Source organism: Eupeodes corollae, chromosome 2 (genome assembly GCF_945859685.1).
Source record: "Eupeodes corollae chromosome 2, idEupCoro1.1, whole genome shotgun sequence".
NCBI classification, from domain to species: Eukaryota; Metazoa; Arthropoda; class Insecta; order Diptera; family Syrphidae; genus Eupeodes; species Eupeodes corollae.
In genome coordinates, this window is record NC_079148.1 from 79,006,719 (window position 1) to 79,126,387 (window position 119,669).

At 31.9% G+C, this 119,669-nt stretch overlaps 7 protein-coding genes across 20 annotated transcripts; 4 read left to right on the plus strand and 3 right to left on the minus strand.

Annotated features, from left to right (window-relative positions):
* The first annotated feature begins 1,258 nt into the window (after positions 1-1,258).
* LOC129947965 (synaptic vesicle glycoprotein 2B-like) lies at positions 1,259-22,096 on the plus strand. 4 transcript variants are annotated; one of them, XM_056058753.1, is made up of 10 exons: positions 1,260-1,320; positions 1,382-1,535; positions 2,097-2,234; positions 17,892-18,054; positions 18,212-18,536; positions 20,238-20,604; positions 20,677-20,985; positions 21,043-21,172; positions 21,580-21,736; positions 21,805-22,096. In XM_056058753.1, exons 4-10 carry the CDS (start codon positions 17,997-17,999, stop codon positions 22,004-22,006), a joined length of 1,548 nt encoding a protein of 515 aa, XP_055914728.1. In that variant the 5' UTR covers positions 1,260-1,320; positions 1,382-1,535; positions 2,097-2,234; positions 17,892-17,996; the 3' UTR covers positions 22,007-22,096. The 4 variants fall into 4 exon arrangements, with proteins under 4 accessions (XP_055914727.1, XP_055914730.1, XP_055914729.1 ...); XM_056058752.1 differs by having other exon boundaries at positions 1,259-1,535; XM_056058755.1 differs by having other exon boundaries at positions 1,259-1,535; positions 17,993-18,054.
* Positions 22,097-32,006: 9,910 nt separating this feature from the next.
* LOC129946949 (synaptic vesicle glycoprotein 2B-like) lies at positions 32,007-37,409 on the minus strand. The gene is made up of 7 exons (XM_056057331.1): positions 37,232-37,409; positions 36,811-37,135; positions 36,378-36,744; positions 35,976-36,314; positions 32,620-32,749; positions 32,398-32,554; positions 32,007-32,338 (listed from the first exon to the last, which is right to left on the minus strand). The coding sequence occupies exons 1-7, from the start codon at positions 37,284-37,286 to the stop codon at positions 32,131-32,133; spliced, it is 1,581 nt and encodes a 526-aa protein (XP_055913306.1). The 5' UTR covers positions 37,287-37,409; the 3' UTR covers positions 32,007-32,130.
* A 12,911-nt stretch (positions 37,410-50,320) lies between these two features.
* On the plus strand, positions 50,321-69,393 carry LOC129945064 (uncharacterized). The gene is made up of 16 exons (XM_056054725.1): positions 50,321-50,638; positions 59,357-59,509; positions 59,589-59,913; positions 60,079-60,445; positions 60,506-60,829; positions 61,028-61,154; positions 61,233-61,389; positions 61,977-62,164; positions 62,328-62,341; positions 66,408-66,474; positions 66,541-66,865; positions 67,324-67,690; positions 67,762-68,085; positions 68,165-68,294; positions 68,361-68,517; positions 69,159-69,393. Exons 2-16 carry the CDS (start codon positions 59,458-59,460, stop codon positions 69,364-69,366), a joined length of 3,132 nt encoding a protein of 1,043 aa, XP_055910700.1. The 5' UTR covers positions 50,321-50,638; positions 59,357-59,457; the 3' UTR covers positions 69,367-69,393.
* Positions 69,394-78,628: 9,235 nt separating this feature from the next.
* Positions 78,629-85,336, plus strand: LOC129946994 (synaptic vesicle glycoprotein 2B-like). 2 transcript variants are annotated; one of them, XM_056057380.1, is made up of 8 exons: positions 78,629-78,729; positions 82,155-82,321; positions 82,396-82,720; positions 82,809-83,175; positions 83,237-83,551; positions 83,627-83,756; positions 83,822-83,978; positions 85,033-85,336. In XM_056057380.1, the coding sequence occupies exons 2-8, from the start codon at positions 82,270-82,272 to the stop codon at positions 85,238-85,240; spliced, it is 1,554 nt and encodes a 517-aa protein (XP_055913355.1). In that variant the 5' UTR covers positions 78,629-78,729; positions 82,155-82,269; the 3' UTR covers positions 85,241-85,336. The 2 variants fall into 2 exon arrangements, with proteins under 2 accessions (XP_055913355.1, XP_055913354.1); XM_056057379.1 differs by having other exon boundaries at positions 78,640-79,269.
* A 2,040-nt stretch (positions 85,337-87,376) lies between these two features.
* Positions 87,377-94,842, plus strand: LOC129945623 (synaptic vesicle glycoprotein 2B-like). The gene is made up of 8 exons (XM_056055464.1): positions 87,377-87,562; positions 87,632-87,956; positions 90,232-90,598; positions 90,660-90,980; positions 91,071-91,200; positions 91,268-91,424; positions 94,197-94,428; positions 94,661-94,842. Exons 1-7 carry the CDS (start codon positions 87,508-87,510, stop codon positions 94,399-94,401), a joined length of 1,560 nt encoding a protein of 519 aa, XP_055911439.1. The 5' UTR covers positions 87,377-87,507; the 3' UTR covers positions 94,402-94,428; positions 94,661-94,842.
* Positions 94,843-95,373: 531 nt separating this feature from the next.
* Positions 95,374-103,751, minus strand: LOC129945622 (late secretory pathway protein AVL9 homolog). Its single transcript, XM_056055462.1, has 7 exons — positions 103,424-103,751; positions 98,848-99,051; positions 98,045-98,774; positions 97,572-97,973; positions 97,314-97,491; positions 97,174-97,241; positions 95,374-97,089 (listed from the first exon to the last, which is right to left on the minus strand). The coding sequence occupies exons 1-7, from the start codon at positions 103,487-103,489 to the stop codon at positions 96,716-96,718; spliced, it is 2,022 nt and encodes a 673-aa protein (XP_055911437.1). The 5' UTR covers positions 103,490-103,751; the 3' UTR covers positions 95,374-96,715.
* A 4,551-nt stretch (positions 103,752-108,302) lies between these two features.
* On the minus strand, positions 108,303-119,313 carry LOC129945674 (cyclic AMP response element-binding protein B). Of its 10 annotated transcripts, none has more exons than XM_056055521.1 (6): positions 119,230-119,313; positions 115,801-116,113; positions 115,569-115,715; positions 115,331-115,478; positions 109,139-109,282; positions 108,303-108,993 (listed from the first exon to the last, which is right to left on the minus strand). In XM_056055521.1, the coding sequence occupies exons 2-6, from the start codon at positions 115,966-115,968 to the stop codon at positions 108,785-108,787; spliced, it is 816 nt and encodes a 271-aa protein (XP_055911496.1). In that variant the 5' UTR covers positions 115,969-116,113; positions 119,230-119,313; the 3' UTR covers positions 108,303-108,784. The 10 variants fall into 10 exon arrangements, with proteins under 10 accessions (XP_055911496.1, XP_055911499.1, XP_055911495.1 ...); XM_056055524.1 differs by lacking the exon at positions 119,230-119,313 and adding an exon at positions 118,967-119,223; XM_056055520.1 differs by lacking the exon at positions 119,230-119,313 and adding an exon at positions 118,964-119,223.
* Between the last annotated feature and the right edge of the window lie 356 nt (positions 119,314-119,669).

Consider the following 119,669-nt stretch of genomic DNA (forward strand, 5'->3'; position numbering starts at 1 on the left):
TATGTAACTTTAAGTTTGCTAATAAAATAAAAATTGAAGAAATAATTTTGGCGCAAAATAAGAGAAATATATTATGTTGAAGAACATAAATATTAGAGATTTTTTTTTGGTGCAATTTTGTTGTAGGCATCTTACGGTTAAGTTTGATAATTTACAACGATTGCTTAGGAAGAAACTTTGGCAAAACTATAACTTTATACTTCAGTAACTTTTAATATTGCTAATGAAATGCATTTTCTTGATAGTAAAAGATTTACAAAAATATACCGAAAATGAGAAATATTCAATGGAAACAACGAAACCCCTTCAGGAATCTGAAACAAAATATTGACCCAATTTAGTCATTGCATAGGTAGAACGTCATGTACAAGTACTTTAAATACTTAATCTAAAAATTGAGATATAAATTGCTCATGTTGCCAAAATAGAAAGTCTCAGACGTTTTGATTGACTGTCATTTGACAACTGAACAAATAATATTTGACACGTGAAGGGAAACTGATAAATAGGATAATTTTGTATATATTTTACATACATACATACATACATATATGCAAATGAATAATAAATAATGAAAATATGAACAAATATTGTCTTCATATTTTTATAATGTACACACTGCATTGTACCCGTGCTTTGGACTGTCATACCGGAGGTCTTGGGTTCAATCCCTGCTGTGCCATCTAAAGTTGTATGTTCACGGGTACTGCGTCTTGCGCGGAACTAAAAAATCCTCCAAGAGTAATTCTAGTCATGAAAAGTGCTTTCTCCAATTAGCCGTTCGGATTCGGCTTAAAACTGTAGGTCCCTTCCTTCCCTGACAACAGTACTCGCGCACAGGAATGGTTGAGAGTTGTAAGTCACTAGCCCTAGTTCTCAACGAACTGTTGCGCCACCTACTTTATTTATTTATTTTACACATTGAATTATTACATACATATATGTATGTACATATGTATATATCTTATTTACCTAATCGATTTTATTATTCTACTCCAATCCAGTAAATTTATTTTTAAATTTTTGTATTTATAACGCTTAAGATGCAAATGAAAACCAATATCTGTGACTTTTTATTTCCTATATTGAAATGTAATTGATTCATTTTCTGAAGCTTACACCCTTGTTGTAACTTAATATATTGTTACTTAAATATCAGTAAGTGAAAATTGTAATTTTGCAAGATGTATGCTTTCGATAATGAAGTAAATGTTGTTTCATATTATTAAGAATCACTTAGTAAAGTTTGTGATCTTGACCAATGAGGAATTTATTCAAGGATTTCGTTTATTTTTTGAAAATTTTCTAAAATCGTATTAAGTATATTTTTGTGTTTATCACAGAATCATTTGTCTGAGTTTTTTTTTCTTGTCCAATTTAGTTTTTCAATCTTCAGTGATATTTCGTTTTTTGATAGTTACAAGGAAATAATTAAAATACTACGAAGAAGAAGTGGAAAAAAAATGTTCTATTAATCATCCTGATTAAAGAAAATTGTTTGGATGCCTCAGGATTTTGGAAAAACTATACAAATTGTATGAATTGTGAACTATTTTTACCGTAATGTTGTTTTTGTTGTTAATAACTTTAAAATAATTTAAATATTTTCGACTTGCGTCCGTTCGATTTTTCATTAAATTCCTTAATTTTGATTTTGTGAATATAATAGAATTTGTGTTTCATTTCTGTAAAGCTTGAATTATTAAGAACAGAAAGAGTGGATAACATTTTCCATCCACCATACATATGGTAACAAGTTTTCAATAAACAATAAAATCAATACTATTTTTAAATAGAAGTCCAGTTCAACAAATGTCAATTTTGTTTGTAACGCATTAACACAAAATCCTATTTAAAACATATTATCAGCCTCAATTCAAATCTGACCTTAATTATAATTTGTGTACCAAGTCAGGCCTTTAAATTATACGTCTTTAAAAATGTAAACAAAACAAGATTCACAACACAATTCTTATTTTTCAAATCAACAAATGTGTATATTTAATTATATATTTCGTCTTTCAACTTCTATAACTAACTCAAAATAATATAGTTTAAAGTAATTTTTTTCTTTATATCTAATCTACTTTTATTAGAATCAATTAAAAATTAAATTCGTTAATGGCGATACAAGAATTGGTAACTGGACTGTGTTTGGCATAATTTGTACAGTGAAAAGGAGCATATAAAAAATATCCATCTCTAGGTCCTAGACTGCAAGAAAGTACTTAAAGGTAAACATTGTTGGTAGATCATTAATAAAAAGAATAAAGAGGTCTGGTCCAATATGGTTTTCTTTCGGTACACCAGAAAAAATTTGTATTTCCCTAGATAATGCATCACCAATTTTAACATATTGACAACGCCCAACCAAATAATTTTTAACCCAACTACGGAGTTTAGAGTAGAATCCAGAAAACTCAAGTTTTTTTTAAAGTATATAAAAATCGGTATAAATAACGTCGACTTGAAATCGGCCTTCTTGACAACGAATAGAGTAATTTATTGTAAATATTAATAAATTGGTTGCCGTCGATCTAAATTTCATAAAGCCAAAGCTGATGTTGGGAAATGTGATTTTAAACAAAACTATTTTTAAAAACCGTTTCAAATACTTAATTGATTATCTGAAGTTTATCAATTGGTCTACAATTTTCCGGTGTTGCCATAGATCCAGATTTGTGCAGAGAAATAATCAGGGAATGTTTTTAAGTACCGAACGAAATACCTTGTCAAGACATATTAACTTTATAACATAGTGGGGCTGCTAGCTTGTATTTGAACATTTTTTAAACGAAATGGCATAATACCTTCTGGTGCAACAGAAAAACTTTTGTCTAGAAATGATAAAGCTGTCAACACATCATCTGTAGATAAACAAAAGCTACCAGCATTTGTGTTTTTTTGTTGGTTATAGTTTACTCTCTATTGAGAAGAATTTGATTAAAAAAATGAGGCAGATTTTTTACTGTCTGAATGTACTTCTTCGTAAGATACACCAGATGGAATCCCAATCAATTTTCTTTTAGTATTCAATATGACCAAAACATTTAGAATTACTCTTAATTTTTGTTTTCAGAGATCAAATGTAAGTAAATCTTTTTAAAAATTCAAAGTCTTAATTTGTTTTGATGAAAATACTACTCTTTTTATGACGTTTAATCGTAATCATTTTAAGCTTGTACAAGCTTTTATTAAAACAAATTAGTGTTCTTGAATTATTATTTACTTTATGGGGACAAAATTGAAAATAGCTTGATCTAATAAGATCTGAAATAAAGAATAAGACATCTCTAGGTTATTTCAATTGAAAAATATTTTTCAATTTATTGATTCAAAATATCTATTCATTAAAACAAAATCATTTTTATAATCATATTAATTGGAATACAATTTTGGTTCAATCATACCAGACAAATTAAATTTAATCTCAAGTGATTTATGATGTATACTATCATTTGGTAACTTAAGACTAGCTGTGTTTAACTGAGCTTTTACGACTTTGTCAATAAAAACAAGATCTAAAACACTTCAAATAGAATTACAATCATCATTAATATTTAAACATTCTAAGTCAATAAACTGTCAATTACACTAAACTTGAAATCTTTAGAAACAATATAAAGAAAATTTTGTTTCACAGCATTTGAAAATAATCATTTAACATTAAGTAACTTATTTTCTTAAAGCTTCTTTATTCTTTAAGATTTTGCGTAGGGCAGTTAAAAACTAATAACTTATGAGTAATTTTCTTTTGAAAATAACGTACTACTTACATTTATATTGAATTCTCAAGATAAGAATTAAATTCTAAGTTCTTTTCGATTTTACATAGTGTAAATAGTTAATTCATTTTTATTGAATATTTCTTTTTAATGATAAAATATGTCCGACTTCGACTTAGGCTAGTTTATGATACTTAAGTTTTTTTTTATTTTTTAAGGATTTAAAAATTTTTCAATTATCGTTTTTCGATTTAACTTCTAACTTTTGTAATACCCATTCTCCTTTGTATTACAAACAAAAATGCTCTTGTACACTTATTAGTTACGCCAGGCATTGGGTATTAATCTATGCTTTATTTAAAGTATAAACAAAACAAAACCATGAGTTGTCTCTGAAAAATCTATAAAAATAACTTTAAAAAGAAGTCTCATGAATTTTGTATCTTTTTTTACCTATAAACATAAAAGAAAGAATAAATATTTTTGAAAAACAAATTTTTGTTTACTGATTTATTAAATGAAATCTTTCACTTGTTTAATGTGTGTTTTAGTTTAGTATTATGAATAGGCTAAATAGTAACATATGTTTATTATAGTCTTATTGGAAATTCTTTTGTATTCAAATCTGTTTATGTCTATTTTTTTAAATTGTTTATTATATTTTCGTCATTCTGAATTTTGTGGTAAATATGATTTTTGAATGAATAAAAAAACTGTACTCTTTGACAGATTTATAGAATGTTTGCTATGGAACATCTAAGCGAGGGTTATAGATTGAGATTTGTATGTGAATTGTTTTTCAACTTGTTTATCTAAACTTCAACTTAATTATTTTAGCTAAAAAATAGGTTTTAATTCTTTTGAGTACCATTTTATCAACCAAGTACCAGTAGTATACTTACTTACTTACTTAGGTCCTCAGACCTGTTAAGTCTGTTGGGGACCTCTTAAGGGGCATATAGCCTCTACTACGCCTACGCGCCATCGTGTACGGTTTCCGGAGATGTGTTTCAGCTCCCTCCAACGTGTACGGTTTCCGGAGATGTGTTTCAGCTCCCTTCAACTCTTGCCTAGTGACGCTGATTCCGCCTCGACTGTCCTGCGCCATGTGCTTCTCGAGTGTCCAGCTCTTGTTCCTTCTTGTGTGAGCGGATTCCACTGCATTGGTTGGCCTACAATGCAGTCGTTACCTTTTCGAAGCGTAAATCCAATCCATTGCCACTTAAGTCTTCGTATTATAGATCCTATAGGTTCCTTACCTGCCCTTCTATGAAGAACCTCATTTGAAGTACGGTTTGGCCAGAAAATCCTTAGGATGTTACAAAGACGTAACCTTCCAAGTGCTGCACCCATAAAGAAGCACAGATTTGACATTGGTGCGAAAAAGTCGTAGCTTTGTTCTTAAGCTGATAGAGTTATTCCTCCAAAATTTTTGACAGCATACCGAAAGCCGGTTTTGCTTTGCTGATGTGGCAGATGACGTCTTGTTTGGTTCCGCCTTCGATGGAAACGATGCTCTCCACTATTTAAACCGGTTGCGAGAAAATATTTATTTGAGACAATGGTAGGGGTGCCGAGGCTGATCATTTTTGTTTTGCCGGAATCAATTTTCAATTGTCATTTGATGGAGATCCATGCTCCTTGGAAAGAGTAAGCAAACATCGTCCGCGTAATCCAAATGCTTTTAATATGATGTCAAAGTCCATTGGATCCCTCCGCTACCTGACAGAGCTGTACATCGCTTATCATCAACAAAAACAACCTACCATATCTTTGGAGGTTTTTCGTATGAAATTTTATACTCACAGTTTAAGGCAGCTGCTTGCCGAATTTATAATTGCTCGGGCAAAAGTTCTTCAAAAATTAAATTGAACAAAAAGCACCACTAAAGGAGTCTGATGATCGGGTTGGCCCCCGTGAAATAGCTATAACTCCAGCCTATGAACTTGGTGGTAGCACACACAAGTTGTTGTTGTTTCATTCTTATATTCAATTATAAATTCGGCAAGCAGCTGCCTTAAACTGTGAGTATAAAATTTCATACGAAAAACCTCCAAAATTGTAAAAATTAAAAATCTTGACCCGTGTCAACTCTTTCGCCCCATCTCCCTCCTCATACGAATCCAATCGAAATCGTTGGCTTATGAAAAAGAGAGGAGATAATAGAAAGAAACTGAATAAAACAACAACAATTACTTGTGTGTACTTAGAAAAATGCTAATCGGTTCAGTATAGTTCGATAGAACGAAAAAACCTGTAATTGGCTTACAACTTTCATGTGGGTGCGGTGGCGTAGTGCGTAGTGCAACTTAAAGGCGTGCTCAAACAGGCCACCGCTGAGTTCTTCAGCTATACGCCTAAGAGCGAAAAATTCCAGACGGTCCTTCTGAAGGGCATAAGTTCCTGCACGGAACCAGAGGAGCTCTTAGCTGAGCTCCGTCAAAAAGCCACGGACGATCTCGATTTTATCGGGGTCAAGCCGTTCACTACGGTGAAGTCCAGGCGGGAGGGTTATAGGCTGCCAATGTTCTTGGTAACATTATCGCCCCAAAGCAGTTTTGATAGTGTGAAGAAAATCACATCTCTCGATTATCAAACTGCACGATGGGATACATTAAAAAGGCACGACGGCATTTTACAATGTACTAACTGCCAGAGGTTTGGCCATGCCAATGCCAACTGCAATATGCAGTTGCGTTGTGTGAGGTGCGGAGAAACCCACAAAGAAGGAGAGTGCAAGCTGGGGAATGAGCGGGTTGAGGATTTGACCCTGCTCAAGTGTGTCCTTTGTGGAAACCAAGGGCACCCGGCTAACTATAGGGGTTGCCCTAAGGTCCAACAAATGAAGCAAAAACAGGCCAGTCAAAAAGCCGAAAAAAGTCGAACAGTTCGACAGGCTCCAACACAAAAATTCGTGGATCCCAAATTCTCTTACGCCCAAATGGTGTCAGGGAGTGGAAACACGAGACAGGCTCCACCAACGGTTGCCGCCCCAAAGGCCCCTGTGCCTAAGGCACCAGAGGTGCAGCCTGACATTGTAGCCTTGTTGTTGAGCATTCAAGGTCAACTAACAGGACTGCAAAGTCAGATAAAGGAGCAAGGCAAAAGGGTAGATCATCTCTACTCTTTGTTGCCTGGCCTGGCGCAACTAAGACCATAATGGGCGCGCTGCCGGAGACGCGCCTAAAAGTCCTAGCTGTGAATGTAAATTCACTGATTAGGATTGAACGAAGAGCCAATATGTTCCAATTGTTGAAAGACTACAGTCCCGATGTGTTTATGGCTAGCGAAACTAAGCTAAACCACAACCACAAATTGACTCATAAAAATTACAATATCGTAAGAAGAGACCGGCCCGACTCCACTCAAGGGGGCGGTGTCGCTCTCTTTATACGAAAAGGCATTAATTATAAAGTCATATACAACAATGAATTGCGAAAGCTCAAGACGCTAGAAGTTTGCGTCGTATGCATCTCTCTCTCTCAAGGGAAGCGGATGTATATGATTGCGGCTTATGCGGCTGGAGCTCCGCAGGTTACTTACTTTGCTTCAGAACTCGAGATTCTTTTTAGGGAACTTAAACTGAGCTTGAAAGAAAACTATTTTATCTTGGCCGGTGATTTGAACGCAAAACATGAAGATTGGGGAAATCAACATAGTAATTACAGAGGTAATCATCTTTTTAATTTGATGAATCTTTACAGCGTTGAATATGGCGTCGACCTGCTGGCTACTGAAAGGCCATCGTATCCAAGAAGCGGCTCCTTTCTGGACCTTTTGCTGTACGACACCAGACTGACAGTTACAGATAAAGTGGGTAATCACCCGCGAAACTACGACAGTGATCACTGCGGACTGGCTGCTGTAATGCAGATTCCGAACGAACGCGTGGAGTTGGAGGAATACGTTCCAACGCATTCCTACAATTACAGTAAGATGCGGTGGCCTCGTTTCACCAATGCCCTAGCGAGAGAACTTCGTTCGAGTGACATAGCCCCACCAAACAACAGAAACCTGACAAATACAGAAATCGACCAACACTTACAACAGATGGACGAAACAATAAAACGAACGATGGAACGGACAATCCCAAAGTACAAAGAACGGGACCAAATGGACGCTTACAGAAACGCGACAATTGACGCACTACGTAGGCACAAGAGTGGCTTACTGACAAGACTCAAAAACTTGTACAGACGACTTACAGACCCACACGACTTGGAGGTTAGGACACTGAAGTCGTCAATAAAAAATGTCAATCTGTTGATTAAGGAGAACTACAGGCTATCAATTAACAAGTACTGGGACTGCAAGATCCGGGCAGTTAATTCGAGCGACCCTAGTATGTTCCCTAAAATCAACAAGATATTCAGAAAAAAGAACGACAATGACCTTCCGAGTCTGAAACTCCAAAGAACCGAAGAAAACAGAGACGTACTCATGACAGCGCAAATAGATCCAGAGGAAGCCATCCTTGACGATGACTTTTATATAATTGAAGATCCGAAGGAAAAAGTGGAGGCGGTGGGAGCTGCTTTTCAGCAAGTGTACAAGGTGAATGTTAGCATTCGCCCCAACCACGACCTGGAAAACAGAGCCCTACTTAATCACTTTTACCTCCGTAATGATATCACACATTGGCGATCTGAGAACCGCGGTTTTATGCGGTTCAATGACGATTCCTTGGCAAATGCCATAATCGCCGACCAAATGGGACCAAGTCCCTTGTTAGTGACGAAGGTTGAGCTTCAGCACATCTTCAACTCAATAAAAAATAAAAAGTCAGCAGGTGTCGATGGTATATCCAACGTTGTACTAAGACATTTACCGACGGAAGCAATTGACATTTACACCACACTCTTCAACAATGCACTGAATAATGCATATTATCCAGTGCATTGGAAGACCGCTGTGGTTCATCCTCTCCCGAAAAAGGGAAAGGACAACTCCAACCCGTCAAATCTTCGGTCGATAAGTCTTCTTCCGAGCATCAGTTTTCGAAAAGATCATTAATAGGGCTCTGACTAAGTGGGCTGCGGACAACAAAATAATTCCGGATAAACAGTTCGGGTTCAAGGCGGGTCATGACACAATTCATGCTGCGTCTAAACTCGTTTCTGATATCCAATGGAATAAATCAAAACAACAATGCACAGGTGCTGTCCTGGTTGATTTGGAAAAGGCCTTTGACACCGTATGGTTAGAGGGTCTTTACCTAAAATTGAGCAGGTTTGGCATTAGCAAGCCATTGTTGTATATACTTTATGATATGCTTAACGGTAGAAAGTTTGTTGTCAAAAGTGGCAATGTAACTTCTACCACAACGTTCTCAATTAAAAATGGTCTTCAACAGGGAGCGGTGAATTCGCCGATTCTCTTCAACATTTACACCAGCGATCTGATAGGTAGTCTTAAAAAGGCAATTGCGTACGCCGACGATCTAATTGCGTACAGAACAGCCCGAAAGGTTGAGGTTATTAGAATTCTCTTGCAGCGTGATTTCGACAAGATTCAGCGATATTGCGACGACTGGAAACTGAAAATAAATGTCCAGAAGTCAGAGACAATTCTGTTCCGGACTCCGTTGGCTAGGGCCACGAGGGATACGTGTAAGAATTGGCGCAAGATGGTCATCGTTGATCTTCACGGGCAGCCATTGGCGAGCAAAAGTGTAGTGAAGTACCTCGGTATCTGGTTAGATCAGTATTTATATTTCGACAGACATATAAATGCTGCTCTGACCAGGGCCAGAGGAGCCTTCGCTCTGACGAAACGGCTGTTTTTTAGCAGTCGGCTTGACCCCAGAGTGAAGGTAATTTGCTACATGGCCCTCATACTGCCAATGATCGTTTATGGTTGTCCTGTGTGGTTCAACGTTGCCCCTTCTCAGATGGAGAAGTTTCGGGTGTTCGAGCGGCAGTGTTTACGACGCTGTACCGGCTTATATCGAACAGCCGAATCTTCTTATGTGCATTATTATTCCAACGAGGTCCTGTACAACGGGGCTCGAATCAACAGAATTGACAATTTCGTGATAAAACTCGTTCGAGGTCACATTGCAAGAGCTATGTCTTCGACCAACAATTTAATTTTCGGGGCGTTCTATCCGAACGACGAGTATTTTGAGAGTGCACGCTTGAGCGGCTTCATTCCCCCAGAGGCATTCCTCTTTTTAGATAGATGCGGTCTGATACAGGATAGATTGGCAGTTCCGTTAATCTACCACGTCAGACGAAGAACCGTGGATAGGCGACTCCTGTACAATCGGGACGTCATGGCACAAGGCGGAGCAGAGCTCCTTCGGTTCAGTAGGGCTGTGTCCGAACGGGACCGAACTGATAGGGTGAAGCAGGAGAACCAGTTTTGGTGGCTTCAATCGGCACTTGATATTGGGTAGTCGGGATGGGGTTTTAAGCCTTGGACGGCTTACATACTTGTTTTATAGTTTTAGGGTTTAGTTTTAAGTAGAATAGGCTGGTGGCACGAAAAAAAAATTTAAAAAAAAAAAAAACAAAAAAACAAAAAATTAAAAAAAAAAAAAAAAACATTACAAAACATTAAAAAAAAAAAAAATAAAAATAAAAAAAAAAAAAAAAAAAAGACAACGAAATATGAAAAACAAAAATGTTAGATTTGCTGCTGTGGTTGTTCTAGTTTTAAGTAGTTTATAGGTAGAATAGGTAGTTTAAGTTAGTTTTTAAGTTTTATTTAAGGACCTTATTTTAAGTAGTTTGTAAGTAAAAATAAATTAAAAAAGGTTATTGATATTAGTTTTTTCAAAATTTTCTAATAAAAACAAAACAAATAAAATTTAAATTGAAGTAAAATAGATCTTAAGGCCGAAAGGCATTAGTAATTAGTGTTATAGTTTAGCTTAGAGTGTCCGTATGGGACCATTAAGTTAGTTGTAAGTTTTGTATAATTTAGGCTAGTTTTATGAATTTTTGTCTAGCTTTAAGATAGGTTAAGGATTGAATAAATAAAAATGAATTTGGAAAAAAAAAAAAAAAAAGTGCACTAGCTCCTCACACGCTAGATCGCTTGTTCAAGCCCAGCTCGGGCAAAAGTTCTTCAAAAATTAAATTGAACAAAAAGCGATTAAGACTTAACAAGGTCAGTGTCGCTGTACAGCCGGTACAGTTCGTCCTTATATTTTCTCCTCCATTCTCCATCTATTCATACGGGACCATCAAATGTATCTTCCTCATGCTAATATTAAGTTGCCATAATTTTATGTCAAGTTCGAATCGATGGAAATAATTGTACGGTCTACTTTGACAGAATAACTTTTCTTTCTTCATTTCACCCCTTTCTAAATGTAGTTGCAGTTTTATCTACATAGTATTTTATGGTGTTTTAGCTTTTACTTTCTTATATGTAAAAATACTTTACTAAGTTAAATTATTTATTATTCTACTACTTTTTTTTATTTATGTAGTACATAACAACCGATCAAAATCATTTTGTGTATTTTAAGAAGCTTCAGAAACACATTATACCATTATGCGAATATGCCAAGAATGGAGGGGACCTAAAGTTTTTATTTATTTAATCGAATCCAAACTGCGAATTTGACATGAAAAGAATTACTCTTGAATAATGTTTGACTATAATACGGAAAGATTTGTATGCCAGCTTATAAATGAGAGCCACTCTTAAAAGTCTGGAATCTTAGTATGCCTGATGCTGTAAAATATTAGTCTTGCTCTGGGTTTTATCGTCGAGGATCACCATGAATGAAGGCACTGCCATATACTGCAAATTGTGCATGAACATAGAGACATAGGCTCTGATTTACTCAACGATATCTAAATAAAAGTTCAAGGTCTAAGCTTTTACACACCTACATAAATCTCAGTTCGCAAACATAAGGTCTGTTTTATATACAGTTTATCAATCTGAATAACATAGTAACTAACAATTGCTCGTTTTTCTTTCAAATGTTTTGTAATAGTTTACCTAGCAAACACTCATGACATTTTATAAACATTGTAGATTAATATTATTTACCATTAATATTTTACAGGTTAATATTTAAATTGCAAATTAGTTTATCATATTTGTATGAATTTGTCAAATTCATTTTTGTCTTGATTAACAACTATCTATATTTTTTAAACGTTTACAAAATTATTCTTGTATTAATGTTTGATCAGGTGGTTAAATAGAAGGATATATTACATATACAAAATGTGTTAGCGGTATTTTAGTAGCAATTTTTTGAACCTTTTATGTTTTTTCTTTTTTTTAACTGTTTTGCGTCAAACCTTTGTCTTTACATACATTTTTATTTGATATTTAGTTGCAATATTGTGTAATTTAAAAATAGTGTCTTTTGTTATCATTACTTTACGAGTATTTTGTCAATTAATATTTTTACTTACGGAAAAAAGAATCGAAAATGGTCTCTTAATTACAAGTATTTAAGAGCAACGTTTTGGATTTCTAAAAATATTTAAGTACCAAAATGTTTAAGGAAAATAATATCCAAATTTCGGTTTTTAAACACAACATGGTGTTTATTTTTGGCTTCAAAACTATTTAAAATTTGTACTAATCATATTTATATGGTAATCTACGAACAATATAAAAATTGTCTGAGGATTTTTTAAAATTAGAATTAGTATGAATTTAATTTAGAAATCCTGTTTACGTTCCTTTTTTCAAAAACATATGTAGGTACATAAATTTCAGGTTTTTCTTTTAACGATTGCTACATTTGATTTAACTTTACATTGTAAAACAACTTTAAATTATGTGTTTTTTTTTATTTTAATCAATTTCATCATGTTTTCTTATGTACTGGTACTTCCGATATTCTACAAATACCAGAAAGTTTGCGACAACCCCCAAAGAACAGCGGCTAATTATCGATTTTGTCATATGTTTGAATCATTACGAAATGCCAAGGTTCTTTATTACTGCTCAAGGCTTGAGATTTTTTAAAGTGCTTTAGAGTTGAAGTTCGGTTTCACTATAATAGCATAGGAAGTTATTGTAATGGGTCCGATTTATCAAATTGAAAATTTTGACATTTCACGACGTTTTAAGGTCCATAGAGTCGAAATAAAAGATTTTTAGAAAAATGTCTGTGCGTGAGTGTGTACGTACGTTCGTACGTCCGTACATCCGTACATCCGTACATCCGTACATCCGTACATCCGTACATCCGTACATCCGTACATCCGTACATCCGTACATCCGTACATCCGTACATCCGTACATCCGTACATCCGTACATCCGTACATCCGTACATCCGTACCTCCGTGCGTTCGCGACGTTTTTTCGTCGTCCATAGCTGAAGAACCAGTAGAGATATCGACTTCAAATAAAGTTTGTTATACAGATAATAAGGCAGAAAGATGCAGAAAGGGCTCTCAAGAAAATAACGTGTATGTTTTTAATATAGCAGTTTAAAAAAAAAAGTTGAACAATTTTGTGCAACAAAAAATAACGTTTTGAACATCTGGCAAGATTTTAAGAAAAACTGAATTGACAGTTTTTGTTATAAAAAGAAAAAACCTAAACTAAAAAATTAATAAAAGTTTTTAAAAATTGATTTTCGCCTGAAATATCTTTTCAAAATCTTGAGATATAAGCTTTAAACACTTTTACCCTTTAAAAAAATGGTTGTCACCATTCACTTAAATTTTGAGAAAAATCTAATTGACAGTTTTTCTTACAAAAAATGAAAACTTTAAAGAAAATTTAACAAAAGTTGGTAAAAATTGATTCTCGACTCAAATATCTTTTCAAAAATTTGAGATATTGGCTTCCAATTAATTTTTACTTCTAAGAAATATTGTTTTTACCATTCTGAAAAATTTTTAGAAAAATCGAATTACCATTTTTTTTTTACAAAAAATAAAAACCTAAACAAAAAAAATCAATAAAAGTTGGTAAAAATTGATTTTCGAGTCAAATATATTTTCAAAACTTTGAGATATTTTTTTTAAACTACTTTTATATTTAAAAAAATATTGTTGTCAATATTAATTAAAATTTTGAGAAAAATCGAATTGACAGTTTTTTCAAAAAATTATAAGCCTAACAAAAAAAATATAATACTAAAACTTGGTAAAAATTTATTTTCGACTCAAATAGCTTTTCAAAAATAAAAAACATTGTCTTCAAACTTTTTTATTTCACAGAAAATATTTTTTTCGATATTCAATAATTTTTTTTTATAAAAACCTAACAGTCCGTTTTTTCATAAAAAATAAAATCTACAAGAAATAGTAAGAATTTAGTAAACATTGATGTTCGGTTCTTGATATCTCTCAAATTAATTTATTTCATCCAACTTGTAAAAATTTTAGAAATGCTACTTAAATTGGTAAAAATCGACTCAAAACCTGTTTAACAAATCTAGATTTTCAAACTAAACTATTTCTTCATATACAAAATATTGTTGGTATTTTTAATTTTTTTAAGAATAATTCAAGTAACAACTTTTTTAACCCAACCCTACGAACTTTTAAGCAAGACAAATCGACAGACGGGATTAGATGGGGTTATAAGTGTGCGTCGCATCCCATCCTCTTTGTTATTTCTTTTTGTTACCGGTTACTTCAATTTGAGAATAATCAAGAAGGCTATGTCCACCGTTGACATAAAGACGTTCTTCACAATAAGCACAAATGTTATCTTTCCCTGTGGACAAATTTGATTCCTCCATAATATCGAGCGGGTTTTTCCAGCCCCACGTCACAATTTTGTATGTTAACGCAGCCGCTGCCAAATGAAAGGATGAGTCAATTGGACATTGTAAGCAAATAATCCGACCTCTTTGTATAGACAAAAGTGGGGAATGTTGATACTAATTGATAAATGGCGAATTGATTTTACTTGAATTGACTTCCACACTCTTACTTGATTGGTGGCAATATCAATTGCAAGAACAGAAATTGGGGCTGTGTCAGACCTAATGCACAGACTCAAGACACCCATATAATATTTTGTACCCCCCTCAACCTACTTGTAAGCCCCCAAATAATAGATCTAATCCATCTACTGTAGACTTATTCCTAACAAATTCCCCCGAACTTTTCAATCAACTTGTTGTTGAAAATGATCTTAGTTCAAATAATCTCCCGGTAATAATAAACATAAAGTCAAACCCTGTGGAAAATTGAAATGAATTTTTTGACTATTCAAATGCTGATTTGAAAAAATTAAAAAAAAAGTATCAAAACAATAATAATTCACTTCCCTCCTATGTAGTGGAAGTAATTAAAGTAAGAAACAAAAATATAACCCAATGGATCAGGGACGAATACTTTTTATCTGAAATGAATAGAATGAACCGGTTCATCAAAAATTCAATCTTTCTTTTCAGAAATCAGAGCTGGTGCAATAAATTACAGGGTTTAGATAAAGGTAGCAAGTAAGTAAGTAAGTTAAGTAAGTAATTAAAAAGAAAAAAAGTTCATATTCTGTCATTTAAAATAGGTAATTCTATATTAATATCCAACGACGAAAAAGCCAACGCATTAGCCCACACATTTTGTGCAAACAGTTTAGTTGCTGGCAACAATGCAACTAATAATCACATAGAATGTATTGTTAATCAATCAATGCAATTACTCAACGAAAGTGTCCTTGATGTAACCCAAGATATAGTGTCTTCTGACGACGTTGAATTTGTTTTAAAAAGTCTTAAGATCACAAAATCCCCCGGATTTGACGGTATTAAAAATCTTTTTTTAAAGAATCTTCCAAAATAGGCATGAGATACCTCAAAAACTTGTTTAACAATTGTTTCAAAACAGGTTACTTCCCCACAGAGTGGAAAGCAGCCTAAGTATTTCCTATCCATAAGGCAGGAAAAAGTTTTAGTGATCCTTCTAGTTATAGACCAATTAGTTTGTTGAGCTCATTAAGCAAATGTTTAGAAAAACTTATAAAAAACAAACTCGTTTTGCATGTAGATCAATTTGATATCTTGCCACCAGAACAATTTGGCTTTAGAAAGTATCATAGTACAACCAATCAAATGTTTAGAAAAACTTTTAAAAAACAAACTCGTTTTGCATGTAGATCAATTTGATATCTTGCCACCAGAACAATTTGGCTTTAGAAAGTATCATAGTACAACCAATCAAATTGACAGAATAACAAAGTTTGTAAAAAATAACTTGTCTTCCGGAAAGAGCACAGAAATGGTACTTCTTGACGATTTCCCTAAATTTCGAAATTGTGAAACTGCAATATTTGCTGATGACACTTGCGTTTATTCATCAGATTCAATTGGTTTTTGCATCGAAACCAACTTGCAATCTGGTCTGAATACTATTCAGATTTATTTCAATAATTGGAAAATAAAAATAAATACATCAAAGACACATGCTTTTTTTTAAGAAAAAAAGAAAACCTTGTTTACTGCCATACAATAACCTTCAATTGAACGGAGAGCAAATTGAGTGGAAGTCAAGTGCTAAGTATCTTAGGGTACACCTGAAAAAAATATTGACGTTTAACTTGCACATTCAGCAAACATTAAATAAGCTGAATATTGTGATAAAAACACTTTATCCTTTTATAAATCGCAAGTCTAAAATGAGTGCATAAAACAAACTAATGATATTTAAGTCTATTTTCCAAAGTATAATTTTCTATGATTCCCCTGTCTGGGGAAAATGTGCCAAAACTCATATACAAAAATTACAAATAATGCAAAATAAAATATTAAAAATTATGCTTAATCTGCCCTGGTACTTTTCTACAAAAGAGCTTCATAGAATAGAAAATATTGATGAGGTTCCAGTAAGAATTTCGAAGTTACAAAGCCGTTATATTTTATCGTGTAATTGTTCAGATAACAATTTAATCTCAAACTTAGCTGCTTAAAGTGTTAGTAAATTTTTGTTTTCTCTTGATTTATTTATTAATAAATGAATGTTACATTTATCTAATTAATGATTATTTATTAATATTTTTTTTCTCTTTTTTTTCTTTATTTATTTATTTATTAATTAATTTATTATTTATTGTCCATTTTTTTATTAATTTATTTATTTTCTCGTTTGTATTTAATTATTTGTTATTCACTTGTTGATTTATTTATTTATTTTTTGTATTTATTTATTCTTTAATTTATTATTAATTAAAATGTAAACAACATCTTAAGACAGTTTTCTGCGCCCCACTTCTCTCTTCCTATGAAACAATTCTAATATCTAATGAAGGTTTTTTTAGTAACTTTTCCTTCAAAATGTAATAAATCTGTGGTATAAATTGAATGCTTGTTATAATACTTTCAGTAGTAAGGTAGAATGTAAGACACCATATCTCTGTAAATTGTGCAATCTAGGTTTAAATTTTAAGATTTTCAGTTACAATAAAGATCTATCTATATATCTATGTATTTCCACACTCTACAGCAGCCACTCTCTCATCTGTACTTTGCATACCGAACGACGCATCATTAGTGTTGTCCATTAGCATAAAAGCCTCACGCACTTTTTCACAAACTTGCGTACATCAGACTTTAACTTCTTTTCAAAAAACGCACTATTTGGTCTATACATATCACTCACTTTGAAAAAAAGTTCTCAATATTACCCAACGTTTTTTAAGTGAAATCTACTAATTTTGTTTCGCGGATTATGATACTGACATTCCGTCAAGATTTTAAGCAGGAAACAGCTGTCAGTGGTAAAGTTACCTATGATTTAAAGTATACATCTATGTAAATATTGTAAGTGATCGAAAAGCCAAAAACAGAATTAACTGTAAAATTAATATTAAAATTAAATTTAAATTACAGCTTTTGACTCAAAAATGCACATTTCTTTAACTTGCCAAACGAGCGTCAGAGCAAGTGCACGTCAAAGCCCGAAATAATAAAAATCTTTTTTTTTCTCGAAAAGAGCAAATATATGCGACTCATTGTTTTTGTATAATTCTAATTTATTTATGTCGCCAAAGTTTGTTTTCTCTTAACGGAAATAACGCATTAATTTTAGACAAAGTACAAACATCACCGATCGATTGCTCAAAATTTCCCAAACAGTTGTCACAATATTTATTCGAAATGTTAAAAGGCTTTTGCGGTTTTTGGAAATCATATAAGACACCACAAAAATAACAAGACAAACAAATAATATATTGTTAACGAGTTTACTCAAGTCCAAAATATATTTTTTTATTTTTTTTTTTTAAAGTAAATAGGTTATCAATAGGTTAAAAGTTTCGAAAATATCAATCACACTTTTAATTGTAAGCCGAACTCCTCCTGAAGTTAACCAATTCCAGTATTTTACAGTAAGATGTGCAATTCTAAGAACATGAATCGAGTGCCAATTGATGAGGCCTTAGAGGAAACAAGTGAGTTGACATCAGGGAAAACAATTATTTTACTCTGAATTTCTGTGAAATTTACTTTTTTGATATGGCCTTCACAGGATTTCGGATTTAATAAAGCAGAAAATCATAGAAATGGGGCGTGAGGTTTCTAAAACATTATTTCTTTTATATTTTTCAGAATTTGGAAGATTTAACTTTGTCCTGATTTTAGTATCTGGATTTGTGATTGTCAATGTTTGTTTGGAATTAGTTGGGATTGGCTTTGTATTGCCAGTAATTAACTGCGATATGGATTTATCATACAAAGAAAAGGGAATTTTGGGTGCTGTTGGATTCTTAGGAATAATATCTAGCTCACATATTTGGGGATTTTTGGCAGATACAATTGGCCGAAGGAAGGTTATAAGGCCAACGCTTATTGCAGGATATCTTGTAACAGTTGCTTCGAGTTTCGCACCAAATTATACAACTTTATTATTTCTTCGATTTTTAAATGGATTTTTGTAAGTACATACTCGTATATACATGCACACATAAATATGTACATAATTATGTTTATGTGTTAAAAAAGTTTTAAAGATTTTTTTTTTCAAATATTCAGTGATTTAATAACACAAATTTCAAAAAGTTTGTTTGCCTAAAGTGTCTATTCGTGTTCCGATATGTGTTTGTGATAGTTCGAGGTACCTCGTCTGTATTTTACAATGAAGATTAAACGATATATATGGTTAAAAAAAAAAAAACAAAGTGCGCGATTAATGCACAGGGCTTTCGTGTCCAGAACTGAAAAACTCTAGTTTCCATCCCAACCTGCATAACATATAATTTGTGAAATCTATGCCCTTGTCCAAAAAGGAAAAACTTTGATATCAAAAAGTGATTCTAAAAAAAAGTAGTTGGAATGTTGAATATAAAATCCTTGGACCTTACGACTTCTTATCAAGCCTTGGTTCCAGTTACCATGCCATCAAATTTATTTATATTTTTAAAACCAGTGACTCTTCTGATTCATGCCCGTGTGTCAGTTTGTCAAAAAAGTCAATATATGTTCATAATACTTGAGTCAAAGGCCATTTCCCACCAGTGTTCTTTTTTGTTTTTGTAGTTTTTCGTGTTTTTGTAAAAAAATTCTGTCAAGTGTTTTTTTTCACACTAAGAACAAATTCGCGACAATATAATAAAATATGTTTAATTTCAATATATATTTTTGTTAGAAAACCAAATGTTACCAATTTATGTAGGCATTTTTGAAAGTTTCTTTGATTTTTCCAAGACCATATTTTACATTAACAACAAAATTAAGCACAGAATAAAATCGTTTTGAAGTCAATACTTTCATTTATTAGATAAATTAGATATTTTTAACAATTTTGTGTAGTATTTAATTTAATTTTTATGAAAAAAACTGACTGTTGGATTTTTATAAAAATGTTACTCAATATTTTTTTCAAATTAAAACAAGTTTAATTTTTGATTTCCAAGATATTCGAAATCACATTTGAAAAATGTAATTCCTTTATTTTTGTACGAAAACAGTTTCATCGATTTTTCTCAAAATTTTAACAGATGTGAAAAATGTTAATTTTCGTCGCATAAAATTATTTGTTGCCCGTAAACTTATTTCATATTCAAGGTGAAAAATCTTTTCAGTTTTTTTTATTTATACAATAAGCACTTAATTGGATTTTTTTTTCAAAATAATAATACATATACAAAATAATAGTAAAACAAGTCTTTCTGGATCTGTCGTTGTTATTATCTGTGTAGCAAAATTAATTTGAAGTCCTGAGATATTGATGCTTAAAATGGTATCACGAACGTATGGACTTTTGAAAGTACGTACACACAGCTATCTCTAGAATATCAAAACAAATATGATCTTTCTGTTTTATTGTCTAAACACTAAATTTATGCGAAATTTAGTATTTGATCGTCACTCAAGTCAAAAACTTAAAATGCAATGTTTTGACTTCAGCCCTTATTACCTTGCGCCAAAGAAATATTAACAAAGTTGATGAAACCTTTACAGATTCGTATTTATTTTTTTCCTGTTGCGCCACCTAATTTATTATATTTTAATTTAACCCACTGGACATATAATTTTTACTAAGTTAAGCTTCAGTTTTCATTGGATTATTTTTGTCCACATTTAAAAAATAACAAACGATATTTATTTATATTTATTTATTTGGCTTTTATTTTAGAATATCCGCTGGATCTGCTACAATATTTGCTTACCTCGGGGAATTTCATTGTGATAAAACAAGAAACCGCGCCATTATGTCAGCTGGTTTTATTTCAGCTGCATGTGCATTGGTTTTCCCGTTTGTTGCTTGGGCAGCTATTAATCAAACCTGGTCTTACGAAATACCATTTTTGAATATTGTCTACAAACCATGGCGTATGTATATTATGGTTATTGGATTGTTAGGATTGGTATGTGGTCTTATTATGTGTTTTTTGCCTGAGAGTCCAAAATACTTACATTCAATTGGAAAAGAAGACCAAGTTTTGAAAATACTGCAAAGGATACATTCAATAAATACAGGAAAATCTAGAGAAAGCTTCAAGGTAAAAATGCAAGTGCAAAGTACAATCTTCAAAAACTAATTAAAACTTCAATTTTTTAAATTCAATTTAAAGATAGAGGCAATTTTACCGGAGTCAATGGAAGAAGTTAACAAAAGAATTAAAAATGAAATTAAAGGATCTGTTTTGGAAAAACTTATAAAATGCATGTGGAACCAGACAGCTCCCCTATTTATGCGAGAACATCGCAGGAATACGGCTTTGACATGTGTCATACAATTTTGGATATTTTTCACTTATCACGGACTTTATGTTTGGTTTCCACATATTCTAAATAGTGTGATGGAATTCACACGAACATATCCAGATATTAATCTTGATATGTGCGATATTTTGAGTACAATGGAAAATATCAGAGCTGATGTAAGTGGAAAATATGCAAATATTTGAACATTGAAATTGATAAATCTCCATTCACAGGATAATGAGTGCAAACAGTCATTAGAGCTATCAACTTATCATCATACGTTTACACTTGAAGTAATTTTTGTGTCACTTTATTTGGGAGTTGGATATTTTACTGGAAAGGTTGGTCGAAGGCCAACATTATGTAAGTTCATTGTATGTTAAGACTTAAAAATGTTTAATTTTGAGTTTTTTTTTTCAAGAAATTGTGGAATTCAAAGAATTAATTGCAATATCTGTTGTATTAAACTATCATAGATTTATGTTTTGGGATAATTTAAGTTGACATCTGAAGTTATCTGTTTAGTGTCTCCATTAAAAAAAAACTTTTAGGATAGTGTCGGATTTGAATTTTTTAAATTAACTTTTTCGAATATCGAATAGTACGCAGTTCAATTTAATGATTTTTTAGGTGAATTTTTTAATTTTAATCGAATAATCTTATTTTAATTTAAACGCTCTCTGCACCTGATTATTCGGAAATTTTGAATGTTAGAATATTGTTTGAATGGTAAAACTAATAATTAATTTTTGTTCTTTTTTCTTTTATAGTTTTAATTCTTCTGCTATGCGGTGTTTGTGGAATTATAAGTTCAACTGTAACCAAACCAATTGTTGCTGTTTATGCTTTGCAAGTATGGCTCGTGTGTGGCTTAGGAACGACAGTTCTCAGTTCAATTACTGTTGATATTTTTCCAACTAATTTGAGGTAACGAATTTTTATATTGAAACCATATCAGCAATTTTGTTCGATTATATAATGTACCAACTTTTCAGGGCTATGGCTATTTGTATATCTTTAATGTGCGGAAGAATCGGTAGTGTTTCTGGAACAAATGTTATTGGAGCACTATTGGAGAATCATTGTCAAGCTGGGCTTCTTACAGCTGGCATTGCACTAGTACTTAGTGGATTTTTAGCTTTCTTTTTACCAAAAACTTCGAAGAAACCTAAAAAACAAAATGAAAACAGTGCGTAGGTTTATATTTAAGAAAAATCGTAGACTAACCTTATGCACATTTTAATCATGGTATGGTATTAATTATAAAATGTATTCTGTAAATTTGAAGTGAATGAATTTGTTATTGTACAATATGTGGATTGTGTATGTTTTAAATAGAATGAATGGTTTTGTTATTATTTGTAAATTGCCTATATTAGGTATTTAAAATTTTAAACACATATTTTTGTAAAATAAATATTATATACTTAACTAATTTGAAAAAAAAATGGGTTTTCTTTTTTCTTCGATTTTATCTTATTTATGGGGTGCTCAGGATTACCAATTTATCTTTTCTGAGTAAATTTTGTAATTATATATTCTTTTCAAAGATATAGTTTTTCAATCAATATTTTCTACCGTTCTTATAATTTTCAAATACGTTGTTGTATTGTGTAATTGAAAAAAATGCCATTTTTAATTAACCTTAATTTACAGATGTCATTTTGTTTTTAATGATAGACAAAGTGTATTATTTAGAAGTTTGGATACATGATCTATAAGTGGATTTCCAATAAATATCCTTATTAGCAGGAAAAAAATGCAGAGTTAAGTTAGAAGCTCTAAACAATATATTCAAGAACCAAAATAATCTTTTATTTATTTTAAACATCAAATTAAAAATATGTAAATGCATTTCAAAAACTAAAAATCAAATTCTCGCTCCTCTTTGCTTTGCTTAGTCAAAACTCAGCTCAAATAATTATCCGCACTTGAATAAATATGTTTTTGCAACTCATATATATGAAAAGTCTTGAAATATATGGTTATTTTGAATCCAACAGAAATTCGAAAATCGTACAACAAAAGTTTGAAATAAGTATTTGAGGTAGCGCCGAATATTTAAATTTGTTCAAATTGTTTAAATAATACTAATTTTTTCTATCTACCTGATAAATATAATTATTAGTTTTTTCCGATGGGGTTTATTTTTTTTAGGTGTTCAAACGATTTAAGTCTAGTAACTTGAGTTTGGTAAATACCTTTAAGTAAATATTAGTAAGTTGATTTATCTGGGTTCGACACGATTAGGCACTATACAAAATATTTATGTTTTAGGTATATGAGCAAGCTTATAAAAAAAACAGCGACACAAATAAAAAAGAAAATATACTGCGCATAAAATCGATTTATTAAGAAACACGTGCCAATAATTTTAATAGATATATTTAGTAAAGTTGCATCTGTGGTAGTGTGTTAAGTTTTACTATTAGATTAAGTAGGTTAGATTATCTGACATTTATAAGCATTGAAGACAAATTTTAAACAATCTCGTAAGCTAAGACGATGGTTTTGCTTATTTTTAAATATTTTAGTTTGTTTCTATTTCTAACACTTTATTATATGTAGTAAAAAATGACAAAATGCTTTATTTATTCACTTAATATACATGACTTATGAGTTTTTGGCATTTCATATCAATAGGTCTGTTCCAATGTAAGTGCCCGTGACGTGATAGTTAATGGCGTTATAGTATTGCGTAGGACTGCCATGTAGTGTCATACCAGAGGTCTTGTGTTAAATTGTGTTACCTCTTAAAGTTTTTCTTACGGATTGACAAATATTTCAAGAGTAAATCTTGTCATGAAAAGTGCCGTTTGGTTTCGGAAAAAAATGTAGTTCCTTCCATCCCTGAAATTACTTGGAAGTAGGAATGGTTGTAAGTCACTAGGCCCTAGTGCTCTACGGGCTGTTGTGCCACTTATTATCAGGTCCGTTTTCCATACTTTGCTTTTTTTCCATGAATTGAAACTGTTTACACGTTTAAGATGCAGGTAGGAAATGATCATATTTTAAGAATGGCTAGTAAAATGCTAAACATTAAAAAAATGTCTGACTAGTACAATGCTAACCTCTGATCAATGGTTCCGGCTTCTTCTTTATTCTATGATTGTCTGTCTGAATGCTTTATTTCTTTTATCGTTTCAAGTTTAAACTTTTGAAAAAAAGCATTTTGTTAGCTTGTTCTTATTTATTTTTTTAATGTTTAGTTTCCTTATTAGATAATATAATAAATGAAATAGGTTATTTTAAAAGCTTAGTACGACAATTTTCTTCCAAGTGACAATCCACGACAGGTACTCCAATTTTTATCGCAACTTTAAATCGACAAATTTTACTAACGATAATGACATATTGAGAAAAAAGCTTAACCTTATTTTATTATTATTTATTATCTAAACTTATTGAAATTGTATACAGTTTAAACTTACAAGTAATTGAAAGTTTTTTTCATTTTGAATTTAGTTGAATAAATTAAATTGATTATACATATTTTTAGTTTAGAACTGAAATTTATGATTTACCATTGTTTTAGTTTAGTATTTTTAATTTAGAATTTTAGAATGGAAATTGAATATAATTTTGTATTGTTTGCTGGCATAAGCTTTTCATAAGGTGACCCACATGTCTCGATTTATTGCATCAATGTTTAAATTTGCGTTTATTGGGTTAAGATCGTCACTTCATCTCTTCTTCAATCTTCCTGTTTGTCTTTTATATTACGGTCTCCATTTGTGTTGTTATCTTTGGTTATCTTTGAGTCTTTCCAAGAGACTGAACATTGCTTTATTCTCGGTATGTGTACCACCAACTACGCGATGTTGCCAAAAATGCGACAAGATTTGGGGTTTCTAAAACGATGCAAGAATTCCCCCCCCCCCCTCTGATCTGGAAGTTATCTATACAAGACTTATATACCTACGTCCAAAGCTTGAGTATAACTCCCATATCTGGGCTGGTGCTCTTTTAACTTACTTAAGGCTCTTGGACAGTATTGAACGTATGGCATTTAGATTGATTGGTGGTAATACCATTATAGACATTTACGTCGCTTGAAGATTGTCGTAAAGTTTCTTGCCCCCACACCCTTTTATCATTATTTTAACTGTTTTTGCTCTAGAGAAACATAGCCAGCTGCATTCCTCCCCTCAACAGTTCAACCGCAATACTCCCTCTTCTAGGTATGCTCATTGCTCATCAGTATAAGGCCAACTTCGGTCGTACAGAGGCCAAGTACCGAGTTTCATTCTTTAGTCGTACTACGCGAATGTGGAATGTGGCCTTACCACACTTTGTCTTTCCCAGCCATTGCAATATTTAGGAATTCGAAACCAATGTGCACCGATACCGCCTTTCAACCCCCTCCTTACACTGTGTCTTTACATACATAATAAGGGTAGTAATATCCCCTTAAGTGTGCGCTTATTATTATGCACGCCCACCTCTATTTCAGTCTATTCGTTCTATCTATTACGTCAACTAATCGGGTAGTGTTACGGATTTTTTAATTTCTGATCCTTTAGCTGGGTCTTATATTGAGGATTTTTCTTTACATTTTCTGGTTTGATAGATCCTTAGCTGGTAAACGGTAGTCAGTTCAGGATCAGGTTTCCTAATCCACATATAAGCATATAAAATCTGTTTGAGGCTCCAGAATTGTTTCCAGTAATTTGTGATGCATATGTTAATTTCTGTCTCTTCTTGGTCCTTTAAGTATTTTATTTCTGCTAAGTACATGTATTTTTTCTCCGTCCAGAATTACATCATTCTGATGTGGGTTTTCGTAACTTTTATTTTTTGCCAGTTTGCTGTTCATAGTTTTTGTGATATCTATTGTCATCTCCTTCATGTACAGCTTTTGTAAAAATAAGAAGTATATAGTCTTCAAAACTTAGGTTGTTTAGGAGTTGTTCAAATATTCGTATACTATATTTTGAATGCCAGTTCGAGTTTTAAAAAATATGCTTTGAAATTGCGCTAAATAGCGGTCCTCTTGTCTTACTCCACATGTTATTCTAAATATATATTCTGTATCCACTATTTTTATTTGTGTAACATATTCTCTGTATATTTTATTTAACAGAGACAAATACGTTACAAGTCTATAAATAATTGGTTGTTGAAATTCATTGAAATGAGCTTGTTCCCCAGGTTGTTTCTTGTTAAAATCTTCCTTGAGAAATGTTACTAATGGGTTGTAATTATTTAAATCGTCTTGTTTTCCTTATTTATGTATATGTATGTGTTATAGTTGCATCTCTCCATTGTTTAAGGATTTGTTGTGTTTGTATTATTTTGTTAAATAAAGATGTTAATATTGCCGAAAGCGTTTCTTTTCCGTATTTGGTTTTTTGATCTAATACGGGTTGTCTGTTAAGGTTTCACTAAGCTTGCTTGTACAAAATTAGATACCAACTAATTTAGCTATACAAATTATGAAATGCACTTTGATATTAAGCACAATTTTTACTTAAATCAAGTTAAAATAAATTTTGCTTAGAGTTTATATTCTTAAGATAATCTGATGGCCGATTTCGGGTTCCAGTTTTCCCTTTAACAACGTCCTAATTTACCCTCAAATCAGGAGTCTAGAATTTTGGGAAGAAATGTTTAACACTCTTCAAAAACATTTAATGTAATAATCTAAATGAACTCAGACATGGTAATCTTGTATTAATTTAAGTATCTATTTATTTTCGTTGTTGTGTTTAACCAGTTACCAATTGAGTTGCAAGAATAAATTGAATGAATAATTATGTACAAGAAATTTGTACGACAACTTAGCTTACGTTTGGGATGGCGAGTCTATATCCGAGGAGTTTGCAACAGTAACTGGTCTTAAGCAAGGCTCTATTCTTAGCGCCCTCCTATTTATAATTTTAATAAATGATATTACTGATGAAGTGAGAGGTGGAATCACTGTTCCATCCCTTATGTGTGCAGATGACGTCGTGCTATTCTCCGAAACAGTAGATGGCATGCAGCTGATGATAAACAGGCTTGCGATATATTGCAATCGATGGAATCTGGAAGTTAATTTGCAAAAATCGAAGATGATGATTTTCAGAGGTGGGGGTGGCAGATATTCAAGAAATGAGCAGTGGAAATATAACGGACAGACAATCGACATTGTGCGCGTGTACAAATACCTAGGAGTTTTGGTAACCTCAACCCTGAATATAAGACAACATCTGGAGGGAAAATTGGCGGAGGCCAAGCGCGCAATCTCTTCGTTATGGGAAAGGTGCTTCAGAAACAGGTATGTATGTTGAACACAGTGCTAAGCAAAAGTTGTTCCGCTCTACAGCCCTGTCAATCCTGCTCTACGGAACGCAAGTTTGGGGATATTCCGCCTTTGAATCTGTGGAAAAATTCCTAAGATATTTTGTGAAAAGAATACTTTGTCTACCAAAAACTACCCCAAACTACATGGTTTACCTAGAAACAGGTACACCACCTTTGATTATGGACACCCTCGCAATACACTTCAACTATATTGTAAAGGTATTTGAAATGGATGGTAATCGGATACCAAAAAAAGTTCTAAGAGCAGCTATCCAAGGAAAAGGATCAATGTTCGAAGAATGGACTAACCTCGCCGAAACATGTGGTACAACCATGAACATATCTTCAAGGGAACAACCGTCAATGCTAAGGAGAAAGTTCAATGAGATCCTCGAAAAGTTTGGAAGCATCTTGTTTGAGAGATATGCATCGGAAGCCAGTTCTTCTCTTTCTAGATGCTGCTATAATCGTCTTAACTATAACCTTCAACAGAACTAGTACCTTCTAAATAAGAACTCATTAAATAAAATAAATATCATTTTCAAAGCAAGAGGAGAATTGCTCAGTCTCAACTTTGTACCCCACCGACCAGATCTGCCTTTAATGTGTAGTCTATGTAACTTGAAAGCGCGTGAAGATACATTTCATTTTATTGCAATATGTCCTGTTCTGATTGAAATTCGGTTGAGATACTTCAACAAACGCAACTTGGAAGAAGGAGAAATGCTCAGCATTCTCAACGGCGACCAGGGATGGGATGGACTTTACAACTATGTTATCACAGCACTGCGTTATAGAAAAGCTATTATTGAAGAAGATTTTTAATTATATAAAATAGTAAACAAAACAAATTTTAACAATTTCTGTATTTTCTCAATGAATTCATATTATAATATGTCACTCTGGTAGACTGCCAAATAGGCCATACCGATTAGGCTTTAGAAATTAATATTATGTAATGTTATTATTCTAAGAAATAAAGAAGTCAATTAAACTTAAACTAACTAACTGACTTATGTTCAGGAAGTGGAGCCACAATTAACACAAATAATTGTTGAACAAAAACAGTAAAATATTAAGAAAACAAAATTAAAGATTCGACTAAAAGCTAATTGTTACCAAAGCGCAACCAACAAAAGTAGATTTGATTTTTAATAAAACATTTTGTTTTGCCTCCATTGTATTTCACCAATATGTCTAATCAGAGGCGTATAATTCGTGATTGTGATCGGGCAGTATTGTCCATTATGGAAACAGTAAAACGCAGGGTTTTGGGTTAGCAATAACATCTAAATTTAAAATACTTGATTTTAATAAAGAAAATAAATATTTAGGTACATATGTAAATTTCTGATAATAATTGAAAATTATTTTTGTCTTATCTTATCAGTTAGAACTGACAAGAAATTTGATTATCTTCATATTGTTAACTAGTTTTTATACATTAACCGGTTGAATTTTTCACACCAGCTTCTCTTAAGTAAAAACGTTTCTGAAACTCTAAAATCTTCCTTTTTTTATATATTCAACTTCCCATAGGAAGTTATTTTAATAGATCCTATTTGTCAAATTAAAAATTTTGACATTTCTCGACGTTTCAAGGTCCCTAAAGTCGAAATAAAAGATTTTTAGAAAGATGTCTGTGCGTGCATGTGTACGTACGTAGATCAAGAACCAGAAGAGATATCGATTTCAAATAAATTTTGTTATACAGATAATAAGGCAGAAAGATGCAGTTTGAAAAAAGGTGAACATTTTGATTAACGCTAAATATCTTACGAACCAAAAACGCTAGAGACTTGAATTAAATTTTATATAATATATTGTAACGTGATATCAAAGAAGTATATTTTTTGAAAAAAATCCATATAACGGTTTTTTATACATCAAAAAAAACTGGCAAAAAATACGATTTCATCTCCAAAAAAAATTGTATGCAACGGAGAATAATGTTTATGACATCTGATTAAATTTTGAGAAAAATCGAATAGATAGTTTTTTTTTTATAAAAAATAAAAATCTAAAAAAAATTAACAAAAGTTGGTAAAAAATGATGTTCGACTCAAATATCTTTCAAAAAATTGAAATAATAGCTTCTAACTAATTTTTACTTATAAGAAATATTGTTTTCAAAATTACGACACATTTTGAGAAAAATAGAATTGACAGTTTAAAAAAAAAATGTATAAAAGTTGGTAAAAATTGATTTTCGACTCAAATATCTTTTACAAAATTGTAGATATTGCCTTTAAACTACTTTTATCTTTCACAAAATGTTGTTTTTAACATTCAAAAAATTAAAAACCTACAAAATATTTAATAAAAGTTGTTAAAAATTGATTTTCGACCCAAATATCTCTTCAAAAATTTTGAATATTGGCTTCAAACTAATTTTATCTTATAAGAAATATTGTTTTCAACATTCGATAAAATTTTGAAAAAAATCGAACTGACAGTTTTCTTACAAAAAATAAAACTCTATAAAAAAACAGTACTAAAACTTGGTAAAAATTTACTTTCGACTCAAATAGCTTTTCAAAAATTAAAAATATTGCTTCAAAGTAATTTTTATATAAAAATCCAACAGTCCGTTTTTTTATAAAAAATAAAATCTACGCAAATTTGGTTAAAATTGATACGCGTACATGTAGACAAACTTTCAAGCAAGACAAATCGACAGACGGGATGGGAAGTTATCAGTGTGGTTCGCATCCCAGCCTTTTTTGTAAGTATTCACCAACTTTGAGCAATGTAATACATAATGACAATTTAATCAAAATTTCCTTTAAATTAGTGCACTGTAACGGATTTAACTTCTTTGAAAGCAATGCTGGTTATGGCACTGTTATCATAATTTTTGAAGGTATACCTAACGACCAATCGATAATAACCAACTTCCTTGGCACAATTTGAATAATAAGATTTTCCGGTCATTTGTAAAAAAACATACGTATCGTCTAGTCATTCTCGGTTCCAACGCTCGCTCGTTTACAATGACACCCCCTATGTAAGCTTGATTGATAAAGCTAATTTACATGCTTCCAGTGATTTTATGGGACAAATTTTCTTTATCACTCGTAAAGTTGCAATAGTACTCAAAGACCTTGACATACACAAATCCGCTGGCCCGGATAGTATGCTCCCTATTGTTCTAAAGAGGTGTTTCTCAACGATGGTAAAATCAGTGTGTAAGTTTTTCCATAATTCCTACTCAAAAGGTCCCACTCCGAGTGGAACAGCCGAACAGTATTTGTTCAGCTTGTCCTTAAAAAGGAAAAATCCCTTCACCCTATAACTATCGTCCAATTGAGCTGCCATCCCTTCATTCCAAGGGGTATTAATGCTGATAAATTATACGAGTCTTTAATAAAAATTAGGGCCTAGTGTCTTACAACTCTCAACCGTTCCTGAGTGCGAGTGATGTTGTCAAGGATGGAGGGGACCTACAATTCTAAGCCGAATCCGAACAGCTAATTTCAGAAAGCACTTTTAATGACAAGAGGCAGTACCCGTGAAAAAAAACTTTTTTATTGGATTGATTGAACCCAAGACCTCTGGCATGATATGGCTTTCGTAGGAATAGGTCCACCGGTGGTTATTCGGTGTTGTTGAACAAAACTTTGTGAAAAAAAGATTATTAAGGATTATTGCACTTTATATTTCTAAAGCATTTGAAAGTGTTTGCCACCAAGCTGTCTTATTTAAAAAACATGTGCTTTTGGTATTGATGAATATCTTCTTCGTTGGATTAGAAGCAATGTACATACCTTTCTTACCGTTCAATTCAAATTGCATTAGACGTCTTCAAGTCTGAAATTCATAAAATAAATGCTTTTCAGTCAGTTTTTTATCCGACACTCTTCCTAATATGAAAAACAATCTCTTCTCCATAACCTCAAAACTGTTTGGTTGAAAACAGTACCTTCAGAGTATGATAAGTTCATTAAGTTAATACGTATGTGTAGAATGTAATGCTTCAAAAACACACTTCTCACTTAAATAAAACTCGGCAATTTTACAATATTTTCCTAGATTGAATTAGTGTGAAGCCAATTTTTTTATTTTTTGAAAAGATATTTGAGTCGAAAATAAATTTTAAGTTATGTTATTTTTTGGAAAAAACTGTCAATTCGATTTTTTTTTCTCAAAATTTCACCATAAGTCATAAAGTTAGTTGCATTCAATTATTCTTTTATTATAAAAAAAACGTTGATTATAGTTTTTTTTAATTACATAATATTAGTTTGGCGTGATATTACGTGATATTATATAATATAAAATTTCATTTGAGTCGCTAGCATTATTGGTTCGTGAAACATTTTGGGTTAACCAACGTTTTAACTTTATAAAATAACCACCCACTCAATTTTTTTTGATAATCCTTTCTGCATTTTCTGTCTTATTATCTGTATAACAAAATTAATTTGAATCTGATGTGAAATGTCAAAATTTTCAATTCGATAAATCGGACCAATTACAATAACTTCCTATTTAAAGTTAATACGTACATACGTATATATGTAGATAACTAAATCAATTTATAATATAAACTTACCGCACGTACATATGTATGTACATTCATTGATTAAATAATTTATACTGTTTTCTTTTTATTTGACTGTTAATTCAAATTTGTAAAGTAAAGAGTCAATTTTGCTTGCATACTTTCTGCCGAAGTTTTATTCTTATGAAAATAAATGAAACATATTCTTAGGAAATATTTTAAACCATTTTAATTGCTTTTATACCATTTTTTTGTCTGTCGCTCGAAGCGTTTTATCTTTCATCATTTTTAAGGTTCGAACATTTCGTAAAATGAAGGAACATTTTATATCAGAGAGACAACTTCATTGAACCCACTTCCAAACAAATTAATCATCATAATTATCTAAACAAAAAATTTAAATATAGCTCTTGTTTTCATAATCCAATCGTTTTTAATGTTAAATCATTCATATACATTTACATATAAATTATTATACATTCACCTAATATAGGCATATGGACATTAAAAAAATTATTCGATAATTTAAAATTCATCCTTCAACAGACGATGTACTGGCTATCTTTTGAAAACCAATATTTGTAGGTAATAACAGAGCTAAGAATCCATTCAATATCAATGCAACACTAGCAGTCAATAATCCAGCTTGACAATGATGCTCGAGTAATAGGCCAATAAAATTTGTCCCAAATACACTTCCTATCCTTCCAATCATCAAAGAAACACAACATGCCATTGCTCTGAAATGATTAATAATTTTGTTTTGTTGAAGAAACTTTAAACTTTCACAAATAAAAACCTTAAATTAGTTGGGAAAATGTCCACAGTAATTGAATTGAGCACAGTAACCCCCAAGCCACAAACTAATAGTACTTGTAAAGAGTAAACAGCAAAAATTGGAATTGTGACAGTTGCAGCAAATATTCCACCAATACCACAAACCATAAGAATAATCACTAGAATTTAAAATAAATTAAATAAGTTTTGAAAATAAAGTAAATTTAGAAAAAAATTATCTTACCCAAAGTTCTGATGCGTCCAAGTTTTCCGGTAAAATATCCTACTCCAATATAAAGTCCAGCAAAAATGGCTTCGAGTGATAGCGTATGTTGATAAGTGGAAAGCTCCAACGATTGGTCACACTTTCTTTCCTAGAAATATAAAAGAAAATATTTTCGTATTGTAATGTTTTGTAAAGTGCTTACTTAACCCTATTTTAAGTACAAACTGCTCAGTATACAATATTTTTGGAATTATTTGGATGATGTAACGCATATTATTTTCATTTTATAAATAAAAAGAGGCTGGGATGCGACCCACACTGATAACTTCCCCCCATCCCGTCTGTCGATTTGTCTTGCTTAAAAGTTTGTCTATAAGTACTCGTATCAATTTTTACCAAATTTGCGTACTATTTTTTGTAGATTTTATTTTTTATGAAAAAACGGACTGTTGGATTTTTATATAAAAGTTACTGAATATTGAAAGCAATATTTTCTGTGAAATTTATTTTAATAAGTTTGAAGCCAATATTTTTAATTTTTGAAAAGCTATTTGAGTCGAAAGTAAATTTTTACCAAGTTTTACCATTGTTTTTTTTAGAGTTTTATTTTTTGTAAAAAAACTGTCCATTCTATTTTTTGTTTAAATTTTACAAAATGTTAACAACAATATTTCTTATAAGATAAAATTAGTTTGAAGCCAATATTCAAAATTTTTGAAGAGATATTTGGGTCGAAAATCAATTTTTACAAACTTTTATAAATTTTTTTTTTAGGTTTTGATTTTTTTGTAAAAAAAAAACTGCCGATTTGATTTTTCTCAAAATAATATTGAATGTTGAAAACAATATTTTTTGAAAGATAAAAATAAATTAAAGCCAATATCTCAAAGTTTTGAAAAGATATTTGAGTCGAAAATCATTTTTTAACAACTATTGTTAATTTTTTTTCGGTTTTTAATTTTTTGTAAAAAAAACTGTCAAGTCGATTTTTTTCAAAATAATATCGAATGTTGACAACAATGTTTTTTGGAAGATAAAAGTATATTAAAGCCAATATCTCAAAGTTTTGAAAAGATATTTGAGTCGAAAATCAATTTTTACCAACTTTTGTAAATTTTGTTTAGGTCTTTAATTTTTTGTACCAAAACTGTCAATTCGATTTTTTTCAAAATTTTACTGAATATTAAAAACAATATTTTTTATAAAATAAAATTAGTTTGAAGCCAATGCCTACAATTTTTGAAAAGATATTTGAGTCGAAAATCAATTTTTACCAACTTTTATTCATTTTTTTTAGGTTTTTATATTTTGTACAAAAACTGTCAATGCATTTTTGAGAATGTTAAAAACAATATTTCTTATAAGATAAAATAATATTGTAGTCCAAATTTCAAGTTTTTGAAAAGATAATTGAATCGATATTCAATTTTTACGAACTTTGAGTAATGTTTTTTTTAGATTTTTATTTTTTATAAAAAAAAACTGTCAATTCGATTTTTCTCAAAATTGTATCAGATGTCAAAAATATTATTCTTCGTTGCACAAAATTGTTTAAGAGATGAAATCATATTTCAGTCGTAAAATTTTGGAGGTGACGAATTTTTTTTGTTTCAGTTTTATTGATTTATAAAAAAAACCGTTATATTGATTTTTTTCAAAAAATATTCCTGTTTGGTATCACGTTACAATATACGAGTATTATTTAAAATTTAATTCAAGTCTCTAGCGTTTTTGGTTCGTAAGATATTTAGGGTTAACCAAAATGTTCACCTTTTTTTCAAACTGCTATGTTAAAAAAACCCACGCAATTTTCTTGAGAGCTCTTTCTGCATCTTTCTGCCCTATTATCTGCATAACAAAATTTATTTGAAGTTAATATCTCTTGTGGTTCTTGAGCTATGGAGGACGAAAAAAACGTCGCGAACGTACGGACGTACCAACGTACGTACACACGCACGCACAGACATCTTTCTATAAATCTTTTATTTCGACTCTAGGGACCTTGAAACGTCGAGAAATGTCAAATTTTCAATTTGACAAATCGGACACATTACAATAACTTCCTATGGGAAGTTAATAATAAATTAAAAAAATGTACCTCAAAGATTAAAATTTAACCAAATAAACAATAAAAAACAAATCTATTAAATACCTTTAAATTGCCAGATACTCAGTTCGAGCATTAGAAAAAAGAGCAAGGGGCTAGAAAGGAAGTGTACGTTGGTACACTGCCGCACAAGCCCAGAGATTTTGACTGCATCATTTGTAAATTGTAGAGAGACATAAAAAGAGAAAACTGTTTGGGACTGTCTCAGAAAACCCAAACATAATTTTTGGGGACATCGCGTATGAGAAAGTTCCACAAGAAGCAGTTCGTGATGAAAAGTCGAATACACAAAGTAGAATTGTATGCTGTTAAAAGGACCAAACTGACCATAATTAAAAAAGATGCTCTTGAACTAAGCTTAACAATGTTGCACATCCCAACTGATAGGCTTTAGAAGCACAGTTATAACTTTAAATTTGATTAATGATATCATTTGGTGTAATTGGCAATGATGATAAATATTCGTTTATTTTACAGTCTATGGAATTCATGGTAAGTGACCAATACTGTAACTTTAATGGTACACATTTGCAATTGAGTTTTTGCTTTACTTGCAATTTTTATTTCCATATAGAGCCTAAAGGTCAGTGTGTACAGAGCATTCAAAAAATTGATGTACTAGAACTTAACTTTCCGACGTCTTAAATTTTAACTGTGGGCAATAGGTAGACGAAATTACACACTCCTTTACGTCCATTTAAAGATTTTACATTTCAGAAGAACACACAAAAATCAAGAGAATTAATGAATGCAAAGGCTTCAATGGAATACATTGACTTCAAGAGAATTCCAATTAATCCATAAGGTTTCAATAAATTCAAATAAATTAAAAGATTGCATTAACAAAATATTATAGTTATTTTTACCAGTCTGATAAATGTATGAAAAAAATCGGTCAAAAGTTTAGGTTGTAATTTTGGTTAATTTTGCGTTCGTTAAGGCTACGCTTTCCTCACGCCTTGAAGTTTGAAAACTTCTGCTATCCATAACTTTGAAAGCATTTGAAATACATATTGGAGTTATGTACAACTTCAACGAGTGACAAATTATAACAGCTTTAATTTTAAAAATGTGTACTGTGAAACCGACACCACCCTCGACAAATATTTTACTTTTGGTACCCAACATTTATATCAATTTTGTCGTATAAGTACTTTTATAAGAGATATGACAAAACTAAAGCTTTTATATAGTAACATGTTTCGAGTCTCGTTCTGAAACCGTAACAAAAAACTATTGAATAATGATTATAATTAATTTTTCTTACCAGAATTTCAGTCTTCGTAGCATTCACATTCGGCTCATTATAGTTATCCATGATATACAACATTTCACAGATTTGCAGATTCGATGTTGGATTAGCACTGGTAAATTGCATAACTTTATTAAGAACAAATGGAAACCACATGAGAATGCCATGAGCAGTAAAGAATATCCAAAATATAATAAAACATATGACAGTTGTATTTCGTCGATGTTCTCGCATAAAAAGTGGTGCTGTCTGATTCCACATTGAACGGAAAATGCTCCTGCAACCACAGTTCTTAACTTCGTCCTCAACTTTTAATTTGCGTATTTCTTTAACATCTGGTAAAATTGATGTCACCTTTAAATAAAACAAAATACAACTTTAATTTTTTCAATTTGTAAATTGGACATATATATTCACCTTATAGCTTTCTCTTGGATTTCCAGTGTTCAATGAGTACATTTTGCGTAAGATTTCAATAACTTCTTCTTCCTTGCCAATTGAAAGCAGATATTTAGGGCTTTCGGGTAAGTAAAAGAGACTTATGCCACAGAAAAGACCAAGAATACCAATAACAAGGATATACATTCGCCATGGTTTGTAGACAATATCAAAATATGGTACTTCCAGAGTCCAAGATTGATTGATTACTGCCCAAGCTACAATTGGATAGAGAAGAGAAGCAGCTGCACAAATAAAACCAGCTGACATAATGGCACGATTTCTCATCCTATCCGAGTGAAACTCCCCAAGATAAGGAAAAATCGTAGCAGATCCACCAGATATCCTAGATAACAACAAAGTTAGACTAAAGTTTGCCTTTTTAATCCATATACTTAAACAAAAAACTCACAAAAATCCATTGACGTATCGGAAAAGCAAGAGAGTTGAGAAATTTGGTGATAAACTTGAGATCACGGTGAAGAAGTAACCAATTATTAGTGTTGGTCTGATGACTCTTCTTCGACCTGTTGTGTCTGCCAGAAAACCCCAAAGATGTGAACTCGTTATGATACCTAAGAACCCAGCAGCAGCAAGTATTCCTTTTTCCTGATAGTTAAGGTCCAAATCACAGTCTGTCACAGGGAGGACAAAGTTAATACCAATACATTCCATCACAACGTTGATAAGAATCAACCCGGATACAAAAATAAGGAAATAATTGAATCGTCCATATTCTATAAGACAGATTTAAAGGGGGTTAACATATGATAAATATATGTAAAAAGGAGTAGGTTTTCTATGATGGTTAACTCGTAAGTTATACTACTCACTCGTCTCCTCCAAAGCTTGGTCAATTGGGAGTCGATATTCTACCGGTTTGGACATGATGCCGGTGTAGTCAACGTTGGTATATTATGAAGACTATTCAACGAACGATTAAGGTACAATTTTGCATTTTACTTATCTTTAAATAGACTTTCATCAGTTGAACACCGTGAAACCTTCTTAGATTAATTTCAGATTTGCGACATTTATAGTTACATCTTAGTCAACTTCTGATAATCTGTTTATTTTTGATTGCATTAAAAGAGACTTTAGGTAAATATTATTTATTTAGTTTGTTTTGAATTTGTGTTTTAAGAAAAGATCATATAATAATTAAAACATTTGACGAATTTATATAGAGTAGATTCGGGTTAGAATGCAAATTTTGGTGCAATAAGTTTTTCGAAATAAATTTGCTTATTTCTTCAAAAATTCCTTAAGATTCACAAGCTTAAATGGCCATGTTGTGCATTTCTTAAAAAAATGGGTCAAATGTATTATAATCTTCACTTGTTCTATAAGTTAAAAAATCTCAAGATATTTATCGATCAGTCAATACACGTATTCAAGGAAACCCAAATCGATCAAAACGTAGCTGCCATCCAGAAAAGTTTTCCCTAGTATTGGATTCCAACTAGGTGAATTATCCATAGAAACTTTGGTAAAGATCAGTATCAGAGTTAAAAAAGAATAGAAGAAAATAAGAAAAGGAAAGCCTCTTAAATTTGCTTGCAAAGGGACTGCTCAGTATAGAGTACGACGGATTCATTATGAAATAATTTAAATTAAATGTTCAAGAGATTTCTACGATTTTGTTAATATTGAAATTGAATATACTGAACAGAATTTTAACGAAATCACGAAAAGTGTTGTGTAATGTTAGATTGAAGGTATCAGGGTTAGTTTCTTTTTTACTTTCACATCACATTTATCCCGAGGACTGTAGGCGCATTTTGTTTATGAATTCTTGAGTGAAGTTGTTTAGCACACTTATTTTTAAAAGGCTCAAAAAATGTTCTAACGATAAAAACATACTCAACATGTTTCAAGCTTATTTTAGAAAAAAAAACTCTCAACTGTAGATCAAATCAAAACTGGCGATTACTTTAAAAACAAAAGGAAGAAATTGTATGCTTTCTTCGTAGATATCCGAGCCTTTGACTGCATTATCCGTGTGTCGATATTTTATAAGCTTTTAACCTTTTTACTCTTGCAGCTTATAGTAATCGTCAAATTACGATCCATTTCACTATTAATAAGTTGATGAAGAAATATTATGACATTATATTGGAGGACTTCACTTGAGGGCAGACTTAACGATACGTCGTTAATAGACAGGATTAACAGAAAAGGGCCAATATGACTTCCCTGTGGAACACGAGATTGAGCAACAGATTTCAATAAAAATTTCTAAATTTTACCGCATACGAGCATACGAGGTATATTTTGATCAAAGCTAAGAGAAAAGGTTTAAAACCAAAGGCTTTAAGTTTAAATAAAATAATTCCGTGATTAAGTGAGTCAAAAGTTTTGGACAAGTCAGTATACACACAGTCAGCGTTTATATATATGTATATTACGGTTGATCTTTTTTAATGAAACCGTGTTGTGATTCGCTACACTCTCAAAAACGACTTGTTCAAAAAGATTAAGAATGGAAGAAGGTTTTGTAATGGGCCTATAGTTTGTTATTTCTGCCTTGTTACCTTTCTTGAAGAAATGACTTCTTCCATATATTTGGAAATTTGCTTGTTTTTAGGGAAAGTTTGAATATAAACGTAAAGGGATGAACTATAATTTTATAATACTATGGGGAGAACACCAACGGGACGCGCTGAACAGTCATCATTCAACAGGAATATAAGATCAACGACCGTACTCTGTGGCACAGGGATGTGGCTACATCTAGTTTGTGATAAGGAAAGAAAATTATGAAAATTTTCTTCATCAACTTTAGGCTATTAACAAATGACTTACGGAAATTAGTTGTGAAAGCGTTACAGATATCAACAGTTTCATCAAATGAAAGATTCTTGTAAGCAAAGTTAACTGTAAAGGTAGGTGGACTATAGCACAGATAGTTCGTGACGGCAGACAAACAATATTAAATTCAAAAAGAATTAGACTGTAAATATACATAGAACACCTTTAGAAAATTTTACCCACTTTCCCCTATACACTTTAGTATTTAAATTGTTTAAAACACCATCAGACTTACTGTTTGAATCATAAATAAGTCTCTCAACCAGCCGCTTCTAAGTCTGATAGTGAAAGTCTCGAGTTAAACATCAACAACACCAAATAAATATGTATGTATGGACTTGCACCCACTGTTGATATTTGTCTAGTCATATAAGAACGTATATTCAATAAATATTTTCGACGCAACAGACGTCATAATTGTGATAATAGTGACAAATGGGAAATTGCATCACATGGAAACTTATTTAATTGGACACTTCTAACTTTAGATTTATATAAACCTCTTTACGTAAACTGTTTGTTTTTCAGTTCATGGTCCTTACCTTTGATAAAAAATAAATTGACGGTTTGTTAAAGTTCCATAATGATGTTCAATGATGAACAAAATATTTACTCTCATTATTAATTACCATTATTTACATTTTGCCTACATTGCATTAAGTATGTACATAACATAGCACCAAAGATAAATGATTTAAGCTGTGCAATTACAGACATTTAGTCTCCAAAAATAATAATCTTAGAAAATTATAAACGCACATCAACTAAAGTTCTTTTGTTTGACGTCAAACTTTTTCTCTAAAATAATGAACATTTGGATATAGATCGAACACTTAAAAATTACCTAATTCGAATATTGATTTAACTTTGTCAAGTTAAGCAGATCCATTATTATAAGTAATTCGTAAACGCTGATCGCCCAAAAACAAACCGTTCAAATGTCAATATTGAAGCAGAACGTGCGAGCCATATGTTAAACTGCGAAATATTGTTAAACAATAAAAACACGCTCTTTTCTTTCTGTACTGATCAAATTTAACTTACCCAATATATATATATATATATATATATATAGATATCATAGATCTTAAAATGGAACAATCAAATATAAAATGGATCATACGTATGTTAAAACATAGACAGATTATCTTCAAGCTACGTAGCAAAGATATTAAAATATCATCATCCAGAGAAACACCTCAAGGTGGCGTACATTTAGCCCTTCTCAAGATCCTGGTCATTAACGAAATCCATACCAAGCATTAGCACTGTGGATGGAAAACAGTACTTGCACAGCCTGTCCCTGAAAAAGGCGAATCCTCCTCCCCTCTAACTACCGTCCAATAGCACTCACGTCCCTTTTTTCCAAGGTCATGCAAATGCTGATTAATTTTCAGCTTAAGAAATATCTCGAAGAACGGAAGCTCCTTAATGACCGGCAGTATGGCTTTCGTAGCAATAGGTCCACTGGTAATCTCATTGTTTATCTCACCGAGCAGTGGAACAAATCTTTACATCGTTTTGGAGAAAGTAAGATTATTGTACTTGATATGTCAAAAGCATTTGATAGAGTCTGGCACCAAACTCTCTCATCGAAAATGCGTGCTTTTGGTATCGATGAATCTCTTCTTCGTTGAATTAGAAATTACCTTTTTAAGCGTTCAATACAAGTTGTATTGGATGGTTTCAAGTCTGAAATTCATAAAATAAATGCTCGTGTCCAGCAGGGCTCGGTTTTGTCTCCGAATATTCATAAATCATCTAATATCTGAGACTTATAATCCATTAAATTGTTTCGCCGACGACAGTACCCCAGCTTCTCATACTCCTTTCTAGGTTCACATCCTTCTTCTTCGGATGATAAGCTCATAAAATTTTGATCTTGACAGCATTGTCCAATGGGCAGTCAGAAACGGTGTAGAATTGAATGCCTCGTAAACTCAATGCTGTCTCCTGTCACTAAAGAGTAACACATCCCCGATGCCACTATCTATGAGTGGCACTTGCATCCAAGAAAATAATACCAATGTAGCAAATTGGTGGCTAATTGACCTTCAAAAAACACACAAAAATGACAGCAAATCAAATGTGTGTCGGCATAACAAGTAATATCCGCTTATTAACCAAAGTTCATTACTTAGCAAACGCAATAAACTTATTATTTGTAAAGTCGTTTTTCAAGCAATACTTTTATATGGATCGCCCGTATGAGGTTATCGTGCTATAATGCATATAAAAAAATTGCAATAAAGATATTAAAAATAGACCAGAAAGTGAAATTCTCAATGCAAATTTTTCTAGAAAATGTGTATTAAGTGAAAACTCTCTAATTAGAAATCTAATTTAAAAAAAATTATCAAATATATGTATGTTTTTTTCATTTCTTGTATTACTTATCTTTTTTATTTACCCTATTTTGTATGCTAATTATTTATGCATCATTATATGTATTTTTTGTTTATTTATTAATTAATGTATCTAATTTAATTATATATTCATTCTACTGTCAACTTATTTTTTCTATACATTTTTTTTCCGTTCACTAATGTATATATATACATAATTTATATATATACATTATATATGTATATGTATTTATTTATTTATTTGATTATGTATTTATTTGTTTGTATATTATTTATTTATTTATTAATTTATTTATTAACTTATTCAGTTATTTATTTATTTGTGAATTTATGTATTTTCGTTTGCGTTTTTGTTTTATCAATGATAAAATAAATCATCTTAAATTAGTTTCTATCAAATCTAGCATAACCTATCTGTGATATATTTATAAACAAAATTCGAATAATTGTTTTTCTTTGCAATGTTTTCCTTCAAACTTACAAATATTAAGATATACACAACACATGCTGTTTAAAAACTAATTATTATTTTTCAGTAGTAAGATACAATTTGATGTCATATCTCTGTGCTGTGTAACTTTATCTTTGCCAATAAGAAATAATATCTATCTATCTTTCCTTGCGTTACAGCATTGGTTTACCGTAAGAAAATTGACAGTATTGTTTCATTTTTTTTTAAATAAATTCAATTATGTATCATGTAATACACTCAGGCGTATACGCACTTTTTTCAGTTTTGCAATGTATGCAGAACGCAATAGATTTAATAAATACATTTTAGAGTTGAACACAGACTGTATGCACATATAGAGGTAGTCAAAAGTATTTGCACAACAAGCTTTTTTAGTGCACATTCAATTGGAAAAGCTTTTTCTTATTGTTGTTGTTGTTGCAGTCCAACAAAATGCTATGTTGTTTTAAGCCTTATGTATACCAAAGTCTATTTGGTAAGGATAACGGTACATAGGGCACAAAACAAAGCAAATGAAGTGATGATTGGCGGTAGTCAAAAGTATTTACACACATTTTTATTGCGCCAAGTATTTACACAATGCAAATTAGCATTTATTTTTTCATTTAGTTTGAGTCAGAGTAGTCTTTAAGTTCTATTGAATTCATAACAAACTAAATGTGCTTTAAAATTTAAAATGTTATAAATAAATTGCTGAAAAAAAAGTTATTATCCATTGAAACTCGATCGGAGATCGTTACCAAGTTTAAATGTGGGATTTCGGCTTTGGAGTTAAGTAAAAATTTATAAAATTTCAAGGAAAACTGTTTATAATTTAGTTAAAAAAGCGGAGACGAACAATCACTTGGACAATTAAAAGAGAACTGGGAAGAAACCGGTGATGACTCAAAGAGAATGCAGAAAATTGGTCGAAACAATTATACAAAATCCCACAGTAAGTCACGTTAAGGTTGTAGCAGTATTGAATCAGCTTATTGGAAAAAAAAGTCAGTGATGCTACATAAACAAGTACGTTCTGCGCAAAGTGATCGATATTTCTGAAAACAACAAAGCGAAACGTCTCTCAATTGCCTTGGAGTACATCCAAAAGCCTAAACAGTTTTGGTATAATGTGTTGTGGACAAATGAGGATGCATTTCAATTCCAGGGCACGTTTAGTATACACTTTATGCATTTACAACGTAAAAAGAAGAAAGATGCAGGTCAGCCGCTAAATAGATTCGGAAGTGGCACGGTGATGTTTTGGGCATGTTTATCTTACTACGGTTTTTGAGATTTGGTACGAATTGAGGGAACTCTTAAGCAGTCTGGGTATACAACAATCTTAAATGACCATGACTTTGTATCCTGCAACAGGCTTTTACCAACTATCGACTGGATTTTACAACACGATAATTCTCCTTGTCATCAAGGAAGGTTGCCTACAAGACTTTTAAGTGCAGTAAATCAAGTTGTTCTTCTAAAAATGTTTAGGCTTTCGTCAAACGTCAGAGGACAATAGATAAGAACCGTAAACGCAATAACACAAGTGCTAAAATAACCGAAATTTGGTCCAAATTAACAGTTAAATTTGCGCGCAATTTGGTTGGATCAATTCCAGCCAGATAGCAGGCAGTTATTGATGCCAAAGGAGATGTAACCAATTATTAATTTCATATCTAAAAATAATAAGTTAAGCTAAACTTCAAAATTTAAGAATTATCATTAATCTGGAGTATAATAATTAATTTAACGTTTTGCGTAAATACTTTTGACGCAATAAAAATGTGTGTAAATACTTTTGACTACCGCTAATCACAGTTCATTTGCTTTGTTTTCGGCCCAATGTACCGTTATCCTTACCAAATAGACTTCGGTCGCTAAGGCTTAAATGAAAATAGCATTTTGTTGGACTGCAAAAACAACAACAACAAGAAAAACCTTTTTCAATTGAACGTGCACAAAAAAGCTTGTTGTGTAAATACTTGCGACTACCTCTGTATGTATGTATGTATGTATATGCAAATAAAATATTAAGTTCTAACAGAACTGTTAAAAAAAGCAGAATATTAGTGCAAAGATGCTTTTATGTCGTTTTAAAAAAAAGCACAGCTGTAAAAAATAATACATCAACAACAAGATTCAAAAAATAAAATTAAATCATTTTTGAAATGCAAATAGTATTTTGTGAACGATCTAATGTTTTCAATTTTATAATTCCGTCTATAATTACCGAACAAAGCGCGTGTCTTAAAAAGGTATGGCAGTATATTTGGGCAAAACCCATTTTATTAAAAGTCACAAAATACTGTTTGTAAATAATCAACAATAAGTTTAAAAACAAAATTATGGAATACATTAATAGCTAATTTTGAACTCAAAACTTGTTCTACGGCAAAACTAGTTCTAAGGAAGTTAAAAGTTTTTCACAATTTTTGAATTGGATGCCACTCAAAACAAAATTATATTTGAATAATAAAAATCAAATTAAATTTTGAGAATAAACAAAAAAGACTCAAAACGCCGTTAGGACTAGTTTTGTCGTAAAACTAGTTTTGGAGCAATTCAATTATATGCTTGTAATCAATTTATTCACTTTAAAAATAATATTTTATTGACTTTATGAATATCAAAAAGCATTGACTTCGCTTAGTAACTGAGTTGACAGTTAACTTTTTGTGTTGTTATTTTTGTAAGTATTAGAAAATAAGTAAATGTATCTGTTTTTGGTAAGAGTACCAAAAATATAACTGTAACATTATGTTAAAGAAATAAAAGAATCGAAGATTATGCAGAAGGGTTAGTGGTCAGTCGTTAGTCTAATAAAGTATCTTTAATAATACGGACGTGTTTTTCTTTTTAAATTTAATTGTTGTGGATTACTATAGGAATATTTTTGTTGGGGAATACTTAAGTTTTGTCGGATAAACATGTGCTTGAGAAGTGAAGCCTGCACACAAAAGTAAAGAAAATTTACTTGATCCTTAAAGTTTCAAAGTGTTTTATAATCAGAAGGACATAGACTCAGGAGTGCTCTCAAAAGAAAACCAAAACTTGATATATAAAAGTTTTTAAGTTTTAAGAAATAAGATCTTATTTTGTGTTAATTTTGAAATAGATAAACACGGAGTTTTAAACGAGAGAGACAGAGTCCTACTTTTGTTAACAAATATGCCTAATGTGTTAGAGATATAAAAATTAATGTATGGTTGGATTTTTTCTCTCTATTAGTTCTACAGAAAAGTCCGCAATGTCATGTATCCTTTTTTGTAAATAGCTTACTATAACAATTTTAAGTTTTAAAAAATTATCACATATTACTGTGATATTTTCAGAGCTATTAACATGGATTTGTAGTATCCGTGGAGTGACTGATAGTGCGTTGGACTGTCATGCTAAAGGTTATGTGTTTGAGCCTGTGCCATCTAAATTTTTTTTCAAGGGTATTGAGGAATCGATTGAATTGAGGAATTCACAAATCCTCCAAGAGTAGATCTTGTCATGAAAAGTGCTTTCTCAAATTAGCCAATTAGAATCTGTATTAGTTACTCGCACACATGAATGGTTGAAAGTTATAAGTCACTAGTTCCTAGTTCTTAACGAACTTTGGGGCCACCTTATTAACACGAATTTAGTCATTATTAAATTAACTCCTTTGGCCAATTTTTGCATTTCATACACAACTTAAAAGCTGTTAGCACCAAATAGTTTTATTTATTTACTATTTATGAAATATTCTTTCTCGACAGCTAGTTACATCATAACTGCTACTGTACGGACTTTTTTTTTAATTGATTTGTGTGATTGATTTTTAAGTCTTATTTTCTTATATTCATTAAATCTATAAACACGACTGTCTTAAAGAATCCGTTAACACCTCAAATTATGACATATGCAAACAAAAAATAATAACACAATTTAAACATAAATATATCCGAAAACATATTTTGTATAAACACATTTTTTCACAATCACATGCGATTCTTGTTTGACAGATTTTTTTATAGTAAAACGCAGAAGACTTGACTTTTTTGTAAACATCTTTACTTATCGATGTATGACAAATCTGTTTATGGTTTCTTGGGGCTCTAAGACTGCTGAATTGATTTTGATGAAACATTTTGTTATAAGGATTATTGTAACTTATTTTTCGAATTTGCTTTCTCATAGTTAAGGTACTGAATTGTTTTTGGCTTATAGAAGGGTTCTTTTTCTTTAAAAGAAAGAAAGAAGTCATAAAATAAAAAATATTGGTTAAGGGCTTTAAAAAAAAAATTCGAATTTGCTTTCTCATAGTTAAGGTACTGAATTGTTTTTGGCTTATAGAAGGGTTCTTTTTCTTTAAAAGAAAGAAAGAAGTCATAAAATAAAAAATATTGGTTAAGGGCTTTAAAAAAAAAACTTAAAAGAATTGGAACAATTACGCCCAAAAGCTCTAATTCAAATTTGTTCTTCATATTGCTTAATCTCTATCACACACATATAAATCAATTCAATTACTAAGCACAATTGGTAACATCTGCAACTAAACAAACATTCTAGGAATGTATTTTTAGCTTTTATCAAGCGCGTTTTTAACTTTTTTCAAACATAATAACAAACAAGTTATTTTTTCAGATCTAAAACTTGTTTTTATTTTGTATAAACACAATATCTTCTTCTGTTTATCTGTTTTGATCCTCTTTTATAATTTCTAAACAACAATAAGTTTAAGAATTCTTTTTATTTTTGATCATTTTATTTTCAGCTAAATAAATGAAGTTTTAAATTAGATACACTTGAAAAATTAATGTTATACAGCTTTATCATTGTTATTTTTTTTCTATGTACAAATAATATATTGTTTTGATTGAATTTAAAATTGCTTTAAAAAAAAAATTAAGAACAACATGCCCATTGAAATAACTTATACTTGTTTTAAGACGAGTTTTTATAGTTAATTAATTAATGATTACATACATATGTATATACAAATATAAGCGATTTAACAAGATAAAAGCAAGTGAAAACTATTAATTAACGTTTTTGGTAAATTTTTTACAAATTTGAATAAGTAATTTATCAAAAAAAAATACCGTACGGTCAAATTAACCCTTCCTATTTTTTCAAGAAATCTTTTCTGATTGAAATGAAATGTAATTTCCATTCAAATGTCTTTACACAAATATGTCTTTTACAAATTATTTTGTTAACTTCTCATATGAAGGTATTGTTATCGGTCTGATTTGTCGAATTGAAAGTTTTCACATTTCTCGACATTTCAAGGTGCATAGAATCTATACCAATTATTTTTAGAGAAATTTCTCTGGTGCATTTGAGCGTACGTGCGTACTTTGGTGCGCGGTGATATAGACTTGAAATAAATATTTATCAAGTGGGTTCAATAAAAAAAGTGAACATTTTGGTAGGCAAACAAATTTCACAAACCAATAACCCTAGCAATTTCAATTAAATTTTGTATTAAATAATAATAACCTTAATAATTAAAATTTCAATCAAAGGTTTTTTTATAAATCAAAGAACAAAAAAATCGTCACCTCGAATATTTTACAAATAATTGATCTTACCTTAAGAAAGATATTGACCACAAATGTTGTTATTGATATTTTGTTGAACTTTTAGACAAATGTGCAGACGGGCAAGTAAAAATAATTATCAGTTTGGGTCACATCCCATCATCTTATTTGGTCACAATTAAATCATTGGAGGTATGGATAGAAAAATAGATAGATAAAGATTTTATTGAATTAAAGTAATTTAAAATTAATTTGACATTCCTCAGCAAGATCTTGCCACTCTCGATACCAACTGCTTTGATCTTGTATAGCTTTTATGACCACTTTTTTCACGAGCCGTGAACCATTCATTTAAAAAACGTTATGCAAGAAGTCCGCTTGCAACTTCAATGTTTTTATAAACAAAGGAGAGAGACCGGTTTCCAGCATTACTACACAGTTTGGCGTATTTTTCGGCAAATGAAATATTCTTTTTATAAAGGTCTAATCTGCATCCCTGCGAAATCCACTCCACCCGGCAAGTAGTCTAAAAGGTCATTAATGAATAATGCAAACAAGGTAGGGCTTAATGTACAACCTTGTCTCACTCCCAATGAGGTTTCAAACCAGTCTGAGAGTTCTTCACCTGTCCATATAGCCGCCCTTGTTCCACTACATTAGTGCTCAAGAACGCGACCAAACTTCAATGAAATTCCAAGACTATACAGCTTATAGAATAGTGCACCTCTTTCGATTGTATCAAAGCTGCTTTAAAATCGATAAAAAATACATACAGCTTTTTCCTTTGTTTCAAGAAATTCTCTGCCAAGCTCCTGAATATAAAAAACATTATCTATTGCTGAATATCCTGGTCTAAATCCAGCCTGGAACTCCCTCAGCAAGTTTCCGGTCTCAATCCAACTAACAAGGCCCTTATGCATCATCGTTGTAAATATCTTGTAAGATGCATTTAAGAAGGAAATCCCTCTGTAGTTACCTGTATGAACCAACGATCCCTTTTTGTGGATTGGTAATATAATAGCATCTCAAAATTCATCTGGCGACAATTCTCCCTCCAAAACTGTATTAAAAATTTTTATGAGGTGTTCTTTTTAGTCTTACAAAGCTCTTAAAACTTCTAATTGGCCTCTATATAAAAACCCTTAAATATTACTTGGGTGGAGTTTCGGAAGATCCTCAACCACGCAAATGATGTTTTACGAGCTTTTAGACATTCTTCGTCAAACCAGGGTTCTTTTTTTGTATTTTCTTTCTTTTGGCTGAGTCCTTCTTGTGAGTATGAGGCTTTCACAATCCGTTCTAAGATGGAAAAGTCCTCAAATTGAAGTGGTTGGAGTTGCAAGTCTTAAGATCGTTGATAATCATTGGAGGTATGGTTTTATATCTAATTGGCTTTAACTTTTTAATACGTACAATTTCATGTCAGGATTAATCAATTTAATAGTCTATTAACTATAATCATGTGTAATTTTGATTTATTAGTTTTTATTTATGATGTGAGCATAATTAATAATCCTTTTATCCTTTTTATCGACTGATGTCGTTTATCATCAAGTATGATCAAACAATTTGCGTAGAACTAAACTTAAGCTTTGAAAAATTTGGATTTTCACGAAAATTTAAACACATTGGAAGGATTTAAACAAAAAATATATGTTTATGTTTTTTTTGAATTTATTTACACACTGTTCTATTTTTGTTCTTGGCTATTATGTTTAAATTGAACAAACAATTCAACTCAGGAAGTTGGTTCACATTAAATACAAACAATATTGTTTTGTTGAATGAAAGCAAATACAAAACACATACAAAAGTTCTTAGTTACACATTTTATTGTTTAAATTTCGTCTTATTTTGAATCATTTGTCTTTTTTTAATAAAAAAAACTTTAATGATAATGACATGGCAATTGACAGCTGTTTAAGCGCCACAAAACAGAAAAAGTTTATACTTGGGCGTTGAAGTTCAAGTTTGCGATTTTTATACAAATATGTAGTTTATATTAAATATGCCAAAGTTGGTACACTTGAACCCTCAATTGTGTTTTGGCCATTAATTTAAGGTTTTATAAGTTTAAAATAATTTTCTCGCAACTATTAACCATCAAATAATTGATTCTTAAAAAAAACGGATTTTTTACCTTTTCAATATGTACCCATCCATCCCTTGTTATATGTATAATAAGGATGGTTTAAGATATAAGAAATTGAATTTAACTCAGGCTAAACCACAGCTTTTTATCAAAATCAACAAGTTTAAATTTCAATCGATATCGAGGTATTAAAATTCGTGAGTTTTGGTTCTAAACACATTTTGTTTAATCTTCTAAAAGTACGTATGCGGCTGGTTTTTTATAAAGTAATATTATTGTAACCTAATAATGTTGTCTTCTTAGTTGTTTCAACAAATCCTTAACTACGCCAATGGCTGAATTAAACCCAGTTATTCCAGTCAATAATTGTGCTTTATTAAACTAAGACCACCCATTTCATACCACTTGCTAAAACTTTTAATGTCAAAAAAATATATTAAGGAAATACATTCGACTTTGTTCAAACAAAAGCGTTTTGTTCTTTTTTTTATTATAATTTGGATTTGTAATTCAAAATGATCAAACTTACCTAGGTACTTACTCGTATTTGACATTTGAGTGCTTAATAACAAATTACCAATAAGAATTTAATGTGTTAGTATGTGTATTTTATTTTTTTTATATTTTTTTTTTAGTTTAGGTTTTTAAGGTTTCATTTTAAAAGCTTAGACATTACAAAACAGTTAGTTATAAACCATTCACAAATAAAGTTGTAGTTCGAATTTTAACCGAAGAACACAACATTCTTTTAAAAACTTATTTTGAGTCTTCATATAATATTCGAATTTTAGAATAAATGTGTTGAATAAAGCAGTATTTTTATTAAAGAACTAATGGTACAAAAATTCATTGTGCACATGTTAGTGATTGTTGGGATTAAAATATCCCACGTCAGTTGTGAATGAAATTATAATCTAGGATAATTAATGCCATGTTTATAATTCATTAAAAATCTGCGTTCATTTTGGAATCCAATTCAATTTTGGAAACAGTTCTAAAAATAGGTATGCAATTTTTATTATATTATATTTGTCTTTATTACAAAAAAAATCTTTTTGACAAAATATACCCAAATTTTCAATTGAAAAGGTACGAATTCGAAGGTTTTTCCTTAAAAGAAAACTCATTTATAAGTTATTTTAAAAATATGTAATAAATATTCTCATTTTGCGCTTATATGTAATTATTTTTGACTTACTTCAATATTTAGTTTATATTTTATTCAAAAGTTTGTTCAAAATTTTAAAAATCAACGTATTTTACATTTATTCTGCTATTACATTTGTCAAGGCTCGAACTTTGGTAGGTTGCTAGAAATTTGTAAGATTGATTATTAAATGTTCCCTACTTTAAATTTTTCAAAAATAATTAATATCTTAGGGTTATGAATAATTTTTCTCATTTGCTTTTTGTGAATTTTCAACTGAAAAATAAAATTGTTCAACTGAAAAATAAAATTGTTCAAAAACAAACTGTATAGTTATTATTTTTCCGAAAAAAAACATATAAAATTTAAGAAAATTTTATATGTTCTGTTATGAAATGTAAAACATGAAAATTACGTCGGTAAACTTACACATTGACAATGTTTTGATTTTTGTTTTAACCTTTAACCTAGCAACTATAAGAAATTAAAATTTTGTTTCAAGTTTCTAAATTGATTAATTTGAATTATATAATATGTTACTAATAAGAAGATATAAATTAAAATTAATATTTATTAAAGCTAAGACATTACATAGTTATTACTTTTGTTATTTCAAATAAAAAACAGTAACATTTTCAAAAAACAAATGAAAAATGTTGAGTCTGAAAATAGATTTGAAAAAATAAGCACAAATAACATAGTTTTCTTTTTTTTAAGTATTACTGTTATTTTTTTGTCAATGTGAGTATTTTTTTTAAATCGTTTCAACTTTTAAATAAAACGATGCAGATAACAGACACCCTAAAAAAAAATTACACGAACATTTATCCAAACATTGTGTTTAAAAATATTTCCTGTAAATATATTACCTGCGGAAGGGTCTGTTTACAAAGATTTTAACGCCATTATATTTCTAAAAAAAACCTTAATTTTTCAAAATTTTCATTTGAAAATCGTTGAAATTATTTTTGTATATACAAATTTTTTCAATTTTAGTTTAAAAATATTTGTGGTATGCCATTATTTAAAACTTTTTCATATTCGTTTTTGAAGATATCGAATTCCTAAAAAATAATATTTTTAAAAAATCATAAATAAAACACAGACAGTGGGATACAGAGCTTGAGCAGCAAAAAATATTGAAATCAGTTGCGTTATTCTTGAGAAAATTTAAGAAAAAAATAACAGACGTTTCTGGAGGAATATAAAAACTTTTTTTTTAAGTAGTTGTAGAGGCCATTTTATTTTTTGGAAGGTAGACACACATTTAATTTCTTCAGCAAACTTTAATTTTAATTACAAACACGGATTAAACATAGACCAAAAATAAACAAAAGTATATAATTTTAAGTAAATACGGATAAGCTTAATTTTATAAATAAAAAACAACTGGATAAAAGCTTAATGTTATTTTGTTTACATTTATCATATATAGGTTTCTTAGCATGCTATGATTGTATGTTTTTTTAATTAGATTGTCATTTTTATCGCTTTTTATATATTATTATTTTTATGATCGATACAAAAATATTTGTTTAAATAAATAAAGCAGTCAACAAAAACAATAATCAAAAGAGTATTCATAAATCTGTTTGATTTGTTTGTAAATCTGATTGCATCTACCATCTACCGTTTGTTTTATACGAAAAAAATAATAATATTGCGTCAGCTATTGTTTCACTGAATATAAACGTTACTGGGTAGGAACTAACTTGCGCATCATCAAAGTTAAAGACGTGTATGATAAAAGTAGTTTACACAGCGCTAGGCAGAAGCTTCTCTAGTCAGGAATGAATGGTGCAGACCAAAAAAGGACAATTCTAATTTCATTTCTTTTTTGAACTTAACTGCTGCCAAACGATTGTATTTTTTAATTTAATCTTTGCAATTTCAAAAACACATTGCAAAACGTATTATTAACTTAACTCTTATGGAGTTATTATAATCGGCCCGATTTGTGGAATTAAACATTTTGACATTCATCGACGCACATTTCAAGTCCATAGAATCTAACTGTGTGTACTACTTTTCGTCGTCCATTTCTCAAAATCCATTAGATGTATCTACTTGAAAATGATTTTGTTGTACAGATAATAACACAAAAAGGGTGGATGGTTGGATTGCTATAGCAACAAAAAAAGCGAACATTTTATTTGACCAAAAATATCCCTCGAACCAATAACGCAATCAACTTTAATTAAATTCATATACATATACAAAATTTGATGCAATATTACAGTAGTATAATTCTGAAAAGAATCAACCTAAAGCTTTTTTTATAAATCAAAAATATTTGTCACCTTAAATATTTTATGAACAGAAAAATGACTTTACTTAAAAAATTAAAAAATAAAGGTACAAATTAGAGAAGAATTAAAGTAAAGACTTTTTTACAAAAAATAAAAACTTAAAACAAAAAACAAACAAATATGACGGTTTTACACTAAAATAAAACCGTTATTATTTGCCGACAGAAAACACAGCGTCGCTGTTGAAGAAGCTATTGTGTATTCGCCCTAAGATCTTACGTGTTAAGCCTAAATCTCTAACGAAGTTTCTCGATTTGTCGCCCAGAGGGCAGTTCTGTTGCTGTCAAACACTGCAAGCGCCAACCAGGTGTACAATTCTTCATAGCGTCTTCACCAGTAAGGAACTTACTGCGACGCTGTGTTTTCTGTCGGCAAATAATAACGGTTTTATTTTAGTGTAAAACCCTCATATTATCTGCCTGGTGAAAACACAGCGTCGCTGTTGAAGACGTGTTTGTTATCTGCTGGTGTTTGAGCACAACGCTATGATGATGAAAACTAGAAATAGTTCTAATAAAAAATAATTATGAACCTAATTCCCATAAAACAAAATATATTCTAATCAATCTAGTCCATTTAACATCATATCTCCGAGATATACTATTGATTTGACAGACTATGTTGTTCTTCTTGTATAATAAGTTATTGTTAAACAAAACAAAAATTTAATTCATAAATAGTATGGTTACAAAAAAAAAATAAAAATTTAGTTCGTCTTTACTTTGCTTTAAAATTCTGAAAAAGTTGGTTTTCCTTCACGGATTGATTAAGATTTATATTCTTGCAGTAGTGTCGTCTGAAAGTATTCTCCGCCCTCCAATTTCCTCTTGAAAGAATTTCATCAACAGGGTGGTTCTGGAGCCAACCTAGTGAAGCAACCGCGGCTCGCACACTACCAGGTGTATCACTTATTCCGGCCTCTCGTAAAACTGAACGCACCCAACCGCCGATCAATGTTCTTGATGCTGGTCTGACTGGTCCCTTTACGCTTATAAAAAGACTGTCAAGATTATCCACACTTGCTCTTCTCTCCTCGGCTAATCTGATTAAACGCCTTAACCAATATACTGGACAGATGTTTTTGTTTGAATGCTCGAGTAACTGCCAACTGGACTGTCTATGTGTGGCTGAGTCAGTCTTCGAACCAAAAGACGGATGTAATATAATCTCGTTTTTACCCTCTATAAAACTATCGGGGGAAACTCTAAGCAATGTAAGATCATGAACTCTTCGTCCAGATGCAAGTAGCAAGATGATAGCCGCCCTCCTTGACGCGTCAAAAAGGGTCTCCTTACTTTTTGTTGAGGCCAGCCAATCTACTACAGTCCGGGGATCCCAAGTCTGTAACTTTCTCGTAGCAGGTCTTGCTAATGATACTGCTTTTAAAATCTGTTTCACTAAGAAATGTGAAGACAGATTTTCAACTGCATTTGGGCCACAAAATGTTGAAATTGCAGATTTATAGACAAGAATAGTACTTGGTGCATAGTTTTCTTTTAAAAATAACCAGGCCAAAAATCAAGCCACAATGGGACCTGATGGAGAATTCGCATTAAAATGATTTACTTTGCACCAAGCTATCCAAGCTCTTATAGCTGGTAAGTATGTCCTTAAAGTCGAAACTCTCCATCCTCTCTTAAGTAATTCTTTTTCTTCATTCGACCAAGCTTCTACCTGGTTACCCCACCCCCAACTCTCCATACGTTCAGGCTCAAAAGTTCGACCTGTGGAGGTGGACGTCTGGTGGTCATATCTATCAATACCCTCCGCAGGTTGTTGATTGCTAGTGGTGGCTCTAGCGCCCGAGCCTTCAGGTCGGGCATCCAAAACACTTGCTTCCACTCGGGGGCTACAATGAGGTAGGTTCCCTGTGACTGGTTTAGGTGAGCTAACACCTTCGGCATCAGATTTGGTGGAGGAAATATCCACCCTAGTTGAAACTTCCAATGGCGACTGAATGCGTCGAGAAACTCTGCCGCACGATCTCTTGAATCTATCGACACATATCTTTCGACAACAGCCGTGTCCCTTGAAGCAAACAGATCGATGTCGGGTACCCCCCATCTCTCGAAGATAAGTTTCCTTGCTGCGGGTAGAAGATGCCATTCGGGGATAGATCGACCCCTTGAAAGTCTGTCTGCTATGCCATTGTACCTTCCCGGAAGGTAGAAAGCAGATATGGTTATATTGAACTGATCTACGAGGTGAAGAATCTGATAAGTTAGATCCAATAGGCCAATAGACCTGGTTCCCCCCTCCTTGCGAATGTAAGCCACGAGAGTACGATTGTCTGTTTGAAGCAAGATGTGCGAGCCCCACAGCCGATCCGCTCGGGCACTTATAGCTCTGTACACCGCATACATCTCTTTCATATTGGAGTGCCACCTTACCTGTTTTCTTGACCATCGACCTGACAAGGCAGTGTCGTCCAATTGAGCACCCCAACCTGAGGCTGCCGCATCTGTTACCAAAAAGTTTGTTATTGCCGGTTTGTGAATTGGTGAGAACCTGTCTGTGGCTCCGAGCCACCAAGTGATCTCCTCCATGGCCCTCCGAGGGATGGGGAGTATATGTCTCACACGTCTGTTGAATCTTCGAAGGAAGATCAGAAGACAGCGACAGTTTAATCTTCCCCTTGGTATTACAAAACTTGCAAAGTTCAGCTGTCCCAAAAGCTTCTGAAGTCTTTTCCGGTTGCAAAATTTCTTTTGAACCAACGCCTGAAGAGAAAGTCTGATCTTCTCCTTCTTTATCTCTGGAATACTCATACGATTCACTTTCAAATCCCACTGAATACCCAGAAATTCCATAACCTGATTTGGTATGACAACCGACTTCTTCAAATTTATCACCCATCCGAGGGCCTCTAAAAGTTTTACAGTCTCCGCGACCTGAACTGTAAGCTTGGGCAAATCCTGACCTACCAAAAGAAAGTCGTCCAGGTAAACTAAAACTCGGATACCTCTGCTTCGAAGAATCTCCGCGATCCAACAAGTTAGGGCTGAAAACAGCCTGGGAGCTGACGACAGGCCAAACGGGAGGCAGGTAAGTTGTAAGAGTTCGCCTCTGTACACTACTCTCAGAAAGGGTCGATGGCTTTCTGCTATTGGCACATGAAAGTATGCATGTGATAAGTCTATCTTTGCCATCCAATCTTTTGCCTGTATAAAATCTGGGACGGAGGCGTGAGAGATCAGTTTGAAAGTCTTTTCTGTTACATAGTTGTTCAGCGCTCTCAGATCGAAAATGGGACGAACTCCCCCGCTGGATTTTTTTATTAGGAACATCTTTGAAATAAAACTTGGGCTGACTTGAGGGGAGGGCTCTAACACACCTGATTCTTTCATCTCTTGTACTTGAAGATCCATCTCTTGAGATGGATTTGTCGAAAAATTTTGTAAAATATCTTCTGTTGGAAAAACTAAAAGGGGTTTGGAACAAAACGGTATCCTTGCTCCAGAAATGCTTTGTAGGATGAAAGAATTTGCGCCAAGGTTCTGCCACTTGTCTTTGAAAAACCTTAGCTGCCCTCCCCTGAAAGGTGTTTGTGAGTCATTTATTGGCCTTGGTATTCTCTTTGGAGCGAAAGGAATTCGCTCCCCTTCTGTCCTGCTTGCTATCTCCCTGCCTCTCTTTGTAATTGTTTCTGTGTGCAGATCTCTTATAATTATACCTGGTCTCACTTCTCTTTTTTCTGTCGCTGTAAGACGACCGTTGATTATGAAAAGGCCTTCTCTCCCTAGAAAAAGAAGGCGTGCTTAGCCAAGACTGAGATCCACCAAGCGATTGCATTAAGGCCTGTAGCGCCTGTTTGTCAAAAAGATGCTCTGCACTTGGATTAACGTTTCTAAGCGCAGACTGAATGTTCTTATTAGATATCTCAGAAATTAATCTCTCACGCCTCACCTCAATGCACTGAGCTCTCTTACCACATATCACCTGCAATGCTAGTTCTGTGTTTTTATAGGAATCAGAGGATGATCCAAACAAATTTGTAAATTTGTCAAACAAAGAGTTTGGGTTCAAGTCATTCGGTGAGTTGAAAGCCCAGTCAATAATTGACTGAAGTCCTGATTTCAACAAAGACTTTTGTTCCAACAAAGAATTAGAAAGAGCTGCCATTACTTGCTCCGTGGAAACTAAATAATCTTTTGTCTTACTGAGCAAACAGAGCTCATCATTTACCTGAAGTTCAACGAAACCTGGAGAAGCCGCCAACATCTTCATTGCTTTGGAATATCTCACATTCTTCCATGTTGGTAGTCCAAAATGTTGCAACCTGACAAGCGCTTCAAGATGTTCTTTCTTCGCTGGCTGGACCACTCTTGCATCGCTCTCAGTCTGCAACTGACCCAGATCTAGTGATCTATTGGAACCTTCTGGATGACTCAGAAAATTACCTGATATTGGCATGTGCAGTCCGATGCTCGCCTCCTCATCCTGTGGAACAAACATGCCCATACATTGGGACAAATAATTAACTTGATCTGCTAGTTCACCCAGCCGCTGATCAATTGATGTCGCCTCGCGAGATCGTTTGTTTGGTGGTGGTGAGGCAATCATCTCACTCTGTGAGGATGAAGAACTCGAAGACGATGAACTTCTTTTGGAATGGCGAGGGCTCATGTCTCTCTTTTTTGTTTTACACGGCGGTGGCGGCGGTGAACTCATTGTAAATGTTAATCAAAAATAAAAATTCTAAATAACACACTTGATTTGCGACCTAACGGCGACGAAATACACAACGCTATGAAGATGAAGAATTGTACACCTGGTTGGCGCTTGCAGTGTTTGACAGCAACAGAACTGCCCTCTGGGCGACAAATCGAGAAACTTCGTTAGAGATTTAGGCTTAACACGTAAGATCTTAGGGCGAATACACAATAGCTTCTTCAACAGCGACGCTGTGTTTTCACCAGGCAGATAATTACATATTATGAAAATATTAGCATCAACGCTTAGTTAAATTTATATAAAAATCAGTCAGCTTTTTTTATTACGATTGAAATCTTCAAAAAATACCACACAAAATTTGTAGAAATTGATTTTCTATTCTCGAAATCTCGTGAATAAATGAAGGTATTGACTGCACAATATGTTTATTCTGTGCTAAATTTTGTTTTTAACGTAACATGATAGTCTTAGAAAAATCATGTCTGTATTTTCTTATGAAAGTAATACCAACCAAACTTATTTCATCGTATGCAAAGTATTGCTGCTAACTGTTTGTTATTTTTTAGAACATTTAAATTTATAATTAATTTCACAAACGTGAAATACAAAAATAATAACAAAACCTATAAGAAATGGGATTTGACTCCAATGTTATGTGAACAAAGAAAGTTATTGACTTCAAAAAATGTTATTATTAATATTTTTAGAGCAATCAATAGACGAGATGAGAACTTATCAATGTGGGTTGCATCCCAGCCTCTTTTTTGTCTTCATTTGATCCTAAGAAATCGTGTACGAATTGTTTGAGGTTAAATGATGAATCTTTCGGATTGAAGTTAAATACATAGATAAAGATTATGTAGTTTTCTATTCAAAAGGTCCAACGTATAAAACAGTTTAAGTTAGATTGATAGGAATTCGTTCAATGTAGTTAACATTAACTTCGTTTTACAGATTGGGCTTAAATGTGTAAAAAAAAAAGTTGCTAAGGCTTGAATATATAGCACCCGTGGGGTGAAGGTTAATGCGTTGGACTGTCATGCCGAAGGTCTTGGATTCAATCCCTTCCTGTGTCATCTAAAGTTTTTTGTTCACGGGTACTGCCTCTTGCGAGGAATTGACAAATCTTCGAAGACTAATTCTTGTCATGAAAAGTGCTTTCTCAAATTAGCTGTTTGGATTCAGGTTGAAACTGTACGCCCCCTCCATTCCTGACAACATTACTAGCACACCAGGAATGGTTGAGAGTTGTAATACACTAGGCCCTAGTTCCCAATGGACTGTTGCTCCACCTTTCTTTATCTATTTTTATAAGTCTACAATATTATAATTAAAACTACAAAAACATCCAGATTCTTTAAACCCTTTGAGTTATTCTATATCGTAATCGAATGTAGGCATTTTTTGTAAACTAAGCTATTGTTGCCTTCCACATTTTATTTACATTAAATAAAATAATGTCTTAAGATGTCCAAGCTATGACTATTTTTCTTGAGCTTCTTAATAGACACAAATATGTTTCCTTATATAATTACTTGAAATATGATGTCCATAACTGTTTGCCGAAGTCTTATAGAATTTCATACTTGTAGATTTTGGCAAAAAAACAAACAAACAAAGAAGTTACTAAATAAGTGAATCAAACACACTCTACAAATTTATTGTGAAAATTGCAATAAACAATTTCCTCATCATGGCGAAAAAAACTGAAAAATTATGTATTGACGATGCTCTTGCTGAAACACGTAAGTTTATTTGAAAATAGACAAATTTAGAAAATTTGAAATAAAAGAAGTTTTAATTAACATTTTTTTTTTGATATAGAATTCGGCAAATTTAATTACTTCATCATTTTTATATCGGGAATGATTATGATTAACGTGGTCCTAGAATGTATAGGAATTGGTTTCGTTTTACCTGTGATCAACTGTGATATGAATTTATCTTATCAAAAAAAGGGAATACTTGGGGCAGTTAGTTTTTTGGGAATGATTTCCAGCTCACATCTGTGGGGATTTTTGGCTGATACAACTGGACGCAGAAATGTTATGAGGCCCACGCTATTTATTGGTTATTTTGTAACTTTGATTTCAAGTTTTTCACCAAACTTTTGGACTCTTGTTATTTTGCGGTACATCAATGGATTTATGTAAGTAATGATATTCATAGTATTTTTACGGTAAAAATTGGTTTAAAAAATACTAGAACTTAGAGTCTTCAAAATTTTGTACAAGATTTAAGTTTTTTTAAATCTTTGAAAACAGCAAGCTCTATTTTAAATATAACTTCTAATAAATTAATTTTTAAATTCTAGGATATGTGGTGGTTCTGCAACAGTTTTTGCCTACCTTGGGGAATTTCACAGCAACCAGCACAGGCACCGCGCTATTATGTCAGCAGCTTTTCTATCAGCAGCCACAGCAATTTTTCTTCCACTAATAGCTTGGGCTATTATAAACCAACATTGGTCATTTGAAATTCCAATTTTAGAGTTGACATATAAACCCTGGAGGCTGTATATTGTTTTACTTGGATCAATTGGTCTGATATGTGGATTAAGTCTGTTCTATATTCCTGAGAGTCCTAAATATCTCCTTTCGATTGGTAAAGAAGAAGCTGCCATTAAAGTATTACGAAAAATGTATTCAGTCAATACTGGCAATAGCCGTGACAGTTTTGAAGTACGTAAGCTGTTTCCTTTCAAATTGAAAGCATTTAATATTTTCTTTTCTTATTTATAGATTACATCAATTAAACCCGATAATGATGAAGTTCAAAGATTCAAAGTGAAGAATGACAAAAGTGTATCGGCGGTCGTAAAATCCATGTGGCAGCAGACGGTTCCCCTATTTATGCGAGAACACTGCAGGAAAACAATTCTAGCTTGTTTAATTCAATTTTGGCTTTATTATTCAGCTCATGGAGTATACATATGGTTTCCATTCTTTGTCAATAAAGTTATGCAATTCACTAAAGCCAACCCGGATGCAAGGCTTGACATTTGTGGAATTGTGTATCATATGCAAGAAACCATTGCTAATGCAACAAATTTGGCTGTTGAAAATGTAAGAAAAAAAACTTACAGTTTAATCTAAATTTTATAGCGTTAAAGAGAAGTCTTTGAAACAATCTAAACGTCTTAAGCCAGAAAAAATCAATAAATTTTGTTTCACTTTGTGTGCTGGATTCAGACTTTCTTAAATCTAAAATTTTAAACTTTTTTTTTGGTAGAACTACTTAATATTTGATATATATATTTTTAGAAAACTTGTGTTGCAGTCTTAGAGCCATCAACTTATAAACATACCTTAGCCTTTGAGTTTATATATTTGGCTTTATTTTTGGGTTCAGGTTTCTCTACAGGAAAATTTGGTCGAACACCAAATCTGTGTAAGTTTTTCATCTTCTGTAGAAAAAAACCGGAATTTTTAACGTATTTTTTTAAAATGTTATATTATTTTATTCCAGTTATTGTTTTATTCGTTTGTGGCACATGTGGAGTCTTAAGCGCAGTTGTTACAGTACCAATAGTAGCTGTGTATTTTCAAATTATTTTGCTTGTATGCGGAATTGCTACACCAATCGTCAATATAATTGCTGTGGACATATTTCCCACTAATCTAAGGTGAGTTGTATGTAGTTTAATAAATTAGTTTGTAATTATCATTTACTGCCAAATTAAAAAGCTAACTTAAAATTGGCTTTACGTCAAAACTAGTTCTAAGTCAGTTTTGAGATTTTCTCAAAATATTATTTTGCTGTCATAAATTTTATTATTATTAAAATTGAGAAAAACTTAAACGCAAAACAACCTTTAAACTAGTTTGTCGTAAAACAAGTTTTGATTGAGTTCAATTATGTATATGGTCTCAAAAGATTTTGTATCAGTTTAGTGGTAAGTTGAGCAAGTAAATCTAAAACATTTATTCCCTATGAGAAGAATTACTAAATGCTCAATTAAATGACATTATTGTGGTAATCGTTGTAAAAAAAAGTAATGAAAAGCGGAATGCCGTATTAAGCGATAGTTGAATTGTCAATAACACGAATTTTCACCATGATGGAAAGAATGTTGAAGAGCCAAGAAAACACCATAACCTTACTAGCTTTTTATTCCAGTCGTTCAATATGTTCCCAGTTTTAAAAAATCCTTTGATTTAAAATTCAGTATTTTGATTCAGTATTATAACTCTTGTTTTTCTTCCATTTCAGAGCAATGGCTGTGTGTATTTCTCTTATGCTCGGAAGAATTGGAAGTGTCACTGGAACCAATGTTGTGGGCATATTAATTGAAGATTATTGTAAGACTTCATTACTTACAGCCAGTATTCCGCTCATAGTGTGTGCATTCTTATCATTACTTCTACCTAACGGCGAAGAACCGAAGAAAAAGAAAAACAGTAATGATATTGCTCTTTAGAAATAAGATCAACATTTATTTGTAAACAATTAGTATTTTATAAGAAAAAAAACAACTTTTGTAACAAACTTACAGGAATATAACGTATTTATTTAAAAATTGTTCTGTGTATTTTTACAAATATCTCTTAATTTTGTATATAGTGATTTCCAATATAGTAATTTTATTATTAATTATCATTTTTTATCTCAAAAATTATGGATGCAACCAAGGGCGCATTCAGACTTTTGAGCATAAGGAGGGGGCGTTTAATATTTAAAATAAAGACGAGGTTTTGAGCATTGCTTTAAAATGTTCATTAATGTTCTGTAAATGAGCCTTTACAAAATTAATATAACATAGTGTGTATTTTAAAGGCTAAAGTGAAACCTTAGTTATTGCCGCTTGTTTTTAGATTCGATTTCGATAAAAAGTTAATCTAATTCTATAGAACTGTATGCCGAGACTGAAAAGATTCAAGTTTATTCAAAAACTAAGCAAATCTTGACTTTCAAAAGATTCGAAATAAATGTCATTTTTGTGTCGTTCAAATTTTTTTTCGCGTACAAAACATGTACATATGTATGTATGTATGTGTATGTTAGTTTTTATTTGTAACAAAGAATGTTGGTTCTAGGTTTGGGCAGATTTTAAATCAAAAACAAAAGAAGGAAATTACAAATTTAATAAAAAAAACAGCTGGGTTGCAATGACAACAATCTTTAAGTTGTTACCGAATCCGAGGAAGCATTATCAGAATAACCGCACTTAATAGGAGATTTGACACACAAGTTCAAATAAAAATATAGTAAACATATGTATAAATATATAGTTAATATATAAATTTAATGGTTATTGTATTTCTTTATCAAATCTCGAATGTTCAAATCAAATAGAAACATCAGTTAATTTCAAACAGCTCATCCCGAAAATACGCTTTTTCAAGTTAATTTTTTTGCAATTATTCAAAAATGAATTCTTTTTTGGTTAGAAAGTAAAAATACACCAAGTTCAATCGAATGAATATCTTCATACTATCAAATTAGCTTTTTGTTCGAATATCGAAATAAACATGATAAGTTTTTCTTGTTTTAGCAGCAGGACTTGGTCTAAATATTTAATTTTGACGTCTCCATACATAGAAAAGCATTTTTCTTGAATCACAATTTTTAGGGTCTACTTTTACTATCATTTTCATTTTGCTTGCTCGTAGCTTTGAGCTGATGCTAGAAAAAAATTTAAAAAAATACTGTTTTGAGTGACCATTTGAAAATATTTTTATCAAAAAAGAGTCAACAAATCTTACAAATTAGAGAGAGAAAAATTATTGTTTCTTGAATTTAAAGGAGTAGGTGCATTTTGGTACATAATTTATTTAAAAATTAAAAACAAATAAAATATGGTGAGGCTATCACAATTATTTCTCACTTCAATCTCTGAGAGATTGAAAGCATTTATAATTATAATTAGTAAATAGAAAACGTGGCATTATGGCTGGTGCGTTGGACTTACTATTAAATGGTTATTTCAGTATTTATATTTTGACAGACATATAAAACAAAGTACAAAAACAAAGTAAAACAAAAAATGTTAGATAGTTCGAATTGAAATTAGTTTTTGTTTTTAGTTTTGTAATAAATAAAAAAATAAATTAAATTAAAAGGCATTAGAATAAAGTATTATTGTTTAATTTAAAGTATCCATATGGGATCAGCAGTGGAGTCTTTAGACTTTTGCGGGCCCAGGGCCCAAAAAATAGGTATAATATATTTTTTGTATTCTAAGGTTAAAAAAATCATTTTAAAATTAATTTGTGTTTTTTTTTATTATTTTTACTAAGAAAAACATAAAACAGATACTTTTTTATGCTTTTATAATTTTTTTTAATTAACCTTAGAGTTTTTGATAATTTCTATTGTTTTTTTGGTTGATTTCTAATGTTTTTATATTTGTTCTTTAATTTTATGTAAATTTATTTCTTTATAATAAAATATTATTAAAGGCATACTTTTCTGACTTGTCTGTTGCAAAATCATGAATTAAGTCATCAAATTCAATTTTCTGCAGTTGTTCATTTTCAATTGATAAAATTGAAAACCTTTTTAATATATCTTGTAGCATTGTTCGTCAAAGCTCATTTTATGCATGTGAATGTCGAAAATGAACGCTCTTCATTGTAGTTTGAAACCATCAAAGATAAAAAATTCTACAGACAGTTTCTACAATTGGAAGGTGTTCCCAATTTGATCCACTGTAATTAGACTGTACAATTTTGATATTGTATTAAGATCTTCATTTAACATCTTTATTGAATACATTTAAATACTTTACGAGGTGCAGACATTCTACCTCAAGTGCTTCTGCATTGACATCTCTATAGTATTTTTTTTTAAATTGTTCGCAAGAATTTTGCAACTCCACTGAAGTCAAATATTGCAATCGACAAAAAAATCAAAACAATGCATTAATTTCTTGATTGCAATTGGATCGTATTTTTAATTGCAAAGTAAAAGTGTCAATAATTGGATATTTTAAACTTTTTTTCCCAATTAGCTGGAGAAGGGAGGGTGCAGACCATCAAAATATGTGGCACGCGAAATTCGTACTATTTTTTGTTCCAGTAAGTCCTTATAATTAGCATCCGGATTCTGAATTCAAATTTATAATTCTCCCTAAGATAATTTATGAAAAAAACGTAGTAAACAAAGCATATTAGCAGCAACGTCAATCGATATTGTTTCTTTTTGAATGCTTTACTGGTTTTACACTGGCTACAAATTTCTGCTAAAATGATTAAATCCAGTTTTGTTTTTTGTGTTCGGAGCTTGCTCTGGATCTCTTCAGATAAATGTAAAGGCTTCAGTAATTTGCTGATGATGGAGCGAGTTAATTGACCATCTTGTTTCAGAAAGGCTTTTAAGAACTCTATGTTGACCTAAACATTCATTTATTCCAGCGATGTGTAAAAGCAGAAAAAAAGTTGTATATACTTGAAAGAAACTTGTTGCCTCCTGCACACAACCATCCATATAAAGGCCTACCAAGTTAATAGAATGTGCACAAGGTACAAATGTAGCAAATTCTCACATCTCCTTTAATCTTGCTTGCAAACCAGAATATTTTCCTGACATATTTGACGCATTATCATAGCTTTGTCCTCTACAATCCTCTATTGAAATATCATGATTTTCCAAAAATGTCAAGATTGTGTCAGCCAAGTATTCAGATGTATGCTCTTGAATAGGTATAAATTTTAAGAACCTTTCGATGGGAATACAATTTTTAACATACCGAATTACAAAAGTCAACTGGTCAATATGAGAAAGGTCGGGTGTACTGTAAACACTTAGGGAAAAATATTTTGCCGATCTAATTTCACCTACAATTTTCATTAGGACTTGTTTTCCCATTATATCAGTGAATTCGTTGCAAATATTTGCTTTGAATTATGTATTTAAAAAAATTAAAAAAATTGTGTATGGAACATAATAAACAATCATAAAAATGTCTGGCTATAATAATTAAGGAACAAACGCAACCGCTACCGCCAGCCAGATAGCCCAGACTCTAATCGAAAGAGCAAGAAAGACAACATATACGTGAATATTAACGCGCTATAACTTAAGAATTGAATAATTTAATAATTAAAAACTTTCTTTAACATAATTTGTTGTTAAACAAAATTTTGCTATTTCATGAGAGTAGAATACAAATATTATCAATCGTAGAATATAGCTAAATAATCCAAAATTGTAATACAAAAATAGGCAGTTCTACTAACAAATAATAATTTCTTGTTAATATTTTGGGGAAGGCGCGACGCTTCTAGTTCCCGAAGCCTTTTACTAAAATATTTATAAAGAGTTTAGCTAAGTGAAGTCACATGATCATCTCTTTTAAAAGTCTGATATCTATTCTATGTCATCGGATCTGAATCTAATGTTATATCACGTTTATGTGGAGTAGAAATCATCATAAATGTTAACCCCATTTAATATCTTAATATTTATGGATCTTTGCTCTTTGTTCAACAGCAAAAAATCTCTGAAAATATTTGCTTTTGTATTTCTTTAATGATGAAAAAGAATTATACAAGAATGAATTGTTTATAGAGTAAGCGTTTATCTTGGAAATTCAAATTTTAAACGATAAGTAGAGATAGTCCTTATTTTTACTAAGCACAATCTACATAGGTTCATTGTCAAAGTTGTATCAAATTGTTCCGAATTCGATTTGGGAAAAAGTACTCGTACATAATCATGGCCAAGAAAACTGAGAGGGTATTTATTGACGATGCTCTGGCTAAAACAAGTATGTTACCAAATTTAAAATTAAACATAGTTTAACAGTGTTTTTTTTTCTTGATAATTGTTGCAGAATTCGGAAAATTTAATTACTTGCTTATTCTTTTATCGGGAATGATTATGATAAATGTGGTCCTGGAATGTGTGGGAGTTAGTTTTGTTTTACCTGTGATCAATTGTGATATGGATTTATCTTATCAAAAGAAAGGAATTCTTGGAGCTGTAAGTTTTCTGGGAATGATTTCTAGCTCACATCTGTGGGGATTTTTGGCTGATACAACTGGACGAAGGAATGTCATAAGACCGACACTGATTGCTGGATATTTTGTGAGTGTGATCTCGAGTTTCTCTCCAAACTTTTGGACTCTTATTATTTTGCGTTACATCAATGGATTTTTGTAAGTTTTTCTTAAGTATAAATGTTTATTATTAATGGTGAAATTTACGGGCAGTTCAATTTAATGTGGTTTAAAATGATACAAAAGTGACAATGTAATGAAGTTGTATCATATAATGCCATGTTTCGGTAATGTATGTATTTTCTTTTAAAAACCGTCACGTACATTTTATTTAGAGCGATTTTTATGACTATTGCAGAAACAAGCATAAATCGTTGAGAAAACGTTTACCAAATTTTGAAAGTAGTACACTTATTTTTGACTGTGATAACCTATAATTGACGTTAAAATTAATCAAAAACCATAATAATAATATTAACACGTAATTCGCTCGTGTAGCGGTATTTATTTAATGAACCTTAATTGTCAAATTATTTTTTTTGAGTATTGAAAACTTCAAACATCATATTGCATCAAACACACTTAAATATAATTTGTTTAACATTTATAATATTAAGGATTTGTGGTGGTTCTGCAACAATTTTTGCCTATCTTGGAGAATTTCACTGCAACAAACTGAGGAACCGTGCAATTCTGTCAGCGGCATTTATTTCAGCAGTCACAGCTATTTTCTTTCCACTATCAGCTTGGGCTATTATTAATCAACATTGGTCCTATGAAATTCCAATCTTAGAATTGACATACAAACCATGGAGGTTGTATATCTGTGTAATTGGAACACTCGGCTTGATATGTGGACTCACTCTTTTCTTCATTCCCGAAAGCCCGAAGTATCTTTTGTCAATTGGTAAGGAAGAAGCTGCCATTAAAGTGTTAAGAAAAATGTATTCAATCAATACTGGTAATACTCGTGCTAATTTTGAAGTAAGCATTAGTTTAGCTTTTTTTGAAGATGAAGTATTCGTATTACATTCACTATTTTCTCTCTCTAACAGATAACTTCAATTAAACCTGACAATGATGAAATTCAAAAATTAACAGTAAATAATGGAAAAAGTGCTTCGGCAATTGCTAAGTCGATGTGGAATCAGACAGTTCCATTGTTTATGCCAGAACACTGCCGAAAAACCCTTCTGGCGTGTTTTATCCAATTTTGGCTTTTCTACACAGCTCATGGATATTACATGTGGTTTCCCTTCATTCTCAATAAAGTTATGCAATATACTAATTTGAATCCAGATGATAGGCTTGAAATTTGCGATATTGTAAATGCTATGAAAGAACCCATTACTAATGCAACAGATATGTTTTTTGAAACGGTAATTTAAAATTTCTTATTGAATATATCACCATATATACCAAATACCACTAAGTTTTATATTAAATTAATAATTTTAGAAAACCAGTTGTAATGCGGTTATGGAGTCATCAACTTATAAACATACCTTAGCTCTTGAGTTAGTATATTTGAGCTTATTTTTGACTACAGGTTATTCAACTGGAAAAATTGGAAGATCTCCGAATCTTTGTAAGTTTTTTTTTTTATTTTAGAGAGAGTGGAAATATTCGTAAATCTTTTCATTATTTATTTTAGTTATTGTTTTATTTGTTTGTGGGACATGTGGAGTCTTGGGTACAATTGTAACAGTCCCGATAGTGGCTATTTACCTTCAAATTGTTCTTCTTGTTTGTGGAATAGCAACATCGATTGTTAATATAATAACTGTGGATATATTTCCAACTAATCTCAGGTGAGTTACGTGTATGTACATTTGATTGTCACTGAATTTAATAACTACTCTTAAATGGATTGTTTTAAGAATTGTTTTAAATTTCAAGGAAATCAAAAAATGTTCATGTTGAAATAATAGTTAGCAAGTCTTTATTTCATGATGTGAACTTAATTTCTCAAACAAATCTCAAAAGTTGCTGTAAGAATTCTGAAAATAGAACTCCATCATGTTTTGAACACTCTGGCAAAAACAATGAACGCAATTTTGTTTGCAAATCAAGCCCTGTTCTGAACAAACAATTTAAAATGCCCATAATGAAATGACAAAGTGCTAACTACTAATTTATTATAATATGAAAATATCTTTAACAGGTTGTTGTCAATATTTTCTAAAACATGTATTTGAAATATCAATTTGATGGATGAAGACTTGAAAAAGTATCGCTATTAAATAAATTGTTCGTTTTATTTTTAAATGAATAAATTACATTTTACTCAAACATATTTTTTACCGATATCGGAATATCCCGACTTGTAACTTAAAAAAGAGATTAAATGCACTTTAAATTCCATTAAATACAAAAATATGAACAAAATATTTTTTAGACAAAAAGATTTTTGTTAGTTTCAATATTTCATCCGTTCTTTTATTAATTGCAGAGCAATGGCTGTATGTATTTCTCTTATGCTGGGGAGAATAGGAAGTGTTACTGGAACAAATTTTGTTGGTATATTAATTGAAAACCATTGTAAAACATCCATGTTTTCTGCCAGTATTCCCTTATTAGTGTGTGCTTTCTTATCTTTACTTCTTCCAAATGGCGAAGAACGAAAAAAGAACAAAAAATTTACTGACTTAGCTGCTTAAAAGCATTAAATATAAATATTGTGTACGAAAGGTAAGTCGTGTTTTATTTACAAGATGTATAATTATACATGCTAATTATAATTAGATTATGTGTTCAAATGGACACAAGATCCACAGGTTTTTCTCAAAGCCAACCTCTGTCTACCAACTCCTACTCTCACCTCCCCGTGGTGAACATCGGGTGCCTAGTACCTCAACTGGAGATTGAGGTTTCAACCCCAGGTGGAAAGTTGTTGGGGCAGCAAACGGGAAAGGTGGAGAAGTATTTCCACTAAGGCACCTCTCCTTATCCAGACGGCAGTGGAGGAATTTCTGAGATGGAATCAACGGTGGCGTCTACAGTTATAGTAAGGTTGAACTACTTAGTGAACACCTTCTGCGAATTATCCGAAGCCCAGGACTATAAGGATCTGGCCCTCCAGGTTGGGGGTTGTGTAGTCGGGGTGACTTCCTGGTCACATAAAAACTTCATAATTGCGAAGCATCAACCTCGGATACGGACGGATTTACTGTTGCCAACCTACGCAAACGAATTAAGGACAACGAATTTCAGTTATGCACGTGGAATGTTAGGTTCCTTAACAGACCACGTGCGGCCAAAGAATTAGGCCCAAGACTGCTATAAAGCAGACATCACCGCCATTTAGGAAATACGATGGGATGCTGGGCAAAAAGACTTACAATGATGACTGCTACCTCGAAAACCAACCGCGCTTATTTGGATGCGGCTTTGTCATTGGAGCCAGACTTAGGCAAGAAGTCTTGAGCTATAGGTGCATCAATGAGCGCCTCATGACCATACGCATCAAGGCTAAATTCAGAAACATTAGCCTGATATATGCGTACGCCCCCACAGAAGAGAAAGATGACAACACCAAAGAAATGTTCTTCGAGCTCTTGGACAAAACTACGATATTGAAACTGTCCTTGGCGATTTTAATGCCAAGCTAGGAAGGGAAGACATCATTGGTGGAATAATCGGGAAAAACAGCCTGCACGACAACTCTTCCGACAACGGATTTAGGCTCATAGATTTTGCTGCTGGTCGAAACATCATGGTAGCCAGTACTCGTTTTCCACATTTCAACATCCACAAAGGAACTTGAAGTTCTTCAGATCAATCTACCGTCAGCCAGATCGACCATATTGCGATCGACGCCAAACACGCTTCCAGTATCATGGATGTTCGAACTTTCCGAGGAGCGCTAACATCGACTCGAACCACTACTTTGTTGTAGCCAAAGTAGGACTTGGGGTTTCCAGACCCAAGGCAAAACAGGGACCAAGGTACAAGTAACCTCTCTCGAAGTTCTCTGCCGCCAACACAATGTATCGAAGATGTTGAGAGTTTTAAAAGCAGAAATGAAATTTGAAAGTTTTATGAACAGGTAAAACGAAATTCACAGGTACATAAACCTAGAACCGAAGGCTGCAAAGACGAAAGTGGATACATCATAGTGGAACCGCAGTTAATGCTAAGGATATGGAAGGACCACTTCTGCAGACTGTATAACGGCGACGACGAATCGAATTTCGCTGTCAGGCAGGATGATCCATTCAACATAGACGACGAACGCCAACAATCCCGTCCTCCCGACTTAGTCGAGGTAAAGATTGCCATATCTAATCTGAAGTCTAATAAAGCCGCTGCAGCGGATGGCTTGAATGTCAAGCTCTTTAAAGCAGCTGGATATAAGTTGGTAAGGAGCATGCAGAAACTTATCTATAAGATATGGTAGGAAGAAAGCATGCCCGATGAATGGAACCTCAGTATTGTTTGCCCGATCCTGAAAAAAGGTGACCCTCTAAACTGCAGCAACTATAGAATAATCAGTCTACTTAACATCGCCTATAAAATCTTCTCTGCCGTAATATGTGAACGTCTAATCGTCAACAACCTGATAGGTCCTTATCAGTATGGTTTTAGACCAGGAAAGTTCACAGTCGATCTCAAATTTTCACATTACGGCAGATCCTGGAAAAAACCCAAGAACACCAAATCGACACCCACCATCTTTTCATCGATTTCAAGGCCGCATATGACAGCATCTACAGGGCCGAGCTGTATAGAGCCATGTCTAGTTTTGGCATCCCTTCCAAACTCATCTGTTTGTGCAGGATGACTGTGAAGAATTCACGCTGATCCATATACGTTGGAAACAACTTAACAGAACCTTTCGATGTCAAAAAAAGGTTTAAACAAGGTGATGCGCTGTCATGCGATTGTTAATATAATAACTGTGGATATATTTCCAACTAATCTCAGGTGAGTTACGTGTATGTACATTTGATTGTCACTGAATTTAATAACTACTCTTAAATGGATTGTTTTAAGAATTGTTTTAAATTTCAAGGAAATCAAAAAATGTTCATGTTGAAATAATAGTTAGCAAGTCTTTATTTCATGATGTGAACTTAATTTCTCAAACAAATCTCAAAAGTTGCTGTAAGAATTCTGAAAATAGAACTCCATCATGTTTTGAACACTCTGGCAAAAACAATGAACGCAATTTTGTTTGCAAATCAAGCCCTGTTCTGAACAAACAATTTAAAATGCCCATAATGAAATGACAAAGTGCTAACTACTAATTTATTATAATATGAAAATATCTTTAACAGGTTGTTGTCAATATTTTCTAAAACATGTATTTGAAATATCAATTTGATGGATGAAGACTTGAAAAAGTATCGCTATTAAATAAATTGTTCGTTTTATTTTTAAATGAATAAATTACATTTTACTCAAACATATTTTTTACCGATATCGGAATATCCCGACTTGTAACTTAAAAAAGAGATTAAATGCACTTTAAATTCCATTAAATACAAAAATATGAACAAAATATTTTTTAGACAAAAAGATTTTTGTTAGTTTCAATATTTCATCCGTTCTTTTATTAATTGCAGAGCAATGGCTGTATGTATTTCTCTTATGCTGGGGAGAATAGGAAGTGTTACTGGAACAAATTTTGTTGGTATATTAATTGAAAACCATTGTAAAACATCCATGTTTTCTGCCAGTATTCCCTTATTAGTGTGTGCTTTCTTATCTTTACTTCTTCCAAATGGCGAAGAACGAAAAAAGAACAAAAAATTTACTGACTTAGCTGCTTAAAAGCATTAAATATAAATATTGTGTACGAAAGGTAAGTCGTGTTTTATTTACAAGATGTATAATTATACATGCTAATTATAATTAGATTATGTGTTCAAATGGACACAAGATCCACAGGTTTTTCTCAAAGCCAACCTCTGTCTACCAACTCCTACTCTCACCTCCCCGTGGTGAACATCGGGTGCCTAGTACCTCAACTGGAGATTGAGGTTTCAACCCCAGGTGGAAAGTTGTTGGGGCAGCAAACGGGAAAGGTGGAGAAGTATTTCCACTAAGGCACCTCTCCTTATCCAGACGGCAGTGGAGGAATTTCTGAGATGGAATCAACGGTGGCGTCTACAGTTATAGTAAGGTTGAACTACTTAGTGAACACCTTCTGCGAATTATCCGAAGCCCAGGACTATAAGGATCTGGCCCTCCAGGTTGGGGGTTGTGTAGTCGGGGTGACTTCCTGGTCACATAAAAACTTCATAATTGCGAAGCATCAACCTCGGATACGGACGGATTTACTGTTGCCAACCTACGCAAACGAATTAAGGACAACGAATTTCAGTTATGCACGTGGAATGTTAGGTTCCTTAACAGACCACGTGCGGCCAAAGAATTAGGCCCAAGACTGCTATAAAGCAGACATCACCGCCATTTAGGAAATACGATGGGATGCTGGGCAAAAAGACTTACAATGATGACTGCTACCTCGAAAACCAACCGCGCTTATTTGGATGCGGCTTTGTCATTGGAGCCAGACTTAGGCAAGAAGTCTTGAGCTATAGGTGCATCAATGAGCGCCTCATGACCATACGCATCAAGGCTAAATTCAGAAACATTAGCCTGATATATGCGTACGCCCCCACAGAAGAGAAAGATGACAACACCAAAGAAATGTTCTTCGAGCTCTTGGACAAAACTACGATATTGAAACTGTCCTTGGCGATTTTAATGCCAAGCTAGGAAGGGAAGACATCATTGGTGGAATAATCGGGAAAAACAGCCTGCACGACAACTCTTCCGACAACGGATTTAGGCTCATAGATTTTGCTGCTGGTCGAAACATCATGGTAGCCAGTACTCGTTTTCCACATTTCAACATCCACAAAGGAACTTGAAGTTCTTCAGATCAATCTACCGTCAGCCAGATCGACCATATTGCGATCGACGCCAAACACGCTTCCAGTATCATGGATGTTCGAACTTTCCGAGGAGCGCTAACATCGACTCGAACCACTACTTTGTTGTAGCCAAAGTAGGACTTGGGGTTTCCAGACCCAAGGCAAAACAGGGACCAAGGTACAAGTAACCTCTCTCGAAGTTCTCTGCCGCCAACACAATGTATCGAAGATGTTGAGAGTTTTAAAAGCAGAAATGAAATTTGAAAGTTTTATGAACAGGTAAAACGAAATTCACAGGTACATAAACCTAGAACCGAAGGCTGCAAAGACGAAAGTGGATACATCATAGTGGAACCGCAGTTAATGCTAAGGATATGGAAGGACCACTTCTGCAGACTGTATAACGGCGACGACGAATCGAATTTCGCTGTCAGGCAGGATGATCCATTCAACATAGACGACGAACGCCAACAATCCCGTCCTCCCGACTTAGTCGAGGTAAAGATTGCCATATCTAATCTGAAGTCTAATAAAGCCGCTGCAGCGGATGGCTTGAATGTCAAGCTCTTTAAAGCAGCTGGATATAAGTTGGTAAGGAGCATGCAGAAACTTATCTATAAGATATGGTAGGAAGAAAGCATGCCCGATGAATGGAACCTCAGTATTGTTTGCCCGATCCTGAAAAAAGGTGACCCTCTAAACTGCAGCAACTATAGAATAATCAGTCTACTTAACATCGCCTATAAAATCTTCTCTGCCGTAATATGTGAACGTCTAATCGTCAACAACCTGATAGGTCCTTATCAGTATGGTTTTAGACCAGGAAAGTTCACAGTCGATCTCAAATTTTCACATTACGGCAGATCCTGGAAAAAACCCAAGAACACCAAATCGACACCCACCATCTTTTCATCGATTTCAAGGCCGCATATGACAGCATCTACAGGGCCGAGCTGTATAGAGCCATGTCTAGTTTTGGCATCCCTTCCAAACTCATCTGTTTGTGCAGGATGACTGTGAAGAATTCACGCTGATCCATATACGTTGGAAACAACTTAACAGAACCTTTCGATGTCAAAAAAAGGTTTAAACAAGGTGATGCGCTGTCATGCAATTTTTTTAACATCGTCCTTGAAAGAATAGTGCAGGGCACTATCTTTCAAAAGTCTGTTCAATTACTAGCATATGCTGATGAAATTGACATAACCGAAAGAACTCAGCGTGATGTCAATGGGTCGTTCTTCGTGAGTATTGAGGCAGAGTCGGCAAAAATGGGTTCAACGGTTAATGAGGGCGAAACAAAGTACATGCTGTCGTCAAGAAAGACATACAACACCGACTTCTTGGTCAAAACGTCACCATCGACAGACGTAACTTTGAGGTTGTCAAGGACTTCGTCTACCTAGGCTCCGCTGTAAACGCGGAAAACAACACCAGCGCTGAGATCAAACGCAGAATAAGAATAACTCTTGCTAACTGCTGTTTCTTTTGGCTAAGAAAGTCCCTCTCTCGAGGGACCAAATTGTCCCTATATAAGACCCTCATTATCCCCGTCCTGATATACGGTGCAGAAGCATGGACTATGACAAAAGGGGATGAAAGCACCTTGGGCCGCTTCGAGAGAAAAGTTCTTCGTGTGATCTACGGTCCCGTATGCATCGAAGGGGAGTGGAGGAGAAGATGGAACGACAAGCTGTACGGTCTGTACAGCGACGTAGACTTAGCTAGAAGGGTAAAAGTCCAACGACTGAGATGGCTGGGTCACGTAGAGCGCATGGAAACCAATGCTCCGGCCCGGAAAGTCTTCGAATCCACAGCTCCAGGACAGTGCAGTAAAGGAAGACCGCGGATCTGGTGGGGCGCACAAGTGGAAGGTGACCTCACCCAACTTGGAGCTAGATGGAGAAGTTTGTTGGGTGAGGCCCTAGTTCACACAGGACTGTAGCGCCACCTTAAGTTAGTAAGTATAATTAGCTCAGCGATTGCTGTTTTATTTTGAATGAATACATTTTTAAACTGGTATGCTCTAAAACGAACGTTGTTTGATTTTTCAAAAAAATATGCTCTCGAGCATTTTAACTTAAAGACAAAGATATTTCCAACTTCAAAGGAGTTACCTGAGTGATATAAGGAATATACAAATGAGTTGAACTAATTAAATTAAAATTATGTTTAAGCTGAGAACTGGCTTTAGTACATTTATAAAGCAAGAAAACTTTGCTTTGATTGAAGTTGACTGCTTTAAGATAAGATTGAAAATCTACATTTTTTATATACATTTAAAAACAGTTTCTTTTATTGACAAAAGACGCTATTTATAAACAACAAATAAAGCGTTATATTATCAAACTTTGGGCAACAAACTAAGATAACACATATTACAGAGGAAGACCAGCTGCTGTACATTGCTTTAAATCATACCGCCTCTTATTTAACAGTCTCTCGACCTGAGGAGGTCATCATGTACAGAACCAATTGTTTTATTATTATTATTTTACATCTTAAAGTTGACTGAATTTAAAAAAAACAATAGCTGCAATTTGTTTAACAATATTGATACTAAATAAATATTTAGAAAAATATTTCTTACATGTATTGGCAATTGATGATATCAACTTTACCTTATAGTAGGGGAGCCTAGGATGCTAAATCGGGATTTACTCGAGCGTCAAAGAGACCTATTGGATTGCGAAGCTTAGATGATAAGAACAAAAAAATGTTTCATCATAATACACTTTCATCGGTGGGGGGAGCGTTTTTCGAAAATGTAAAAAAAATAGTTGCATGGACATACTCGAGCGCATCAGATATTAATAGCATCCATGTTCTACGTATTTTTGAAAATATACGTATGTTAATCTGACCGTTTCCATGATGGGGGTGGTCGTACGTAAGGATTGAAAACGGTAAAAAATAAATTTACCGAGCGCGTCAGATTTTCAAAGGGGATGTTAAGTGAACCTAAAAGAACGCTCTTATGTAATAAACTGACGATTTGGATGTAACCCAAACTCGCGGCCATTATTAGAACTTGCAAAAACAATCGCCATTTTGAAATACTCGAGCGCGTCAGATTTTGATATATTTGGTTCATGTATATACCCTAAACGTGTTGCCTCTTAATCTGACAATGGAACATTTTTTTTTTTATTATTATTTTTTCCTTGCTTAAGTATTTGAGATAAACTAATTTTTCTTAAATCCAGCTTATTTAAATGCAAAAGAAACTTTGCATGCACCCCATCTTGCATCCATCGCGCCTTTCACCCTTCCCTACCTTGCACATACTGCACCTTGGATCCACTCCAAATCCAATAGCGTGTCCAAGCAGGGGGGTGTTGCAGGGGGCAGCATGCCCCCATACACACCTCAGTGTGGCGTACACCCAAACTCGCACACACCCCACTGTTGCATACACTCACATTCAGACCTACTATTATTACTATCAAAATAAGACCACTCAAGCAAAAAAAAGAATTAAATGAAAATAGTAATTGTGGTTATTTTCAACTTTTTCAAAAACTAAAAGACATAAAATCATCTAGTTTTCAGTTTTTGATCAAAAACAATTAAGAGCAATAAATTTTGAAATAAAAACAATGGTAGATAATCTTGAAGTATTGAAAAATTACACTTTAAACCTTTTTTTAACTTTTTTTACTCAAATTTTGAGTTTAAAATTAAATTTTTCAAAAACTACGCATATTTCTGACTTGAATTAAAAACTGGCTAATAAAACAGAATATTGGCTTTAAAAAAATGTATAATTCTTAATTGTAAGTATCACCGTTATTTTTTAATTATTTTTTTCCATTTTAAATAATAATTTTTTTAAATTGCCCCCCCCCTCGCTTCAGCTAACGGAAATCGTCAGATTATATATTATTTGTGAACCTTGAATTATTACTTTCAAAATAAAAAAAAATTAGCCACGCTCGAGAAAGTCAAGATGACGTTTTTTTTACAAGTTTGTAACCCGCCTACTTCTTATCGTCAATCGAAAATTGTCAGATTAGTGGAATATACACTTTTTAGCATATAACTAACTTACCCTACCTTAATCTTACGCGCTCGAGAATTTCAGATGATCAATTTTTTTTTACTAATCTGATCCTTTATCCTTGACGCGCGGCCACATATACGGGGCTAATACTTGGTGGAGGTATTCAATGGGGTACTAGGTACCTCCCTGTATATTAATCCGCCGCGCTGCGCTGTAGTAAATCCCAAAATCCCTTCTTGGGCTCCCCGACTATTATAATATCACACAAAAAATAAGATAGGGGTACAAAATTATTACAAAAAAAAATTTAAAAAAAAAAATTCTGTCTAAATTGTGTTATTCTTTTATATAATGTTGCAGTCTTTTTTTATCAGTCAAGGTCAACATTTGCATGAAATAGTCTTTGAACAATAAATTATATCGAATTCAAATAAAGATTTCATGCATTTTTCTGAATTGCATGTGTTTTTTTTTTGAAAAACTTTCCTATAGCTTTTAAAAAGTTACCGTTTATATGAACAAGATTTATTACCATAAAATTAATTCAAATTCCCCTGAAAAAATACGGGCCTGAGGGTAATGCCTTTATCCTCTTCATGCGAAAAATATTTACATCCAATAAATGTACATCTGTTAAAGTTTCATTTTTATTAAAAAGAGTAGGTCTTGTTCAATAAATAGCTTACAGATTTGCTCGTAGTTTAAGAAATTATTAAGCAATACCCAATAATTTACGCTTCATTAAACTCAGACCAAAAACCAACCATCTGCCTAAAATGAAAAAGGAAACAAATTGGTATATAGCTTTTAATTATGTATGTGATTTTCACGTGAGAAGCTGCAAGCTGTAATTAAATGGTTTTTAATTTTTATTCTTCGTTTTCGTTTGAATATTTAACAAAACAGATACTGTGTACATTTATATTACAATTTAGTTTATTCTTTTCTTTTAGGTTCAGCTAATCAAATACAGATTTTTTTAAATTAAGTTTCAACTAAGGACCATTAAAGATTTTAAAAGTAGTCTTAAATATACCACCGTCGAATATAGTTGCGTTTTAAATTTCTAACTCTGATTTACATAAATTAGCAATAAAGCCTTTAAAAATGGGTGCCATATTAATTTGAATGAAAAGGTGTGTTTCAAAAAGTTAAAAATACCGAGGTAGTAAATGTTTCTATTTTACTTAATAAATACAAATTTTAGTAAATGAAAAAAATATGGAATAATTCAAAAAATCTTGAATGTTTAACGAGTTGTAACTGAATAAACTAATTGAATACAATTTTTTAACATTTAAGAATTGTCTAAAAAAAACATGCATTGTGATTTACTTTTAAAAAAGAGTTTTTTAAATGAGTTTTGTACCGAACAAAAAGTGAATTTTTATTCAATGTTTTTTTAACAAACATTTCGAAGTTTTAAATGATAATTGTGCTCAGTAACAAAAAACACCTCACGTAAATAAGATTCCGACCATATATGTACATAAACGTAATTCATTATCAGTTCAATTTATTGATTTCAAAATAATCTTTCACTTAGAGTAAACTTTGCAATATTTTCTTGTGATTCAATAAATGTTGAAGTTTTGATTCCTTGATTGATATGTTTTTTGGATGGTATACAAAAAAATTGGCTAATTTAATGCTCGCATGGTTTTGGCTAATTAAAGGTAAGCGGACAAAATCTTAAACAATGAAAAATATTAAGTTTGGTCAACATCCAAATTTTAAGCTTTTTATATGTTTTATTTTTTTGTCGATGCACCGGGTTTTGTTATCAAAATTGTGCCAAATTAAAACTGACAAAAAGGAGACTGGGATGCGACCCACACTGATAACTTCCCATCCCGTCTGTCGATTTGTCTTGCTTAAAAGTTTGTCTATATGTATTTTTACCAAATTTGCGCACTATTTTTTGTAGATTTTATTTTTTATGAAAAAACGTACTGTTGGATTTTTATATAAAAATTACTGAATATTGAAAACAATATTTTCTCTGAAATAAAATAAGTTTGAAGTGAATATTTTTAATTTTTGAAAAGCTATTTGAGCAGAAAGTAAATTTTTACCAAGTTTTAGTATTGTTTATTTTTAGAGTTTTATTTTTTGTAAAAAAACTGTCAATTCGAATGTTTTAAAAATTTTGCCAAATGTTAAAAACAATATTTCTTATAAGATAAAATTAGTTTAAAGCCAATATTTAAAATTTTTGAAGAGATATTTGAGTCGAAAATTAATTTTTACCAACTTTTATACATTTTTTTGTTCAGGTTTTTATTTTTTGTAAAAAAACTGTCAATTCGATTTTTCTCAAAATTTGTCCTAATGTTGAAAACAGTATTTCTTATAAGAAAAAATTAGTTAGAACCTATTATCTCAAAGTTTTTTAAAAGATATTTGAGCCGAAAATCATTTTTTACGAACTTTTCTTAATTTTTTTTTTTCGGTTTTTAATTTTTTGTACAAAAACTGTCAAATCGATTTTTTTCAAACTTTAACTGAATCTTGACAACAAGATGTTTTGAAAGATAAAAGTAAATAAAGCCAATATCTCAAAGTTTTGAAAAGATATTTGAGTCGAAAATCAATTTATACCAACTTTTATACATTTTTTTTTAGGTTTTTATTTTTTGTAAAAAAAAACTGTCAATTAGATTTTTCTTAAAATCTTATCAGATGTCAAAAACATTATTTTTCGATGCACAAAATTGTTTTAGAGATGAAATCATATTTCAGTCGCAAAATTTTGGAGGTGACAAATTTTTTTTTCAGTTTTATTGATTTATAAAAAAACCGTTATATTGATTTTTTTCAAAAAATATACCTGTTTGGTATCACGTTACAATATATTATATAAAATTTAATTCAAGTCTCTAGCGTTTTTGGTTCGTAAGATATTTAAGGTTAACCAAAATTTTCACCTTTTTTCAAACTGCTATGGTAAAAAAAAACACCCACGCAATTTTCTTGAGAGCCCTTTCTGCATCTTTCTGCCTTATTATCTGTATAACAAAATTTATTTGAAGTCGATATCTCTTCTGGTTCTTGAGCTATGGACGACGAAAAAACGTCGCGAACGTACGGACGTACAAACGTACGTACACACGCACGCACAGACATCTTTCTAAAGATCTTTTATTTCGACTCTAGGGACAATTTGACAAATCGGACCCATTACAATAACTTCCTATGGGAAGTTAATAAAAACTATTGCATTAAAAGATAGAAAATAATAGGTATTTTAATTAAAATATTGGCAGGATAAAGCCTTCCAAATTGGAGTAGTGTGGAAACAGAAAGAATTTAAATTTCCAATAAAATGCATAAAAAGGAAACTGATATGTATTTCTAGAAGTACGAGTATTTTGGTGTAACTGTTTAAGTGTAAGTGATGGATTATTTATTTTAAAGTTTTTGTTTATTTTTATTTTTCAATAGTGAGTGATCGTACCCTTCTTTGAGTGAATCTTGGTTATGACTTCTGTTGTGTAAAATTACGCAAAAAAACCAATTCTAGAAGAACGAAATGAAAAAAAAATTGTTCCGATCACTCGCTATAGACAAATAAGCAAATGAAGATTTAATAATTTTATTTAAAATATCGCTCAATTACATACAATCTTGATAAAATTCGGTCAGGTTAGGTTTATTGGCTGGCTATTGATGACGTTATCGCTACACTTAGATCAATGTAGATCCATTGTGATGCCTTGGAGCAATTTTGAACTTCCCTAAAAACGAATGATCAAACCTATGATATCTATGGATAGTGTTTCTCTGGCCATTAAGAGGCTTTTATAAATCCTATTGGGCTCTTTCCTTTAATATCTTCTAGTTCTTCAAAATGATTGAACACATGTCTGTTGCTGGGCAGTGGAATAATAAATAGGTTCTGTTTCCTTGCTGCTCCTCAAAACTGCAGCCTTTGCACTTATTATCAGTTTTAAGCCGAATTTTCATGGTCAAACGCAATCGTTGAGATTTTTGTCGAAATTGGGCCATATTTCCTGGCCATGGCACAGGTTTCAAGGCGTTTCAATCTTTTCTTTTTTGAATGATCAGTCACAATAATTTATAACAATTACAGTTTTTTTTCTTTTACTTACACATTATGCAGCTTTGCAAACAAACAATAATCATAACTCTGAATTGATTTTCATGACTCAGTGTTTAATGAAAAAATGTCTGGTACCATTAATAAAGTGGATCGAAATGTATGTGTAAATACTTTTATAATACAAAAACAAATTGAAATCTTAAAAATGTGTTCATTGGGAAAACACAACTATGCAAATTAAATCTTATTTTTACAAATAACAAATAAAAATAAGTAATAGAATCCTATCAGCACGAATTATGAAAACTATTCGTATTGTTAAAAAAAAGAAAACAATATTTATTCGTATAATAATATTAGTCGTGCGATATTTCTGACACTTTATTTTTTCATATAAAATTATGTTATTTTATTTGTATAAGCAAAGGTCAATGGTTTATTTCTCAAATATTTACTCTTGTATTTCTTAAATGGAAACAAATATCTACTTTTTTTTAGAATTTCTTCTAAATTTGGGTTCGCAAGTCTTTATCACGGAAACTGTACACAATTTTAGTTCATTGTGAAAGCTACATTTAGCCGTTGAGAAACTATTTGGAATTAAATTGAAATTATGGCCAAGAAAACTGAAATAATGTCTATGGACGATGCTCTGGATGAAACAAGTGAGTTAACTAAAAAAAGACATAAATTGATAATACTTACATGTATTCATTTCTCCTCTTTAATTTATTTTTAGAATTCGGAAAGTTTAATTACATGATCATTTTTATATCTGCAATGATTATGATTAATGTCGTCCTGGAATGTGTGGGAATTAGTTTCGTTTTACCTGTGATCAATTGTGATATGAATTTATCTTTTCAAAAGAAAGGAATACTCGGTGCTGTAAGTTTTCTGGGAATGATTTCCAGCTCACATTTGTGGGGTTTTTTAGCTGATACAACTGGACGAAGAAATGTTATAAGGCCAACCTTGATTGTTGGATATTTTGTGAGTGCCATCTCGAGTTTGTCTCCAAACTTTTGGACTTTTGTTGTCTTGCGATACATCAATGGGTTTTTGTGAGTATTTTTTTGTATAGGTAGGACGATTAAGTCCTGAAATGTTATTTGATAATTAAACTGTTTACAAAAATTAATAATTTTATAGGTTATGTGGTGGTTCTGCAACAATTTTCGCCTATCTTGGGGAATTTCACTGCAACAAGCTCAGAAACCGTGCTATTATGGCGTCTGCATTTATTTCTGCAGCCACAGCCATCTTGCTTCCGGTTTCAGCTTGGGTTGTTATAAACCAAAATTGGTCATATGACATTCCGTTTCTGGATTTAACATACAAACCATGGAGATTGTATATAGGAGTAATTGGGACTATTGGATTACTGTGTGGAATAAGTCTATTTTACATTCCTGAGAGTCCCAAATATCTGCTGTGTGTTGGGAAGGAAGAGGCTGCCATTAAAGTGTTAAAAAAGATGTATGCAATCAATACCGGTAATAGTCGTGAGAGTTTTGAGGTAAGTTCAAGCTTTTGTTTTACAAAATTCTGATTTCCACTTATCGATGTCTACCATACAGATCACTTCAATTAAACCTGATAATGAGGAAATACAAAGATTCAAAGTGAAGAATGGGAAGAGTGCTTCGGCAATTGTTAAGTTGATGTGGAATCAAACAATTCCACTGTTTTTGCGAGAACACTGTAAAAAAACATTACTGTCGTGTTTTATTCAATTTTGGCTATTCTACGCAGCTCATGGATTCTACATGTGGTTTCCTTTTATTCTCAACAAGGTTATGCTGTATACCAAATTACATCCAGATGCAAGGCTTGAAATTTGTGAAATTGTTTATTCAATGCAAGAAACCGTAATGACTAATGCAACATTTGTGGTAATTGAAAGTTTCCGAATAACGTAATGAAAAAGTTTATAATTTTTGCGCTATTTTTATTGTTAATGAATTTAGGAAAAGAGTTGTAGTGCAGTTTTGGAATCATCAACTTATGAACATACTTTAGCACTTGAGTTTATATATTTGGGTGTGTTTTTGGGAACAGGATATTTTATAGGGAAATTTGGAAGGACTCCCAATCTTTGTAAGTTTACTGAAATGTTGTTTTTAAACATGAACATAATTGAAATATTTTAACCCTATTTTTAGTCATTGTTTTATTTATGTGTGGTGCATGTGGGGCCTTGAGTGCAGTAGTAACGGTGCCAATAATCGCTGTGTATCTTCAAGTTATTTTACTTTTATGCGGGATAGCAACATCAGTTGTTAATATAATTGTTGTAGACATATATCCCACAAATCTCAGGTAAGTTAGGTCATAAAGTTAAGATCCTTTGTTACTTAAATGTTTGAAATATCTTGTCTACAAACAAAGGTCCTTGTACTTGTACTCATTCTTAATTCAAATAGCCAATACTAGGATCCTTATTTGTCTGATTTTACTAAAGAAGTCAACAATTTTTGTATTGCAAAAGATGTTAGTGCAAAATCGTGTAATTAGCAATTTTCTTAAAGGAATTTACTAGTTATTTGAAAATTGTAGTTCTTATTTTATCTTTTATAAATAATGACAACTCATGAAACTAAATGAAACAAATCTCAATCGGGGAACAGACCTTATACATATATATTCTGATATGCAAGAAGCTCAATATTTATATTGATTCAGTAAATTACTAAAAGTCACAGAAGCCATTTAGTAAAGTGTTAAAGGATAAAAGGATATTTAAATGATTCAAAACTAGTAACATGGTCACTTAAGTAAGAAATATCCTTTCAAATCAAATGGGGTGGCGCAACAGTCCGTTGTGAACCAGGGCCTAGTGACTTACAACTCTCAACCATTCCTGTGTGCGAGTACTGTTGTCAGGAATGGAAGGGACCTACAATTTTAGGCCGAATCCGAACGGCTAGTTTGAGAAAGCACTTTTTCACGACAAGAATTACTCTTGAAGGATTTGTCAATTCCTCGCAAGAGGCAGTACCCGCGAAAATTAATTTTTTTTAAATTAATGTGGCACAAGCAGGGATTGAACCCAAGATCCTTTCCATGACAGTCCAAAAGAAATATCCTTTGCTAGCTTTAAATTGTTTAAATAATTTAGTACATCAGCAAAAATTTAGGTGTATTGTGATTATACTAAATATACTTTTTTATTTTAATTTTTGCCTGAAGAGTTTTTATTAAAAATATTCCCTTTTTTCAAGTTTTGAGATAATTCATACGAATAGGAAAACCTGCATACATAATGATTGTTTAATGTTTTCTTAGTCATAACTTTATTTTTTGGTTGAAAAATACATGTACAATTTTACGAGTAGATAATTTGTATTTATTTAATTTTTGTTTTTTTTTTCAGAGCAATGGCGGTTTGTATATCTCTAATGTTGGGTAGAATAGGAAGTGTAACTGGAACAAATGTTGTTGGTATACTGATTGAAGACCATTGTAAAATTTCACTGCTTACAGCCAGTGTTCCATTAATAATATGTGCATTTTTATCATTACTATTACCAAATGGTGAAGAACCGAAGAAGAAGAAAATCACAAATGATTTAGCTGCTTAGGACAAAAAAAATATGTATCTTTAGTTTTGCATAATTTAATTTTTGTACAGAAACAAATAACTTTTGCGATAAGAGTATTAAAAATGTATATATTAAATATGTACATATATATGTATAATGTATATTTATTTAAATATTATTTTTATGTATAAAAACTGATGAGAGTGTGTTTTAATGATATGTTAAAATTGCATAATATGGTAACATCAATTAATTGAAAAGCATCTTTTAAAATGGATGCAATTTAAGTCCAAAATAGAAAAAGGATTGTATTTTTGAACCCAAGTTACATATATACATCGTAATCGTATATATTTAGATCCCGGTGAGGGAACTTGGTTTTTAGTTATGTATTGATATTCTATAATATTCCGCCGTACAACTTGAAGAAGCGCCTTTATCGTCTTTTCGTTCCTATTTACTAGATCTTGCGAAAAAAAACATTGGAATTTTTTCTATTATTGCCAATTTCAGCCTTAATTGGATGATAAATAAATAAAAATAAATTGGGTGGCGCGACATTCCGTTGAGAACCAAGGCCTAGTGACTTACAACTCTCAACCATTCCTGTGTGCGAGTAATGTTGTCAGGAATGGAGGGGACCTACAGTTTATATGCCGACTCCGAACGGCTAATTTTGAGAAAGCACTTTTTCATGACAATAGTTACTCTTGGAGAATTTGTCAATTCCTCGCAAGAGGCAGTACCCGTGAAAAGACTTTAGATGGCATAGGCAGGGATCGAACCCAAGACCTCTAGCATGACTGTCCAACGCACTAACCATCATGCCACGGGTTCCCGTTCATTATTGTGGACAAAGACTAAATGTCGACTGTGCCATTATAGTAGGTTATAGCTCCAAACATCATTACACATGATGTACGTCTATGTTGTTTTTCCAAAATAAGCTCATCCTTTCTTAGATCATGGGAATACAAGTTGTATTCAAATTCATCCTATGCTTGTGCACTTGCCTCAGAACAGGATTATTTTTTAGTTTCCTTTTCTGGATAATACACTTTTATGTATTAGCCTTTGAAACGTTGTTATGCTTTCTGATACTTAGCTTTTGTTACTTATTTTAGTCGTTGGTAGAGTGGAATTTGAATCAAGCCGTGTATTTAACAGATTTTCTAAATATGTTGTTTCTGCCGTTGTTTTTTGAATGCTTACAAGTTTCTTGCTTCTGTTAAGACTGCTTGCTATTTCACGCTCCGAGAGTCCCAAACCCTTGAAGGCATCAACTTTTGCTCTTTCTGTCTTTTCAGAGCCTACGTTTGTTTCAGATCAAATTAAAATATTGTTTTCAACACTTTTTTAAATATTCTATACAAAAGTTTGTAAAAGATCGCACTTGTAAGGAAATAATTGCAATGACCTCATCCAAGTGCAACATCTTTTTATAAGTTTCATTCAAGTGGTTGGCGTATCCTCAGATAGTAATAAATAAGGTTCATAGTAAATACAACATATTTTAAGTGTCCATTCGACACATTCATACAAATTATTAGACCGGTAATTTGTTAATTTTTGGATAATAGCCGTCACATACAATAATAGTATATTGACAAAAATATATGATATAAAATATACCCTTATTTCCTGTAGTCAGATTTTTTCTGTAGCAGCCATTAAATCAAAAAACAAATCCATCATGCAGTTTTTGATACATACATTTTTGAGCTTAAAATGCGTTTCTAAAATAGAAGCAAATTGTATCTTTCAACATTTTTCTATGCCAAAATAAAATAACGCCCCAATAGAATTTTTGAAATAAAAAGAAAAGTACAATAAAGTTTAACGCTGTGAAGAGTGCAATAAAGTCAAAACTTTCGTTCTGAACATCCTACATTTGAAATATTGAAATGTTTTGTAAACTACAGTAGTTGATGCAAGACGGATCTCACAAATCTCATAATATAATACAGTATGATGTATTGTACCTTCACTTCATCTACCTGCGTATAAAAAAAGGTGGTCTGAAAATATATAAGAAATTTAGATAAGATAACCTAAGTGCTATGTACACAAAATCATAAGGTTAATTAATTCAAAAACAAATATTGACTGAATGCCATATAATTAATTTTGTGGAAGGTATACCTTTCTGGCATTTTGATTATTCGCTCATTTTTTTCTCGAAATCCAGAATAGAAAAGTAATGAAGATCATTATTGTTCTCGTATTCAGTTAAGTTCGGTAGAAATTTAAATAATTAGCTTACTTAATAAATTCTTGCGAATGAATTGAATTAGTGAAAACATACCATGGCAAGATCTTTAGTAAACGCTGTTTCCATTGATGAAGCATTAGAAAAGACAAGTTCGTTAATTTTTGGTTAATTAAATACTCGTATTAACAATTATAATGACATATCTAATATTTTTATAGAATTCGGAAAATTCAACTACTTCATAATATGTGTGTCCGGACTTATTTTAATAAATGTTATAATGGAAACACTGGGCATTAGTTTCGTTTTGCCAATAACCAAATGTGACCTAGAATTAACATATCAGGATAAAGGTATACTTGGTGCAGTTGGTTTTCTAGGAATTATAACAAGCTCTCATCTCTGGGGATTCTTGGCTGATACTAATGGACGAAGAAAAGTCATAGCACCAACACTCTTAGCTGGGTATTTCGTTTCAGTTGTGTCGAGTTTTTCACCGAATTTTGTTACTCTCGCTATTCTTCGTTATTTAAATGGATTTTTGTAAGTACCTTTTCCGCAAATCTATTCTTATACTTTAAGATACATTACTTAGAAATTTTTTTCCTTAAATAAAGAAAGTTATGCATATCAATGTTTACATACATATGTATGCCAGTTTATTAGCTGGTACTTGACTCAGCAAAAAAAATGTTGTTTGCTAAAATACGAGTGAGCTGTGATTCTTTTTTATAGTGAAAGATTAAATTATAATTTGGGGGAAACTAGAACGTTTGGGTTATCTTTGCACCAATGAAAATATGACTTCAATCATGTGGGTATGAAATAAGTACCATTTTAACATCTCATAAACATTTAGTTGTCCCGAAAGTGTTTGACTAGAAAGCTAATATAATTAGCTTTACAGACCTAAGCTGGCTGAAGAAGCTGTATGATATTAATATGTAGATGTTCTTGCAACGTTTTAAACACAACCTAATTGATTATTTATTTGATAATAATTTGTTCTTTTGTTCGTATTTGCCTGACAATGAAAAAATTTTATGATGTTAAAAAAAGTACAATACAATGTGGGTGTTTATTAAATACCTTAACCGTGTAAAAATATAATAACTTAACTTACTTAACAGTAAGTGAGATTTTTCTTGACTGTCAAATTTCCAATAAAGTGGCCATAATTGGAAAACAATTTTTTGGCAGCTGGCCAATAAGATACTACACAATTTCTGATATATGAAGGTTGAATTTAAAGGATTTTGAAAAATGATTTGAAGTTTGCAGTTTCTTTGGTAAAAATCCGATGTATCCATTGAAAAAAAATATATGAAAGCTAATACAAATCAAATTATTCAAGTTGGTAAAATTTTCATTATTGTTGTAGAATGCTTAAAACGGTTAACCAGCAATCTTCAAATTTTAAGTTTTAACAAAAATAATATTTAATTTGAATATTTTCTTAGTTAATAAGAGCCAAAGTGTTTGTTGATTGCACGAAAATTCTACAATTACAAATTATTAGACCCAAACAAAAATTGGTGAAGCTTTACCTAAATAATTTAGATGATAGTATTGTATATTTACATACAATGTTAAACCAAAGATCTTCACATTTCTTATCTATTTTATCAATTCAACTATTGTTGTTAAAATGATTACTAAATAAATTACAAAAGAAAGCGAATCTTCTCTTCCTACAAATTAGCGACCAATAACACTAACGTCCTTCTTTCCACTGGTGATCTCATGATTCATCTCACCGAACAGTGGAACAAATCTTTACATCGTTTTGTAGAAAGTAAGATTATTGCACTTCATATTTCAGGCATATTGCTCTTTTATCGAAAATGCGTGCGTGGTATTGACGAATCTCTTCTTCGTTGCATTAGAAATTTTCTTTCGAACCGTTTAATAAGTTGTTTTGGACGGATTCAAGTCTGAGGCCCATGATATAAATGCTGGTATGCCCCAGGGCTCAGTTTTGTCTCCAAACCTTTTCCTCATTTTTATAAATGATCTCCTGTCTACTATTTCTAATCCAATACATTGTTTCGCTGACGATAGCACTCTCATCTTTTCATATTCGTTTTCAGACTCATAAAGCTCCTCTTCGGATGTGGAACTGCAATTGCAAAATATGATAAGTTCATTAAATTCCGACCTGCACAGCATTGTACAATGGTTAATAAAAAACCGAGAGGAATTTAATTCTTCGAAAACCCAATACTGACTTGTATCGTTAAAGCGAGATATCCCCTTTTTGCCACTGTTCAGGAATTCAAAATTAACGTACACCAATAACTCATATCCAACCCTTCCCTCTTTTCCTAATTCTCACACTGTGTCTTTGGCATATTAAAGGTATACAAAACCCTTTTAGTGTTCGCTAATTATGAAAAAAAAATGGAATTGGGTGTTTATATAAAAGTTTGTATAGTAGTCTTTTTAATCTTCTTTGAACCGAACGATCTATGTGACACCACCGCAGCAGTTGTCGAGGAACTTTTTACCCTGGGAGAATTGAGAATGGTAGAAATTACGATAGCCACTCCACTAGTACAGCCATCAATGAGCTCAAAATTTAATTTCCCTTGAGAGTACTATACATTTTATACGCAATGGTTTGTGTGAAGAAAAAAACTAAGCTATAATTTTAAAAAATATCTTATGTCTTGATCTTGAGATGTCACATTTGCGGAAAAGAGTTGTACACAAAAGTTATGACTTATGATCATTTGCTCTTACTTTGATCGTAGGATATGAAAATACATAACAAATTTAAATACATTTTTATTTTTTATCTTTTTAACTTAAAATGCAGAGTGTCTGGTGCCTCAGCGACGATATTTGCTTATCTTGGTGAATTTCACTGCAATAAACTTAGAAATCGTGCCATCATGTCGGCTGCATTTGTTGCTGCAATATGCGCTCTAGCCCATCCAATTATGGGATGGGCGGTTATAAACCGATATTGGTCATTCTATGTTCCGCTTGTGGATATTGTCTATAAACCTTGGCGGATGTACATATTATGCTGTGGATTGTTGGGTTTTGTCTCGGGTTTGTGCTTTATTGTTCTACCCGAAAGCCCCAAGTATTTGATTTCTATTGGAAAGGAAACCGAAGCAATTGCTGTTCTGAAAATGGTGTATTCCATCAACACCGGTAATAAAGCAGAAAGTCTTGAAGTGAGAATATTGTACAATTTTATTAAAATTTTGTTTTCATTTTTTATCTTAAAATGTTTAGGTTTATTCAATTGTCCCCGATGTTGAGGACGAACAAAGATTAAAATTGATAAGAGGTGAAGATTTGTATATCGTGTTTCTATTTCGATCGATGTGGAATCAGACAGCACCTTTATTCAAACGAGAGCATTTGCGCAAGACTCTTTTGTCTTGTCTTATACAATTTTGGATATTTTTCAGTGCACAAGGACTTTATATGTGGTTTCCATCTTTGCTAAATACTGTTATGCAATTTACAAAAGACTTTCCAGATGAAAGAAACCAAATGTGTAACATATTTTACAAAGTAGAAAGAACAACCAGTAAAGAAGACGAAGCTCAGGTAGCGTATATTAAATTCCAATAAGCATTAGCATTAGCTAATTACCAGTACCTATCGTTAGTTACCATTACCAGTCAAATTTTTTTTTAGGATACAACTTGTGTACAAACCCTTGAAATCACAACATTCCAGCACACATTCGGTCTGGAAGTTATATTCGTTGCGATTTTGGTATTTATCGGTTATTTTACTGGTAAACTTGGACGAAGGCCTTCTCTATGTTAGTATAAATAAATAACTTACCTTAACTTTATTTATATTGAAATGGTTTTTAATACTAATTTTAGTTATAATATTATTCATATGTGGCAGCTGCGGAGTTTTATCTGTACTCGTGGATATTCCAATAATTGCGGTTTATTTTCTTGTAGTACTGCTTGTTTGTGCAATAAGTTCGTCTGTTCTTAGCGCTGTCATTGTGGATATATTTCCAACGCATTTACGGTAAGCTGATAAATATGTATTCTTATCTTTTTAATCACTTGTTTTGAAATGTTCAAAATTACACTTGTACAAATTTTGTAATATCTTCTTTAATTGAATTTTATAAGGGTGTATATAAAATGGTTATAAAACCCTAAATAAAAGCTTTAAGCCTTAGGTATATGATTATCTTAAGATTGGAATCTAAGTTGGCGAGCATCATAGTAATTGCAAAAGTCATTTTAAAAAAGGACAAAACTAGATGAAGCGTCAATTTACATAACTTCTTAATTTTTAAACAGTAATAAGCGGAGACCGGTCAACCGTGTTATTTTTAACAGAACACCAAAATGTAATACCTTCTCAACCGTGCTTTCGCGTTATGATGCGGAAAGAGTGAGAATACGGACAGAAAGAATAGATTAATAACAATAACAATATTTTTTATAAGTGGAAATTAGTTTAGAGCTAATATTTCCAGTTTTTGAAATGATATTTTAGTGGAAAATCAATTTCAATCATGTTTATTAGTAATGTTTTCATAGGTTTTTTTTTCAAAACAATATCAGCTTGGTACCACGTCACATTATATAATATAAAATTTAATTTAAGTCTCAAACGATTTTGCTTCGTAAGATATTTCGGATTAAATATATAATTGATATGGTAAAAATAAGCCACCCACTCAATTTTTTTGAGAGCCCTTTCTTCATATTTCTGTGTTATTGTCTGTATTACAAAATTAATTTGAAGTCGAATCTTTTCTGGTTCTTAAGATATGGACGACGAACAAAAGTGGGAAAAAACTGCTTTTGGACTCGAATATTTTGTAAAAATTTAAGATATTATCTTCAAACTAATTTCATGCTATTACATAAATTGTTTTCAACATTCAGTATTTTGTTCATAAAAATCCAACAGTCAGTAATTTTATTTTAATTGGTAAAAATAGTTTTTCGTGATTTTGAAATGAAACTTATTATTCATATATAAAATATTGTTGCTAACTTTAAGTTATTCTTTTAGAAAAAAAAATACAAATGACGTTTCTTACAAATGAGAAAAACCTACAAAAACAACAAAAGAAAAACTGATAAGAAATGATTGTCGCCTCAAGTAATAGGAGAACAAAGAATGATATTGACTTTAAATAAGTCCTTCATCTTACACAAAAAGTAGTTGTTAATATTTTGTTCAACTTTTAGACAAATCGACACAATAGCACTTATGGAAAGTTTTCAGTGTGGGTCAATCTCAGCCTCCTTTTTCTATTAGTGCCTTATGAGTCTTTCTCCTCTCTTTTTAATTATTTTAGAACCTCTGAAGTACCGGTTTAACCCAATAAAGTTTTCGGCATAAACCAATGACAAATAACCTAACTCCAGGCAGAGAACAACCCTCCCAAAAATTGTTACGGTTACGAAACAATGACTAGCATTCGATTCCTTGATTTCACTATTCCACTTCCTTTACAAAATATAAGTGAGGCTTAGGGCAACCACGGCTCCTTCAACCAATGCTGTACAGCAAAATAAATTATTAAGGGTTCAGTCTGACATAAAGAAGATGTCTACTTAGATAGTTAAAGACATCTTTTCCGAGTGTTAAAGATTATTCTTTTTTTTTCAACTTAAATTCGTGAACTATATTAAATTTGTTTTAATCCGTAGTTGAATCGGGATCAGGTTAATTTATTTTGTTAACGGGTGAATTAATTTTGTATTTTTACTTGTATTGTTTCCACTCAACAGTCGTCCGCAAGCCTTCAAAAATTACATCATAGATTAATCTTTACATTGGGCGCATTCATAAAGCTAGTAACTACGTAGTCAAAATTCAACTAGCTTTGTGAATACAACATTGTACTACAAAGCTAGTCAATCCGGAACTGTCCTATTCATATAAAATAAGAAACATTTACTTTAAATAGTTTGTTTTTTATTTTTAAATTCAATAAAATCAAAAAGAAGATATAATATGCTTGATTTATATTTGTATTTAAATACCGAAAGATTTATTTAGCAGCTGATGGTGAAACATCAAAACCAGTGTGCACTTACTTTGTAGCCGAAATTTGTACACTACGTCGGAGGGGAAATTTCAACTACTTTTGTAGTAAGATTTAAGGCCCAACTATAATAGGCATAAACAAACATAAGCTTATGTCAAAAACCCAACGAAAATTCACTTAAGTTTGCGAAATTACTGCATAGCCATAATGCAATTTTGCTCCCGTATCTACATGTCATATTTTACTTATGCGGCGAGCGACTGGGATCGCTCTTGCTTAAGTTAACGAAACTGAGAAAAATTGAACGAAACGGAGCTAGACTCCATTATGTTCGCTCGTATTGAGATTCTTTGTATTCGCACTTTTACTTATGCGCGCATATGCTAGCTTATGCCTACTACCATTACTTATTTAAGATGACAATGACACTCCCATTCCAGAAAAGACTTAAGTTCCAACAAACAAGTCTCGTAACTTTACAAATACAAACACATGTGTATTATTATTTAATTTAAATAAACAATTTTTGCAATGAGTTGTCCCTTGAACTTTCGCACTTTTCTTTTTGATGATAAACGGTTAAATATCAGCTTGAGTCAATTAAAAAATGGCAACCACGAAGTTGAACACTCAAAAACAACAATTCAAATTGTAATATTAATAATAACTATTAGTTTGAGTGTTTTTGAAACTTTTTTAAATGCAATTCTGTAATAAAGAATTGTTTATTAGATTTTAATTAATGAACAACAAAAAAGCTAAAATTATGAATTTCTTTACAGAGCAATGGCAGTATGCATTTGTTTGATGATGGGACGAATTGGCAGCGTAATTGGAACTAATGTCATCGGTGCATTAATAGAAAACCATTGTCAATTGGCCATACTCCTGGCTAGCTCGTTTTTACTTTCAGGTGCATTTACAGCGTTTCTTTTGCCCAAAGGAGCATCATCAAAAAAGGATCAAAATATTTCCATAGAAACCTAAACCTGCTTATACTATTTAAATATACAAGTGAGATACAAATAAAAATAAAAAAAAAACTTATTAAAAAACATGTTAATTTTGTTAATATACATAATTATTATTATATATTATTTTTTTTCGATATAGTTACATTAATTTTAATATTTTTTTTGTTTTTATAAATATAAACATACGATAAAAATTTTAAGTATAATTCTATTTTTTGTTTTTTTTTATTAATATTTTAATTTATTTATTTCATATTTTTTCTGATTTCCAGAATTATTATCAATATACGTCAAACAACTACAGTCATATATAATTAAGAATAAAATTAAATTAAAAACAAACAACAAAATGTTTGACCTCTTACTGCTTAGTAAATTTAAATATTATAATACTATTTATAGCTTATGTAAATTAAAGTCTTTTATTTTTAAATTGAGAAAACACTTATCATTTGGGTTATTCGTTTCTGATGGAACAACGAACGAAATATTAATATCATTTTAAATTCGTATCATAAATAAATCCTAATGTATCAAAATAAATAAATTTCTAAGAGATGGGATCATTTCTTCGGGCGACAATAATAGGTTACAGTGCAGAGGCGAGAAAATAAGTAAAGGTTGATTGAATTAAAGAATCATTGAGAAGGATTAACAACAAAGTCTTTCTGGGTTCAATTAAAGTTAGAGGTAAATGATGTTGATTAGCTTTAGAAAGTTTTCGTACTTACGCAGAAAATAGAGAGAGTGGTAATTAGGAAGTAAAATTAAATTTAAATATGACAATTTAGCTCAAAACTTCTTTTTCTTCAATGAATTCGTCTGATTTAACAATTTCCCGTTCAAACAGCTATTTACTGCTTTGTATTCGATTGTTCACTTTTCCCCGTTGATCAAGAATATTGACTTCAAAATGTATGTATCATTACAGGTTTTTGAGATATTTTTTTATTCGAAAAACAAGTATATAAGGATTTTTGAGGTGTCATGTTTCTCCGAATCTATAATTGTTTTCTTCAATATTGAGTTAAAATATTTGTATTATTTCATATAATTTTCGAACAAAGCTTCATAAGTTGTTAGATTTCACCTGCCTTACAAAAATTTGAAAGAACGCCAAAGCCCTAAAACGGGTTTCAATAGAAAAAGGCAAAACATTTTGAAACTAAGTTTTATTCTTGTAACAAATCAACAATTTTATTGAAATATATTAAAAAAGTTTGGATTCAAAATCAACACAAAAAATTTAAGTCCAAACGGATTTTTCAAAACTATGAAAGTATCAAATTCAAGGTTTCCCCAAAACTTCATATAGAGTTAACTAATGAGAATTTTTTGAAACTAAGTAAGACTCTAAATGATTTAAATCGTATCAAAAAGAGAAAGATTGGTAATTTGGAAATCATCATAAAATGTGCTGTTAAGGGATATTTTTGGTTTTAACTTAACCTTAACTTAACTTTTAGTTGTTTTTAGCATTTTTAAAGGGACATTTTTTAAAAAACTTAATGTTATAGAAAAACTGAAGGGCGAGATTCAAATTAAGGAGATCTTTACCATTACAAAAACTTTTTTTTGGTTGTGGGACAAAGACACGCATAAGAAGAAAAACACAATAATCATATCAATGTACAAAAAACACTGGTATACTACTTTTATTTATAGAACCAAAAAGACTGATTGTTGATTTTTAATAAATATAATTGCGAATCGAACATTCGACTGAAAGCGAACGTATTCAAAATCACTCATTTGGCGAATCCCATTTTCATATTCACTTCAAAAAACAACTTTTTTTTGAAAAAAAAAAATGTTAACCCATCTCAATTTTGCTTCATATTAGATTTCTCAAACGTTCGCTTTAAGTCGAACTTTTAATTCGCTTCTCGTAATAAGGGCCTATGTGTGTTCTATTATTTATTGCATTTCCCAGTTTTGAATTTGTATGAACTTATATATTTATTTATATGGTTCAATGAATTAATATATGTACCTATGCAATTTACTGAAAATTGTTTATAACAAATAATATCTAGATGTTTGACTTATTACAAAGTGGCAATTATAAAGCCTTGGGACAAACCAGAGCAACAAAGAGGCAACACTTAGAATATTAAAAAATAAATCTTTACTTGGGATTCAGTGTGGTTTGAATTTGATGACAAAATACAAATAACATTTATTCTGAAAATTAATTTCTGTGCTTATTTTGTGTTTGAATTTATATAAAAATGTTTAATTCACTCCTTTGTTGCACTTTTCTGTCTGACTCTCTTCCCAAGGCGAAACAGACAATACCATAACATTTTTTTAATAATATATATTAATTATACCACAAAAACATCTCCGTTTTGTCTTGTTCCGCTATTACTGCTGCTGTTATTGGCATCCAACAATTCAGCTTCTTTGGCAATCTCAACAATGCCTTCGTTTTTAATGTGCCTTTCGTCCTCTACACTTTCTTCAGCACTATCTAATTTATCGGTTCTTGAGCTTTCCGATAACTCATTTATTGGGATAATCTTTTTATTTGGAGAATTAGCTTTTTCACTGTCGGCTTCGTTGATTTCGGCATCCGAACTATCAGTATGAAATATTGCTGAGTTTTGTGGCTGATTTAAGACTGTTACTGCTGGGGGAGCTGTTGTTACCGAAGACCACCAATTTGATAATGCACCTTTGGCTTGTGAGATTGCACCTCCTTATTTCAAAAGAAAAAGTAAATAATACGGAAACAATGATGCTTAGGACACAACAAAGAAAAACAACAAAAAAAAAAACTTACCAACTGCTTTACTTGTTGAAGTCACTGCTAGATTTATTTTTCGCCCACTTTCACTATTTTGCATGGAACTAAGGAGAAAAGAATGGAAAGAATGTTTGATTATTTGAAGCATCTACCAGTTTAAATAAATGACGTCTTACTGTGCAATTTTATTTCTCATATCATTGTAAGAAAGCGTCCCTGCAAATAAGTGACCAGAAGGTAGATTTTCGAAGAAACTTGGGTCTGGTCGAACATCGTACCACTCTTGAAAACATTGTGTTCTTTTGAAGGTTGACATATAATTACTATTGAAATGATCACAATCTTTTGGGCTATCTGAAATTGAAAAACAAGACAAAACCAACAACTTTTATAAATCTGATACATTTTTAATAAAAAAGAGTTTCCTTTCTTACCTTGCATCACAGCAGTACGAAGCAGCGATAACATGTAACCTTGGAATTGTTCCCGTATCCAGAATTCACTGCCTTGGGCATCTTCTTTGGGATTCTGGACATGACGCATTAAATATTCCATAAAGCGAAGGTCCTCAGTTGTTAGGGAGAGTTGCTTCCGAAGGTCGGGATCATTGGCTTCTATTGTGCAATTTTCAACATCAACTTGTATATCGGCCAAATTACGTTTCTGTTGAAATAGAACATTTGAAGTTCCAATGACATAGCTGAGAACAGACGGATCCGATAGAAGATCCATGTATGGCAACGAAAGGTATGGCAAGCAAAGATTTCCACTAGCGAAGATGGTAATTGGCGAACGATATTCATCAGGGTTAATAGATGACATTGCGGACATATTGGCTGCAAACAAAAAAAAACCAACACCAACCTTCAAGTTAATGTATATTTAGATATTTAGGGATAAATCTTACATTCTAATGTATCCATACTAGTTTCACGAGTCAAAGAATTACTTCGATCTATTCGCTTTCCAATTTCGGCTCCATTCGAATCGGTTCGAACAAACTCCCGATTCGATTCAGGGCTGCTCTTGACGGGAGACGATGAAGATGAGATGCTTTCACTTATTTCGCCCAGTTTCTCATTCGTGGGATGATTGATAGCACAGCCATTCTCTTCTTCGATTGTTGGTTCCGGCAAAACGTTTTCTATTTTGCTATTGTCATCGTCATTTGTTTGAGCGTTGGAAAAGTCTGGCATCGGGGACATCGGGCGTGATGTTCGAACGCAGGCGACTTCTTGAAAGCCTTTCTCCAACAGACGTGGTATTAGCGATGATATTCCCAAGATCAAACAACACATGCCTCGAACGGGTGATGCAGAGAATACGACGCGACGTTGCAGTAGAAACAATTTAAACAATATCAACGTCTTGTGCCGCCATTTAAGGACGATCTCCCGCAATGAAATGCCAACATAAAAGTGGCGCAATGCTCGGGGTTCTTCAACGAGGCAAGCATTCAGCTGGTTGTAGGCTTTGACTAGAATGTCTGTACATGAGAAGTCACCTTGGTCGAAGAATGCGTCAGCAATGAGAGATAGTTTCACTTCTATGTATCCGTAGATGGGGAGGCGTGACAAAATACACACTGATTTTTGAACAGTACTTCTGGTTACATCTGCTGTGCGAATTTTCAGTTTCTTAAATGGAAATAAAATGTGTTGAAATTAAACAAATACAAATGAGAAATAGAAATAGAATTAGACAACTAACCTCAACTGGTATTTGCCTATAGCAAGATACACCAAATATACTCTCAGTTGGGTCCAATAAACTTGGCAAATTAAAAAAGACAGTATCTTCAAGATAATTATGCGATCCATCTGGCAATGCAAGAGTTGGTAGATATTTCCAACCGGAGGGGCACTCATTTTTGCCTTCTGTGTCAACAATGAGAGGCGGATACGAAAATTCAACCTAAACAAATTAAAATTAAATTAAATTTTAAAAAATCTTTTTAAAAAAAAGGATTTTTCTAAAGTTTAAACAAAATAAAAATCTTGAGTTGAAATCTATTTCCATAATATGATAAAATTAGTTTGAATTCAAATTCTGTTCTTGTTCTTGTTCTCAACATTTTGAGTCGAGAACCAATATTTGAAAACTGAGTAATATTATTAGCGACCGCTGTGGTTTATCTTCATCCGAAAAAAGGGAGTAAATCCAACCCGTCGAATCCCTATTTTATTTGTTAAATGCTAACGTTAAGTTTACAATATTTACTTAAGCCTTCGTCGATAAGTATTCTTCCGAGCATCAGAAAAGTTTTCAAGAAGATCATCAATATATTACTCTAAGTGGGATGCGGATAACAAAATAACTCCGGATAAACAGTTCAGGTTCAAGGGCTCATGACAGAATTCATGATGCGTCTGAACTTGTTTTTGATATCCAATGAAATAAATGAAAAAAAAAACAATGCACATGTGCTGTTCTGGTGTAAACAACAAATTAAAAACGGTCTTCGCTTCAGCATTTACACCGGCGATCTGAAAGGTAGTCTTATGACGATCTAAATGGTAAGACTTAGAGGACGGTCTGCACGTTTGGGACTATTAGAATTCTCTTGCATCATGATTTCGACAAGATTCAGCGATCCGTTCTCTAGGGCCACCAGGGGATCGTGCAAGAATTGGAGCAAGATGGTCATCGTTGATCTTTGCTGACAGCGATTACCGATTAAAGTGTAGTGAGTTACCTCATATGGGCAGATCAGTATTTATATTTCGACAGACGTATAAATGCGGCTTTGATAAGAGCCAGAGAACCCTTACTTCTAACGAATCATCTATGCCGATAATCATTTATGGCTGTCCTGTGTGGTTCAAAGTTGCCCTTTCCCGAGAGCTATGTCTTTTTCCAACAACTTAATTTTGGGGTGTATTTTGAAAGTGCAAACTTCAGCGGCTTCATTATACGACTCCTTTACGATCGGGACGTCATTCCACAAGACTGAGTAAAGCTCTTTCGGTTCAGTAGGGCTGTGTCTGACGGGGACCAAATTGATAGAGTGGAGCAGGAGAACCAGTTTCGGTGGTTTCAATAGATTTTAGTAGTTAGTTTAGCTATAAAAACTTTATTTGAAAAATGGGTTTAAAATTAACAATTATCATACTATATTCACAAGTTAAATATTGTTTGGCCAGTAGCAGTCTACCAGATTGACAATGTATTTAAGATTAATTGTATAATTAACTTAGTTGTTTTATTAAAAGTCTTCCTTCTCAGTGCGGTTCTAATACACTTAAATACATTTTTTCAGCATACTTTTCCATTCAGAACTTCCAATGTTTCCGCCAATTCCATCACAGGTGCTCCAAAATATTTAATACGAAACTCTTTCAAAACAGGACATCTTGCAATGAAGAGGTGTACATCTTCTCTCTTATTAAGATTGACTAAATCTTTTTAAGTACTTGTCGCGGCAATGTTTCTTCGTCCATTTCTATCACGTTAATAATGTTATCAAAATGCAGCTTTAAGGTCCTTAAGAAAAATGGAGATTCAGTTTTTTTTCAAATGTAGCATATAAATTGGAGTGCAAATTGGTAGCCGAAAAATGCGCTTTAAGAAATACCTCCTCCTAGTATTGGCAATATCCCTAAACTTGCGAACAATAAAGCATTATAGAAGCTACCGTCGCATGAAAAATATTTATCTTTGAACTATGCTAAACACCTTTATTGTCGATGCAACGTTTCCACACAGAAGAAACTGCTCTTTGTGATTGCGCTAGCTTGGACTCAAAATGCTTTTTTTTTGTTGAGGTTAGATGTTATTAAGACCCCTAAATATTTGTACTCTCGAACAATTGCAACATATTCACCTTTGTACCCACTTTTCGTTATTTGCATATCTTCCTCCTCCGCCCCGAAATATCATAATTTTAGACTTCCGTAAATTAACTGACAGATTCCAATTTTCACAGTATGTCTCCAGTCTGTTGAGAAAAAAATATATAATCCGCAAATATCAGCCCTGGTATCCGAGTACTTCATAACTGGATTCCTCCTCTGACCTCCTCGATGATATCATTAATAAAAAAAAAACAAATGGTAGTGAGCTCAACACACTGCTTCGTAATCTCCCATTTCTGTTGAAAACTCTTCAGATATATACTCCACATCCCATACGTAGGCCACATTATTTTCATACATCGCTGTGGCAAGGGTAACGACTTTACTTGATACTCCAAAAAAGACTTAAAGTTTTTGTTTCCTTCTTTTGAAGTAATGCGCAATGTTTATCCAACTGAATACTTGGTCTATAGTCGAATAGCTCTTCCTGCTTGAAATGCATTAAAAATTTTCTTTTCTTTTTTCCAATGTGTAAGCCTATTAAAAATTAGAGAACTAAAAAGCTTTACGGCAGAATTCAATAAGGAGATGCCCCTTCAATTTTCCGGTACATCATAAGACCCTTTTTGTGTAAGGGATATATTATTGACCTCTTGAAGTTTTCAGGGCCGTCTGCGTTCTTAAAAATCCTGTTGAACTCCTCTGTCAATACGGATAAGAATTCTAAGGAACAGTTCTCTACTCTACTAGAATTCGGTCTTCAACCGGAGCCTTACCTATTTTGGCTTTCAGAGATGCAGCAATTAAATTGATTCTTCCGTTGAAAGATTTGGCGGCTTTCCAAAATCTTGCGGATGACTTTGTCGTATTTAAAACGTTAATGTTTTGACACTCTAGACTTTTTCTTTTTTCAAAACAGAGTATTAGTATTAAGTATTATAGTTTAACTTAGAGAGTCCATTAAGTTAAGTTAGTTGTAAGTTATGTAATTAGGATGGCTTTAGGGCAGCTATAAGTTTGAATTAATAAAAACTAAATAAAAACAAGAGTGCGTAGAATTGACAAATCCTTCTCATACAAACTTCTATCTCAAATAAGGCGTTCGTTTTTGCCGTGAAACTGTAAGTCCCCTGCAACCCTGACAACACGAATGGTAGAGTGCTTTAGTGACTAGGCCCCAGTTCTTAACGGGCTATTGCGCAACCTAATTTATTTAAATACAAATTCATGATCTGCTCTCTTTTAAACTTTTCTACATACCGAAAAACTACTAACATTTTAATCCAATGTCCAGAATGTTACCTACAACGCATTTTGTTTAAGATATTTTTGATTTTTCCCTCAACTCTACATCCCTTAGAAGAATCTTGTCGTGGACCCCACTCTTAACATTCTTCCTATTTTTTCGAATGTATTTTTGAGTCTATAGTTGTTCAAATAATTGTTTGATTTTATTATTATCGTCATAACATATTTTTTTAAACACTAATATTGTTATTGTTGTTGTTATTTACCGCTTGATAAATGCCAAATAAATGAATAATGCAATCTACTCCACTGTAAAACGACTTAGGTTCATTCTAGAAGTGCTTACAAACTTAAATGTATAGTTTCAAGGGCGTTTATAATTTTATAGAATTGTTGAAAGTTGCTACAACACAATGATTAACCAGTTAATCAGTGTCTGAGTATGATTTAAAGACTCAGACTTCATTCTTTTATTTCCGTCTTAAGATTATGAATGTTTTTGTTTTCACTCTTATCTACGTTTTGTATTCCATCTGAAGAATTACAGACTATATATGAATTTCTCTGTAGCGTGATTTGCACCGAGATAATTTGATATTCGATAGTTGTGAAAATCTTATCATACCTATCTATTTTTTTAATTCGAATAAGTTAATATTAGAGTTCGATCTCTGTGTTTGACTTGAGTTTGTAGAATGAGTCACAATTGTGATGGAACTTTATTTATATTCAAAGTCTTCAACCGATTAGAACATAAGGAGATCCGAGAGGTTAATTTTTAGGCTATCATAAGTCCTCGAAGGGTTAATGACAGCTTTGACAGTAAATTTGAACTTTCCCGAAAGTTCAAGTCTCAGTGGATACTGCCACAAGGTTCTATTTAAAAACGTTCGCTTAATTTCTTTTGAAGTTTAAAGACACATATATTTGAGGCTGAGAATAATTAATGGTATCGTATGTACTTCTAGACAACTGTCCTTAAGCATATTAGTACTTTTCATAACAACTTAACAACAATGAAGTCCACTCCAAATTCCAGAGGAAAAAAATCAATACCATCCAAAGTATGTTTATGGGATTCTTGTCTTTATTTCTATTGATAACACGTCGTCATCGTTCTAATATAATAATTGCGTATTCTGTAAGCGTTTAAATAATTAACATTTATTTATAACATAAAATAAAATGTTTTTTTTTTAGTAAATTGGTGAAAACATAGATTGCAAAAAAAAATGTAAATTTACCTGACAGCCGAGTTTGTGGTGGAATCCAACAACTAAAATGTGCAAAATCGGTGGCTTTTCAGACATTTTAACTTGAAAATAATTATTAACAACAATCACATAATACTTGAACTACTAAATTAATAACTTATTACAATCTTATGTAGATTTTATTTCACTTTTATGTAAGAAGTATTTAAAAAAACACAACAAAAATTATTGAAATCACAAATTTTGCTCTAGAGACAAGACAAGTACAACACAAGTACGTACGTAAAATATTTTTGACATTTGACGTTTCTCTCCATTTTCTTGGTATTTTTTGCAAAATGCACCTTTCCTTCTGCCCCGGCAAATACAATGACATATGAATGAAGTTGGCTCCGGTTGGTCAATTGAATGAAAAATTTTAAAACTGTTCGAATTGTATTTTATTCTTATGGTTTTGTTAAAAGTGTGAGACGGTTAGTCGATTAACTTAATAATACATTCAAATTAAGAGGAAAACAAGAAAAAAAAAAACACTGCAAAAGTAAAATTAAAATATAAGCTAGAAGTTGTTTGTGATACAGATTCTTAAAGTAGATTAACAGGTATCTGCATTTGCATAATATAGAAAAGTAGAGAAAGGCAGATATATAAATAAGTAAAAAACCAAACAATAGCAACAAACTGAACTGAAAATTGAAAAACATTTTCAGACACCCAAAAAAGGTGCCTATAATCAAGTAAGAAAATGTTTTCCATAGTCTTAAAATGAGAATTAAATCATACTTGAAATTCTGTATATATAGTTAAAACGCATTCAAAATCGGAAAAGAGGCTCACGAATATAAGAAAAATATCACAATTAGTTTCATGAACCTTACAATTAAAAAGACATTTAAATTAAGTTCGTTGAAAAAAGATGTAACAAAGTACAAAATTTAGCAGAAACAAAATTTAAAAATATGGAAGAAATTTAAAGCTTTTTTTACTGTTGCAACATTGTGGTAACCGAAGATACAGACGAAGATGCTTTAATAAAGACGAACACATTCGTCTTCACTATAATCCTCATCAGATTTCCTATAATCTGCATTGTCGAAGGCGTCGGCTTTTTATCTTGTCTCTATCCAACAAGTTTGGCTGCATTAATTTGCATCCTCTCTGCCTGCAGACTTCGAAGTGCAGTTATGGTACATATAAACCGAACATTAGAACTATTAGTACTTTTGCACAAAACAAGTTTAACATTTACACCATATAAAAAGATTTGATTCGACAGATCATTTAAAAATCCAAACGTCAATATAGCCTAATGTGTCGTAGGAAGTGGAAATGAGACAAAAAGTCTACCACGGCAATTCTGGAACAAGTGATGTGTGCATATTGGGTCAGTGAAATAAAATAAAACTAAAGCTAAAATTTGGATTTTTAAAGCCAGGTTTTGTGTGATTAAAAACGATCTTTAGCTATTTTAAAAAAAGCCATAAAGCTAGATTCATTTGCTTTCATATAATATAGCTGTATAATAGCTTAGCTAGAATATTATCGTTAAAGCTACAAAAATATCAAAATTTCTAGGCGCATGACAAGAAAGCTTTGACTAGTTCATATTTTATTAATTTTCTTCAGTTGCAGTGCGAATGTGACCGAGTTTATATGTATGCGGGAGTCAAATATTTATAGAAAACAGTCGATTCAATAGAATGACATTGCGGCTCAACGGTCTATCCGATAGGCTCTAGCTCGATGAGCATTGGGCATATACACATAGCTGAAGGACGGCATAAGAACTGGACTTAACCATCAAACATAGGTTAAGTTAAACTTACTCGAAATTTTCTTTTCCCGTGAAAGCCACACTTACACTATACAATAAGTAATCCGTTCAATTTAGACAATTGAAATAGCGAAAATTCCGACAGAGCCAAATTTTGGTGTAGACCTTGGGTTTACCCTAAAGCCTAGTACATACTTCCTCGTGAAGTGAACGTTCGCCAGTGGAGAAAGTGAACTTTTGACATTGCTCACTGGTACACACTTGTGAGTACACGTATAATATATTTCCTCTATGGGATTGATGGCGAATTTTAAACTTGTATTTTTATGGTAAACGCAAGGTCTCCACCAAAATTTGGCTCTGTCAGAATGTTTGTCATTTGCCCACTATTTGTATGTCTAAACTGACCTGTCTAAAGTTAAAAGATTGTTTGTTTTCGCTTTAGATTCTAAGCCAAAATACTTGTATAAACAAACGGAATTCTAGCTAAAGCTATATTTAGCGTTATACATGAAACAAATCTTAAGATGGAACTTTCTAGCTTAAGGTATTAGTGGGAAGGTTCAGACCACATAAGGGACTTGAAAGTAAGGCTAGTGTTAAGTTTCTGATTGGCTAGCAACTTTATTGGAAAGTTGACTGGAAAGTTAGTAAAGAAAAATGTCCCTAACTATCAAGCCAAGTCTACTTCTGTCAAGGTGACAGTTGATAATATTTTTTTCATTTAACTGAAAGCTGAAATTTATTACTGTGTGACTTATTTATTTTCTGCACAATTCCATTTAATGTTTTGTGTAAATGGTTCCTTGTTAAATTACAAACTAATAAAAGGTAATATTTCATTACAAAACAAAATACAAATCGTGTTGGACTTAAAGCTTGCCTGGGGAGTCTTGCAGACAATAATTGTTTTGATAGTTTTTGTACCATGAACTTAAAGTAGAGGTTAGTGAAGTTAAGTTCCAAGTTTGAAATGTATGACACTAGAAAAGCTAACTAGCTTACTGTACCTAATACACAATTTACTAACTTTTCCGCTATGCATGAGAGGCGCTAGCAACCAATGAGTTTGAATGTCGCCAAAAATTCGTCATATATTTGGGTTTCCTAAGGCGTTACAAACAGTTTTTCCCCCCTCTGATGTTATCTAGAAGACTTGTGTATGCTGGTACTCCTGCAACTTAATCAAGTCTATTTTATTATATTGATAGAGAATTCACTTTGATTGGTGATGATATCATCGTTGAAATATTTACATACTTAAACTACGTTTTAGCATAATTTTTGGCCTTTAATTTGATATATTTTTTGAAATAATATCCGGTTTTTCAAAAAATCTTCTTCAAAAAATAATAAATATTACGATAGATAAATATTTCCGCAATGATTTGTATAATTTGAATCTCTTAAACATATATGATAAGTTTTTAAATTTTTGTACATATGTATTGTATATGTAAAACCATAAAGAAATAGTAGTAGAACTGTTGGAGCTTATCAAGTGTAAACATTTCCTTTTACTTGAATGTATAAAGAATATGGGCAGGTTCAGGCAACACAAGCGACTTCATTTGCAGTCAACTTCATTCTTTGAACGTACATTTGCAAGTGTCATGAATTTCAAATTCAAAACTTTACTTCGCAAACATCTACTTTAAGTTCATAGTACAAAAAAAACCAACAAAATAATTGTCTACAAAACACTCCTCAGGCAGGCTAAAACTCCATCACGATTTATGTATATGTTGTATTGTAAAGAAATATTAGTTATTTCTATTCAAAATTGACAAGGAACCATTTTACGGAAGCATTAAATGAAGTTGTGCAGAAAATAATTAAATCATATAGTAATAAAGTTCAGCTTTCAGTTGAATGAAAAAATATACCTGTCATTTTGACATGAGTAGACTTGACTTGATAGTTAGGCAGATTTTTTTTTGAATAACTTTCCAGTCAACTTTCCAACAAAGTTGCCTTAAATGGAAGGCAATTTTTTTGCATCTGGCCAATCAGATGCTAGAAACTTATTTTCAAGTCCCTTATGTCGCCTGAACCTGTCCATTAAAAAAATGTTTTCGGAATCCAATCAAAATCACGCGCCTTTGAAGCTCGATAGACAGAACATGATAAAAAACGTATGTTTTGCTTTAAATCATATTTGGCGAATAGAATCGACAACTAAAGTTCAATAAAATATCGAATGCGTTTAATAACGATCTGCTTTTTGCGTATAATAGTCTAACCTATTTACATGAACGTTGAATATATTGTGCCAATGCGGAGGACTTGAGAAGAGTAAATAATTGGTTGAAAATTGACAAGCTGAAAATGAATGTAAGTAAAATTAGATGTATGAAATTACAAGTGAATACTGAAATAATTTTGTATATGGATGGTGTCTCACTAAACATTGCTGGAAGTATACGATACTCAGGTGTAATTAGTTACACATGATTATCTTGATTTTAAGAAGAACGTTAGTTATGTCTATGCAAACATTTTCAAAAAGCTTAAATTCTAAGCAGAACAAGAAGCCAACTAACTTTTGAAGCTTCTATTTTGCTATATTAAGCTTTAGTGATACCACATTTTAATTATGGTTAAACTTTGCTATTCGGTTCCAGTAATATAAGACTTCAAAAGATGGGAATTAACGTTAACTTAAGATAAACATTTACACTCCTATTAGATTTATACTCTATTTAATCTTCCTAGTGATGTAAAGAGTGAATCCACCACGATTTGTATTTTGTATTGTAGAGAAATATTACTTATTTCTTTTCCAATTTGACAAGGAACCCTTTTACACAAAAGATTAAATGGAATTGGGCAAAAAATAAATATTTCATGGAGTAATTAAGTTCAGCTTTCAGTTGAATTAAAAAACATCATCAATTGTCATTGTGACATAAGTTCACTTGACTTGATAGCTAGGAAGATTTTTCTTGACTAACTTTCCAGTCAACTTTCCAATAAAGTTGCTCAATTGGAATGCAATTTTTTGGCAGCTCGCCAATCAGATACTAGAAACTTGCCTTACTTTCAAGTCAATTATGTCGCCTGAAACTGCCCAATGTATGGAAGTCTTCCTTTTGTTTGATGAATAGCTTTAATAAAAATATATTTCAAAGGAGATTTGTAATATTTTCAACTAAATTTATTAATCGAAATAACTTTAAAACAATTTTAAAATAAGAAGAAACTTTCGAAAATGCAAATATTATAGCATACTCGTTGGTATTGGAATCCATCCTAAAAACAACTCTAATTTGCTGATTTTCTGACTTAAAACACTTGTTTTTTGTTTGTTTTTTTCAAAAAACTTAAAAATAGATTTCGTTCTTGGTAAAAAATATAATTACACAATATTTTATAAGCTTCATAATAGAGAAAATGTACATAATCGTATAAAATAAAATTATTTTAATCAATATGTAAATATATAATAATGAAATAAATCGAACAATATTGAACAAAACTAAATACACTTTATTACGTTCTTTTTTTTTGCAAATATATAAATTTATATATATTTCTTTGTCTGTTTAATATTATTTATGTTTTACTTTCTTTTTTACAACTAAATTTAAATAATTTTCTTAATCAGGTTTACGGCTTTACTCATTCTTCGTCTGACAGTACAATTCCTTAAGGGATTTCAATTCTTCGATAAGGGCTTTGTTTTGGTTCTCTAGCACCGCCACCCGATTTTCCAGGCACTTGATGTACTCCTTCTTTTTACGCCGACATTCTCGAGCTGCTTCGCGGTTCTTTTGCAACCGGATCTCTCGTTTTCGGGTTTGATCTTCCGCTAGGACTGAGTTATCTATTTATCGTATCGATCGAAATTAGGTAGGTAGAACGCAGTACAAATTGCAGACAAAAAGCAAAAATAAAGAAGACAAAAAAAACGGGAAGAAAGGAGAGAGAAATAATCGCAAATTAATTGATTTTTTGAAAATATAAATTACTGGTGTTGATTTTATTGATCCTACTAGGTAAATAAAATGCTGGTGCTGTTTCCTGGGTCAATTGGATTAGTGTACCGGTCGTACCGCCAGTCGATGCGATTGTGGGTATTCCGCCGCTTTCTTGTATTTGCAAAGTCGTTCCAGCTACGGAATTTCGTTTCGATTATTTTTCGATTTATCAATCAAAAATTAATTGAGAAATACTTATTACAAAAATGAGGTTGTGTTTTCTTACAAACGAATTTTAAGTTTTTATTATTTTTATTTTTATTTTAGTGGTGGTAGTAGCTTGAGATAAAATATGTGAGATGCAATTTTTTTATTTAATTATTTTTGTCGCAATGATTTTGATGAGATTGATAGAAGCCAGCAGTTGATGTGATTTATTTGCTTTAAATTGATTGTTTTTTAGTTTGAAACATTAAGAAGTATGTATATTGATCGAGGTAAGAGCTTTCCAAAAACATGTATATATTTTAATACAAAATGAAGCTTTATTTTGGTGGTATTTACAAATAGGACAAAAGAAGTTTTTAAGTTAAGCAAATAGTATTTCCAAAATGAAGCCGCCCGAAGTGTATGTCAATAAATTTTTTAGACAATAACAACTACCACAATTTGATTCCGTGTTATGTACAAGCAAAAATGATTGTGGGAAATATTAAAGCATGTATTTTTAGTTTTTATCCAAAATCAGTTCGCAAAAGAGATTAACTTATTTTAATGCGAATGTAAGAACAGCATTTCTCCGTAATAATAAAAAAAAAATTACTATAGGTTAAGGTTTATGTTATCCAAAAATATATTGTTGACTTAAAATATTGCTATTTATTTAATTTAAAAAGATTATTTTAAAAATAACTGATTGCGTTGCTATCAAGCAAGAATACTTTTTTGTAAGATACTTTTTGTATATAACTTTGTATATTGCTATGATATAGGTTTTATGAATTTAAATATAGAGAAACCTCCTGAAGTCCACAAAATCAAAGTTTTAGAACCACTAAGATTTAGTTTCAAGGTTTGTTTTATTCTTCCTGACTACAAATACCATGTGGTAATGTGTACGTTCGAGAGCAAGAGCAAAACAAACTTGATATTTTGAATTGAAACCATTTGATCGCGAATATGAAGTCCAACAAAGCTGCAGAAGCTGAGGGCATCGCCGCCGAATTATTGGTAAGGAGGAAACACCAACTATTTCTATCTATCTACAATATATGGTCGTAAGAAAATATGCCTAATGAGTGATATCTTAGTATAGTTTGCCTAATCCACAAGTAAGGAAACCCTCTAAATTGCGCCAACTACAGACGCATCAGTCTCCTGAACATCGAGTATAAGACACTTTCTGCCGTATTATGTGAACATCGATATCAATGTCGCGTATGACAGCATCTATAGGGAAGAGCTTTACATAGCAATGTCTAGTTTTGGCATCCCAAGCTTGTCAAACTTTAGTCCATTTTTGCTTAATGATGATGGAGAATTCCAAGGTCGGAAAAAATCTCACCAATGCTCCTAATTTCAAAAAGGTTTAGACAAGGCGAAACGAAACAAAAATTACGGACGTATCCCAACTTTCCAGAAGACGTACTAAAAAAAGAACTAGTATACGACTTTATTTTAACTAAATCCTTTTTTGGTTCAAATTTCAAATTTCTACTGCTCTCTTTTAATATGTGTTTAAAGTTTAAATTATCTGTTAAAATTCTTCAAAGAGAATATAAATGTTTGCAATGAAATTTCTCGAAGAAAATGCGTAGCACAAGTAAAATTCAATGATCATTTTATAAAATATATAAGCTGAAATAAAGTTTATAAAAAAAAAACTGAATTTCAAGTTATTAATTAGCAAATAAATGAAACAAAATATCATTAATTTAATCTCTAACACATAATTAGATATAACAGAAGACTTACATTTAAAGTAGTTTAATGTTCCACTTCAAAATTTCACCAAGAGGAATAAAACCGTCTTTTGAAATTCGATAATGGGTTTTATTAGACGATAAATGAGTACGGGAAATAGTAAAAATTTAACGATTTAAAAACGAAAAAGGATTCATAAAGTGAGCAGAAAAGTAAAAGAAGAGCAATTAGAGTAGTACGATGAGAAGCTAATTTTAAGGCTAACCGATTTAAATCCCTTCTTTTCGCAATATCTAAAGATTTTGTTGAATGAGACCACAAGTCAAGAAGTCAGCAACGAAACCATCAAAAGAAGAAGCATCACCATCGAAGTAATGACCGAAATGACTCTGTAGAAGTGTATAAAAAGTTGTATATCAGTGAACAAAATAAAAATGAAAGACTTAAGTTTGCTAATAAACATATAACATTGGTTACATCTTCTTGGAATAAGTTGAAACTACCTATTTTTACATTGCACGGACGGAAGCAAGTATGGCGAAAAGCAAGTGAAGAATTGAAGCATGGCGGGGGGCCTATCATGATATGAGGATGTGTTGCAAGTTCTGGGGTTCGGAATTAACATTTTGTAGAAAGGTAAAATGTATAAAACGACTTACATCAATATTTTGAATCCAAGACAGTTTCATCTTTTACCAAAGACAACTACCCAAAGCACACAAGGTGGTTATAGTAAAACTGCCTTAAGGTGTTTAAAACAAAAAAGAAAGTAACCAGACCTAATTGCAATCAATCATATAGACAGGCTTTCAAGAAAGACGTTAAAATATAAGTCCTAAACTATCCTAAGAACTTGTCTCTTTAATACCTCGACGCCTTAAGGAATCCATTAAATTGAAAGGATACGCAACTATGTACTATATTTTATATATTATTTCCGATAGAAAGTGAAGTCTTTGATTATAGAGTACTAATTTTCTATTTAATCGCTTAAGTTATAATTTTCGTTTATTTAAATTAAAGACGTCTTTAAATGTCATATAAAATGGTTATAAGGTCGAACATTTTCCATACATTTTATTTATTGGAGAAACTGCATTGCAAAAATGTATATTCCATGTGCCCGATTTATCGTGGGAGACACTAAACATATTTCACGAGTAACAACTTAATCACCGGATTTCTTTATTTGTGGCACTTAGTCTTTGTTTCGATCTTGTGGTAATTATAGAATAGTAATATTTGTCTATATCATTTAAGCTGTTTTAATACTTAACCTTTCTATCTTAGTTAAATAATCATTATTATTTAGCTTTGGAACAAATTTAAAGCTTCCTTTAATTAGAGGAGAAAAATGTGGCATACTGTCGTTCTGTCGTGTTATTCTACTTACAAAATAAACCAGCAAAGTGAAGTGAATTTCCTCCTATTGTTTGTTTTGAAAACAAGAAATAAGTGGGGATAATATTTGTATCGAATTTTGAAATATCCGTAAAGGTAAAAAAATAATTCTCGAAACAAGGCATGTTACGTAATACGTAACAATCATTTTGTTGCTATTAATGAAACAATTTAATACATGGCTTTACTCTTATTTCGGGCCTAAAGAGTTAATGTTAATACTTTGGTAAGCATCTAGTTCGTAGGAAAGCATTGCCTGGTATGTTAGTGAGGATATACACATATCTAAACAAAATAAAATAAACTTTTACTAAGACTATTCATAAAAATGACAATAAACAAGAAGAGTGACAATATTACTCATACACTAATATTCTCTTGAGCTTGACATATTAAATTGCCACAAAATTTATTGTAATGCTTAATTAACAAATAACCAACTCAACAGTTCTGCGATGCTTTGTCTTACGAAAAAAACTTTATTTTTGCACAAATTACAGTTAAATAATATTGATACGTAATTTAGTAATATTCTTCGAAGCGACTTCAACATTTTGCAAATACTATTTGTAATAATAACATTATTGTATAGTAACATAATTTGCTTTTGTTTTTAATAACTTTGTACATAGAATAACAACATTTAAATTAAACGTGTCGCTAACAAGTAGAATATAAATAGTGCAAATCTATTTACAAAACATACACACACATAGAAATATATGTAAAACCACCAAAAATATTTTAGAGCTCTTTTTAGTACAGCCCCCTATGGAATTTTAAAAAAAGTTTTGTTTTTTTTAGTTGAAATATGATCGCAGTTTTTTGGCTAGGGAAATATTTCTCAAAAAAATATATGTACAATTTTTAAAACATTCTTTCAGTCTTTGTTTAAATTTTTATGAAGATTTTTACGGGGGCAATTAAAATTTAACATCTTTTTGTCTGATTGGGGTGAATAAATTAAACTGATTAAGAAGAAATTCCAACGTTTAATTTAAATAAAATAAAGTACAAAAATCAAATGTTTTAACGTTTCATCAGGGTTCTAGTCTGACTTAAAGCATTCTATACCTTGAAACCATTTACTGACGGATTTCTTAAAAATCTTTTGCATATTACAAGTAAGAAAACTTCACTGATTTGTGCAAACTTTCAAAGTTGGTGAATTCGTTCACTGGAAACTCAATTTTTCTATGTGAAACGGGGACGAAGAACTAGGCTTTGAAAATCGAGGAATTTAGAATAAATTATTTTTTACATTAATGTACATACATTCATTTCAAATATTTCCCAATTAATTCAAGTTAAATCATTCGGAGCTTTTTTTGACGGTAATTAATTGTGTCGTCTATTTATCACCATTCATTATATTTCCAGTGAAAGTGAAATGCAGACACTTTCTGTAAGAAATTGACCGGCATATTTATTTAATACCAAAGCACTGGATTTGAATAGCTTTTTTAATAGGAATAGACTAAATTTAATTTTTTTAAACACAGAAAGTAGGAAATGAGAATTAATAAGCACAAACAATTTGATCTTTAAAAAAATTAAATCTAGTATTATTGATCATAAAAAAAAAACTTTTAATACACAAATACATTTCAAAATCGAGTTTAAAGCGAGATTATTTCATAAATAATAACAGTCCCTTGAGAACTAGGGCTTACAACACTCAACCACTCCCGTGTGCGAGTAATGTTGTCAAGGTTTGAGGCGAGATACAGTTTTAAGCCGAAAGCGAAAGTCAAATTTGGAAAAGCATTTTCATGACAAGAAAAAATGACACAGGCAGAGATTGAACTCAAGACCCCTGGCATGACAGTCCTAAGGACTTACCATCACGAAGTACTTTCTTCATATGATTTAAAAGGCAAACATTGATTAGAGTTTATTTAATTAATATCTACTCAACTTTTCGAAACCAAGACATACTTAAAATATGATGTTTCAAACGATTTCTACATCAGTGCGGTGTAGATACAATTGTCTTGAAATACAATTCAAAAGAGACGCAATCACATTTTCTTTCAAAAAACAACATTCAGCTGACTGGATTGACAAAATTTTATTTCCAGCTTAAGGGAACATTTTTCATTAAAATGACGTACACCTTAGCACAATTTATTTGTATTTTGATATGCGAACCTAGAAGAAAATAATTAGGAACTGCCATAATTTTTGAAGGAAACAAAAGAATAGCTAAAATAGTTTTGGCCTCGCCTTGTTCGTCTTTTTAGTATAAACAAACCAACACTTTTTAAATTTTAATGATTTTGTTGGTACAGAGAACTAACTGAAAACTTTATTGCATTGTCAACTGCGATTTGAAATAGTAACAAGCGTATTTAATTGACTCTGAAAATGACTTTGGCTAAAAAACAAAAACAATTGATTAGAGGAAGCTTTTCATTTATTTAATGGAAGAAATTCTTTTCTTTTTAATGTGGTCTCCTAACGATCTAGCCTTTTATTCAAGTTATGTATTTTTTTAATTAGATTTAGCGGGACTGTACTATGAGCAAAAATATTATTATAAAAATATTATTATAATTATTATTATATAAAATCAAGTTTTTGTTTCTATTGTTTAAGGAAACACGCACAACATTTTATGCACAATAGAAAAAGATAATAATTCAAAGTATTAGTATTTATATAAATTTAAATGAAGGATTAGAAACTATAGTAAATGTACTTGACTTTGCAATACCAACACAATTCGAAAGAACATACAAATGAGATGAGATGTTGTTGTTTCTTTTGTATGTAAAGAGTTTTATGTTTTATGAGAGGTGGATGTTGTATTTTTTATTTATATATATATTTTTTTAAATTCTTGGATGGGATGAGGAACAGCGCAGCAGTATTGTTAGATTTAAAAAAAATAAAACTATACAAAAAACAATGAATCACCTGCAATGTCTGGACCACTGATATCATTTAAGATTTTGTGGTATGAAGGTCTCCTTGTGAATTCTCTTTGTCTTCGGGGTGAGTCGTCATCAGTAAGACTCTCCTCGCTATTTGAATCCATGATTTGTGTGTTCGGTTCATGTTTAATCTAAAATAGTGATAGAATATGCAAGGATCATTGACAGTTTTGTTATAAAGAAGTAAAACAAAAACAACAAAATTAAAAACAAATTCCAACCTGAACTGTATTACCCGAGGCTGTGTGAATCACCGTATTCGGTTTACCTACATAGAGGACACCGCCTTTGGACATAGTCACTGGTTGAATGTTTGCAGCCGCTGTTTGTATTACCGATGACTGGTTTGCCTGTATTACAGATTGGGGCTGAAATTATTTGCATGGTTTTGTTTTTTTTGTTGGTTATTATTTAAAATTTTGAAATTATTAAGGACGTATTTGGTGTGGTCACCTGGATATTGTGTGTTGGCATAAATTGAACAACGTTCGATCCGGTCGTTAGAACGGTTGTCGTCGTTGTGGAATTAGGTGTGTTAGATGATGCTTGCGATATACTCACATCTGATAGGGTTTCTATGTTATTTGAATTGTTTCCGTTTTCCTCCACGATGCTGTCCATTTTTTCGATTTTCAACAGCACCGTTGCTTCCGAGAGTTGCTTCAGTTTGACGATTTAAATATAAACTTTTGGTGAAAGTTTTTTATTTTTGTAAAATTTGTGTATTTTTGTAGTTGTTTACTTTGGTTTAAATTTTATAAAATTTCTGAAACAAAATTAAATAAACACAAAATTAAATTATTAAACGCACTTTATGATTTATTTACAATTAAAATTAATTTTTTTTTATGATTTATTCCTAAAATTCCAATAGTGGAATTCGTGAATAGCTTTTTTGTATTGAAATATGTGCATTCCGCAAGAAGTATTTGTATTTTTGTAAAACAAAAATGTGACTCTTTGTAGGGATAAACCAGCGCTCTAACTACGAAATATTATCCGAAGTCTCCCTTTTTTATGGAACCAGGTTAAGTTTTTTTTTTAAAGAACAAAAATGTTTTGACCAACCTGATTAAAAGTCTAAAATATTAAGTCAACGTTCTTCGAATGAAGTAGGAAGGATAGGTTAGATTTACGTGGCACATACGATAATACTTGTTTTGCTTAAATTAGAGACTAATGCCTGCAAGGTACTGATAAATCTAAAAGTATCTGTTGTCATAGGAAGTGCACTACAAACTGCTAAACTCTTTTAACTAGGCATATGATTGTAGACTACTTTGATTCATAATAAGACAACTACGGAAAAGATCGGGCATTATAAGTTCCAACAGATCTGTTGTGAACCCTAAGTGCCAAAGAAAATACTATCACACTTTTTGAATAGTTCCTCTTATTATTATTTAGATACTCATTAAGGTTACTCTGGTCGAATAGCAAGAACAAAGAATGAAGAAAATGATATGAATATGACAAAATTGAAGGCCAAAAATAAAGTCCTCAGAGTTATGTTCAAACATAACTAAGAATTTCATTGCTTCACTACTAAAAAGTCGTTTTGAGAACCTAGGCTAATCTAAAACCATAAATAGAACCTGCTGCTTTTTAGAATAAACAATAATTTACCACTATGAAAACACAAACTAGACATTCTTGTCTCTTTTGGTCTAAAAAAATATCGGTTGTTATGAGTCATTCTTTAGGCCACTAAAATCTCGATTGTTAAAAAAAATAGAAGAACACAAAACAGCTGTTGAAATCAAGTTTGCAATTAAAACTTAAGCATAAGGTCTTTACTCTACAGGCTCTTTAATTGAAGCTAACACTTTTCATATTGAAAGTAAGGTCCTTCATGAATGAGGTAGCAGGAAAAACCAATCTGACCTTGAGTTCCATAAAATATGATAGATAGAAAAACTGCTCTAAATATTCTTCACAATCTAGAAACCCATTTTTGTTGTTGTTGTTGTTGTTGTTATAACAATACAAATACTTATTGGCACAACATTTATGTACTATTTTTCTACATTTCAGTAGTTTCAATTTCAATTCTCCTTTCTTGTTAATTTTATTTTATAGATGACGTCATAAGAAAAAAAGCAGAACAGCGGAAAACTTATTGAGACTTCCTGGTTGCTTTGGTTGGTTGGTAGGTAGGTAGGTTGGTTGTACTTGTACTATCACCACTTTTTTCCACTGCTGCCCTCTCCTCCCCCCAAAGCCCAACAACTCATTCACGTTCCCATTCACAGCAACAGCCCCTTTTTAACTAATATTCCATCCTTTTTATCAAACTTAGAAAAACACTCATCTCATCTAAAATCTTCTGACTTAAATTATTGTTATCCATATTTTAATCAGAAAAAAAGTAATCAAAAGAAAATTCACATACAAAAAAAGTCCCACAAATCTCTTCTAATGTGGTGAATGAAACTTTTCTGATGACATCACTAAAAATTGTTGTAAACAAAATGTCAAAAAAAAAATTATATATTTCTTTTAAGTATTCAAGTCGTGCATTTTGGGCAAATTGAAATTTCTTACACTCTTTTTAATGCATTACACCAAATTTTGCTGATAAAATCACGTGTTGCACGAAATTGATTGAATGTTCGCCAAGTGTAAGATATTAAATTTGATGGAATTAGTTTTTCTCCAGTAGGAAATCGCGAGGGAAAATTTTTCTTTTTCTCAAAAAAAATACACAACACTCATTCGACATACACGACGACGGGTCGTTTCGTTTTCGTTTCTTTTTCAGTGTTCAGTCGACATCGAAAAAATGACAACGACGACGAAAGCAAAGAAAAGGCTGATAATTTTCATAAAAGAAACGTCAAATAAGAAAATTTCCCATTCAAAAGGGAATTATATTTCAACATACTCAAACTCACCACGATTTTAATTTGTATGTGGTTGTCCTGTTTGCACTTTAGAGCAATAATTCGAAAGAACGAGAAGAAGATATAATTTTTGTAAAAAAACAAAGTGTGGTAAATGTCAAAAATTGAAAAATTTGCATGATAATGAAAGCAGCAGGGTATTTATTTTTATTTTTATTTTCTGTTTTCTTTTTTGTTGTTAACAAATTTAATGGACCTATTTAAAAATAAGCCAATGCCACTTGCACCTTGAACCACAACGTAAGATTGTCAATTTTGACAATTTTTAAAAACCTGTCCGTCTAGATAAAAATAGATGACACCCCCTAGATAACGTCGTCGTCCTCTTTGCGAAGTACCTACACTCAGTTCAGTAGTCAGTCAGTACATGATACACTATAACTATGACTACATTCATAGATACTTGAAGCGGGAGGAAGGTTGGAGGAAATGACAGGTTTTGAGTTCGCATTCGCAATGCTGAAACTATTACGACACAACAATATTTAATGCATTTTAAAATGTACATTAATCTTTAACCGCACTCAAAAAGCATACAAAATCCAACACTAATGCTGACATTAACAAAACAAAAATTAACAGCAAACAACGAGACTCTGTCCGTAGCCGTAGCCGTAGCTAGGTAGGTAATTGACACCAATTTTTGAGAAGACGTAATAAATGAATGGGTATATTTATGATGTCAATTTTGAGAGATTTCAGATTTGAGTTACCACATTATTTTTTTGTATGCATCACTCCGACCCCGCATCCACAGCGTGTTTTGTGCATGGGTAAGATAAATAGTAGAAATAGGCAAGGTAGGTATTTATTTTAAATTATTCAAGGAATTCAGCGGGTTGATTCCCCGATCCGATTATGATGACAGAAGATCTATAGGGAGTAAATTTACTACAAGAACACGAAAGCACTACTTTTACTGGTGTAGTGTTGTGGAATCAACGTCAAAACAGGTAGAAAAGTAGGTATCAAAGTTTACTTATGAGTTATTCGCGGGGAGGCGCGGTACTGGTATACGTGCAAAATAACGAAACAATTGACTGAGTAAACCACCACCGTCAGCATCACCAACAACTGAATGTAGTGATTACGTCAAAGGTTTCGTATTCGACTTGGTTTCGTATAAATGCTTGCTGACGGTGCGGTGATGTATTTAGTTGAATTCGGTTCCTATAAATTCAATACATAAGGGGCCTGTCGTGTCAACTACTTCAGTTCATGATGTTGTTTTGTTTTGACACAAGTTCTGTTTGTTTAGTCGCAACTAATAACACAGTGGGTTATCAAATTATTACAGCCAATTGAAACAAAATGATTTAATAAACATAAACACTTAGAACTTTTAAGTTTTAAATTTCTCTATCTATATTTTGTGTATATAAAAACATACTTAAAAACCATTAAAAACACTGGTTTTCA

Coding starts and splice junctions, on each gene's coding strand:
- LOC129947965 (XM_056058752.1), top strand. CDS start 17,997: ATGTGCAATTCTAAGAACATGAATCGAGTGCCAATTGATGAGGCCTTA. Junction 18,055..18,211: donor TGAGGCCTTAGAGGAAACAA/GTGAGTTGACAT, acceptor TATATTTTTCAG/AATTTGGAAGATTTAACTTT. Junction 20,605..20,676: donor AATCTAGAGAAAGCTTCAAG/GTAAAAATGCAA, acceptor TTCAATTTAAAG/ATAGAGGCAATTTTACCGGA.
- LOC129946949 (XM_056057331.1), bottom strand. CDS start 37,286: ATGTCCAAACCGGTAGAATATCGACTCCCAATTGACCAAGCTTTGGAG. Junction 37,136..37,231: donor CCAAGCTTTGGAGGAGACGA/GTGAGTAGTATA, acceptor TCTGTCTTATAG/AATATGGACGATTCAATTAT. Junction 32,339..32,397: donor ATTTTCCCAACTAATTTAAG/GTTTTTATTTGT, acceptor TAATCATTTCAG/AGCAATGGCATGTTGTGTTT.
- LOC129945064 (XM_056054725.1), top strand. CDS start 59,458: ATGGCGAAAAAAACTGAAAAATTATGTATTGACGATGCTCTTGCTGAA. Junction 59,510..59,588: donor CGATGCTCTTGCTGAAACAC/GTAAGTTTATTT, acceptor TTTTTGATATAG/AATTCGGCAAATTTAATTAC. Junction 60,446..60,505: donor ATAGCCGTGACAGTTTTGAA/GTACGTAAGCTG, acceptor TCTTATTTATAG/ATTACATCAATTAAACCCGA.
- LOC129946994 (XM_056057380.1), top strand. CDS start 82,270: ATGGCCAAGAAAACTGAAATAATGTCTATGGACGATGCTCTGGATGAA. Junction 83,757..83,821: donor TGGAAGGACTCCCAATCTTT/GTAAGTTTACTG, acceptor CCCTATTTTTAG/TCATTGTTTTATTTATGTGT. Junction 83,979..85,032: donor ATATATCCCACAAATCTCAG/GTAAGTTAGGTC, acceptor TTTTTTTTTCAG/AGCAATGGCGGTTTGTATAT.
- LOC129945623 (XM_056055464.1), top strand. CDS start 87,508: ATGGCAAGATCTTTAGTAAACGCTGTTTCCATTGATGAAGCATTAGAA. Junction 90,599..90,659: donor ATAAAGCAGAAAGTCTTGAA/GTGAGAATATTG, acceptor TAAAATGTTTAG/GTTTATTCAATTGTCCCCGA. Junction 91,201..91,267: donor TGGACGAAGGCCTTCTCTAT/GTTAGTATAAAT, acceptor TACTAATTTTAG/TTATAATATTATTCATATGT.
- LOC129945622 (XM_056055462.1), bottom strand. CDS start 103,489: ATGTCTGAAAAGCCACCGATTTTGCACATTTTAGTTGTTGGATTCCAC. Junction 97,974..98,044: donor TAGTATGGATACATTAGAAT/GTAAGATTTATC, acceptor TTTTGTTTGCAG/CCAATATGTCCGCAATGTCA. Junction 97,492..97,571: donor TCGTACTGCTGTGATGCAAG/GTAAGAAAGGAA, acceptor TTTCAATTTCAG/ATAGCCCAAAAGATTGTGAT.
- LOC129945674 (XM_056055521.1), bottom strand. CDS start 115,968: ATGGACAGCATCGTGGAGGAAAACGGAAACAATTCAAATAACATAGAA. Junction 109,283..115,330: donor CAGTGGTCCAGACATTGCAG/GTGATTCATTGT, acceptor GAAATTCCGTAG/CTGGAACGACTTTGCAAATA. Junction 108,994..109,138: donor GATCAATAAAATCAACACCA/GTAATTTATATT, acceptor TACGATAAATAG/ATAACTCAGTCCTAGCGGAA.